Source organism: Oreochromis aureus, linkage group 13 (assembly GCF_013358895.1).
Source record: "Oreochromis aureus strain Israel breed Guangdong linkage group 13, ZZ_aureus, whole genome shotgun sequence".
Lineage (NCBI taxonomy): Eukaryota > Metazoa > Chordata > Actinopteri > Cichliformes > Cichlidae > Oreochromis > Oreochromis aureus.
This window is the reverse complement of record NC_052954.1, coordinates 25,807,063-25,944,578: the sequence shown is the minus strand read 5'-3', so window position 1 is coordinate 25,944,578 and position 137,516 is coordinate 25,807,063. Positions and strand designations below refer to the sequence as shown.

At 38.8% G+C, this 137,516-nt stretch overlaps 8 protein-coding genes and 2 pseudogenes across 11 annotated transcripts in view; 5 read left to right on the top strand and 5 right to left on the bottom strand.

The window, feature by feature from the left end:
- The window catches only part of LOC116324849 (vasoactive intestinal peptide), a 5,815-nt gene extending 238 nt beyond the window's left edge, over positions 1 to 5,577 (top strand). Inside the window, exons 2-6 of the mRNA XM_031745614.2 lie at positions 777 to 881; positions 1,396 to 1,500; positions 2,232 to 2,357; positions 3,129 to 3,234; positions 4,017 to 5,577. Coding sequence (XP_031601474.1) covers positions 777 to 881; positions 1,396 to 1,500; positions 2,232 to 2,357; positions 3,129 to 3,234; positions 4,017 to 4,025 — 451 coding nt within the window. The 3' untranslated portion in view covers positions 4,026 to 5,577. The remainder of the gene's footprint in view (positions 1 to 776; positions 882 to 1,395; positions 1,501 to 2,231; positions 2,358 to 3,128; positions 3,235 to 4,016) is intronic.
- A 14,091-nt stretch (positions 5,578 to 19,668) lies between these two features.
- On the bottom strand, positions 19,669 to 22,850 carry fbxo5 (F-box protein 5). The gene is made up of 6 exons (XM_031745612.2): positions 22,714 to 22,850; positions 21,615 to 22,188; positions 21,350 to 21,520; positions 21,099 to 21,189; positions 20,539 to 20,760; positions 19,669 to 20,377 (listed from the first exon to the last, which is right to left on the bottom strand). Exons 2-6 carry the CDS (start codon positions 22,169 to 22,171, stop codon positions 20,123 to 20,125), a joined length of 1,296 nt encoding a protein of 431 aa, XP_031601472.1. The 5' UTR covers positions 22,172 to 22,188; positions 22,714 to 22,850; the 3' UTR covers positions 19,669 to 20,122.
- Positions 22,851 to 26,235: 3,385 nt separating this feature from the next.
- On the top strand, positions 26,236 to 31,013 carry mtrf1l (mitochondrial translational release factor 1-like). 4 transcript variants are annotated; one of them, XM_039621414.1, is made up of 9 exons: positions 26,236 to 26,442; positions 26,843 to 27,271; positions 27,384 to 27,463; positions 27,636 to 27,740; positions 27,916 to 27,994; positions 29,094 to 29,257; positions 29,436 to 29,553; positions 29,868 to 30,004; positions 30,239 to 31,013. In XM_039621414.1, coding segments are annotated over exons 1-9 (1,326 nt in total). In that variant the 5' UTR covers positions 26,236 to 26,441; the 3' UTR covers positions 30,452 to 31,013. The 4 variants fall into 4 exon arrangements, with proteins under 4 accessions (XP_039477348.1, XP_039477349.1, XP_031601470.1 ...); XM_039621415.1 differs by having other exon boundaries at positions 26,790 to 27,271; XM_031745610.2 differs by having other exon boundaries at positions 26,236 to 27,271.
- A 5,686-nt stretch (positions 31,014 to 36,699) lies between these two features.
- On the top strand, positions 36,700 to 60,748 carry desi2 (desumoylating isopeptidase 2). Its single transcript, XM_031745632.2, has 5 exons — positions 36,700 to 37,298; positions 48,976 to 49,048; positions 49,273 to 49,366; positions 51,670 to 51,811; positions 57,716 to 60,748. Exons 1-5 carry the CDS (start codon positions 37,260 to 37,262, stop codon positions 57,989 to 57,991), a joined length of 624 nt encoding a protein of 207 aa, XP_031601492.1. The 5' UTR covers positions 36,700 to 37,259; the 3' UTR covers positions 57,992 to 60,748.
- A 959-nt stretch (positions 60,749 to 61,707) lies between these two features.
- LOC116324864 (cytochrome P450 3A40-like) lies at positions 61,708 to 68,090 on the top strand. The gene is made up of 13 exons (XM_031745631.2): positions 61,708 to 62,006; positions 62,115 to 62,208; positions 62,418 to 62,470; positions 63,189 to 63,288; positions 63,704 to 63,820; positions 64,634 to 64,719; positions 64,808 to 64,950; positions 65,036 to 65,160; positions 65,274 to 65,358; positions 66,568 to 66,728; positions 66,827 to 67,053; positions 67,225 to 67,387; positions 67,463 to 68,090. Exons 1-13 carry the CDS (start codon positions 61,957 to 61,959, stop codon positions 67,535 to 67,537), a joined length of 1,479 nt encoding a protein of 492 aa, XP_031601491.2. The 5' UTR covers positions 61,708 to 61,956; the 3' UTR covers positions 67,538 to 68,090.
- A 618-nt stretch (positions 68,091 to 68,708) lies between these two features.
- On the bottom strand, positions 68,709 to 76,757 carry LOC116324823 (cytochrome P450 3A40-like). Its single transcript, XM_039622198.1, has 13 exons — positions 76,266 to 76,757; positions 76,048 to 76,141; positions 75,824 to 75,876; positions 75,329 to 75,428; positions 73,588 to 73,704; positions 73,182 to 73,267; positions 72,947 to 73,089; positions 72,740 to 72,864; positions 71,801 to 71,885; positions 70,332 to 70,492; positions 70,008 to 70,234; positions 69,439 to 69,601; positions 68,709 to 69,344 (listed from the first exon to the last, which is right to left on the bottom strand). The coding sequence occupies exons 1-13, from the start codon at positions 76,331 to 76,333 to the stop codon at positions 69,270 to 69,272; spliced, it is 1,497 nt and encodes a 498-aa protein (XP_039478132.1). The 5' UTR covers positions 76,334 to 76,757; the 3' UTR covers positions 68,709 to 69,269.
- A 3,344-nt stretch (positions 76,758 to 80,101) lies between these two features.
- On the bottom strand, positions 80,102 to 91,635 carry LOC116324841 (cytochrome P450 3A40-like). The gene is made up of 13 exons (XM_039622197.1): positions 91,479 to 91,635; positions 91,228 to 91,321; positions 91,004 to 91,056; positions 90,505 to 90,604; positions 84,642 to 84,758; positions 84,236 to 84,321; positions 84,001 to 84,143; positions 83,794 to 83,918; positions 82,803 to 82,887; positions 81,362 to 81,522; positions 81,036 to 81,262; positions 80,459 to 80,621; positions 80,102 to 80,368 (listed from the first exon to the last, which is right to left on the bottom strand). The coding sequence occupies exons 1-13, from the start codon at positions 91,544 to 91,546 to the stop codon at positions 80,294 to 80,296; spliced, it is 1,497 nt and encodes a 498-aa protein (XP_039478131.1). The 5' UTR covers positions 91,547 to 91,635; the 3' UTR covers positions 80,102 to 80,293.
- A 6,093-nt stretch (positions 91,636 to 97,728) lies between these two features.
- On the bottom strand, positions 97,729 to 108,484 carry LOC116318820 (cytochrome P450 3A40-like). Its single transcript, XM_039622194.1, has 13 exons — positions 108,325 to 108,484; positions 108,083 to 108,176; positions 107,826 to 107,878; positions 107,488 to 107,587; positions 103,884 to 104,000; positions 103,366 to 103,451; positions 103,131 to 103,273; positions 102,891 to 103,015; positions 102,509 to 102,593; positions 99,257 to 99,417; positions 98,926 to 99,152; positions 98,357 to 98,519; positions 97,729 to 98,273 (listed from the first exon to the last, which is right to left on the bottom strand). The coding sequence occupies exons 1-13, from the start codon at positions 108,390 to 108,392 to the stop codon at positions 98,199 to 98,201; spliced, it is 1,497 nt and encodes a 498-aa protein (XP_039478128.1). The 5' UTR covers positions 108,393 to 108,484; the 3' UTR covers positions 97,729 to 98,198.
- Positions 108,485 to 109,401: 917 nt separating this feature from the next.
- Positions 109,402 to 110,017, top strand: LOC120443454 (annotated as a pseudogene).
- A 17,570-nt stretch (positions 110,018 to 127,587) lies between these two features.
- LOC116325719 lies at positions 127,588 to 136,139 on the bottom strand (annotated as a pseudogene).
- Between the last annotated feature and the right edge of the window lie 1,377 nt (positions 136,140 to 137,516).

Below are 137,516 nucleotides of genomic sequence, written 5' to 3'. Positions count from 1 at the left end.
TTGGAAACTCTTTACTAATAACTAAAAGTTGCGTTTTACATTGAATAAACTACTTGTTTTGGTTTAAATAGCAATTGAAGGCTTTACACTTCTTGACGAAGGGTAATAAAACTCCTAGACACATCCGCGCTGTGCACAATTACGCATGGGACCGCGCCAGATGTTTTTCTTTCCTGACAAAATTGAACTGAGTTGCTTTAACAGTGTTTGGTAACGGTTATTTCCCTGACAACCTTTCGAAGATAAACGCTTTTATTTAGTTTCTTCAGTCAACATCGAACTCTCACTGCACTGAGAGTCACAGAACTGAGTAGTTAAAAAGAAATTTTGAAGCAAAAGTTACTGATAAAGGTATTTAGACTTCAGGTGATAATTTTCCTCGTGGTATTTTGATGGAGATCGCAAGCGTTTTCTCAATAACTCTTTTGAATTGTAAATTTCAATACCATTTCAGATTAGTTGCGCCAACACAGTCAAAGTATGTGGTATGTGGAATTAAATCTTTAGTCCTACCCTGTGACGGCGACGCGCGCAATTGCGCATTGGATTCCGATGGCTTCTTGTCTTCTCTATGTCAAGATCGTCATCAAAGGGGATTTTTTTTTATAGTTTATTCCACAAATAGTCCTCTCTTCTTTGCATTTGCCTCGAGAAACTGAACTGGACTGTTGCGCGTAATTCCGGATAAAGGATATCCTTCCTCTGTCGGCACGATCAGATGTACTTTCTGTGTTCCAGACCGAATGAGCATAACTCTTCACCATTTCCATCTTCAGGTATAAAGCGATGGTACAACGAACCGGCCCCCACCTGCTTCTCCTAATAGCCCTGTGCAGTGTGTTGTACTCCCGGACCCTAAGTCTACCGCACACAACCATAAGGTAAGGGCAAGCACGTGTTATTTCCAACAAAACGTATAGAGAAGTAAATGTACCCAACACTGTATGGTAGGACGAACAGCCTTTTCTTTAGACTCTGGAGCTGAAACTTTTATGTTCTTGAGTAAATTGTTTAACTTATTGGTTTTGCTGAGCGCAGATGACATGGATATGAAACTGAAAGAGGGGAGAAAGTTTCCTCGCTAATAAATACCATGAGGTATGCGATTAACTGTTTCCATAGCTGAATGAACCGTTCATTAAATGTAGGCATCGGACTTCTACAATAGCGACCAATTTGGAACTATTTAAGAAACTTGTTGGGGGTAAAATTAGAGACATTTGATCATTATTTGTCATTACACTATCATATTACTGAGAAACTTACATAATTTTTCATACAGCAAAAGTAATAAAAGATTCTGTTACAATCATAAGCACGATGGGTATGTCTCTGGTTTAGTTTGAATTAAAAGTATCCGGGTTTTTAATGTGAATGCCTTGTGAATCTGTGCAGAGCGACGAGACACGCAGATGGTCTGTTTACCAGCGGATACAGCAAACTCCTGGGACAGCTATCAGCACGGAGGTACCTGGAGTCTCTGATTGGAAAGCGGGTCAGGTAGGTGAAATAATCCCTCAGAAAGCATGCTGAATTTCGCTTTTGAGAAAGCTGTGGTTCTTTCTCATGCCCAACCCTTTTCTTTTTATTAAATATATATAATGATTCATGTTTAGGCTTTATAAACTCGTGTGTAAATCTGTCAGTCCGGACTTGAGGAGCATTTAGATGCGTTTAAAATATTTTCGGATTATAAAGAAATGTGAAGGTTTCAGAAAATTATAAATAAATGAATAAATAAACAAAGCTCATTCTCTGTAGAAAATTTCGTTGTTCATTGACCAAAACCACAGTCAAGGACCAGTTGTTGACCATAAACCATCAAAATATAAAAGTAAAGTACAGTTTGATTTTTACCTTAAAGCTATAAATTAGGTTGAAAATTGATTTTTCTCCAAACCCCCAAAGTTCATATTTTTTTTCATTGATAACATTTAGTCATATAATCAAATTAAATACAAACAAAAGAAATGAGTTTATGAAGACTTCATAGAAATGTTATATTTACTTATATTTACAATTGAAAGAGTTTATGCATTTTGTAATTGCACACATATTTTAAAGGTTAATCAGTGACATCACATCTTGTTTTTATATATTCTAGAGGAACACACACCCATGCACACACGCATGACAGCATGAGTCACAGACCATGAGCTGCACTGAGTTTGCATTAAGACCTGCTGCCCTCTGAGCTATGGTATCACTCTGCTGTCATCTCTTCTGTTCAGTGATGAGCTGATGGACGAGCCAGCAAAGCGTCACACAGACGCTATCTTTACAGACAACTACAGCCGCTTCCGCAAACAGATGGCTGTCAAGAAGTACCTGAACTCTGTCTTATCAGGAAAGAGAAGGTAGGAATCAGTCCTTGTGTTCACTTTTTATTTCACTGTAGTAGTTTCTGAAACTGCTTATGGATGAACAGAAGCAGACATTAAGAAAATAATGGAGCTAAAAGAACATTTACTTTGATTATTTCACTCCATTTTGATGGATGCTGCTTTTTTTGATGTATAAATGAGCGTGATGGTTGCAAATCACAATAACCAGTTGGTAAATTGATAAAGTGGCTCTGCTCAAATGTATTTATACTTTTTTTTATTTGGGTATTGAGTAAAGCAAATTTAGCTGAATATTGTGCAAAACATGCAGCATTTGCTATAACAAATCCTAATTTTAAGGTTCATTGACTAGACTGTTTGAATTACCTGGACATGTATTTGTAAAGCTACTTTTTTACAAAAACAATAAATACAGAGTCCGTCGGATAATCTGTCCATTTGATTATGTGAAGAAAAAGACCTGTAGAACCCCAAAATGGAAAAAAAAATCTCTGCTTAAAAATGCCCAGACAGTAAAAAGACAGTCAACTTTGCTTAATATATTGGCTTGTGCGTCTTCAAAACTTTGTCACTTCAATCACTTAATACACAAATAAAAGCGGTACACTCATCTAACTAGAAAAAAATACACTGAACAATTGTTATGGTTTGTGAAGAAATATGGAAAGGAATAAAGACAAGTCTTTCAGATTATTTAGACCTGTCAGGTGTTTATTTAAAAATTAAAAAAAATTTGTGGACCTTGAACCCCTCTGTCCTCCCTGATGTCCTTACACCACACAGCCTAGAAGATCCTGTAACCAGCGAAGAGTCCAGGGATGAACCCAAAACCTTCCAGGAGAGCTACGACGACATAAACGTAGACCATCTCCTAAACAACTATCAGCTGGTAAGTACAGACACATATGCACACTTATATGCAGTTACTTGCAGTTACACGTGTAGCACACAATGACATAAACCATTCCTTACCGAAGCTCCACTCATATTTGATTTGAGGCCATTGCTAATGTAGCATTGTTTTTTTTTAATGCTAACATCAGGTGAAAACATTATTTGACTCCACATCATCTGCTCAGTTTTGGTGCTGCTTTTGCAACATGTGCTCCAGACATTGTTCAAAGTATTAGCAATGGAGCTGCTCTGCTCAGAAAAAATCAAATGTTCTTCCTGCAGCATACGTAGTTAATAATGTGTTTGGAACATATGGGGGAAAAAAACATCAACATCAATGACACCTATTGGTTTCTTTTGACTCAGAATTTTGGAGCCTTAAGACGTGAGGCATGCTCATGCCAGCAAGTTATCAGCCTACAGTCATAAACTGTACAGCTGCAATGCACAGACATATTACCAGATAGTTAGTGCTAATTGACAGATTAATGAAATCCTAGATTTAACTCACCAAAACCAAATGCAAAAATTTTGGGCTGCCTGTGCCACACAGCAGGCCATATTATTTGTCAGAATTTCATTAAAAAGTGCTAAAAGGCACCAAAAGCACAAACAATGTTAAAAGGTCCAGTTTTATGACAAGTATGAAGCTAAATTTCTGAAGTAACTTTTCACACAATTTTCACACAATTAGTACCAGACTATTAGTCAATGCTGTATTATGTATTGCACTTTTTAACCTTCCTCTCTGCCTTTTCTTTGCTGTTCTTTTTGCAGGCACTTTGAGGAGAAGCCCATGCTCGAGTGAATACCTCAAGTCATCCTCATGAAACCATTCATTCAGAAAAAACAACACCGTATTAATCCAAAGGACATTCAGAAGTCAACCAACAATGATGTGTTCTCCAATGTGGTTATCTAGCTATCTGTTCATCTACACAGTACACGTTTTCACTGTATATATACCACATATATATACACAATGCTAATCGCAAAAGAATTTTCGGGCCGCACTGAGCAACATGCATGTGTCAACAAATGGCAGCAGTGGATAAAAAGGAGGTCGCTCTTCTTCAATTAAACATTTCTGGGGAACAACAGCAGTGTTAAATTTAAGAGAAATGTGTCCCATGAACTTTCAGTTGAAAATTTGAGCCATTGACTATTGATAGAAAAGTGTTTGTTTTTTTTAAATAGCATACCGGTTGATTTTCAGTGGATATACTAGCTTTACTGGCCAATATCTCACTTTCAATGGAAGATAAACTTGATTAATCTCTCACAAACCTTAATTTGTCAGACAAAGGTTTAACTTCCAGTGGAAAAAAAACAATCCAGAATTTTATCTAAGGATATTTGGCCCTATCCGCTTTTGGGATTTTAAATGGCCCAGTCAAGTTAAACTAAAATAATAACACTCAGTCCAATTTCATTTGCACACAGAACGTAATCGTTCCCAGTAAATTTCAGTTGGCATATTTACTTTGGTTTTAACTAACCAGCCCTTGTCAAATTAACTTTAAATGGAGCATTCAAATCTATGTGATTAAATTCAGACTCATTTCATTAACTGTCAGTGGAGCATTGGTACAACCGATCTTCAGTGGAACATTAACAGTGTTAACTTTTTGTGAAATTACAGCTTTATGCAAATTTCATCAGACTACTTGTTACATTTTGATTTTAAGATGACTTTTTTCTATTAATTTTCAATGGATAATTTCCCCTGATTATTTCTAATGGTACAACTTTTCCATTAAATTTAATCAATTAGTTGACATGTTGAATGTTAATAAAACATTGGTTTTTATGTCTTCATTTTTCATTTCAGGGTATCTGTAATCCTCTCACATTTAAGTAAAGCATTTGTCCACTCAAACTATAAATGAAATGTGATTTATTTGGTTTCCAGCCAGTGGTGCCATTTGTAAATTTGTTTATTTAGAAATGTTCAGTTGACCCATTTAATGTCAACAGAACAATAGTCAAAAGACTGACAGTGGAAGATTTAATTGATTTCCTTTCAACGGGATAGATAAATTTATTGCTCTTTAATGTACAGTTGTGTTAAATTAAAGTGTTGTCCCAATCATTTTCAGTATTGCAGTCATGAACTGTGCGCACACCAAGTTGTCAGAGAATTCATAAATGTTCTTTTCATGGGGGATTCACAGGCGAGGAGGACACACATTGAATGGACACAGATGCATATAATCACTTTACATTATTCAGTATGTAGAGCAAGGAAGTTATAACTGTGCATAGACCTGCCTTTAGTGTATTTAGTGATGTAAACCAGTCACCAAATAAAAGATTTTGGTTTATTTTTCAAAGCTGATGTGTTTTGTCTGCCTGATTGTTTGATGGGTAGAGATCTCATTGCCTTTTACAACCAGCTGATCGTAAGTTTGAGGACAAAAGTTTGTTTAGTGGGAATCCAAAGAAAAGTTGGCAAAAGGTTGGGGTTGTTTTTTTTTTCATTCTTAAATGTGTTTCAGTCAAGGAGGCAAATGTTTTTGGGTCAAAATCAGCATGTGAGTTGTTTTTCCTGAAAGCTGAACATTAAAACAGAATGCTATCTCTCTTACACAATCCCTTTTCCCCCCTCAGATTTTAACTGTTTTAAAATATTATTGCTATACTCTGGGTCAACCAATCAGACCTTCTCAATGAAAACACCATGAACATAACGTGTAGATGACAACATGTCGACACATATGAGCATGAAGCACCAAGCGGCCTTTACTTTATCCCTGTGGGTTTCATCTGATTGACATAAAGATTTGTGACAGTGACATAAACAAACTGGATACACCCTGAGTGCATTTCGCCTCAACCATTTTCAGTGCCCAGAGAAGCAGGTGTTTCTGTGTGGGGATCCTATCAGGATCTATTTTTAACAAAAGGGAATGTGTTGCCAATGGCGATCCACACTTCATGTCTCTTTTAGGACCCTTATGTCATTTATTTAGATTCACAGTCAGTCAACCGGAAAACATCTATAGCTTTAAAAAAATTAATAAATCAGTCAGTTAGTAAAAAATACAGATCATGTTGAGATGATCATAAAGAAAACAAAAAGAGCATGCCCCCTGTGAAAAATATGTTTACCACACCACATAAAGAAGTTCTTTTATATAAAGTTTGTTTTAGGTCATCTCAGTCACAAGTTAAAATTAATGTGGCGTATTATAACCTGTGATTCCTCAGTTGTCGTTTCTAAATTACTGTAGGATTACTTATCACACAGAGTCTTGAACTTGTACATTTTCTAAGGGAGAAGAAAACCCTTGGGGACCCTAGAAAACAATGAGGAGGAATTTCAGCACCATGGACAGTGACACTGGGATATTATGAGTTTTACATCTTTTGGTTTTTAATTTCTTTCTGATGTGGTTCTTCTAAATGTCTGCCCCGGGATGGGGCTGGAACCTTGTTTTTTGTCTATAGTTATGTCTATTGATACTTTGTATTCTTGTATTTGTGGCATTTGGAGTTTTGTATTCTTTTACTTTCAGCAGTTATTTGTGGTTGGTTTCTTTATGTTAATATTCTCAGACCTTCTTAGCTATATGAATTCTGCTGGTGTTATACTTTGTTTGCATTTGAGTTTTCCTGTATCCTGTTGTTAAGTCATTTCTCTGTATTAGGTGTTTTTCTGTCTTGCCATTTTCTTTATTTTGATTGTCATCTGTCTCTGTTCCCATGTCTTAGTTTTTAATTCCCCATGTCATATTTTCTGATTTAGTTCTGCTGTGTCTCCCAGGTGTCTCCTTTCTGCCCCTATCATCCCTCTGTGCGTTTATAGTCACTGTCTCCCTTTGTTCTTTGTCAGATTGTCATCAACACTTTGCGACTTTATGTATGTAAAATTAAACTTTATGTACTTTACTTAATTACTTTACCTAGCATTGTCTTCTGTTGCTGTATCTCCTTCAAGGTTCAAGGTTGGCTGTAACAAGGTTGTGATGAGGGGTTATTTGAGTTACTGCTGCCATCCTATCAGCTTAAAGCAGTCTAGTCATAGCAAAAAGGGTGATGATGTGTCTTCCCACTCACTTGAGGCAACACTGGAGATGACAGGCTTGAAAAGAAAAGCTAAAACCACCTGTAGAGAGGAGAGGAAGGTGTTTGCAACAAGATTGCAATACTAAATGCTGCCCTTTCAGAAGAATGCATTCGAGAAGCTGAAACAGAAGAACACTTGATTGTCAGATTTGTTTGTCTCCCTTTATCTTACTGGATGATACTTTTTTGTTTTTAGAAAGAAAATAAAGAAAAAAATTGGTTTAGTAATAGTATAAAATAATTGCTCAAAACTAAAGTTAGTTTGGAAACAAAAATAATATTAAAAAATGTCAACTTGATCTCAAATCTTTTTTGACAATAAACCTGATTGGTATGTTTCTTATCGTGCTGTAAAGCTAAATCAGGGTTTTCAGTTACACTTGTGTTGATGGCCATTGACCAATAAAGAATGAGAACATTCACAAACTATAGATATTAAATTCAGGAATTTATGTCATTGGGTAAATTAAATATATGCGCACTAGAAAATGATGGTAAGCTACTCACAGTAAGTGTTCATGAAAGAAAAAAGCTTTACATGCAGCCATTTAAGTCAAATATGCTTGTGTCCATTCAGACTTGTGCAGATGGCTACTTTATTTTATTTTTTTCTACAAACAGGCTCAGGTATTTTAGGCCATAACTTGATAAACAAACCAAAAAATCTTATAAGGTTATATTCCCACACACGGACACAAATCCTAATGAGAACATACAAGATCTTTGTTTTAGTGTTTACCTACACAAACCCGATAACAAAAAGAACATTTTAAAACCCGTTCAAAGAGCTTTCAAAGCCATTCTATTGTAGGAACATACAGTTAAAAATGAAGGCTACAATGCTGCAAGCTATACTGCTCGTCACCACCTTCATTAGCAGTTGAAGAAGTAATTAAGGCATCACTCTGGGTTTTCAATTATGAATGAATACTTGGAAACCTCAATGTTCATGAGCACTACTGTCAAGAAGAGTGGCCCAAAATTTCTCCACAACGACGCGAGAGATTCATAAACAACAAGATGACAGTTACTTCAGGTTATTGCTGCATTATGAGGTACAGGTTGGGGCTCCATAATTCTGCAGTTTGGTTTAGCTTTTGTTAAATAACTAATGTCACAATGCAAAATGTCACGTGCTGTTGCTCATCTGGGCTTGCATGTAAATAGTTTTAGAAGCTGGCAAGTTCAAGATGATTTTTTATTATGTTCAAATACATAAAACCTTGGCATGGACAGAGGGTGTACTTTGGTTTTGTTTTGGGGTTTTTTACCATGAATGTATGTTTTCAGAAGGAATCAATAAGATTTGGACTGGGTGCTACATAAAGAGCTGATTAGTGGAAAAAACCTAATGTGATATGATTTTTTTCTTTTTTCTTTTTCTTTTCAAAATCAAAATAGTAGTGCTAATGGCTCACACTCTCCTAACGTCACACCAAAACCACAAATGAATGCATCTTGCTCTGTTGTACAGTTTGCCTAGTATAGTTTATTAACACAATATTCTGATATAATCACAATTCAGCTTTTAGAAATAAGTATGTTACACCTTTGATTCCTATTTAGTTGGTCTTCACAGTTTTAGTGTAAGTGTGTTGCACTAGATAATGGACTGCAGGTCTGTTGTGTCATGTCTAAATAATTGTATCATGACTAAAGGTCTAAATGTAGCTGTGCTTTCATCCATGTTGTCATTCTTCATGCCATTTAGGAGACATCTCAGTTATCCCACTGTGAGGTTCCACAGCTTTGCTGTGTAATGACTCCCACTGTGGGAGAGAAAGGTTCCCTGAGATGAAGTTCAAGTAGAAAGTTCTTTCATTGGTACTTCTCCCTATTCAGCATAGCATCAACTCAGGAATGAAGTATCATCAATCAAGGATCATCACATAAAGATTTCTTTGTTTTTTTACTACAAAAAAAATCTAACAAACTCTCTGTTTTCCTCTTTCCTATTGCTAAACTTTTGGCTCTTGAAAGGCTCATCCATGGAGTTTAGCGGGGTCCAGTTTTCCCCAAAGCAATACTTCTTGATAATTCGGACAAGTTCCACACATAGTGTCAACTTATGAGGGTAAAAAGCCAAGCCAAAGCTGAAGCTGAAGTTTGCTTCAAAAGATAAATAGTTCCACCAGTGTTTATGCACTTATGATAACTACCCCCAGATTGTATCCCTAAGTGGCTATGTCCATCTTTTATGTACAGTCTCTCCTTTGCATGCACAAACCTGTCACGTCTACCTGAAGTAACAACATTTTAGACTTTGATATGTAAGTTTTGTTGTCACCATCTGCTGACAAGGAAAGGAAAAAACTACTGGTTAACTGTTAAGATTGTCTGTGATGTTAGAATTTCTCTAAATCAAGCTGAAGAATCAACATGACCTTTGTGGAGAAGAACAAGCTGCCTTTGTTCATGTGTAACAGATAACTTAAAATACTCAGGTTAAATCAAAGGTTTACAGTGAACATGTTAAACAACTCTTCTTCATAGCTCAATGCTAATCTACATTTCGGATTTCTCTTTTAACTGATGCTTATGTTATGATTAATATACTGTCCTTTGCCATTTTTACTATAAAGTCCTTAAATAAACCAAAGAGTAAACCATGCTTGCCCCCAAATGACTGAATTCTGGCGTTAGGTAAAAATGTAATTGCTTGCTTTCAGTTGTGACTCACTTTGTTTACAGGTGTCAAAATGGCAGCAGATATTTGACTCATAAATGTCATAAGCAACATTCTGCAGGGTGGACCCACATGCAACGATCTTATAATTAGAAGGTGTTACTTGTTGTGGGTGAAAAACTTAAATTACTTTGCTGATTCAGTAAAAGCAATCACCAATTTCAAACTGTGCATGCACAGTAACACTTTGAGCTAAATGCTCACAGTGACGATGTTGACATGCTGATGCTTAGCAGTCCTTACCATTTTCACTATCGTAGCTCAGTGAGTTAGCCTTGCTAACATTTGTTAATAAATCTGTCATCTTCTGCCACGTTGCCAACCAGAACTGCCTGCAGAGATCATAGAATTAGTTTTTCCTTTAGGAACACATGACAGGAAGTAAAGCAAAAACCATCAGGGATAATGAATTCATTCATTGTCCAGTGCAGTCTTGAAAAAAGACTACTACTTATATCTGCTATACTCTATTACAGCCACCAGTGTGGTCAGTTTACATACAATCATCATGGGCATGAACGCTCAATGAATGAACAGTCACAAATACCCAGCAAAATTGGTTTTGGAATGGATTAAGCAGGCTAAATTTATGGAATGTGCCAGGAAACCAACTAGTTTAAAAGAAGTCTACCAGTTCTGCCCAGATGACTGGTAGACAGATAGAATTATGCCAGAAGCGTGTTCCTAAAAAAGTGTCTGGTTGAGATGTTGCTTGCTCAGGGACATTTAACCAAATGTTAGTAGAGTGGTTTATAGTTCGGCTTACTGGTATACTTTAAACTACGTGTGAATGGAAGAAAATCCAAAATAAATTCAAACCTCTTGCTTTTGAATTTCTTTAAAGAAGAAAAATTAATGCCACTGTAAATAGAAAAGTCCACGCAAAAGATACACGGGTAACTATGTCCTCATTTAAACATGGCAGTAGTGTATACCTTATATACTTCATACAAATATATACATAAAGTTTTTAAAGTGTGCATGGTTTTAAACACATGCAATAGCCTACACATCAATAGTGTGGGCATGTGTGTGTGTGTGTGTCCACTCTGTGATTACTGCCTGCTTTGTCGAGGGGCTTCACTCATTAACTATCATCACTGCTGATCTTAATGGACCAAAACAGAGTAAAAATAGACGGGGAGATAGGGCTGCAGCCTTTTAACACCGAGCACTGTGGGTGGGTGTATGCGTCCATGTGAACGTGTGCGCTTGCTAAAGCTCAACTGCTCCTTCTACGATTCTGCTGAAGACACTCATGCATCCACAGAGTCATAAATCCAGCATACTGCTCAACTTAGCACCTTGTTGTTGTTGTTTTTCTCTCAGCACTGTTCACTGATAACACAAGACTTGGTTGCAAACCTTTAGTAAGTTCATGTTCTCTCCACTTAGCTCATACAACAAACAGCAGAAATTATTTAATATCAGCTCGTTAGGTGAAAAGTCTGATTTGCGCACAAAACCTGGGTCACACAGAAATGAAAGCCCTTTTGATATTTGTACAGGTCCATTTATCAGCTGCCCTGGAGCTTTTGAAATTAATTTTGCAGTCCAGTCTCACAGCAATTTTTGCAATGCTGGGTTTCACAAACTGTTTGTGTGCGCAGGCACATCTGCAAGGCTATCAAAAATGAAACAAACAAAAACAAAAAAAACCAAAACAAATGTAGATGAAGTAAATTCCCTGTGGTATCCAGTTTCTAGTGTTTCCAGTGTTAATTCTCTGTCATCATGTTTAGTGTTAGTCGTCATGCAACAGTTTTACTTTTTCTCATGTGCTCTCATTCCTTTCACCAGCTTGTGTTTAGGATTTTCTCAATTCTCTAATGTGTGCCTCTTAAGATAAGCTATCTTATCTTATCTTATCTTATCTTATCTTATCTTATCTTATCTTATCTTATCTTATCTTATCTTATCTTGTCTCCTCTGTCATCTGTGATCAGTTGCATTTTAGGAAGTGAGACAACCTTCAGCCTGGCATACTGAGAAGGATTTCAGGGTCAGAGACAGGAGGAGAGAAGAGGTTTACCAGAGGAAATATAATTGCTGAAAAGGTGCATCCTTTGTGAGAATATTTTTTTAACCTTCAGTGTACAAAAAAGGGGTGTGACACAGTTGGAATACGCACCACTGTAAGAGGAGGATTCTTTAAATAACAAGTCCTTTCATATTCATAAGTTGTTTGCGTTATTTAAGGTCAAGGTTTAAGGTTCAGTTAAGTATTAAAAGTCAATGACATGCTGAAGTGCATGCTTTCAGCTTTAATAATTGGACAGACTAAGATCATTTTAAATATAAGGACTGTTATTAACCCACTAACACCGGTGGGATTAGTGGGTTAAAGACTATAGGTTAAAAGCTTCCATGAAAGAGCACACACCAACCCATGAAGTCCAGGATTGTATCAAGGCACAAATCTGGGGAAGACTACAGAAAGATTTTGTCAGCATTTTACTCGATCTATCAAACTTGTTGCTCTACTGTTTTCTATCACACTTTCATGTTAAGGAATAAGAATCTAAGGGCGGCACAGTGGTTAGCACTGTTGCCTTACAGCAAGAAAATCCTGAGTTCGATTTCAGGGCCAGGGTCTTTCTGTGTGGACTTTGCATGCTCTCCCTGTGTTTGTGTGGGTTCTCCCCTGGTACTCTGGCTTCCTTCCGCAGTCCAAAGACATGCAGTTAATGGGGAAATGAAACTCTAAATTGCCCATAGGTGTGAGTGTGAATGGTTATTCTAATAATAATGGATTGCATTTATGTAGTGCTTTTCTAGGCACCCAAAGCGCTTTACAATTCCATTATTCATTCACACACTGGTGCAGGCAAACCACAGTTGTAGCCACAGCTGCCCTGGGGCCCACTGACAGAAGCGAGGCTGTCATATCGCGCCATCAGCCCCTCTGGCCAACACCAGTAGGCGGTAGGGTAAAGTGTCTTGCTCAAGGACACAATGACCAGGACAGAGAGAGTTGGGGGATCGAACCGGCAACCTTCCGGTTACAGATGAGCTTCCCAACCGGTCAATTGTCTGACTCTCTGTGTTAGCTCTGCTACAGACTGGCGACCTATCCAGGGCGTACCCTGCCTTTCGCCCTAACACAGCTGGGATAGGTTCCAGCCCCACCGCGACCCTAAAAAAAGGATAAGCGGCAGAGGATGGATGGAATAAGAATCTATACACAGACTTAGAGGTAGGCAAGGCTAAATTTCAAATGCATTTTCAAAAAACAGGTGGTGAAGCAGTCCAAAGGAAAATAAAGCCAGTTAAAGGAAAGGCAACAGAATCCCGCAAGTCCCGGGAACACTCAAAGGCCCATTAAAGTAGTTTTAAGCATAAGGTGACAAAATCTAAAACACACAGCTGGGTAACATATGAACCAAATCACTATATACAAGAGACAAATGACAATTAAAATAAAACAGGACATGAAAGCGTAACTACATGGGGAGACAAATGTCGTGTTCCAGGTACCTCGGAAGTCAGCTGTCAGAGCTTGGGAGTGACATCACTTATGCAAGAACTTAACAAAAGAGATTGACAAAAAAGGGTTAGATGGGGAACACTAAGAAAAAAAATAAACAAACAGAAACTGGAACTGAGAACTATACAAAGGAAAGCAATAAGCAAACTAAGAATCAAACAGAACATATTTAAGAATAAACAGAACAGGAAAGTCCAAACGATGATATATATACACACAGAAATTCTTACGGCTTTTCTTTTAAACTACTGAAATCTGATTAGATCTGATTATATCACACTAGAACTTTCATTAAAACCTGCCTCCTGTTTTTAGAACATTTACAATTACTTGGAATGGATGAGATCATTGTTGAACTGTACATCACCAGATTAAATCAGAACTGACAAGGGCACAAGCAGCCAGGCAGACGCAAATTTTTAAAAAGGCGCGCGCACACACACACACACACACACACACACACACACACACACACACACACACACACACACACACACAAGACCCCTGAACAACAGCTGAAGCCAGATTATCTAAACCCCTTAATTTAGGTGTAAATATGAAAGCCACCATGTATTCTAATAGTAACTGGTTCCACAATTGTGTTTATTATTCAAGGCTGGATTACCAGCCAAGAAGAGCGTGCAGTTCCCCATGGGGCCAAGACCTGCAAGGCCCCAAAATATGTACAACTAATGCACAATCGTGACTTGAATTATTAAGGATCTGTTTGCCTAATGTAGAGGGTCCCTGTGTTTATCTATAATATCAATATTATTTCTGTACACATTATACTTTGTACATGCACAATGATAAATAAATTTGAGCATTAAAAAAAAATCACAAGCTACATCACGGGTGGTAGGTAAGCAAACTGGAAAAGGCCACCATAGCTCATTTTGCCTCTGTGTTGCCCAGTGAGTCAATCTGGTACATCGCTTGTTTCCCAAAGGATGATTTGGGTGTCCGGGCTGCCTTTGTCATCGAAATAAATTTGTTTATCATGAGACTTGGTAAGTACAGACGTACAATAAATTATTGCCTCAATACAACAGCTACAGCTGCTTAAAGAGTACAGGTCAAATATCTCCCACCAAAATATATAAAACATATGAAGCTGGATGTTTCTCAAAGGGAGACCGCAAACTTTCTCTCATGGATTAAGGTTACAAAATATTTGAGCCTGCTTGCAGCACAGCAGTGAACTTGGTTTGTTTGTTATGCTCCATTCTTGATTCACTTCCTGTTTCATTCTTGCTGTGCTGGAGGCGCTCGAATGACAGCTTAATTTCAGGGCTTTTACAGTTCAACTTTGGTGACACATGGCCAATTGACCTGTGGAAGTCACTGCACATCAGGATCATCAACCTGAAAAACACACAGCTCACATGGTCCGGATGTTGCCTTGACATACACCAACCCCCGCACCCTCTGTCCTTGGGCTAAAATGAGCTATTTATGCAAAAAAGCAGAAAAAGAGTGAACTTCAAAAGAGGCAGATAAAACACCAAAAATAGTGACAGAAGAAACACAAGAGGGATGACGGGAGAAATAAAGACATGGATTTCACCATGTGGTGACGCTTTATGCCATCAGGAGGCTTCAGGTCCTAACCTGCACGCTGTGATTAAGTAACCATGGTGTCTGCTAAACACCTGTTTATTAACACACATAGTAAAGCACACACACACACAGAGGTGGAAGCTGAGCCTAATAACTCTTACAATAAGCAGCATCAGGTCTGATTGTGTTGGAGATGTGTCTCGCTGCGGCAGGCGATCAATAAACCTGCGGGATAAATGAGCCTCAGTTGCAGGGGGAGCAAAAGGCCACAGCACAGATTAATCAGCAGCCGCTGCAACAGCTCCATCAGCAGCTCTCACGTTTTACAAAATCGTCCATTTAGTTCCATCATCATGACATTTTCTTACATGTCAGGCGTACAGCTGCTGCTCTTCTCTTTATCAGCACATCTGTGGCTCCTCAGTTACTTTCGAGCCAAATCAGTGGCTTTGCATTAGGTCATTTGTGGTCATTTTATTTTAAAGACACATTTTATTTTAATATGTAAAAATAAATATTACTGGCTCATTCATTTGTCAAGCAAACATATTTCATTAGGGTCTGCGATTTGCAGAGTGGTACCTTCCATATTTCAAATTATCAGAGATCAAATTGCAGCGAGATAATATTTTTAAAATACCTCAGATATATTTCTTGTGTTTTTCTCTGTCTGCTGAACACGTCAGTCAGGCTCTGATTAAAACTGTGAGGTTCCTAAACAAAAAACAAGAATTAGACCAGTCCAGTGTTTTCAGTTTTCATGCCAAGATAAGCAACCTGTTTGTTTTCAGTATAAAACTGTTTCAGTATATAAGATGGACACTTATTGGTTCAATTGTAAACTTCATTTAGCACTGGCTGACATTAATAGTCATATATTCCAAAAGAACCCAGAAAAATAGTCATAAAATGCAACAATCGCCTTTGCTTTTAATTTAAAAGCCCCAATGTTTTTGGCTCCACTGACAGTGATCGGGCCTGGTGGCTCTTCTTAAATTTGGACACAATAACAGGCTTCAGGTATAACTAATAAAATCAATAAGGATGGTTTTGTTGAGTCCTAAACACTGGGAATGAGACAGCAAATGCAAAATTTCTGGCTACTCTAGTTGGCCTATCCTCCTGAGAACCGAGGAAAAAAGAATCTTCACATTGAACCTTTTTTTGTGATTTCCTTCCTCTTTTGGAGCTACAAGAGGCTACCCAAACACATGCGATATCAATGGAAAGCCCTGGATGTCCTCTGTTTAATACATCAGGACATAGTAGGATAGCTCAAATAAATCAAAAAATCTAGACCAAAAACAAATGGCCTGGCTGGTTCTCAGGAGGCTATTGTTAAGATTAATGTTGTTTTTTATTTTCTTTTAGGTTTCTCACATAACATGTCCACACGGATAGAGGAAACTATTTTTGATAAGAAATGTGTTTTTTACAAGGCCCAAATCAAAGAAACCTAACTGTAAACCTTAAATATACACCAGCTATTTCACAGTGACCTCTGACAAGCGCACACCTGTAGTGCACCGAGGCTTTTCTGAGAACCACGTCACAGCTCCATCTTGCTAAACAGAAATCATTTCCATGCAAGAGCTAAATGAATGCTGGCTTATGTTTTTATGCGTCATCCCAACAAACCACACACACGCACACACACAGCAAGTCAGCAAAAAGCGAGCGAGGTATAGATAAAGAGAGGGAGAGAGAAAGAGGCGAGAGACAAATGGGCTGTTCTCCAAATGTCAGAGGCAATCATGTAATGTCAGTGATGCTATTTGCAGCTTCATACCTCTTCTAAACAAACGATGACTGATGCAAGCGAAGATTTTTAAGAGGAAACTGAAGACAGATATTTTCATTCCAGGAGGAACTTTTGTTGTGAGGGTTTATTTTAAAAGCGGATTTTCCAAGAGCACAAGGTCTGACTCTCAGGGATGAAAAAATGCATTTAAATGCTAACGTTAAACTGGCACTTCAGGCTTTGCAGGCACTTTATCGAAAAGCAGAACTGAGTTTATGATGGGTATTGGAAAATTATTAATATAATAACTTTGATAAATGTAACACACTTCTAAAACTTCTGTCCAGAATCTCCAATCTGTTTGTAAAACATTAAAAACTGGGGTGTTCACGAGATACCCATGAATGCTACAGCAAGGGCTTCTTCAGGTTCACTGTGGTGTTATTAAGACCTCATTGAACATCATGTAACACTCCTACATGAGAACACAACCGCAAATTATTATGGTGGAACACCGCTGAGGAAAATGTAGTCAAGGATCTTCCCCAGCGTAACAACATGTAGCAGAAAATGTATGGATGCTTGAAAGCACCACCTCCCTCACTAACTACATGTTAAGCCCTTCAGCAAAGAAAGGTGCACATTAATCTTCAGTGGTGATTCACCACTGAAGATTAATGTGCACATGAGAGCCGCATCTTTGCTGAAGCTTGGAGAGGAAATGCGCCTCCAAGGCAGCTCCTTTATGAGGCGATCAAGGAGCCAGGTGGGGCCTTGAGTTTCACAGGACTGTGGCTATATGATGATCGTACAGCAAAGAAGATTAACACAGGTGAACGAAAATAATTTATTTTGAATCTTCACTGTAATAAAAGGATGCTGGACCATGAAATTTTGAGGAAAATTATGTAAATATGTGATTAATGTCAACACTCCCCTCTGGCCTGAATGTGCAAGACTGGGTCCAGTGCTGTACTCATGAGTATAAAGACAGAAAGAGGGAGTGAAAACTGTACTTTTTCATATTTGTCCTAACCATGAGTCACCATGCTAGCCTGCCACAATGGATTCACTTTTTAAAGAAGAATTATTTCTTTAGTTTTTTTCCCCCAAAACTGACCCCTGTGTAAGAAGATGTACATGGTAGGTATATACACTACAGGTACACCTCATAAAACATGAGAACAGATTATACATTTTCTGGGCGTAAATGTGTTTTTTTCTTTGAATACTCTGTAAAATAGGCTCTCCATAATTCAGCTCTTTTATTTAAACAGTGTTAACATAAATCCGTACAAGCATACATGACCAGTTATCCTATAATCCACAGTATCTTGCAGAAAGATACTGCAAGATCACTTCAGTTCATTTAAATGTCCTGCATTTTCCATGTGAAGAGCAAAATAACAGTCAAATTTCATAAGTTGACAAATGGTCAAAAAATACAGAAAAGCTTAACTTTCCTTGTGAATTTGTCTGTGTATCTGTATATGGGATTTTTATCTTTTAGGTAAAATTGCTTGTTTACGTGATTTACCTAACATTTCCTCATAGTTTGTTGCTGTTTATACAGCTTGAAATGCTTTTACAATCAGGCATTAATTCATCTTATTAAAAGAAATTAAATATTTCACAAGAGAGCTTTGGCACTGAGAGGCTTTTTTCATTTAAGTCATAGTCACAGTTATAGGTTACTTTAGTGCAGCGGTCCCCAACCTTTTTTGCGCCACGGACCGGTTTATGCCCGACAATATTTTCACGGACCGGCAATGAGGTGTCGCGGATGAATACAACAAAATAAAACTAGTGCCGGTACCGAAAAAAAGAAGATTTATTCATAACACACGTGAAAAGACCCAGGAAAACCGAGTTAACGATAAAACGATAACAAAATAACGTTGAAAACCGATAAAAACCCTGAAAACCATACATTTCACACCTGAGCCTCAACTCTCGCGGCCCGGTACCAAACGACTCACGGACCGGTACCGGTCCGAGGCCCGGGGGTTGGGGACCGCTGCTTTAGTGGACAGGAGATAGAGAGGTAGCAAGCAACACTGCCCTCTGCTGTAATAAAAGCTGGCAGATAGATCCGAAAACAAATTGTTCACATCTGATGTATACAACATGGCCATGGAGGCTGCATATTGATTACAGTGGCTCTGTGGGAAATTAGGAGCTTTAAATGCAGCAATTGTGTTATACTCACAGTTTCTGCAGTCCAGCCTGAAAGTAGTCATCAAGCATTAAAGTTTAATAGTCATATTATTTTGTATTACATGTTAAAAAAAAAATCTCATAGTATCGTATTAACCCAATAAGGTGCTGTTTACAGGCTGTAGGTTTGTTATTTCAGAGTTTGAGAAAGTAGAAAAGGAGGCAGAGCCTTCATCTATCAAACTCCACTCGTGTGGAAACCGCTCCCAGTTTTGATCAGGGAACAGACCATCTGCACTTTTAAGATAACGTTTCACTTTCCTTCTTGATAAAAGCAGGATCAGGAGACCTTAAACCATTATCCTTCAGTTATGCTGCTGTACGATTTCCCATGAAGCAGAGCGTTTCATGTCATGCTTTCCATTAATTTAAATGCCACTACTACTTGTCTTCTATAGGTAATGAACCAGACTAAACTGAATTGGTACCATATAAATAAAACTGACTTAAGTATCACTTAAACTAAACTGTGAAAATTTAAATTCAGTTTTGATTTAGGAGTTTAAATATACAGAATTCAAACTTCAAAGCAGTGTTAGCTGTCAGTGTTAACTGATAGCAAAGACACATCACTTCTTATTGCAAACTAAACTGATGAGTGCAGAAGCTTTATTCAGCTTCCCTGAGATAAATGTTGTGTTTTTAAAAAAATAAATAGAATACTACAAGGTAAGGTTTTACAGAAACAATGTATTTACAGGAAACAAAGTACAATACAATAAACTTTAATACTTATATTTCCTGAATATCAAAAAATTTATTTAAAACTACTAAACAATTTACATTATCTAAAAGTTACATTACAATATATTTACACTCATTTCATTTAAAATAAAATAAAAGTCCTTATTTTGGGTTTTTTGGCATCGTCTTCTCACAGTCAGGTTATTTTTGTGTTCGATTGTGTCAGTAGTTCTTTGAGTGTTTCACTCAGCGTTGACTTCCATATACAGGTTTTGGGAAAAGTACATGCAGTGAAGCCATTTTCAGGTCGAGCTTATATAAAAACTTCCACTCTTGTCTGAAGTTTGGACAGTGCTAGCGGAAACACTGCCGGCTCAGAGGTTGGCTGCTTTAAAAAAAAGAAGAAAAAAAAATCTGAATAAAATTCCACAAAGCTTCTGTCACAGTCGCCTGATGTTCCTCTTGCTGCGAGCGCTCCCCGGTCGGAGCGGTGATGTCTTAGAGAAGTTGGCTCGGGGCGTCACGGTTCTGCAGGGGGTCGAGCCATGGAAAGACTCCTGACAGCGAGTGCAGAAGGTGAAGAGACAACTAGGGCGAGTGCACGTAGCTTTCTGAACCTCATTCAGATGTGTTGCTGGTGAGCCGCAGCGCTTGCAGGCACGAAGAGACTCGTGCTGCTTCAGAGTGCTGGCAGCCTGGAGAGAAGATTGAAACATAGGTTTGTTAAAAACAAGGCTATAAAGAACATTTATGCATTTCCTACAGTGAAAACATCATTTGGAAAACTAATCTTGGCCATCAGGTTGTTTTTCAGTTCTCTGTTGCATCAGAGTGAATTGTTGAAAACGACGCTCACCTGGATGTACTCGTTGAAGCGTGAGCATCGGGAGGTGGGTGTGCTGCCCCTCTGAGAGGCAGCAGCCCGTCTGGTGGTCATGCAGCTGGGGGTGGACGAGGAGGATGATGAAGATGGAGTCTTTGAGGAAGCCATGGTCTGCATGCAGGACAGCACCATCCTGGAGACGGCCACATCTCTTGTCAAACCAATGCCCCTCTGTCTCAGAGAGTTCCTTGACTCCTAAAAATGAATTAATCAAATAGATTAGAACATTTGCAGCTTTAGCAGTATAGTGTTATTCATATTGTTGCAAGAAAAACAAAATAAAGACTTGAAACTAAATATTCTTATAGAAAGAATGACATGAATTGTGAATGCATCATCCTTTCTTATAGCTCTAACGACCACCGTTACATGTTTTCCTTACATATACAACTGTTCTTTTAAATAACTTGTAAGAAGACCTGTATGGTGGGTTGTGGTCTTTCTTACGATGTAACTACTTCATAAGAATCACACTGATGGCCTGAAGCACAAAAGCACTGTGAATCAGTGTCAGGTTGTGCGAGTTTCCTCACCCTTAGTTCCTGCTCAGCTCGGTGACACCGCCTCAGAGCTGCTGTATCTTCACAGATGATTTTCCTCCAAGTCCTGCTCACTTTCTTACAACTGTGAGGTTGAAAAAGGAAAAGTAACATGCGATTAATAAGCGCACAAGATTAGCAGTTACAAAGTTTCAAAAATTAATTCTGACATCAACTAAATTCAAATTTCCTTACTTCCAAATACATTTATCCAGATAGGACAAAGTGAAGGGTTTGTAGTTTACCTAATGAGGTCCGAGTCTTCCAGAAAGGCCAGGATCTTTGTCAGGATACATTTCATGTTTCTGGCCAGCAGAAACTGAAAGATATCGATGTACTCCAAGCCCATCTGACGTCCAATCACCCGATCCAAAAGAAAATTCTCTGCAACTTTTGTGACAATGCTCCAGTCGTACCTAACATGCACAGAAAGACAACAACATTTTCTAGCTGCACAAGTGTAAACCAATCCAGATGAACACCCAGTCAAATGAGATGTCAAAATCTTACCTCTTATTCTTCTCATAGCTCTTAGCAAGTTCTTCACACACAACCTGCTGGAAGTTCAGTATAGGCAGGGGGCCATCGCTGTGATGGCCTGATGGGGTGGACGACGAGTATACCGCAGTTCTCCTCTGGGGACGAACCACAGGAGTGCAGACTGCCTCCGGCTGAATAGGGGTGCTCCTCACTTGGCATTTTGAAGGAGAATTATGTGGAATTCCTTGATTTGTAGAAGTAGACAGCACTACTGTGGGCTTTCCCAGGAGGTGGTCATCCTCTTCGTTCTCATGGTGATATTCAATCTGACTGTTTTGCAGAGACAGATAACCACTGTCCTCAAACTCCAGAGTCCTGTCATGCACTATGCCAGTGCTGTTTTCCTTGTCGTGGATTGCACTGGTGTTGTTCTTCGGAGAGAACAACACAGTGGTCACCTTTACAGGGGAACACAGAGGTTTGATGGGGATGAGCTCTTTTATTGGGGAAGCTTTGGCCTCCACGGCAGAGGCTCTTGGAGATTCGCACGCGGCAAACTTCATGATGATTCCGTTAGAATGAGACATATGCACTTTGCAGATTTCTAAGTAAAGGAGAGAAATAACAAGATTGTGTTAGGTTTTACGGAGTGCACGGGACTGAACGCAACACCGCTTCCCAAATGCAAGCTAACCAGGCCACATTAAACATCAAATTTAACCTATGAGTGGCTAGACAGGGAATAAAGCTATAATATAAACGTTGTTGTTTAAAGGGGGGCATAAAGGTTGAAAACTTTTCAATATGATAGTTTTCTAAAGTCTTGATTTTGGCGCGATGCAAATTTGGCGGAAATGTAGCGATGACGTGAAGCTACTTGGTTTTCGCCCATTTATGGTGTCTTTGGTCAAACGTATGTTAAATAACATGAACTGGACATTAATGAAAGTATGATGGACGTTAAATAAAATTCTGCAATACTACCAAGCTATATTTGCGTGGTCTCAGATGATAATAGTAGTTTGCCACTAAGAAGCTACTTACGACCCACTCCCCATACCGCGAGCAGAATATCGGTCCGCTAAAGAGAACTGTTAAAAGTTTAGAAAAGGTGCGTGATTCCTCTTACCTTACTGTTGTGATGTCGTTATCCACAGAAGAGTCCTTTCAGCAGGTGAAGTATCTTTTCGACTATCGCCCGCTCTTCCCAGATTAAATACTCCTCAACTGAAAATCCGCCAGTTGTAGCCTCCCTTTTGAAATCGGTGCGCAAATGGCGCAAACCAATCACAGTGCAGGGGGAGGTTGTCTCTTTAAAACGTCAACAAATGAAAGCTGGCTTCAGTTTCGGTGACGTCACCACGCAGTGAACGTGTTGCAAAACTGTCGTGAAAAAAAACATGGCCTTTCTGAGCGCCATTCAGCGTTTGAAGCTGATGTAAACAGATATTTCTCACGCACTTAAATGTAAGAAGTTTCTAAACGTTAGCCGATCTGAAAATCGTGGTATGCAAGTGGCATCCTGCGGAACTTAGCATATTTTGCAGACTACAAATATGCAAAAAACAAAATAATATTTCTAAATCCTATATTTTGATGATGGCACTTCATTCTACATCATGGTACACGCGAAATAAGCCTTCTAAAGTCTTTTAAAGAGTTGGTATGTTCGGAATCTTTAATGCAGCTTGAAATTAGAGTTACTATTGAATAATTCTGTGTTGCTTAACACTGGAAAAAAATAAAATTATGCATGCACTAATTATGAGATTTTGGGTGAAAATCGATACTACTGTTTAAATAGAATTTATTAAATAATTTATAGAATTTATTATTAAAAATCTTTATCACACAACCTTTAACCAATTAGGCGTACGATAAACATCAGCCATTGGTTGGTAAATACTGGTAAATTCAATTACTAATTAATTATTTGCAGGGTTTCTGAAAAGTTTGAAAGGTCCACGGATGTTTAATCAGTGTACTTGATTAATCTTTGTGACTGAAACAAACACTCCCGTTTCAGGATGCTTCAAACATTCAAATGGAAACAACAATTCTGAGTTTTATTGAGCCTATTCTTACATGGAAAACATGAATAAAAGACTCTTTCCCCAATTCTGCCAGGACTCCCATTGCTTGACAAACAAAAGCTCTACAATGCAGATAATGTACAGGGTGGTTAAGTTCACACCCTGCCTGGAATGTGTTAAGTAGCTCTTTCGCTGAAACCAGTGGGGGAAGCTGGGGGGTGTAATATAGGTTTATTACACCCCCCAGTTATTGCCAGGTCTCTCTTGGAAATGAGATTTTAAATCTCAATGAGATTTTTACCTGAATAAATAAAGGACTAATAAAAATTTCCAGACAGTATCTCAGCTTTTTCCTCTAACACTTTTCTGTTATTTAACTCATAAAAAATATCATCAGGATCTCTGTATAATTTAATATTTACAGGACAGTGAAATGGGAATTGTTGATCAACTGGGAGAAAACATGAGAGAGGGTCACTGAAGATGTACGCGAGGGCTCATTTTGCATGCTGGAGTCCACTCTGATGAGTTTATTGATCCTGTTGTCAAACTCTAATTTAAAAGTCTAGTCGTTCTGGTTGAAAGCTGTCCCAGATACATTTCAAAGTCAATAAAAATGCTCAGATGACCGAATCGTTTTTGTAAAAGCCACAAAGGCCATTGTTTGCTATTTAGCTTACAGTTTCTGCAAGCTAAATGTGTATATGTAATCATGTTATTTAACAGTCTGTTGTATACGACTTTAAACTTTAAAAGCAGTATTTTCAGAGTTAGATTCTTAATATTTTCCATAAAATTTCACATAGTGGGGAAACTGCGTGCTATTTTTCCTGGTGTTTATTTCGAGCACTGAGCAATCTACTGTGGGCCAGAGCAAGCAGTAAAGTATGCAAAGCATGTACCAAGCAACATGGTGTGTTTGTGTTGATGTGTTGATGCTGATATTAGAGAATTTTGTTCATGCATGTGCGCAGATGAATTATTGTTTGTATGCACATACATTCCTAGATTGAAGACAGAACACAGTGAAATACCTGCACCCCTGCTCATCCTCTTGATTGCCAGTTACTTATATGGGTTTCAGCATTATGTTCAAGTGGCATGTTAATTTGTCCTAATGATTCACACCATGCCCGATCAGTGGGGGGTCTACAATTCACATGCAATATCATTGACTCCAAATGCCATGAGAGGCCACTCGAAACCCCCCACCCCCACAGTTAATTAAAAACAAAGTAGCCTTGTTAATTAGTAGCAGCAAGATTATGCAAGACTGATTATATATGAAGAGGATATGTTTATCTTGGGGGTCAGGGATTTATTAACATTACACACTTGCACATCCAATAGGCTAAATTCATTCAAATGTATTTCTAAAATATAATTTATGGCAGTATATCTGATATTTATCTTTTCCTTGTCAGTTCAAGTAGCATTTACAGTGTGGATTTTGTTGACAAGTTCATCAAGGATGGGAAACTTAGTGAATTTAGTATTCATTTATATCATTAGCTCAAAGAAGAAGATGTGCTCATACCTAAGGGTAGTTTCAATAAGTTTGGTCAAAGATACAAAACACAGTATAACAGAGGATCAATCCATCTTAAATAATTCCTTTTTGGAAGTCTGAGGAAATTGGAAAGAAACAAACTGGACTTCTTTAAGTTACATGAAGACGTTTCACCTCTCGTCTGAGAGGCTTCTTCAGTTGTGACAGTTTCTGAAGGGTGAATAGTTGTATCCTTCAGAAATGGGTAATAATCATGTAGAATGACATGAAATTCTAGTCACAAATGTGAAGAGAATGCCATTTTTATTCAACTTTTATGCCGGTTTGAGAGTATATTATAAGTTATAACATAAAAAACAAAAACATTAGTATGTAGTCTAATTTGAATGAGACTATCGCTTCCAAGTTAACAAATTGGTAGTCAAAAATCAGAATTAAATATGAAATTACAGTCAAACTGAAGTTAGAAGCATAATGAAATCAGAAGAGGTTTAAAAAAAAGTCAAATTACTGCAGTAAACATGCAAGCTTATGTCTTGATGCATTCTCAATCATCCAGGAAAGTAAATCTCCAAAAGTTGAATCTGTTCATCTGGACGTAGCGTTTTGTGGGAGAAACGTTTCGTCGTTGAGGTCAGTGTTCTTTGATCAGTGGGTTTTGGTCAGTGATTGTTGATCAATGGTCATGGGAATTTGCATAATTATGATTAAGGAACTGACCTCACAGCCCATTGTTCCTTCAGTGGGCTGGGTTCAGTCATTATGCAAACCTGGAAACCTGCAGTCAGCTGAGACTGAAGAAGTCACTTGGATGAGTGACGAAACGTTTCTCCCACAAAACGCTACGTCCAGATGAACAGATTCAACTTTTGGAGATGCAAGCTTATGGCTAAATAGTTGAGTAGACCTACTGTGACTGTCCATGGGAATAGCGTTATTATGTTGTTGTTGTTGTTGTTGTTTACCACAATTTCAGATCATGTGTGGTAACCCATTCTTTAGTTTCTCATTGTGGCCAGGTCCAGTACACAGCACCATCCAGAAGGTGGCAGCACTGAACTGTAAAGCTGTTTCCCAACCGCAAGAAATATGAAAAAAAGAAGAAAATATTCAATATGTCTGCGCCCTTTAGCAAGGTGGTAACGAAGCAAGCTGTTTGTAAATGATGTTAACAGGACGTTTCTAGACAATGTTTAAAGAATTTATGACTGGAGCCTGTTCCGATATAGCCACCGCTAACGGGAAAAATGGATTAAAGCATTCGGCATCTTGAAATTTGATTTTATGATCACGTTGAGCTAGCAGGGAGCCTTCAGTGAGTCGTTTACTTCCTCAGATATTCATATCATGTTTTTGTAGATTAGTTCAGACTTAATTGTAAACACACCACCCATCAGCCATGTTTTGTCAAAGATTTTCTGAATCCAAAAGAATAATCTGTTGTTGGGTTGTAGTATTCCGCATGAGAGCTTCTCACCACTGACTTGAACCTGTTACAAAATTTAAAGTGTCATCAAAGTAAAGTTATCACTGCCCTGTTATATTTACGCCGAATTCAAGAATTTCTTTTCACTATATAGGCTGTATCTTAATGTAGCATCCGAAAGGAATTTATTTGTGTTAAAACATAAATAAATACCAACTTCTGTATTTTTGAATGAGATTTGGCTAAATGGACTAGAGACCGGCAAAAATCAAGTCTGTTTACTACGCAGTGAATATTTCAGCCACATCTACATGTAAAATGGCTTACAGAAGACTTCTAAACCTTCTGCCCAGAGGAAAAGAGTCTGCCTATAATCTATGGATACCTCGCTTTCAAAAGCCACCATATGTCTTAAACCGAACTGTTGAAAATAGAGCTAAAAGAACTCTTTACACCAGCACACCACTGATGATGAAGTTGTTGTCAGTGGATGAGATTTTTGCCAGGAAGTCTCTGCAGGAGCACCTAAGGAAGACTGAGGCAGAGTACAGTGAATGTTTACAAGCCATCAGTGGCAATTTGGTAAAGGAGCAGTGCAGTGAGGATGAACTGAAGGCCAAGAGGACCAAAGTGTCCCTGCTGGCTCCTCTTATCCAGACCATCAGAGAGCTGGACACCAAGCAAAAAGAGATTGCAGAGACTGAGACGCTTCTGAAAGGTTTGTGGAGAAAGATCTCTAATTACTAAGCCACAGTTGCTCTCATTTTGTGAGAGTACAATTACTCTCAGATCATGGTAAAAATTCTATGGGTGTCTGTTTTTCCTCAAAGATGAAGACCCATGTTTGCGGGAACTGGCAGAGGTGGAGAGAGCAGGCTGTTTGGAAGATATTCAAACTCTTAGACAAAAGGTAGAAACTTGATTTTTCACTTTGTGATATCAAGGTCTCACCCGAGCTATTGGTAAATCTTATTGAGCGCACTGACAGTGTTTCTCTTTGCATTTTCAGTGTTGTTATACTTGTTGCACAGCTGACACATTATCACATTTCTCTTGTTAATCAACATGCATCATCAAATCAGATTCTGGATCTATTGATTCCAGAGGAGGAGATTGATCTGAGTGACCTCGTCCTGGAGGTCACCGCTGGCGTTGGTGGTCAAGAAGCCATGCTGTTCACTGCTGAGGTCAGGAAGTCCATATGTGTATTAGTTATTTTAAATTGAATATTGCTATTGCAGCTGGCCAAAAACAGGATGCTCACAGACACACATGCCATCTGCAATAAAGAATAAAGCGAAAGGGTTTTTTTTTTTTTTCTGTATTTACATGCCAACTTCTATGTTCTCCTCTCCCCTTAAGGTGTTTGACATGTACCAGGGCTTTGCTCATCACCACGGCTGGTCCTTTGACATCCTGGAGCACACAACCAGTGAGCTAGGTCAGTGGACACATACATTTCTATTACAAAATCTTCCACACATTTATTTTTCCATCATATCAGGGTTAAAACTTTAAAGAAAAACTATCATTACAGTTTTTTTTAAAAAAGATTCCCTTAATTTATTTATTGGATTTCCAAATGAAGGAAAGACATTAAAATTTTTTAAAAAAAGGAAAAGAAAATAGATCTGTTCAGTTAAAGACACAAGCTCAGCATCAGTGAAATCATATAGTTTACAGAAGCCAAATTTCTAATTACTATATTTACTCAATTATATATTCATAGCAAAGTAATAATCCTAAAAGACAAAAGAAAGCACAAACAAAAATAATGCCATGCACTAAGAAAACTTCACAGAGAAACAGAAATGCTTGTTTAACAAATTTGAGAGAAGAATCAAAACTAATCAAGAATTATTCTTTAGTTTTCGGTGGTCTCAGTCACATGGTCATTCTTACGCTTTTATGGATTTTCTCTTGTTTAGTATCTGTCAGAATCAGAGTGAATTCAATTTTATGTGTCCCTTCCACATGAAAAAGACAATGTTTGGCAATTTTTCAGCTAGCGACTGAAATTTAGGTTATGAGGTGATGTCTAATTAAAAAAAGAAGAAAAAGTAGATTTGCGAAACGTGTTTACAAAAAACATCAAAGGCCTGAAGTTTTGATTTAGTAAAATTGTAGTAACTTATATGAAGCACAAGAGGGAGCCCTTGTGCCACAGAGATATTGAATGTTCAGCGGTATGGATTCAAACAGTGCCATTAAACAGTGGGGAAAAGTTCATTTTTAAACTTGTAATCTAAAAACATGCACCAAATCAAATACTTTATTCGTGGTCACATTAAAAGACTCAATTCACTCAAATCATACCTAAATTTTTTCCATCTGTTTTTGTATTAAAATAGTGAAATTTCTGTGGTTGTTATAATAAAACAACATCAGGGAAATCAGCTTTTTTATGTTACAGTGCTTAACAAATTCCTTAGACCACCTATTGTAAAAAACAAAACAAAACAAAACCCCAAAAACAAGAATACACAAATATTAAATTTATTTATGTTAATCTATGTTAATTATTTGCCACATAAGAACAGGTGGACTACGTCACGCCTCAGCTAGTATCAGCGGCCCTCAGAGCTACAAAAGGATGAAGTTTGAGGCAGGAGTTCATCGCGTTCAGAGGGTTCCCAAGACTGAAAAACAGGGCCGGATGCACACCAGCACCATGACTGTGGCTGTGCTGCCCCAGCCCACTGAGGTACAGCTGCAAATGGATGTATCCAAATAACAAGGATGCTGTTAAAACAGCTCAGTTTGCTCAAATGAATCCTCAATAAACTTACAAAGTTTCCAGAGTGTTTTGTTCTGTTTAGCTGCTGCTTATCTAAATATATGTAGTATATGTAATTTGTAATGTTTGTTTGTGTTCTTGTCAGATCTCTTTCACAATAAACCCAAAGGACCTCAGGATAGACACTAAGAGGGCGAGTGGAGCTGGAGGTCAACATGTCAACACCACAGACAGCGCTGTCAGGATAGTTCATCTTCCTACAGGTAAAAACTGGACATAGCACGAAACTGAATGCAATACATGGCAATTAAGTTTGAGGCATCTGTTATTCCTTCCACAAATGGGGAATATAGTCTGTTTTTCATAGACTATTAACGAAAGGAGATGACAGTGCTGTTTAAAGTGGTTGAAAGGAATTAGCACTGCAATAGACTGGCAGCCTATCCAGGCTGTACCTTGGCTCTTATGTAGTGGATAGGCCCCAGATCCCCCACGACCCTGAATTAGATAAGGGGAAGAAAATGTAAGGATGGATAAATGCAGCAAAGTAGATCTTTATTGTGTGTTTGTTGGGCAGGTGTGGTTGCGGAATGCCAGCAGGAGCGGTCCCAACTGAAGAACAGGGAGAAAGCCATGAAGTCCCTGAGAGCAAAACTGTACAGCATGAAGCTGGAAGAGGAGACCAGCAAACGCTACAACCAGCGGAAAATACAGGTAGGACACAGTGAGATACAAAGGACAGTTAAAGGTAAACCACAGGTGGAAACCATAAAATACAACATAAAATACAAATGTGATGCTTTGTCTCTAAAACACTGACATGATGTTGGATTTGACTGGTGTGAAAATATAATGAAAACACAGGTAAGATATTAGTGATTTTGTTGCTAGAAGTAACAAACATTGCTAAATTCAGTGCTTCTGCTTCTCCTTTTCCTTCTCCTCCAGATCGGCACTAAAGGACGATCAGAGAAGATTCGGACCTACAACTTTTCCCAAGATCGCATAACAGACCACCGGATCGGCATGACTCTGCACGATTTAAAAAGCTTCCTGCTGGGAGAGGATCTTCTGGACGAGATGAACTCCTCACTTCAGGAGTTTTCCAGCCAGGAGATTCTCATGGAACTGCTGGGAGAAAACAGTCAGGACAGCTCATGAGTTTGTCTCTGACAGAATTTATTTCAGATAATAATGTAATGCTGGTCATTCCTAGACTGTGAAAACTGTGTAGGGAAAGAGAAGATGATGCATTAAAAGTGGGCACAAATCTCAGCAGTGCCTGATACGAGATGCGTGTCCGAAAGTGATAAGCAGCGTCACAACAAACAAAAAATTGGCAAATGAGTGGATCTATAATTTAGTCAATTTGCACATTTGTCTGACAAGTGAAAGATTCTGGGAGGAGACCCAAATACCTCAAGGGAAGTTCAGGAAGAGTGTCTGGCATAAAAATAAGGCAAATCACCAAACATGTTAAATGTTTGTACTGCTTAAGCAGATTATAAATTATCTCTGCTTCCTTACTACCCAAGAGGTCATCACAGTAGATGGATCTATATGTTTGATTTGGCACCAGATGCCTTTCTACAACCCTCCTATTTATCCAGGCTTATGACCTCTGGTCTCAAACTAGGGATGTTTTTAGGCAAACATGTTAACCACTAGACTATGGAACCACTTCAATAAAGACTTTAAAAACTTGTTCCACCAAAATGCAAAACAGTTATTCAGTACAAAATGCTGTTTAATCTCTTGTGCAGTGCTATTAATCATATACTGTCATCTATATTGGAGCATGGGGTGGCCAAAACAAAGTCTGAAAATCATGCCCAGTGATATACAGTGCTTAATAAATTTATTAGACCATCCGTCCTAAAACCAAGGAAACACAAATATTTTAGAAATCTTTTAAAAACTTGTTTAAAAGTTATATTTTTATTTATTATTTAAATAGCAAACTGAATTCACATTTGTATACCTCAGTTTGAGCTCGCTCACTGGTTACAAATGACTCAAGCATAACTAATTTTTCTGCTCAGGAATGCAAGTGGAATACTTTGATTTGGCATCTTAGTAAAAAAAAAAATATCATGCTTTACTGTTTTACAAAAAAAACAGTAAAAATAGTAGATTTGAAGATTCATGGACCAGAACAATAATTAGATTTTAGCATTTCTTTCTTTATGTTTATTTTCTGCGATTTTGGTCACTCAGACCACATCACTTTCTCCAGAGATGAACTGCTAAACATCAGGCAGTCGTCTCACTATAGTTCTTATCCATTTTTCACAAACCCGGAAAGTTTTTTGGAGATTTTAGTTGGAGGCGCAGCAGCTCTCTGTGGCTCCTGGAGGAGACGTAGACTGGTCGGAGTTTACATCCCTCCTCAGGCCAACTCGAACAACGCACTGTGCGAGCTGGCTGACCAGATCACCACCCTGGAAAGGAAATTCCCAGATTCCTTTACAATTATCCTTGGGGATTTTAACAGAGCAAACCTCAACCTCGATCTCCCTAAATACAGACAGCATATAGACTGCCCTACCAGGGACAACATCATACTGGATCACTGTTACACCACTCTAAAAGATGCCTATCGCTCTGTGCCCCGGGCAGCTTTGGGACATTCTGATCACTGCCTGGTCCATCTTATTCCAGTTTATAGGCAAAAACTCAAACGTGTCAAGCCTGTAGTCAAAACTGTGAAGAAGTGGACTAACGCAGCAAAGCAGGAACTGCAGGACTGTTTTGACTGGACTGATTGGACTGTTTTTGAAGCTGCATCTGATAACCTGGATGAGCTCACGGACACTGTGACATCATACATCAGTTTTTGTGAAGACGTGTGTGTGCCAACAAAGACCTTTTGCACATACAACAACAATAAACCATGGTTCACTCCTAAACTCCAACATCTTCGTAAGGCCAAGGAGGACGCCTACAGAAGTGGTGACAGGGCCCTGTACAAGCAAGCCAGGAACACACTGACCAAGGAGATCAAAGCAGCTAAAAGGGTCTACTCCCAGAAGCTGGAAGAACGGCTCTCAGCCAACGACCCTGCGTCAGTGTGGAGGGGCCTGCAGGAAATCACCAGCTACAGACGCCCCCACCCACTGTTGAAGCAAACAAAGACCTGGCCAACGAGCTAAATACATTCTACTGCAGGTTTGAGACGGACAGACTCCCACGCCTCACCCTCCCCTCCCCAGAGACACTGCTTCAGACACTGACCCCAACACACCTTCCACTTCTCCCCTTCACCCTCACCCTCCCAAATCCAGTCTCAACGACCACCCCCACCCTCCCCAATCCAGACCCAACGACCACCACCACCCTCCCCATTTCAGACTCAACGACCACCACCACCCTCCCCATTTCAAACTCAACGACCACCATCACCCTCTCCAATCCAGACTCAATGACTTCCATCACACCTCTCACCCCCCTTTCCTCCTCCTTGAAACTCAGAATACACACTGAGGATGTGAGCTGACTATTTCAGAAACAGAAGCCCAGGAAAGCCCCCGGACCAGACAGTGTCTCACCCTCCTGCCTCAAGACCTGTGCTGAACAGCTGGCTCCCATCTTTACGCGCATCTTCAACAGATCCCTGGCGAAAGATGTACCCTTAGGCCTTTCGCCATCTTACAATGCTGTGATTGCAGCCATTCCCCAACTCTCTGTGAATGGTACTCATGGCCATTGATCAGTGTTCTTTGATCAGTGGGTTTTGGTCAGTGATTGTTGATCAATGGTCATGGGAATTTGCATAATTATGATTAAGGAACTGACCTCACAGCCCATTGTTCCTTCAGTGGGCTGGGTTCAGTCATTATGCAAACCTGGAAACCTGCAGTCAGCTGAGACTGAAGAAGTCACTTGGATGAGTGACGAAACGTTTCTCCCACAAAACGCTACGTCCAGATGAACAGAATCAACTTTTGGAGATTTACTTCCCTGGATGATTGAGAATGCATCAAGATGCCAGATTATAGCCAAAGGCTAATTTCCATCTGTTGTCCTTAAACATAAAAAATAGACATAATAATTCATAAAAATTCATCATTCATTCATAATAAAAACTCCATCACCAAACTTACACATACACACCATTCTGTTCCCAAATAAAACATTAAAACTATACAACTCATACATGATCACACACTTGATTTGTCCATAACCGGTTTTTAACCTTTGCCTTAAACAAATTGAATGTAGAGCATTCTCTAATGGGTTGAGGAAGACTGTTCCACAGATGACCACCCTTGACAGAGAGGACGTTCTGCCCAAATGCTGTCCGTCTGTGGGGTATAAACAAGTCTCCTCGGATTGTAGCTCGAGTGGTCCTGTCTGAGCTTTCTTTATGCCTAATGAACTGCTTTAGTGGTGGTGGAGCAAGGGAGTGTAAGACTTTATATATTAAACAGACTCTTTTAAGTTTCACTAAGTTATTGAAGTTCAGTAATTTATGTTTTTTTAACACATGACAGTGGTGGTGGGAAGTCGGTTTTTTGTCAAGTAGTTTTAAACTTCTTTTCTAAATGTTTTCAATAGTTTTAAGTGTTGTTGGACAAGCAAGTGACCAGGACGTCAAACAATAGTCCATATGAGAGATGATCATTGAGTAAAAATAAGTTTTTGCTACATTCATATTTAAATTATTATGTATATGATTAAAATTTCGATTATTAAATTTAAGTACCTGGGACACTTTATTTATGTGACTCTTGAAGGATAATGTTGGGTCTAGAATGACCCCAAGATATTTAAATTCTGGAGCTAATTCAAGCTCTACTCCATCCAGGAATATGTTTGACTGCTTCAAGTTTAAGGGGCGTTTTGAAAAATACATACAGGCAGTTTTTGAGGTGTTCAACATTAGGCATGAGTCCTCCAGCCAGCTATGACCTTGACGTCTGTGGTCATGAAATCCTTCGAACGACTGGTTTAACACCCATCTGAAGGACATTACAGGCCACCAGCTGGACCCTCTGCAGTTTGCCTACCGGGCAAACAGGTCGGTGGATGATTCAGTGAATATGGGGCTGCATTACATCCTGCAACACCTCGACCGCCCGGGAACTTATGCCAGGATCCTGTTTGTGGACTTTAGTTCGGCTTTTAACACCATCGTGCCTGAACTTCTCTCTTCCAAACTCTCCCACCTCAGCGTGTCACCAGCTACCTGTCAGTGGATCACCAGCTTCCTGACAGACAGAAAGCAACAAGTGAGGCTGGGGGAGATCACCTCTGAAACTCGGTCCCTCAGTATTGGTGCCCCTCAAGGATGTGTCCTCTCACCACTACTGTTCTCCCTCTACACTAATGACTGCACCTCCAAGAACTCGGCTGTTAAACTCCTAAAGTTTGCAGATGACACCACTGTCATTGGCCTCATTCAGGATGGTGATGAGTCTGCATACCGGCAGGAAGTTGAGCGGCTGGTACTCTGGTGCAGTCAGCACAATCTGGAGCTGAACACTCTTAAAACAGTAGAGATGACAGTGGACTTCAGGAGACATCCCTCAACACTGCTCCCCCTCACCATATCAGACAGCCCTGTGTCGACTGTGAAGATCTTCAAGTTCCTGGGTACCACCATCTCCCAGGACCTGAAGTGGGAGACCAACATCAACTCCATCCTCAAAAAGACCCAGCAGAGGATGTACTTCCTGAGACAACTGGGGAAGTACAGTCTTCCACAGGAGCTGCTGATCCAGTTCTACACTGCAGTCATTGAGTCTGTCCTGTGCTCCTCCATCACAGTCTGGTATGGTGCAGCCACTAAACAGGACAGGAGCAGACTGCAGCGGACTGTACGGGCAGCAGAAAGGATCATCGGCACCCCCCTGCCCTCCATCCAGGATCTGTACCTCTCAAGAACCAGGAAATGGGCAGGGAAAATCATCACAGATCCCTCACACCCTGGACACAGACTTTTTGATCTGCTGCCATCTGGCAGACGGTACAGAAGCCTGCAGACCAGGACCACCCGACACAGGAACAGTTTCTTTCCCCTCGCCATCTCCCTTCTAAACACTTGACCTGTCACGCTGCTCCCACTGCCGACTGCAACTGCACCTTATGTACATCCTGTAGTATTCATTCCACCTCATTTCATTTCTGTATTTTATGTATATAAGTTTAGATTAGTTATTTATAGTTGGTTTATACAGCTTTGTGTATGTATGTGTATGCATGTGTAATGTATATATAGACACGTGTGTGTATTTGTCTGCACATATACATGGCCAATAAACACGATTCTGATTCTGATTTCTGATTCTGATTCTGATTAAAAATACAATTTTGATTAAAGAGTTTGCACGTACTGGTGAATTAACCATTACAGAAACACATAAAATTATTTTGGTTATTACCAGTAATGGTAATTTAAGGCAGCTGTGGCATAAACTTTAGATTGAATGGTAGTATAATAAATTCGTTAAGAACTGTATACACCATTCTTGTTGAACTGAATCTGATCAGATATTCTGATTTCCAATTTCCAGTGGACCCCCTTAGCAACCTCATTTTATTTATTTATTTATTCATTTTCTAAAGTCTTGGAGTCACCCTGTTTCTTGTGGGATCTTGCTCAAATTCAACCAAAATGACCTAAGTACTGCTCTCTCTGTCTCTCTTTGTTTTTAAGATATGGGGTATTGTGCTTTATTTTTATATGGATGGAAAATACATTAAAAGAACCACCCTAGACCACATTTGCACTTTCTGTATTAAATAGTGTAAACTCTACTTCGTTTATTTAGAAAATACACTGCTCAAAACAAATGCAGGGAACACAAAAATAAGACATCCCAGATCTGAATGAATGAAATATTCTTATTAAATACTTTGTTCTTTACATAGATGAATGTACTGTAAACAAAATCACACAAAAATTATCAATAGAAATCAAATTTAGCAACCATGAAGATCTGGATTTGGAGTCACACTCAAAATTAAAGTGGAAAAACACACTACAGGCTGATCCAACTTGATATAATGTCCTTAAAACAAGTCAAAATGAGGCTTAGTAGTGTACCCCACACCATTACTGACCCACTGCCAAACCGGTCATGCTGGAGGATGTTGCAGGCAGCAGTCTCCACGGCATCTCCAGACTGTCACATGTGCTCAGTGTCAACCTGCTTTCATCTGTGAAGAGCACAGGGCACCAGTGGCTAAGTTGCCAAACTTGGTGTTGTCAGTGTTTTGCTTCCTAAGTGGACAGTTTGATTTCACAGAAGAGCGATTGACTTGGAGTTACATTGTGTTGTTTAAGTGTTCCCTTTATTTTTTGAGCAGTGTAGTTTGGTTGGGCGCTCGTTTTCTTTATGAACTACATCACCCATAATGCTCAGTGCGCTAAGGGAGATTAATAGAGTGATGGGCTCATCGCTCTGCTCCTCAACATCGTCCAATTTCTCCCAGCAGTCGCATCCTGCCTGCAGCTCCATTGCTACCGTTAGCCGGGGCTAATAAGGGAGTAGCAAGTCATTTTTTTACACAGGGAATTTCCTTTTTATGTACCTACATTATGTGATTTAGCTAAGTAGTTTGTTTGGGAAAATGAATTTGACTTTTTTCCGCGGCACGGCGTCTTCTGGAAGAGAAAATTCTCCCTTTAAACTCAGTGTTTTTTCGCGGCGACCTCGGTAGCCGATAAGGTTTAGCAAGTCAGTTTTGGTAACCGATAGATTCATCTGTCCGCCTCTGCTGCTGCTCTGTCGGGGGATATTTAGACAAAGTCAGTCAGATGTTGGACGGTGAAAACATCATCGGAACTCTAACGTTTTTACACCGGGTTGCGAAGTTGAATTACCAAGGTGAACATCTTTCGTGAAAGAGCCAGGAATAATAATAATAATAATAAGAGGAGAGCGAGAGTTTGGATCTCGCACCGAAGGAAGAGAAACCGGAGAGAAGAAGGGACGCTGGGGGAAGAAAATCCTGATGCCCAGTGATGGCAAACGAGCCGATTATCCTAAATGTCTATGATATGGTAAGTAGAAGCGGAAACGTGAACGTTTTCTTAGTTATTTGTTATTACTTGATCTAAGAAGTATGTTTGAGATGAGTATTATTTTTGCCAGGACACTACGCTGAAGCGCGTTATAAAAATGCGATTTTAATTCCTCGTTGGTTATCAGCACATGTCCAGTAATGGAAGAAAAGCACTTAAAAGCATTTTTCGTGATTACGAACCGCTCTTCAATTCGGCATACTCACACAACACCAAAGCAATTGCTGTTTAACGCAGTTTCATCTTTCGTAATTAGTTTGCTTATTTCCCCTCTGTTGTTTTCTTGCAAAACACAGTGAGTGACACAGGGTTGCAAAAGGCTGAACCAATTCATGTACGCTTTATTGTATCGTATGATGCTTGTAGAAAGGTTTTTGTCTATTTGTATTAGTTCCAACATTGTTTTGGTGTCTGTTCAGTGCAAACAAAATAAGCCGGTTTGCAAATGGCGACAGGAAAAGCAGTGTGAAAAGATTCAAGAACGAAAATTAAGCAACTTGAAACCCACAGCTGACTTGCTGGTCCATATATTTAATCTCCATTTGTTCTGGCTATGTTTTAATTATTTTCCATGATAGGACTGCCACAAAACTGGTCCACTGTGGACTACAGACAAAAAACAAAACAAAAAACTATTAAAAGTTTAGGCTTTACAGGAAGTCACTATTTAACTAAGCCTAGTTTTGCATCTTAAGGATTTCACTTCACTCTAAACACCAAACCAAAAGCAGATGTGAAAGTCGCCTGGTAATTTCTACTGCATAGGACACGCTATTGACTTTGTTATAGCGTTAGTCTGAGGTTCAATAATTTGAGTCACTATGTTGTCACCATGCTGGGATGAGTCAGTGGGGATGGGTTCTGGAAATTGATGTATTGATGAATCATTGATTGATATGGCTTTAATATGGCTGAAGATTACATTTAAAGTTGGTCTAGCTTGAGGATATAAAACAGATCGGGGTACTGTTCTGGGACAGTGTGTATGAACTCCTGGCTGGAAAACCACAACATCCTGTGTATGTACACTTGGCCTTTGCTGCATTTAGATGCTGTTATTCCTTTGTGACCTGTGCATCGTAAATCATGTCGGTCTTCCTTACTTGAACATGTTACTTCCTGGTAAAATGTAAAGGGCCTTTTCAGGACTCGATTCTTTTCTTCTTGGTCCTGCTTTTGTTCTATTTATTGATGTCCCTCTGCAGCTGCTGGTCAATATATCTGCAGAGGTTTGAGGTCACATGGGTGGAAATGGATTTTTATTTTTTATTTAACCTTTATTTAACCAGGAATGTCCCATTGAGATTAAAAACCTCTTTTTCAAGGGAGTCCTGGCCAAGAGGCAGCACATTTCCAAACAAATACATACATACAAACAAACAAAGTTAAAAATTACACAAAACACTTACACATTAAAACATTGAAAGCCAGAGAGTCATTAAACAGACCTTTGAGAGTCAGTAGAAAGAGTAGTGTGTTGCACGATTACATATTATATACATTAGTATATATTCATTCCTTTCTTCCTTAGGTTCTTATCCTTTATTCCCTTTTTCTCCTTTCCTGTTCTCTTCATTACTTTCTTTCACTTCCTCTTGCTTTCCACATGACTTCCATTCTCTGCAAAGTCTGAAGAGCTTTTATTTCTGTCTTGCTTCCATTCATGTGAATAGCTGCAGGGGCCGTTGCTTTCAGAAGCTACTCATACACATCTAAAAGACACATGCGTAGGATTTTTAGAATATATTTGAGAATCAACAGTAGAGACAGAAGGACATATTTTGCATGCAGAAGAAATTGTGTGTGTTTTTTGCTTCTGCCTAAAGATCAGCTCTGAGCCATGCATATTTGTGATGTTTGTGTGTAAACTAGTGCCGCGGCAAACATTCACACTGTGGCAGGAGTCCAGTTATTCATTCCAGCACTTTTTAAAGGCTTCCTCTTTCTTTTAATCAGACAGTTCAGACCTAAGTACTGTAGGAGGGGTGAACTGCTAGTGGCATGATCACTGACCGGTGGGTACATTTTGCTGTCTGCTGGTTGTTAATTGGCTTCCTTTCCTTCACTTTTGACAGTTGACCTAAGTAAAATCAGTTTTGCTTTGTACATGCAATGGCCCCCAAGACGATAACAGTACAGCAGAACTAATGGTTTTGCACCTCAGTTTGAGAGTAATTATACAGTACTGTGCAAACGTTTTTGGCAGGTGTGAAAAAATGCTGTAAACAAAGAATGCTTTCAAAAACGGAAGTGCTAATCATTTATTTTCAGCAAGCAACAAAATGGAGTGAATAAACAAAAGAGAAATCTGAATCAAATCAAAATTTAGTGTGACCACCCTTTGCCTTCAAAACAGCATCAATTCTTCTAGGCACACTTGCACACAGTTTTTGAAGGAACTCGTCTGGTAGGTTGTTTCAAACATCCTGGAGAACTAACCACAGATCTTCTGTGGATGTAGGCTTCCTCACATCCTTCTGTCTCTTCATGTAATCTCAGACACACTCGACTTCCAGTACTTCTTGTTCTTCTTTACGTTGAAGCTAGTTCTTAATGACTTTAGCTGTATATTTGGGGTCGTTGTCCTGCTGCAGAATAAATTTGGGGCCAATCATATGCCTCTCTGATGGTATTGCATGATGGATAAGTATCTGTCTGTATTTCTCAGCATTGAGAACGCCGTTAATCCTGACCAAATCTCCATTTGCAGAAATGCAGCCCCAAATGTTCAATGAACCTCCACCATGTTGCCTGCACACACTCATTATGGTACCGCTCTCCAGCCCTTCGACAAACAAACTGCCTTGTGCTACTGCCAAATATTTCAAATTTTGACTCATGAGTCCAGAGCACCTGCTGCCATTTTTCTGCACCCCGGTTCCTATGTTTTCATGCATACTTGAGTTGCTTGGCCTTGTTTCCACATCAGAGGTATGGCTTTTTGGCTGCAGCTCTTCCATGAAGACCAATTCTGGCTAGTCTTCTCCGGACAATAGCTGGGTGCACTTGGGTCCCACTGGTTTCTGCCAGTTCTGAGCTGATGGCACTGCTGGACATCTTCTGATTTCGAAGGGTAACAAGCTTGATGTTCTTTCATCTGCTGCACTAAGTTTCCTTGGCCGACCACTGCGTCTACGATCCTCAGTGTTGCCTGTTTCTTTGTGCTTCTTCAAAACAGCTTGAACAGCACATCTTGAAACCCCAGTCTGCTTTGAAATCTTTGTCTGGGAGAGACCTTCCTGATGCAGTATACTACCTTGTGCTTGTTGATGTGCTCAATCTTGCCATGAAATGAAACTCTTTCACAACCTCACCTTGGTAGCAGAGTTTGGCTGTTCCTCACCCAGTTTTAAGCCTCCTACACAGCTGCTTCTGTTTCAGTTAATGACTGTGTTTCAACCTACGTGCGACATTGATGATCATTAGCACCTGTTTGGTATAATTGGTTGATCATACCTCTGACTATGATCCTATAAAATCCTTGACTTTGTGCAAGTGTACCTATAGGAATTGATGTTGGTAGTAACACCAAATATTGATTTAAAAAAACTGATAAAAAATTATTATTTATATTTCTGGAACCATTCTTTGTTTACCACCATTTTTTTCACACCTGCCTAAAACTGTTGCATAGTACTGCACTTGTATGGAAGTTCTGTGTAAATGTGTTTTGCATTCAAGGAAAAAAACATTAATTTTGCTCTACTGCACCGTAGATCAATCCCAGTGAGTGTTGTTTGACTGATTTGCTTGGAGGCTGGTTGAGTCACTTGGTGGGTGACCATCAGTTTATAGATTGAGTCACTGTTACTGGGCCACCAGTAACAGGGTTTTCTTTTACTTGTGTTCTATGCATATTTTAGCCATGAATCTTTACCAGTATCAAGTACCAGTCCACATTGGAAAGATACAAATAGAAGTTATTTGTGGAGCTTTTTTTCTCCCATTATACGCTAGCTTGTCTGCCGCTGATGTTGCATTAAGTAAAAAGAGAACAACATGAACTGAAGTGAGTGGATCGGACAGCGGATTGACTCATCACTGATACCTGTCCAGCATTTTGGGTCACTATCAGACCAAATATCAGGTAGATATATCCCCAGTGTACAGTAATTTAAAGATTTTCCCAAATGTTTATTTTTTTGTTTTGTTTTTGTGCACATTTTACCTTTAAAACATCAATTATTATATTAACAATATACATAATAATCTAATAATCAAGCCCGGATGGGTGTATTTGTAAAGTCTGGAGAAAAGCAGACTATCCAAGCTAAGTGATTTAGCTTCATGCTTTGCAAATGCATCATAGCTCCTAAATAAGAAAAGTAGTGGTAATGTATTTCCACAATAACTCTCTTTGAGCTGGAATAAAGTGTTAATATTTTAGTTAATTAAAAAAAATAAAAATTAGATTTCTATGAGGCTATCGTTTTAGCTTACAAAATATAATCTTGGATTTAACCCTTTAAAACCGGTCGGAGCGGGCATGCTCCGTTTTGCGTAACTATTTTTAAATCCCGGTAGCTCTGCAACCACGTAAGCTAGAGCAATAATTTTTTTTGCATATGAAACCTGAGGAGTTGTACTTACATCTTATGCCATCAGCTTGTCCTAGGTCACGGTTTCCTTCCACATATAGCTTTGCAAAAACTGCATAAAAAGCAATTGCAGCAACAAAAACATAATATTCCAGAAACATGCTTTGCCGATCCGATCAGCTGTTCATAACACTTCCTACGTTGGAATAGACGTCAGCGCGAACTTTCGCATGTCCGCCATTACCTGCCCGAAACCGGAAGTGACGTCATTTTCGCGGAAATGTAGTTTTTTTTTTTACTATCAGGGCCTCAGAGCCTATACTGGTGTTTTTAAAAGTTATCTTTGACTTTATGACTTTCTGTGTCGTTTCTGGGATGCTTAGAACTCAAATTGCACTGCTGGAAATAGTTTATTTTGAAGAAGCATATGCTGCTTCTTTGCAAATTTGCACTATAATATTTATTTTTGTTTTTCCTGCAGTATATAAAAATTGGTGTATTTCAAAAATAAAACTATGAAGACACTCAAAATAAATTTCCTGTGGTGGGAAACTATTTTGTGCAACTTTTTGTATTTACAGTTTTGAGGATAAGCCTCTTAAATTTCTCTAACTAGAAATATATGTTAAAAAAAAACAAAAACGATTTTCAATTTTTTTTTGTAGTTTATTGCACTTTTTGCAATTTATGTAATTACTATGCACTTAATGCATACATATTATTAAAATTTGGGCTATAATGGTTGTATTGATGTATATCAACTTGAAATGCTCCAAAAATTGGCACTACAGCATGTAAAAATATAATATAAGCTCTGGCGGACTTGGTTCTATGGTAGGTCTTAAAGGGTTAAGGAAACTGGAGAATAACAGAGCACTGATAGATGAGGAGTGACATGCTTCTTTTACTAACTTGGACTCATGTTGGACTGTTTTTTTTTCTGCTGTTGCCAAAATTCCAGTTAGAATATTTTACCATCCAAAATATTCTTTAAGGACAAAAAAGGTCCTTAATGACGCTTTAAGGACAGAAGAGATGGCTCTGTTGTTTTGCTCTTGTGAGGCCACTTTACAACTGTAGAAATTCTTAAGGCTTCTCAGAAAATGTTATACTTCACCTCAGTAATAATGTCTGCATTCATTAAGCCCTTACAACATTAAAATGTCAGTGAGATAACAAAACTGTTTCACTTTTAATGTTTTTAAACCCCCAAAGCGGTATCACATTTATAAAAAAAAAATAAAATAAAAAAATGTCTGAACAGCAGTCGTAAATCAGGAAATATTTAGATGACTTTTATGATTATGTCACTGTAAACCAGTTTTCTAATTTATAGGTTGTTTCTTCTTAGTCATCCACTTGAGCAAACAGCTCTAATGTCCCATGATGATGTTCTCATAGAAGTGAATAAGGAGGCTGTGTTTTGTCATGCAGTTTATTTGATGGTCTCAATGGGGCCTGTTTTATTGGGAGGTGCAAGCTTAGGGCTGACATTTCATGTAAAAGAAGGTGAGAAAACTGCAAAGATCAGATGATTGCAGAGGTCAAGACAGTTGAGTAACAACTCAGGATCCTTACCTTCATCTCAAAGCATCATCATGGTGGCATTTTATGCAGTGTGTGTGAGTCTGCCTGCTCTGTTGTTCTTCTTGGAGCACAGCTGTGAGCATCTACTCAAAAAGATTGATAACAAGTCCCCATCCCCTTTGAGGATCGATAATGTCACGTGACTGTCAAGAGTGTATGTACAGACATGATTACAGGCGCCCCCTCAGCCCCAAACCACTGCTTTTCCCAATTCCCATTCTGTCAGGTCCTCCCCACAGTCCTGCTCACATCTCAGCTAAGTGGATTTCCTGGACAGCTCTGAGTGGTTTAGTGCACTGCTCTAATGAGACAGCATTATCTGCACACCACCTGTCTGCCTGCCAGCCAGCACCACGGGTTTCTTTGTCTCCAAGCGTGTGAGAGGACATGTTAGGATATTAGGTTTAACTGTGTAATGTAGCCTGATACTCAGCAGAGCAGGCTATGTGTTGGCTGCAGTGTCTTTGTGTGGATCAGTTAGGGACATGCAGCAGTCATGATTCCTCCTTTTCTGTTTTTGTCACCTAGTTTACAAGGTAACATGGGCCGACACAAAAGAAGTAAGTTGGGAGTGTACTGTGTTGCTACAGCCACATAAACCTCTGCTAGTGGAATATAGTGCAGCATCTTTAATGGGAAAAAATCAAAACCGATTAAAATAGTACTATAGCTTGGGTGTATGTTTATGGTTATCATTCATTAAACATTGCAATGATGGCAGCTTTCAACCCTGTCTACAATTACATAATAAAAACAATCCGAGTTTGGAACTGGACCTAATTTACTGTACTCTCAATCATTTTAATTAGAGCTAACAGCTGACATATGAAACTGGAGATTTTATTTCCATAATAAACAGTCTCTTAATACAACTTCACATTTGATTCACTCACTCACTATTCACTTTATTATATACAAACAAAAAAACTAATGCAACACAATCTAAAGCTATCAGTAATGGAAACAATATCTGAACTCTCTGAACAATATTCTGAATGAATATCTTAACACTCTATCTGAAAAATCCTTTGTGTGTAAGGCAAATGTCTTGATGCTACACCACAGGTTATGGGAATGTCAAAATTGCTCATTTGTGTTAATAAAATCAACAGACAGCAGTACAAAGAGCTCACAGGAATCAGTGACTTGGAATCAGCAGTGATCTTAATGTATTTATTAATCAATTACCTAGTTCAGTGTAAACCTGCTGAGTGTTTAAAAAAGAAAAAAAAAGTAACGCACTTTGCGTGGGAGATTTCAGATAACTTTGTGGGTAAAACTAGGGCAAACTATTATTGCAGATGAAGGTAAAATTCACCAGCACCTAGCTTGTGGCTGGTACTAGCTTCCTTCCATCGATTTCTGTTTTGAGCTTGGTTTCAGTCCGCTTGTTTCCGCTACACTTTCAAATCAGCGGTGTACATCTTAACAACTTAAAAACAGAAGAAAACTACAGAGCAAACTACAGCAAGCATTCATCCACCTCTCTGTCTCCCGTTCCTTTCATTATCTGTCTTTTAATTCATTCATAAACACTCAGCCTGTTCTCTACAGCACACAGGTTTTAACAAGCTTTGAAGTAATGAGGTCTAAGTTAAGAGTCTTATTTCACTACCAACAGGGGCGAGGAGTAGCAGCGTAGCAGACTATTTGTCTTTGTTACTCCTGTTAACAGAGCGCGAGACAGTCATGTTGCATTTCGTTGCAGATTAGTTTTCTTAAAATAACTCCTACACACGGTCTACAAGGACATATTGGCACATACTACACTGCCACTGGGTGTTAGTTCACCAACGTGCTGTTTATGTTTCGCCTTATATAAAGTCAGTTAAAGAGGTTTTTTGGGGGGTATCTGTTTATTTTTTTTTGCAGCTCAAATGCTGATGTGTGTTCAAGTTTTCTAAACTGGCTTCTGTCACCATTACTGTAACAGAAATGTAGAAAATGTTTTAAAAAGGAGCCAGCAGCCAAGGCTTCTCAGTCTGTGAGAACCAGCTGGTGCACACACAGATGGCTGCTGTTCCCGGGCTCAAAGAAACCACTACAGATCTGATACAGACATGATTTCATATCCGTAGGAGATCAGCTGATGTGAGAAACTCTTTGGTGGGAAAAACCCTTCCAGAAGTAATGTTAGGAAATGGAAAAATTAGATGCTTTATTGTGTTAGTTTGTGGACTCGATGTTGGTCCTCTATCACTGACCTTTATCAAAATCAAAAAGGTCTCTATAGTGAGAGATACGTCTGCAAGCTCTAAATGCACAAGCTGTAGCTGGACTCTGGTAAAATGGGGATATACAGTGGCATTTTTGCTTCTTCAAACAAAACTACTGACAGACTCGTGTTGTGGCTTTCTTTGTGCAACGTTTGACCCGTATGTAGTTCAGGAAACAGAAACCCGGCAGCATGAGAAGTTTGAAATGTGGGTATGAAAAAACAAAAGTTGTGCCAAAGGCTCAGTAAATGTTGTACTTGATCAGAATGCAGATTCTGTTTCAAATCAGTTCCCTAAATAAAGTTTAAGGGTGTGAAATTGTGCTGTTCGCTTGAGCCAATTGAAAGATTAGATGACACCTTTGAAAAGGGACCAGGAAGCGTTTCCTTATTTTATACATATATATTTAAAATATAAGGATATTTTTTTTTTGCATATACTGTTACAATGGTTGGTGTGCATATTTAACATGGCTGACTCCGTGAAGGTATCCTATAAGCCTAAAGCTTAGGTTTCAGCTTGGTTTCATGCATTTGGATGGTCTTAGCTCTGTATGATGTCAGTGAGAGGATATCCTAGTATGGTCATCTCAATCACAGAGCTTCACCATGAGCATGGCAGCCCCAACCATCTGAATTCAAATAACAAAAAATGAAAGAAGCACATCAGATAGTGGATAAAGTGTTTAAGGTGCAATGTAACTGTTTAAGATATTCTAGTAGAGTTGAAGGATACATCCAGCAGCTCTGCCACAAGTGACTTTAAGCAGCCACATAATGTATTTGCATAATGGCAGACAGGAAATGTGTCGACTGTTTTAAATAGCATGCTGTCTTCTGTGATACCTGATAACTGTAGTTTGCATTGGAAGCTGTTTCCATGTCAAGAAGGAAAGCCTCTGTGTGTACACACTAATAAAATTTAATCAATTTGTTTATTGTCACTCTGGTTAAACACATGTAATGCCTCAAATATGTAAGATGGAAATCTCTAATATAATATACAAATCCAAATAATACTTAAAATCGATGTCTTTAAATGGTCAGCATAACACAGAGCTCAAAGAAACTGTTAAAAATCGAAGCGCTACATCTCAGACTCTACAGGCCTCAGTTAACTGTTAAAGGTTATGGCAGTACAGTTATAAAAAAGACATTTATGGCTTGTTTGGAAGTGTTACCAGGACCAAGCTGCCAAGTATGGTGTTACAGGGGTGACTATTTGGGCTTGTTTGGCAGCCGTAAGACCTGGGAACCTTGAAGTCGGTGAGTTGACCCCGACTTCCTCTGTATACCAAATTATTCTAGAATCAAATGTGAGCCCATCTGTCCAGCAGCTAAAGCTCAGCCAAAATTAAGTCATGCAACAGGACAACGATCCTAAACACAACAGCAAATCTGCAACATAATGGCTGAAAAAAAGAATCACTTTTGCAATGGCTTAGTCTGTCTTAAATGCTGTGGTGAACCTTGAGAGTTGTGCTCGCAAACCTCAGTGTACTGAAGCAATGTTGTAAAAAAGAACAGGCCAACATTCCTCCACAACAATTTAAGAGACTAATAAAGTCGTACAGAAAATAATTACTTCAAGTTATTGCTAGTAAAGATGGTTCTACAAGCAACTAACTTATTGGTTATGCTTAGTTTTTCACAGGACTGCAGATTAGAAAACCTTAATTTTTTTATATGACTGTGTAGGTGTATATTTTTTTGTAGACTTAGTCTACAAAAAAAATTGTCTCAGATTTGCATGGTAAGAAATCTGTCACCTTTGTTACAGTGCACTGGCAGAAAGGAACTGCTATTGGTTAACTTGGCATGTTTTAATTCATGCTGATCAGCACTTGATTTGGTTTGAAGAAACATCAACAAGGTTTTAGGTTCAGACCTGTCCTGACCAATCATGTGATTGTTTCAGGTTTGTAATGCAGTGATTATAGTACTCTATACTTATACATAGACATGAATAGCATTTCCCAAAAAAGAGCAACAACACTAGTTTTTCACTAAAATGCATCATCTTGAAAGATGAATACATGTCGCATCACATCAGTACACTTGCATCTTCCTGCAGCTTGTTTGAGAGTGCATACTGGATTGATCAGTATAGATGTAGAAAGATGTTTGAGGTATGAACAAATATTAGATTTAGAGTTCTGAGACGCTTCGCCAACACTCTCCTCTGCTCCATTTTTTGTGATAAAATAATGGGGGTTTTTTTGAGTGAAAATTCTGCCTAGCAACAGCCTGCCCAATCACCTTGTAGACACAATGTTTAACAGACATACTACAGAAAAGATGGATAGCAGTTTCAAAGATTAGTGCAGCAGTTATTGATTTATTTTTGTGCAGCTTGACTTTCATTATCTGCATGTAAAGAAATCTTGTGTAAGCATCAGGGATAACATCTGAACTGTGGTCATAAATACCCACAGAAAAGTCTGTAAATGTTTTTTGTAGCTTGCGTTGAATTTGATTATTCTGATATGAAGACTGGATAAAGGCCAAGGTACAATAGGACAATGACAATTCAGTAATAAGGTTTGCATAGCTGCAGGATGTCAAACATATTGCCTTTTCAGCTGTCGTCTGTGGCTTTATTGCAGTGGAGGCTACATTTTAAAGGAATTTCCCGTCTTTCAGAGGTCAAAAAATTGAACTATCACTTGTAGTTATGCAATGATTCACTGTCTGTCTGTAACAGCAAGGATTTGGAGATGCCCTGGAGCTCTCTGTGCATACTCCTCATTCCTTCTTTCTGCCTCAGTGAGGGGGAGGGTGTTGTCTTCCTCCTGAAAAATATCCACATACATTTGATACTACATTGTTTTAGCACATATTGTTTAATTTGATTCTTGTTGTTGGAGCTTCAGTGCTTCTTCTAGCACCTTAACTGACCTGATCACAAAAAAATAAATCACATGCAGTATGATGCAGATCCCCGGGCACATAATTTGAATTTTATGCGTAGTGATTTGTCTTACCACTAAAACAATAATTGAATTCATTAAATCACATTTTATCACAGTGAATCATTCCAGTCATTTAGCGAGGAAAAGGCCTTAATAGTTGCTGGTTCAGATTTCTTAAATAATTAGCTGCTTCTTTCACTTTACTATGATTTGTTTACATTTTGAACGGTTTAACAAGAAAAACTTTCATGTTGGCCTGTGGGAAATTGTGATGGATTGTTTTCGTTGACATTTTGTAGACTAAAAAATAAAATGTATGAAATCAATAGGTGTAGAAAACATGCATTATTATTTTACTGTTATTTAACAAATGTGCTATTCTGTGTTTCTCCTTCTGCCTTCAGTACTGGATCAATGAGTTCACCAGCTCTCTGGGCATCGGAGTCTTTCATTCAGGGATTGAGATCTATGGAAGAGGTAAGGTTACCCAGAAATAAGACTCCGCCTACATCAAGTCATCTGCCTAAGGATAGTGTTACAGAGAGGATGCTTATTTTATAGCTAGGATATATATACACGCCACTGTGTTCCCTTCCGGGCATGTCTGAACATACTTATGTATAGTGTATGTAAAACTATGTTATCTGCTAATGGCTTTTGTAACATCAGCAGCTCAAATTTGCGTGTTCTTGTGTGTTTAGAGTTTGCCTATGGCGGACACCCGTACCCATTCTCAGGGATCTTTGAGATTACACCAGGTGATGCAACTGAGCTTGGCGAGACCTTTAAATTCAAGTAAGTGTGGGATAATTGGTGTTTATATGAGACATACAAGCACAGATATGCATGTGTTCTGTTTTGCTAAATATCTGTCGCAACAGCCTAGGCAGCTCGCAACATGCTAGTTGAGTTGGCCTGTTTAATGTAGAATGTTAATCAATGGCGAGTCAGTCAGGTTATGACTCAGAAGTTTGTTAGTCTATTAGCTTTTTAACTCAGTAGTGACAAGAGAACAGTTGCTCATGCTGCAAGGGCTGGGCAGTAAAATAATGCCAAAACCCTTCAGTTACTATGATAAACCAATGAGGAATGTATCATAAATCTATTTGGGTCCACCCTTATCTGTGCAGTTACCTCAGTAGGTTGAAGCAACACAGGATCTTTGGAAAAATGAGTAACTGCAAGGGTTGCCAGCTGGCGCACAAGGGAGGGGAAGTTGTTGGGAATCTGTAGAAATAGTTCTAAACATGGAAAAATAGAAAATCCGTGCTGCAAAATCTTCCAGCAACCCACAACAACAAAGACAAACACAGCCATCTTTTGTTCCTAGGAGGCTGAAGTTCAAGGCACACCTGGGACCACTTTTAAGTTTATGCTAGAACATTTTCTAGTTAAGAGTGCCAGGTTCTGCCCCAAAGGCATGATGCTGGCGCATATTTTATATGCACCTATCTAAACAGCTATTAGAAGTCACTTAACATTACTTACTTGCTGTAGGTTTTAATAACCATTAACAGCCTTTTAGGTTGTTTGCTGGGCAAGGACAATCTCAGTTAAGTCCATTCTGCTCATTAAATGGCTGATTGTTCATGTCATTCTTCCACAATATGATTATGTGTAGAGTGATCAGTTTGGAAATTCAGGCAGTGTGTCAAATGTCTTTTGACAACTGACAATGCCCAGTTTGGTTTAGGTGGAGATGCTGGTAGGTTCTGGTAGCGCATACAGTAAGCGTGTATAGTGACTGTTTTGGTCAATCAGCCATTGGCCAAGTTAGAAAGCACTGATTTGTTCCCTAAATAAGTTAGAGATTCATGTCTTGGTCAAAGACTGAATAAAACAGAAGATTGAGATTTGAAAAAAGCTCAGCTTATCTTGAACTGAAACTGCAAGTTTTCTCTTTTACTTTATTTTGAGGAACGCGGTGAAGCTGAAAAAGTAACGCTAACAAATTGCAGACTGCAGTTCCACTTATGGCCACTCGAGGCTGGATGTATTAAACCTTTACAACAGAAAGAAAAAAAAATATTATTACTGCTGGAAAGTCGGACATTTTTCTTGATGGATCATTTATACTTTCATGACATCTGTGGGGGCAATAATATTTTATTTAACTCAGCAGGCTAAATTGTGTTTAGGCTTGAACACAGTGTTTGGCTGTAATAAAATAAATAAAATTCATAATTGTTGATGCACTTTTCAAGTATAGTCTAATAATTGGAGTTTTGCAAATACACTGCAAATCAGTGCAGCTTTTTACCATATCGCCAGCTGTCTTTTAGAAGCTGTTTTTGTAGTGGACTGCAGCAAAATGTGCAATGTTTCTGATTTGTTTTTGTTTTTTTTCCATCCTGCAAAAGATGCACATGATGCGCTGTAGGAATGTGGAGCCCAAATGTACAAATCGCAACATCCTATTTCAGAAAATCAGTTCAGTATGTTTCTGTGCTTGTCTACTCAGACCTACTCTGCTGCTGAGTATTACTTCTGCTCTAGTTGATTTGCCCTGTGGCTTTAGACAGACTCCGCCTGTCACACACACACATATGCACACACATTAACTGTCTCCAAGCAGGCCACTAGACCACATATGGATCATCTGTGACAAATGCCTGCTTATTATCCACAGAGCTGAGGCCTATCCCAGTGAATAAAGCACTCTCTCATACTAAAATCATCATAATTCCATTTCATTTTATTTCATTTGATTTTAAAGCCAAAAACTCAGATCGCGTTTAAAATGTTTTTAAAGTTCACTACTTATTTTTTTGGCTGAATGGCAAATCACAAAAAATATGTCAATGTTTTCTTCAAAAAATGTGCAACATGGTTGTACTGGATATAATGTTAAAAAATCAGTGTTGGTTTAAATGCACACAGTGTTGAACATTTTTCACTACTTTATCTGCTGTCAGACAGCTTTTTCCAACACGAAGTGGAACAGTCACGCTCAGCCAGACCACACTGACAGAAACAGTAAAGACAAACAGTAAAGAATAAATGAAAATGGTAAAAAGTAGAATTGGATTAGAAACATTTCTTTTCCAGAAGATGCTCTTTCAGTAACATCAGTACCTTCTGCCTGTTTGTCTCTGCAGAGAAGCTATTGTCCTGGGAAGCACAGACTTCACAGAAGAGGATGTGGAGCGGATCGTGGAAGAGATGGGGAAGGAGTACAAAGGCAACGCCTACCACCTCATGCACAAGAACTGCAACCACTTCTCCTCAGCACTGTCGGAGGTGGGTTAAAAAAAACACACACCATTTCATTGCACATTACTCTGAGCTGCGCTGAGTTTAAAAGCCAAGTCTTACGGTGATTTCGCACCTATACTTTGTTTACTGTGGTTGAAGTCAGTTGAAGAGTTTGTAAACTTGTAGCTTTTCCCATTATTTGGTTTGTTTTCACACAGAGAAACGTCCAAGTAAACACCAAGCGACCCAAAATGCATCACTCAAAAAACCATGTGAGACTGATCGCTCATTGGTCAGATGTGTCTGGGGTGGGAGCAACAACAGTAAATGCAGGAAAAAGGTGCTGTGTGAGATCAGAGATTATACCTGGTAGTTGGTTCAGATCACGTTCACACCATAAATGAACCACTCTGAAGTTCATTTGGAACTTTACAGAGATCACCCCCCCTCTAAAGGGTTACTTAAATCTATCTCTCTCGCTCTCTGTGTGGACGGGTATTAACATCTTTGTGTGGGGACCAAAAAATTGGAAGTTTACTATACTTGTGGGGACCAACAGCCCTTATGGGGATCAAAATCCTGGTCCTCACGAGTTTGAAGGCATTTTTGAGGCTCAAAATGTGGTTTTAGTGTCAGTGTTACAATTAGGTTATAGTTAGGTTTAGGGTGGTTAGGCATTCATTTTTGATGGTTAGGGTAAACAGCGAGGGAAAGCATTATATCAATGAGATGTCCCCACAAGGATATAATACACACACACACACACACACACACGCGCGCACCTAGTTTCAATCAGCTTATCCTGGTGTGACTAATGAGCAGGGAGTTTTACAGTTAGCATCTAATGCTGAGTTGGGGATTAGGACACTGATACAAGCCCAGACATGCAGAGCCAGCTGGTAAACACACACACAAATGCGTAGAAACACAGACAATTAATAAAAGACACATCCTTACAACATACCATGGTATTTTCTAAACCTTAAATGCAGACAGTACTTCACATCAGTGCAATAGAATAAAATTCAGACATGTACGTGGAAATAAAATCAAGCACACATGCAGGTTTACCATCGAGAGTCATCCATCTTCCATCTCAGGATTGGATTTTTATGCTTACTCTAACTGCATTACCTTGAGAGGCTGACTCAAAGCGACAGTAAAAAATGGCAGGACACATTGATTGTTGTTGCAGGAATGCAGGATGCATGAAAGATCAAGCATAAAAATTAAATCTTCAGAAAGAATGTTTGATGTGTATGTCTTAGATGTCAGTTTTGTTTTTGAAAAATCAATACTGTGCTCCCTGCAGACCACTGAACTCTAACTGTAGATCAGTAGAAATTCCTAATAACCTTTCAGTATATTGTAGACCTAGTAGTCTGCCAGAAAACTAGATTTATAAACCTTTACTTGGCTCTGTTTTATAAAATGTTTGCCACAATGCGGGGCTCTAGCCAGTCAGAATACTGTTTGTTTGTTTCAAAGTAAGGTCATTACTATTGGTTATTCCAGAAACACAGATATGTGCGGAATATTCCTTCACATTGCGAGATGATAAGCACATTTAAAGCATGTACATATTGCTGAAGAGTTCAAAGAGACTCTTTAGTATTTAAATATGTAGCTGTTTGGTTGTGTTGATAGATTTGCCACAAAAGCATGTGAGTAGTTTATCCTTCAGCTAACATAGCCAAATGCTCATGACTGTGGGAGTGGATTATCTTTAAGTACCATATGTGGTGCATGTGTATAACTGTGTTTGGCTTTGCGAGACTTTTGCCAGCTTTAAATCAATGGTTCTCTCTCGTTATGTCGCCAGACCTAATGTATGATAAGAATCATTAAACAGGAATTTCAAAGTTACAGTCATGCCTGACTTATTTCTCATTTAAAATCGATTTCTTGTGAACCAGCGGACCACAGGTAGCACTTCTGCTCTTTTTAGGTCATCTGTGGAAATCCCATCCTTTAGCATGCTTGCAATTTCACCACAGACCCTAAACTTGCACAGAGTGTAAAATTGACTGTCTCAGGCTTTTGAAAACTAAGTTGCAGCCAACTGGTTCCAATTAAATAATGATGAATGTCCAAGGGCAAAGATGAAGCCAAACCAGAGGCATGCTCATCATTTATTTTTTATATTTATTTATTTATTTGTTTGTAAGATGTCCCATCCTGTAACTTCATCCTCTACCTGAAAATAAAAACTCAGGCTGAAGGATCACCATTTTGACACATTGGAGGTCTAGCTCTTGTGACAGAGAGATGAGTGCATTGAATGCAAAAATATAAAAATAAATATAGGAATACAGTGGTCCCTCGTTTATCGTGGGAGTTACGTTTTAAAAATAATCCGTGATAGGTGAAATCCGCGAAGTAGCCAAATTTATTTTTTACAATTATTATAGATGTTTTAAGGCTGTAAAACCCCTCACTACACACTTTATACACTTTTTTCGGACAGGCATGAACATTTTCACACTTTTCTCTCTTGTTTAAACACTCAAAGTTCAAACCTTGGTAGGAAAATAAGTCCAGTATTATAGAATCAAACCAAGGCACCCGCAGGTGTCTTTGACGGTGCAAAACGTTTCGCCGACATTGTTTTGTTTGTTGGGGAGAAAACTTACAAACATACAGGACATCACTTCAGAGTCACACTGCTAACAATCGAAGATTTATGTAAATTTGACAAGCTGAACGTATTCTGTACTATACAGAAGGCACGGGGCGAGATTGATTGACAATGGTCTACAGCCAATCAGGACGCAGAACACAATGCGCTGTAAAAAATAAAAAAAATCATGCAAAATTGCACACACAAAAAAATCCGCAAAACAGCGAGGCCGCGAAAGGTGAGGGACCGCTTTATAGGAATTGATAAGATATTATTGATACCAGTGTCATTAACAAATCTGCTTATCAGTCTGGTTCTTTAGCACTTCTCTTATTGTTTTTTTTGTTTGTTTGTTTGTTTTTTAAGTCTGATTGTAAATGAGGAAACAAGGAATACCTACACAGACTTTCAGTGTAAATACAACTGCTTTATCGTTTAAAATCCCAAAAAGACTACTCCCTAATTCCAGTTGTAGCGTCAGTTTCTCAGTCAACATCTAAACTGGATAAAATGAAAGAATATTTATTTTCATTCAAGCTTTCTTAGTCAAATAAAATTGTGCTAAGAATCTTTACGGATGAGCTGCTCGGTTGGGAAAGAGTAGCAGCAGTGCTTGTGGTGCACATACGCATAGTGTCAAATACATGGCATAGAAAAATGTTTCTGTTGTTGCTGATGTTTCCAACCCATTTGAAGTAATCCTGTTATAGAGATTACACTTTGGACCACTTTACCCTCCCTGCCGTGACTCCTTTTTGTAGCACCTGCAGTCATTGATAAAGGAATTGATAAGCTCAGACACACATGAGTTTAAGTGGCACCATGTTCAGTTAGAAAAGACCATTTTATATGGGATGAATAGTGCCTGTTGGTGATCTGAAGACTTATTTTATTATTGCAAAGGAATATTTCATGACTGTAGTGTGAATTGCTACAGTTTATTATATGTCAGCCACATGTCAGCAAACACTGAAACAGATGATATTTAAGGCTTAGATGGTTCTTTTGGTGAATGTAGGCCACCTCCTCCTCCTCTGCGAGGAGCAGTCCTTGCAGAGTCTCTGAAGAAGTGGAAGAACCTCATCGCTGGAGCCTAAACAAACTATGCAATCTAGTATCATCAGCAAAAATCAGCCACTTTGTAAGAATTTTTTTGTAGATAAAAGCAAACCCACTGTCTCCGTCTCCTTACACGTCTGAAAAAGCAGCTCGTCAGCAGCTTCAATAAATGTTCTGATCGAAGCATAATTAAGCCCTTTCACTGGGAAAACACTTTGAATTTCTTGGAAGCCACTTTTCCCATTATGCTGTAATAACCTCTAATAGTGCTGAGTAATCATAATTAGCCCCAACACAGACTGTGTCTGCCTGTGCAAGCATGTTAGTTGTTAAGGAAGATTGTGAGGGAGAAAAATCAACCACAGACTGAAAAAGGTCCAACTAGACGTACTCGTGAACAAACTGTTACAGTAGGTTGAGAAATCGCTAGCACAGAGTCATATTACTGATTTATTTATGGCATAGAAAGTCAGGAAATCTGATTCAGTTTCCTGGAAGTTCAAGACACAGGCAGGATGTAGTTTCTGGTTATGCAGTCATTGTTTCAGATTCATTTCCTCCACAGCATTCTCACAACACTGACAAGTGCTCTGAAATGGAGAACAAACTAACCAAGAAGTGACAGAAGTGACTCATTGAATATCATTTAATACTTACTACTGTTCTTAATCTCACTCAGTGTTGGCATAGTCAGTTATTTTATATTCTCTAGCACTTCACTTGCCAATTGACACAACTCACTGGTGATATGGAAATTCAGAAAATACTATAATATAATACGTGGAAGTAAACTTTGCAACTTTTTTTATCTACGCAGCTCTTTTCTCTCTCCTCGTGTCCCTCACTCTCTTCCCCATGGAAGCTTATTTCCACCACTGAAACAAAAACCCTACACAATCCTGCCAGTCAAAATTTTGACTTGACTCGCAATTTCAATGTATTCTTTTCAATTTCCAGTTATTTTCCCAGAAGTTTAAGTTTATAAGTTGACATTTTTAGATACTTAACTCAAATTTTAAGATGATCTGAATGTTCTAGATAACATCCTGAAATTTTGACTTAAGGATGGCAAAAATGTGTTTCTCAGTGGCAGAATCTCCCATACTTCCTTCTCACGGTATTTTCCCGTTAAAAGGACTTGGGAGCATTATTCTATCATTCGTCTTTTCTTTCTCATTCGGTTCGTTCTTTATTCTATAATGTAAGCTAATTGAGACAGATTTTCTTTTGAACTGAAGCTTCATACATAAGTTGAATTTAAGTAAACCTTTGATTTTTCTGTCAGTCTAGTAACCAGTGATTTGTATTGGTATTGTATTGCCCAGCGGTCCCCAACCCCCGGGCCACGGACCGGTAGCGGGCCGCGAGAGTTGAGGCGCGGGTGTGAAATTTATGGCTTTGGGGGTTTTTATTGGTTTTCATCATTATTTTTTTTTTTCCGTGTTATCTTTAACTCTGTTTTCCTGGGTCTTTTCCCATGTGTTATGAATAAATCTTTTTTGGTACCAGTACTGGTTTTATTTTGTTGTATTTATCCGCGACACCTTAAAGGCCGGTCCATGAAAATATTGTCAGACATAAACCAGTCTGTGGCGCACAAAAGGTTAGGGACCACTGGTATTGACTACTAATTAAAATACACCAGTTATGGTCAGTTATTTGTACTGTTAGACACAAAAATAGTAGCGCTGCATGATTTGCAGATCAGTTTAACCCTTGTTTGTCATGTACTGGGTCTTTGTGCAGATCCTCAGTTCATCTTCTGTCTGAGAGGAGTCATTGTAGTTCCCTTCCACCTCCCTTTAAGCAAACTTTATTCTGTCCCTAAAAAAAAAAAGACTTGAATAGCAGGTGGATAGAGCTTTTGTGTCTGAAATGACTTCTTTGATTTAATTTTACTGTACTTAGTTTCATTTGCTGTTGTGGCTGTATTGCAGCCTGAGGTTTGAAGTTCTTTAGTAGCTGGAGTAACAAGTGTTTTTGTTATAGTACAGATATGAAGTTACTAGGCGAAAAGGGCTCTGTGCTGTTTTTGTGTGAATATAGTTTATTACGTACCCCAAAACTGCAAACCATAACAAAACATGTAAGTGAAAGGCACTAAACACGACTGATTACTTTTTTCCTTGATTTTGACGACTTACGTGGAGTTGAAAAATGTAATATTATTCATTCACATAAAAAAGAATCTACATTTGCTTTAAGGAGTCACTTCTTGTGTACTGAACTTACTAAAACTTTCCCTTCTTCCTTCCTGTCTTTCTTCTCAGATCCTGTGTGGCAGGGAGATCCCTCGCTGGGTCAATCGCCTGGCCTACTTCAGCTCCTGCGTGCCATTCCTCCAGAGCTGCCTGCCCAAAGAGTGGCTGACCCCAGCTGCCTTACAGTCCAGTGTGAGCCAGGAGCTCCACGGAGGCGAACTGGAGGAGGCAGAGGATGCCGCCGCCACAGCCTCCCTGGCCTCCATGTCACCCTGCTCACCTTCTTCGTCCTCCAGCCCTTCCTCCTCCTTGCCTCGTCACTCGCGCCACCAGCCCCGCAGGTAGAGGCTGCACGGCATGCTGGGAAACTGGAGGCTGGACTCGTTACATTGGCAGCCAGGTAACCGAAAACCTGCTGCAGTTGATGGATCTATCTACAGCCAAAGGTCCTGTCAGACTTATCCTCGCTCATGGTGGGGTGTCAGCCAAACACCTGAAGAAATCCAGAGCAGTGAAGTGTTTTTTTTCCTGCCGAAGAAAGGAGCTCTTATTGATGACAAAGACGGGAAACCTGTGGTCATCGCTCTCAACAATCTGAGATTTTAACTTTTTCACATTAAATATGTTTTCATTATTTTACCTGCCAAATTCCTTCATGTGTTTACCAGCCACATCCAAACTATACCAGTGCTTTATTTATCAGTGGTGTTGATCCTCACCAAAAGGGTATGATTTAGGTTTGTTAAGGCTTATGGCTGTGTTAAAAATGTCAGAGGACTGCTACAGAAATTAAAAGTGCTGGATGCTCTGCCTTATACTTTTAAGTACTTGAGCGACCTCCCAGTTATTGGTGGTTTTAAATGTCCAGGAGCTGAGCGCTGATATCATTTGATCTGTGGCTGGTAAATGTTTCCACTGCCACCTGCTGTATTTCAGATCTGGTCTGGGACAGGTGGCTGCTAAAATCCTGAAAGTAACAGGTGGATTTCAGGAACTCGTACCCTTTGCCTCAAATTGCTGGATCCTCTGCCTTTTATTTTTTTTTTTATTACAGCAGGCTGTAGGTTTGTAAACAGCCTAAACCAGAACTACAATCAGCTGCATAGACAAGAACAAACAGATCCAGAACCACTGTCAATCCATAAGACTTTCTTAGCTTCACAGAGACCCCTGCCTTTCTTCTATGATGTCAGACCCCCCCCATCCTGAATAACCTCACATGCTTTGATTAAAACAAACTAATGAAGTGGATTTACTTAATAATTATGAAGTAGCAACAAGTATTTCACAACCAATAATGTAAAATGTTTCTAAATCATTTTGTAGTTAGGTTCTAGTGCAGGGAGAGTGATTTAAGAGGGGAAACATTTCTTTCTCAGTAGCAGCTGCCAAGGTGCCTTAGAGCACCCACAAGTGTTCCGTTGGTCAACCGTAGAAGACTCTGGTTGTGCTGGAAATCTCCCAGTAGTTTAAAAGTGTAAAGCAAAATGTTTTATCCGAAAAATTCGAGGTCCTCGCTCACACTTAGGACACAATGTCAGTCTGTAATGTATAAAAATGTGTCTGAAGAAGACGAGCTCTTCTTTAACTGACCTCTCTTCAGCCTGCACTTCTCACAGTCTTTTTCTTCACACTGTGTCCAGGTGGGAGCGACACAACGTGGTGCCGTTTTGAAACATCGCTGCACAGTTTAGTTAAGTTAGATTATCGGAAGGTTATTGGTGGGGAAAACCTCATGATTTACTCAGACAAATATATATCCTGTTAACAAGGAGACATATGCTGCATATTGTGTATTGTCCCAAACAAGAGCCATGGATGTTCTGAAAACATGTAATGAAGACTGATCTTGGATACCCTTTTTTTCTTTTTCTTTTAAAAAAAAAAAAAAAAAATCCTTATAGTATTTCTACAAAATAAAGACTCTGGCCTTTTTGTCTGTTTTGCCGTCAAACTCAGGACTCTAAAAGGCTTTGTAACATATGATCTTTTAAACTTTTTTATGCCACATGCTCATTTGCGCCGTCGCTGTTGCTTTTCGAATGCAGTTGTCACTCCATAGAGCTTTTCGGCAGCACACTGTGGCAGTGCAGTTTTCTACTCTTCGCTCAGATTTTTGTTTACATCCTGTATGCTTGTTTGCGAGCCTGCACACTTTTTCCTTTTCTTTTCTTCTCCTGTCTGTGCATGAATGTAGGAGCGTGTGCCCCCACTTATAGTATAAGCGGTTTCAACGAGCTGCCAACTGGGCCAAATTTACCACACATCTCTTACACACTGCAAAAAAATATCAATCTTAACAAATGTAGCACTGTTTTCAGGGTGTATTTACAAATGCGTCTGCATCTTTAAGAGATTAGTTTTATTCTTTTTGTGCTCACGCTAATTTTTAGCAACATTTTGTCGCAGTGTCAACTATCGGGTAAAAATGTTGTTTTCGGGACTTTCTAACAAAACTGAAGCAGTTTTACAGGAATCCTGTAAAACACACAAAGACCAGCATATTTTATCTGATTTGAAGTGAAAGGATTTAATTTTTAAAAGTTATTTTCATGTTTCAGTAAATAAACTTTATAATGCACACTCACACGTACTGTTGTTGACGACGCCCTCTGCTGGCTGTTATTTGTACTGTTATTGAGGTTTCCTGCAACCTTCATAGCTTCAGGTGGTTTTCAGCTGTGATACAATCATCTGTCTGTTGACAAATACACAATAAATCATTAAACACTAATCACCAACAAGCTTAGTTATTATTTTACTTGTGATTTAAGGTATAGTAAATTAAAATGACCAAAGATGGCTGTAATGTCACTTTTTTTTTTCTTTAATTTTTGTTTTACGTTGGCAACCTATGAATTGTAGTCATCCTCATTCCTTATGTGCATTTATTTTCTCAGAGTAGTAAATATCCTTTAAAGTGATTACTTGTGAGACTTTTGTACCACATTTGTGAGCTATGAATGCAGATCGGGAAACCTCAATCATTCAAAACACAGAAAAACTGACTTCAGCCGTTTCACAGTGAACTTGCAGAGACTTTAGATGGAGCCGAACACATTTGTATCTGTTGGAAAGTTATTAAAGAAAATATACAATCTGTGACTGTGTTTGTGTCATGGCTAATTAGTTTTATGGCTCTGGCAGATTTAGTTCTAGTAATGTGATTAAAGATTCCCCCTGTTTTTGGTTTAAATGTGTTAGTTTGCAAGCAGACTGTTCTCTTTAGGGTTTAAACATTTATTTCATGGATCAATATTTGTTTTAGGAGGACCGAGTAATTTCAGAAATAAGCTGTAGTACAGTGTGTGGCTTGGAGGGTTGACACTTCTTTCTACTGAGAACTAAACCCACCTATGAGTAATCTTTCTCACTGTAGAATGATGGACTCAAATTATCCTAGACAGATCGGCAGCAGAAGTTAGTTATTTGGCATTGTGTTAAAAACACACCTAAATGCAACTCAGCAAACTCCCAAATCTCTGCTTTCATAGAGGTGTTCACATGTGTTGACAGTCATTTCATCAACTCTCGTAAGTGCTTTTTGTTAAGTCAATAATAAGTCATGTTTGGGTTATTTGAGGTTTTATTTACTCATTTTTATTTATTTACCTCATTTTAAGGCCTGTTAAAGAACAGATTACTTTTATTCTATCCTGCTGTGTAAAATCTTATGAGTATACTGCAAGTGAAGTTACCTGAAAAGAAAGTTAAAATCTGAAATGACACTCAAAAAATACATCTCAAAATACATCTTTTTATTAATTGTATTTTAAATTCATCAAATCATTTGAGATCACACTTAGTTTTTTATTACTTTATTCATGTTAAAAAAAAATGTGGTGCATATTTTTCACTAATAAGCCAAAAATAAGTCCATATAATTAAAAAGTGAGTAGTAGCAGAGTGCATTTTAAGGCTGTAAACTCCATTCATTAGTTTATAAACACTGACCCTTGGCACACTGATGGGTTTAATCATGTCACAGTAACCCGTGTCACTGATGTTTGATCAAGATCTTTATCTCTTTGGGTCTCCTGGGTTATTGTGGAAAAAGAAAATAATAATAAGCCAGATAGTTTAGGTGACATGTTACAGAGCCCCTATGCGATGGCAAAAGGGTGTTTTTTTCTTCTGACTCAACTGTCGATGCAAACAGTGAAAATGCAAACAAAAGAAGATTAAGAAGCCTCTGAACCTTTGTACATATTATTTGTCTCAGAGTCCATTGGCCACAGAGAGGCTTTAAGGTCGCTTGTTTTCCAGCTCGCAGCCAGATTTTCTCTCCTGTTTGTTGGAACAACGTTAAAATGTTTTTCACCTGGACTTTGCTGGCCCTGCTTTTTACTTTGATATTACTGTGAGTATTCCTCCAAAGCAATAGCTGGGTGTCATCCTGGCTGATTTTTTTTTTTTTTTTTTTACTGTCCAACTGATGATCCCAGATTTTTTCTTTTTTGTAACACAGATATGGAATATCGCCATATCGGTTCTTCAAAAAGCTGGGGATACCTGGACCGAGGCCGCTGCCTTTTATTGGAACGATGCTGGGCATGAGGAAGGTACGCACGGAAACCAAACTCACATTAGAGACTGGGATATGAAGAGCTGACTGATTTGATCTTTGAGAATTTGAGATGAGGGTGTTTTTAATGAACTTATCGATTATCAGTCTCAGTGACCTGCCTGACCTCTCTGTATACTTTGGGTGCACATGTCCTGTTCAGTGGCTTTTTTACACTAAAACAGATTTTCTTCTAACTTCTTGTAGGGATTTCTTGCTTTTGACAGAGAGTGCCATGCCAAATATGGGGACATCTGGGGGTGAGTTCTTGCTTCATCAGTATACATACAAGAAATCACCAGGAGGTCTGTTGATATCAAATTCTGTCTGTGAGCCATGATCACTGGGACAGGGTGGAAAAATATTCACTGGCTCCCATTTTTCATGAAGCCGTTTCTCCTTGTGGCCTGAAGCAGATCTCTTTTAGTGGAAGCATAGGATTCCAATTTTCTTTATTTTAGGGATAAAAGGGGAAAAAGGTTGGGGACAGTTCTTCACAACACAAGGCGAAATGTCTGAAATGCATATATCCTACTATATCAACACTAGATTCACAAACAGGTTCACAGTATAAGTATGTCAAAATTCCTTTATCAATATATCAATAAAATGATTAATAAAAGATTTGAAAAGCAGTTATTTCACTTAAGCTTTAAATTGGTTCTTCATCCTTTTTCACTCTTTTTTGCCAAATGAATTCCAGTCAAAATATGAGTTCAGGGAATCTGAAATGAGAAGCATATGAAAACCTACAAAAATAAATTCTATAAAATTTCTTATTCCATTGTCATGTTTATATTTATTAATAATAGCACCGTGATATCCTCTTCATAGCATCATGTGTAATTTTACTACCTGCACAGATGAAAAAACCTCTTTGATTAACTGAAGGTTGTTTACTTATCCAGATGCTTAATAATGCCTTAAATGATTTGCTGTGATTTAAGCTACTGTGAAAGGCTCTTTCCTTTTTTGCAGGTTGTACGATGGACAAATGCCGGTGTTAATGGTAACCGACCCTGAGATTGTTAAAACTGTTATGGTGAAAGAGTGCTACTCTTTATTTACCAACCGCAGGGTAAGAGGCTCCGCTTTTTATCGTAGAGTGAAAATTCAGCAAATCGTGAAACCTTTGGACGTCCTGTCAGCGCAACACTCCCCAAAAGAGTTTTATCTTTTGCTTTTTTGTTTGAAAGCTAGATTAGTCACATATGCCCCCCGATATATCATTAACATGGGGTAGAAGGGCAGGCAAATAATTACATTTTACTCTGGCCTGTCCAAACTGTTCTAATTCCATATGCATTGATCTATCCAAACAAAGTCCTACATGAAAATGCATAATATAGAGCTAACACAGAAATGATGTTACAAGATATTACAAATGATATTACATTATCTGAGCAAACTACTTGAGTTGTTATGGGACTGGAAGATGTTGGTGGAAGCAAACTGTAAACACTAAGAGTAGTTTTTCCTTGTCCTTTTCAAAGGATACTGGTCTCTTCAGCGGACCTCTGGATGATGCAGTGGTAGCAGTGAAAGACGAAAGGTGGAAACGGATTCGCAACACTCTGTCTCCATGCTTCACCAGCGGCAGACTGAAACAGGTCGATATCATATGTGGGTTCATTAACCACGTCTGTGTTTCATGTGTGCTTACAACAAAAGTAATAGATTTATTTCTTGTTCAAATGTCATCACTTTATATTGGGTTCCCCCCCCCTCAAACTACTTATACAGGCATCATTAAAAAGTGTTGGTACCTTTACACATAATATATAAAATCACTAACATTTAGCTGTTTCTTTGGATAACACTGACATAAAGGTACACAGTAATTTGAGGTATTTCAGGAAATCACTAAAATAAGGCTCTATTTGTAGCTCCTAATAGCCTTATTTCACTATTTCCACTTCAATTGACATTAATTAAAGCCCTGAATTTAAAGTGAATTGTGTTCTGGTACTTGCCATTCCTTTTTTAAGTTCCCAAAGTGTGCAAATAAGTATAGCTAAATGTTGTCCACGGCTCAAAATATAACCAAATAACAGACACTTTTGGCTGCCCCCTTATTCAAAAGGTGTCATTACACCTATTACATTTAGCAGAGTGTTATACTAAATTTCTGTCTTCTCCTGGTACTAAACCAGTGAGTTTTTGCTTGTTTGGCAATTCTGAAAACCACCTTATTATGAAGCTACCAAACATACCACTAGTTATTATATATTATTATTATCATCGGATCCTCAGAGAAATCAGTAATTTTCAGAATGAGCAGGAATTTGACTCTTTTATTGCTCTTTTATTGTTTTATTTTGTGGCAAACATGGGTATATCTCTCCAAAATAAAATAAAGGTACCAACATTAGAGCATTCACAATATAATATAATTCTCTTCTTTTGTCTTTTATTTTTTTAAGGTTTTTCCCGTCGTTGCTCGCTATGCAGAACGACTTGTTGCAAAACTTGAGGAAACAAATTTGGATGAACCCATCAATGTTAAACAGTATGTTGTTAATCTGTAAAATGCAAACATATTACATTGTTCACTGTAAAATAAATTCATTCACCACATGTATTTTCAAATCTTATAGGTTTGTGGCTCCTTACAGTTTAGACACTGTGACCAGTGCTTCTTTCAGTGTGGAGATAGACTCCATAAACAATCCAAACGACCCTATTAATGTTCAAATTATGAAGGTCCTTAAAGTCAACATTGGGCTTTTCTTTTTGCTAGGTATGACCTTACTTTTACTCTTTTACACAAACTCCATTTGATCATATGGTATCCTTTTGTTAACCTGTCTTTACTCTTCTTTCAGTGGCATTTCCCCTCGGTCGTCGTCTGTTAAAGCAGCTCCAAATTGAGATCATGCCCAAAGAAAACATGAACTTTTTCCTCAACATCATCAAGCGATTTAAAGATGAGCATCGTGAAGACAAATCTGTAAGCATTATATCTGTAAAGGAAGATCAACATTATCTTGTCTGTATGCACTTACCCCTGGGTCATTTTCAAGTCCTGCTGTGAAACGTCCCCATTTTAATGCTTTAAACCAGACACGACCAGACTTCCTGCATGTGTTGATTCAGAGTGAGATCCCAGAAAAGAACTATAAGAACAATGAAGAACAGCCAAGTAAAGGTATGTTTTTATCGCAGAAGTAACCAAGATCAAGTTAGCCTCCAGTCTCAAATATGAGGTCTCCGATATATGATGGAGTCTTGTTCATTAAGAGCTTTGTATTTGAGGATGAAGATTTTAAATTCAATTCTGTATAGCTGATTACTGATCATTTATTTTAACAGTTAATGTCAAAATACATATTTTAAGAGGGAAGAATACTGGGCAGAGCTCACGAATGTAGTTGAGACAAGCTCTGGGTGGTAATGAAGAGTTTTGAGTGTTTTTAAGCGTTGAGGGGAAACTGCCAAGAATGTGTTTGGTGTATCCTCTGGATAGAGGAAAGAGGACAAGGATGATTTAGTGATTTAGAAATGGAGAAGTACAAGAAAGTATTCAAACGTAGAGGTTAGCGAAGAAAATGTGAACTAGGGAGATGAAGACAGTACACAGGAGAACTGCTCTGAGTCTCTTGTTTTCACAATGTTAATGGACACGTTGACAGATGAGCTCAGGCAGTGCTGTTCACCGATGACATTTGTAGTGAACGAAGGGAGCAGGTGGAAGAGAGCCTGAAGAGATGGAGGTAGACTTTGGAGAGAAGAGGAAGGAAAGTCAGTAGATGCAAGACAGAATACATGTGTCTGAATGAGAGGGAGACAGATGCTACAGTGACGCTGCCAGGAGGAGAGATACTGAAGCTATAGGAGTTTAAATACTTGGGGTCAACCATCCAAAGCAACAGATAGTCCAGAAGAGAGTGGACTGGACATAGAGTGAAGTGGGTGTATATGAGTGTGAGGGGGGAAGGCTAACAAGAATGTAGTTGGGCCTACATGTAAGGTTTAGAGATGGTGACCCTAGACAAGGCTGAGCTGGAGGTGGACAGCTCAGTTTGAGCACTTTAACGACAAGGTTAGAGAACGAATCCTGAGATAGTTTGTACATGTCCAGAGGACGGATAGTAGATATGTTAGGTAAAGGGTGTTGAATATGGAGCTGCCAGGCAGGAGGAAAAGGGAAAGACCTCAGAGGAAGCTGTAGTAAAGAAGGACACGCAGAGCGTTAGTGTGACAGAGGAAGACGCTAGCGACAGTGTGAGATGGAGGAATATGATCTGCTGTGGCGACCCCTACAGGGGGCAGCTGAAAGAAGATCAACAATGTCAACCAGTATTTGGTCCCTGCTCCACTTTTTATTACCATAAAAATCTTTTGTTTTTTGTTTTAGGTTTGACTGAACATGAGATACTTTCCCAGGCCTTCGTCTTCATCCTTGGAGGCTACGACACCACTAGTCTCACTGTTACTAACATCCTTTATAATCTGGCTACAAACCCTGATGTGTTGCAGACCTTACACAAAGAAATCGATGATAACCTGAAGGAAGATGTACAGTAATTCTTTACATAATTTTCTGCCATCTTTGTTTGAATAATAGACACCAATGTATTTTCTTTTTGTGTTTGCCACCTCCATTATTTGTCTAGGCGCCCATTTCATACGAGGAGCTGACCAGTCTAAAGTACCTGGACCAAGTTATACTTGAATCGATGCGATTGATTCCCATTGTCCCTCGCATAGACAGGGTGTGCAAAAAAACTGTTAAAGTGAATGGCCTCACCATCCCTGAGGGAACCGTGGTTGGAATTCCTATGTGGTTGTTGCACAAAGACCCACGCTACTGGAACTCACCTGAGCTTTTCAGACCAGAGAGGTAAATCTGTGCCATTAGAAACTTATTGAAAACTCCTCCACTGGAACATAATTCTTAAAGAAAATGTATTTGTGCAGAGTAACCCAGCCATATCTCTCTTTTTACACACCTGCTATGTTATTTTTTAATGTTTCAAATAGCGGATTTGAAAAGTCTCATCTGTATCTGCAGGTTCAGTAAAGACAGCGGGGAGGAGGTGAACCCATACGTGTACATGCCATTTGGACTCGGCCCTCGTAACTGTGTTGGGAGGCGCTACGGCCTACTCACCATGAAGATGGTTATTGTCTGTCTCTTGCAGAAGTACACTTTGGAAACATGCAAAGAGACCATGGTAAAAGCAGCACTGCCACATACTGTCATACAACTCTGCTGTCATGTTCCTGATTTTCTTTTCTTTTTCTTTTAGATTCCACTTCAGTTTGACTGGAAGTTTGAACCTGTTCAGCCTGTAAAACTCAAGTTTGTTCCCAGAAAAGAGTAATCTAAGAGGGAACGTCTCCAAATCCCATCAAACATGTTTTTATATCTGCTGCCAAGATAACATTCACTGAGTTGATATTTTCAGCTACTTTAAAATGTTATTTGAATCAGAGCAGGGTAAACATCTGATTTTTGTTTTTTTGCTGTGTTGATCTCTTTTAATTACTTTTATTTAAATTGTGTTGAAAATTTGATCTATTTTGTGTCCAAAAGCTACACCAGTCGGTGTCTTAAATGGACCTTACACTCAAGAGATTTTGACTTTAACGTTTATACATTTTTAAATTGTAATTGCATTTATTAAATCATAAGGCTACTGCTTGTGCGATACACCTCTCACTGATGACTGTAGTTTTATTATTGGTGGTATCTGTCTCCACCTAGCTTCAACAGCTGGCAACAAGCGTTTGATTTGTTCTAAACTTTGACCACTGTCCATTGCTGGTTATATAGAAAGAAATTTCAGATTGTGTCATCAAATGCAAATACTTGCATCACCTGTTTACTGTCAGTTTCTTTCACGTTTTCACAATAAAATACGTCCAAAATCCAAAGTTCCAGCGTATGTTTCCAGAACTGAGCCTCTGAAATTTTTCTTCTACGCTGACAATTTGGACAAATTTTGTTTTCCAGAAGGAATAGTTCCACATGCTCCTTCTCTTTTATTATTTTTAACAGCGGTATGTTGAGCAAATGCAGTACTGAGTAAAAATCTGTAAAAAGCTGTAAAGTTTGCCTGTTTAAAATGGCTCGTTTCATAGACAGGATAAACTGGGGAGCTGAATAAAGCAGCGGTCCTCAACCTTTTTTGCACCACGGATCGGTTTATGCCCAACAATATTTTCACGGACCAGACTTTAAGGTGTTGCGGATAAATACAACAAAATAAAACCAGTACCGGTACCAAAAAAAAAAAAAAAAAAAAAAAAGATTTATTCATAACACACGCGAAAAGACCCAGGGAAACAGAGTTAACGATAAAAACGATTAAAAAAAATAATGATAAAAAACCGATAAAAAACCCTGAAAAACATAAATTTCCCACCTAAACCTCAACTCTCACGGCCCGATACTGGTCCGTGGCTCGGGGGTTGGGGACCACTGGAATAAAGCATATGATAAGTACAGCTTGAGCTACTCTGGAGTCCAAGTATACAAATACAGAACAGGAATTCAGCATAACTGGTCCGTTTTAATTAGTGAGCAATACAAAACATTGGTTTTTGGACTGTCAGAAAACCACAATCAAACCTGTGAGTCCAGAATGAGCCCCACTAGCTGTTGAAAAATGGGTGGAGACAGAAACACCAACAATAGGGCTACAGCCATCACTAAGACATGCATCACTGCCAGCAGCATATTTAATGCACATGACAGATTTTAAAAAGACTGAAGTCTCTAGACTATATTTATTTACTTTGTATTTATTAACCCATGAAACGCATACACGAAGAGAAATCAAAATCTACCAAACTGACACAAAGGTAATCAAACAATGATGAAAAGCAAATTTAAAGAAGAAGTGTCACAAAATAAATAGAACTAGTATAGTTATCTTTTTGAACTCAGAACAATCAGATTAAAAATTCAATGTAATTTAAAGAAAAGTCATTGACATTTATTAATGTTGTAAGAAAATTAAAGTATTTACAATACACTGACTTGATAACCTTATAAAATTTAGCAGTAGAAAAAAAAATGCACAATGAACGTCATCATGGTAGCAGCTCCCTCTACTGATTTCTGGGAACAAACTTGAGTTTTACAGGCTGAACTGGCTGAAACTTCCAGTCAAACTGAAGTGGAATCTAAAAAAAAAAAGAAAAAAGAAATGGATGTAACATCAGGGACAGGACAGCAGAGTACCATGACAGTTTGAATGTGGAGGAGTGTTGCTCTTACCATGGTCTCTTTGCATGTTTCCAAAGTGTACTTCTGCAAGAGACAGACAATAACCATCTTCATAACGAGGATGGCGTAGCGCATCCCAACGCAGTTACGAGGGCCGAGTCCAAACGGCATGAACGCGTATGGGTTCACCTCCTCCCCGCTGTCTTTACTGAACCTGCAGATACAGATCAAACAAACCTTTAAAAATGTAGATATGTAAAGTCCTACAATTCACTGTATGATGTTCAGACAGCCCTCTGTAGACCTTCAACATAAAGAGTAGGAGGGCGTAGTTCAGGGTAAAAATATACTGTTACTTCTAAAGCTTTGAGGAGCTCTCGGGCCTGATTGAGGACAAGTCAGATCAAAACCAGCTCCACACTGCAGCACCCTCCATCTAGGGGAACACTTCAGCTTTCAGAATAACAATGACTCGAAGCAGACAGCTGAAGACAACACTGCAGAAGTTTTGGGATTAAAAAGATAAGGCAATTGTCCCAGGTTTCAATAATTTCTCTCTCTTGTGGAAGACGACAGAGTTCTTCATAACCTTGTGATGACATACCTACACGCACATTTACCTCTCTGGTCTGAAAAGCTCAGGTGAGTCCCAGTAGCGTGGGTCTTTGTGCAACATCCACACAGGAACCCCAACTATGGTTCCCTCGGGGATGGTGAGGCCATGCACCTGCACAGTTTTTTTGCATGTCCTGTCAATTCGAGGGGCAGTGGGAATCAGTCGCATTGATTCAAGTATAACTTGGTCCAGGTACTGTAGACCGGTCAGCTCCTCGTATGAAATGGGTGCCTAGACAAATAAAGGCAGCAAACACAAAAAAGACAATCTGTAAATGGTGTCCACCACTGAATCAGTGATGGAAACACATTACGACCAATTACTGTACATCTTTCTTCAGGTTAGCATCAATTTCTTTGTGCAAGGTCTGCAGCGCATCAGGGTTGGTGGCCAGATTATAAAGGATGTTAGTTAGAGTGGTACTGGTGGTCTCGTAGCCTCCAAAGATGAAGATCAAGGCCTGGGAAAGCATCTCATGTTCAGTCAAACCTATAGAAAAATCAACATCAAAGTCAGTTTATAATTAATATAATAACCCTAAAGTAATGAGTAACTAGCACTGAGCCAATCTCACACTGAAACTAACAACTGATCAAAAAGAAAAATGCCAGAGACAGTTTCCTAAATTTGAAGGTGATGTGAAGAACCACATAATGTTTGACACTCCTGAGGAATTACTTTAATAGCTAACAAATTCTCCAGATAGTTAACTGAATGTAAGACAAACTAATTATTGCAAGTGTTTTGTGACATGGATACAGTGTTTTGAGTTCGTGTGTTCTCTATTTTGTGTCTTTAGGTTAATTATAGCGAACTTTTATCCGTTCCCTTTTGTGCCTGTGTTGTGAAGACAGTCATGTCTCTGTGTTTGTTACCTGTGTCAAGTCCTCTCATCTCCATCTCAGTGTAATTTCCTGTTTTATTGTGATAGTCTCTTGTCTCAGGTGCTTTGTGTTCCGTTTAACTTCCCTTGTCTCGTTATTCCTGATTTGCTCCCGGTGTATTTCCCCCCTGTTTCCCATCTCCCCTCATTACCTGCTGTGTATTTATTGTCTGTCTCTCCTTGCTCTTTGTCATGTTGTATTCGCGTGCTGTGTGTCTTCGCTTGTGTGTTATATTTCTCCAGTAGTTTCCAAGTTCCAATAGCTCTAAAGTGCTGTATAAGAAGTGGTAACACCAACTAGAAATAAATATCCCATTTCTCCTGGCTACTCTTCCATGGCTCCCACATCTTGAAATACAAAGCCCTTAATGCTCCACAATATCTCATACAACTCATAGGGCCTGTTACAGAAAAGGTTTACTTGTGCTTCCTAGAGTTTCCAATAACAGAATCAGAGGCAGAACCTTCAGTTATGAGGCTCACCTCATGTGGAGTGCCCAGTGTGGATTCAGGAGGCAGAAAACCTCTGCAATTTTAAGATTGACATTTTCATCTAATCTTATATAATATTACTTTATCCTTACCGTTAGTATTATTAATGAAGCAATCACTTTGATATCTCTCACATACACTTAGCCAGGCTGGCTATATAAATACTTACAGGGATATTACAGAGGTATGTACAGCCCTTCATTTAATTATCACCCAGGTCCTGATTTATAACATATAACACTGACAGGTCTCTTGTACATGAGACATATGAGCAGATTGATGTCATGAGAAAAATTTGTGTGTAAAACCCCTGATCCTGAGTGGTCTGAAGTAAATGTGACATGAGTGACTTGAAAGTGGACAACAAGCTGAGCCCTACACTTGGCCCTACTTGCACTGTTACTTCTGTGGTCAAAACATACCTTTACTTGGCTGTTCTTCATCATCCTTATACGTCTTTTCCGGGATCTCACTCTGAATCAACACCTGCAGAAAGTCTGCTCGGTCCTAGATAAGAAAAGAAAACATTCATCGTTAGCAACAATTCCAGAAACCATGTATGAAATTGAATATTCCAAAGTTAAAACAATACTAGATCAGCACACACAAGTTAATACAGGTGAAATTAGTTCATAAGGAGAAGTTATAGGAAAATAGAAAATAGAGACAGCTTTGGCCCTTCTTGTAGCGGACTTCCATGTTTTTAATGAAGTCCAATTTATCATCAATGTGAACATCAATTCAATTTTATTTAGATAGCGCCAACGTGTTGTAAGGTTTGTCGCCGCACAGACTTCATGGATGAAAACAGGTATCACTGGTGTTCTTGTCAAAAATACATCCAATATAAAAGATGGCAAAAGTTTCTCTAAAGTTTTTCCCTGAAGTTTTTTTTTCCTAATGGCCACCAGGGGGTGACTGCTCTTGTTTCAAAGCTACATAAAACACCACTTTGGCTATATTGTGTCACTTTCCTGATGAGGTGATTGCCTCTGCAACTAGTTTCATTTCCTTTTAAATTCAACAGTACGTGTGCTTTGTAAATTATGGTCCCATTAGAATGACACAGGAAGAAAAGGCATGGCATGTTTTACTATGTGATTGAGAAGTTGCCAGTGAGGATAGAGCTGCTCATTGTTTGACATGTTAAGTTTAAAACATCAGGATGGGGACACTGAAAAAACTATAGTACTGCTATACTATTATTGTACAGTATTATAGCCAAGGATATGTACAGTCCCTCGTAGCATCTTCCTTTTCGACCCCACATAACATGAAGCTACAGCTACATGACAATGACCCAAAGGTTAGTGCATACATACAAGACAATGTTGATCTTCCGTTTCAAACTTCATGCTTACAGATTTCTCTTCATGATGCTGATCTTTAAATCTCTTGATGATGTTGTAGAAAAACTCAATGCTGTCCTTGGGCACAATATCAATTTTCAGGAGCTCTACCAGACGTCCACCAAAGGGAAATGCCACTGAAAAGACAGCAAAGAGTGGTTAACCTAAAGCTAAAGATAGCATATTACCAAATGGTGTTTGCATAAAAGGACGACATACTTAGTAAGAATAAAAGCCAAATTTTCATCTTAAGGAGTTTCTGGACTTGAACATTAACAGGATCATTTGGATTGTTTATGGAATCTGTCTCTACACTGAAAGAAGCACTGGTCACAGTGTCTAAACTGTAAGGAGCCACAAACCTATGAGAGTTGGAAAAGACAAGTGGTCAGTGCATTATTTATTTTAGGACGAACAGTGTAATATGTTTGCATTTTACAGATTACCAACATACTGTTTGACAGTGATGGGTTCATCCAAATTCGTTTCCTTAAGTTTTGCAACAAGTCGTTCTGCATAGCGAGCAACGAGGGGATAAACCTTTTTTTTTTTTTTAATAATGGAAACAAAATAAGAGAATTATGTTATTGTTCTGTATGTGTTACATGTTTGTCAATTAATATAAAAAGAAAAGAGATAAAGACACACTGATGATGTTGGTACCTTTATTTTACAGTTTTTTAAGTAGTACCATGTCAATATTTTTTGTCCATGATTTTTTTTAAGTGTAACGGTACCAACAGTTTTAGCCATGCCTGGGAATTGTTCTTCCAACATATTTGAGCAAGTAAAAAATGCATTTCTTCTTTCATATACATGTTAACACACAAGTGGTTAATGAAGTCAGATGTGATATCCACCTGTTTCAGTCTTCCACTGGTGAAGCATGGAGACAGGCTGTTGCGAATTCGTTTCCACCTTTCATCTTTGACTACCGTAATAGCGTCATCCATAGGTCCACTGACAAAACTGGTATCCTGTGAAAAGGAAATAAGTTTACTGTTGCTTCCACCCTGTCACACAGAAACTCAAAGTTTCCTCAGATAATGTAATGTCTTCTAACACCATTTTCGCCAAAGCGCATGTTTTGTTTTATGACGTTTTCATTACAATATACTGACGTCAACCTGAGTTTATAGCAGAATGCTGATGTCTGACCTTTGACCCCTGACCTTGAAGCATTACATACTAAAATTTTATGACCAATATGATTTTATTACCCTTACGATAGGAAGCAATGATTGTTGGCTGAAATCTTTGGCTTCTAATATCTGAGATCTTAAGATAAATTCATGCAGTGTGTGATTTTGTACAGCTCCAAGCCCTTCTATATAATATATTATACTCTATATGTTTTTTCGATTTTATTGCCGAGGTCCACTTTGACGTACGTCACTAACAATGAAGGTCAACCTCCAGTGCTTAGTCAACCTAGGTACTCATGTCATCCAAGGCCTAGTATACTGTTATGAAGATTAAAGATGATCCATACAAAATTGTAGGTAATATAAACTTTTTCCCTATTTGGTGCAACCTTTACCTTAACCAGATTTTCACCAGAATTGGAGCAGTTTTTTGTATCTACCAGCACACAAAACTGACTGCTAACAAACAGACAGAACCAATTATATATGCCAGGGGAGAATTATAAAAATGCCTTCTTACACCAGATATATAATATCTGCACTATATGTACTGCAGCAGTACCATGCTTGAATTCAGTGAGCTCTTTAGAATAACCCATTCTTTCACAAATGTTTGTAAAGGTAAAGTGCTTGGCTTGGTGCTTGATTTTATACACCTGTGGCAATGGGACTGAAAAGTCTGAATTCAAAGATTATGGTGTGGACCAATAATGTTGTTCACATACTACATGTGTTTACAAACGACAGGTCACAGAAAAGAAGCGTGTTTTAATTTTAATTTCCTGTGGGCTGAGCCATGCTTGTCCCGAGCTATGCTTGTCCCACATTCACTTCACATTCTCAATAGACATGAGCCTAATGTCATTCAAGCACCTTAGCCCAAAATATATACCTATTCCTTCTATTTGATGATGCTTAGTTAAACAGTTATATAAATAAATAATACATTTTAAAAAATGAGCCCTGAAAAACATCCCTCCTTTTAATCTATTCTGAAGCAGTCCCAGAAAAATAAATGTCACAAGGTGAATTTGTTGAAATATATAAAACCTTTGTAAAATTCTCTCTGATTCTTGTATACAGAGCAAGAAAGATAACATCTATCTTTCGTCTCCAGGTGGCTACAAAACAATGAAGTGTGCTGCTTGGTTTACTTCATGTGTCTCAGCTCCTGTGTACGTGTGGGCTGATGTAACCCTTGAGTATAAATGTGTAACTCTTGGTGAAAGTCCAATCTGCCAGATTTGAACATTACTTCATTTATATTTGATATAATACCAGTTTGTCCCTGTAGTTATTGTGTTACTACACACGTCAGCCTCAGACTATAGCGCCACTGAAAGCAAACTTGGAAAAATAATAAAGTAAAAAACAAGGTTTTGTTAGCAGACTCCATGTTACATGGAGAGTGTTGCACTGACAGGACTTCTGATATACAACAAGCTGAGCCTCTTACCCTGCGGTTGGTAAATGCAGAGTAGCACTCCTTCACCATCACAGTTTTAACAATCTCAGGGTCAGCAATCATCAACACTGGCGTTCGTCCATCGTACAACCTAAAAAGAAGAAAAGAGCCTTTCACAAATCTTTTTTTTTTGTATTATTACACATCTGGATATGTAAGCTGATTTTTGCAATTATCCCTAAAGAGAAAATGGTTTATTATGTTTCCACCGAAAGATTTTTGTTTACCATCTCATCTCACATTTAACCTATTTTATCACATCAAGCTCCAAAGTAGGAACAGCTTCATAAAAAGAGGAAGCCAGTAAAAAAACTTTTTTTCATTATTCCATCCTGTCACAGTGTTGACCTCACAACCACAGTCACAGCGGATATTTACATTTTAAACAGATTGTGAGTTTGGCTCCCAGATATATTTTGATATGAGTGGATATCAGTGGTGGTTTTGAATGCGTCTTCTGTCAGTCATGATGAATTAACAACTCACCCCCAGACGTCCCCATACTTGGCATGGCACTCTAGGTCAAAAGCAAGAAATCCCTGCAAAAACGTAGACAGGAAAAAAAATGTGTCTTAGTGTCAAAAAGCCACTGAATTGGACATGAGCACAGAGAAGTTTATCAAACAAATCCTGATCTCTAATTCTCAATGATTAAATCAGTCAGCTCCTCGTATCCCAGTCGCTAAGGGGAGTTTAGTGTATGTACGTACCTTCTTCATGCCCAGCATCGTTCCAATATAAGGCAGGGGCCTCGGTCCAGGTATCCCCAGCTTTTTGAATAACCGATATGGCCATAATCCGTACCTGTGTTTCAAAAAGAGAGAGAGAATCTGAAATAGGCAGTTGGACAATAAAACGAGGTAATTAAGGAGAAACAAGATTCCAGGTGCGGTGGCTTGACCGCAGTGAACAGTCGAGGAATACTCACAGTAATATCAGCGTGAAAAGGAGGGCAAGCAAAGTCCAGGTGGTTGCTGAAAACAGCGTGAAAAACATTTTGACCTCGTTCCAACAAAAGCGCAGGTGTAGATGAAGGCTGGAAAACCAGCGAACCTCTATTTAAGAAGACGTTATGTGGTGGGAGGAGCGTATGAGACAAAAATGTGTTTATGTAATAAGATGTAAAGGTCAGAGGCTTTTAAAACGTTTTTAGTTTTGCGCAAGTCTGAATAAAATACTTTAACCATCAATGATTTCTAATGTGTCTGCTATTTCTGCTGCATGAAATGATCCGCTTTAGGGTGTCCTCGGTTTGTAAATCAACTTTCGTTTTGATCTGTTTTTAATACTTCCCGGTAATAACGAAGCAATTTCACCCGGAAGTTCACCATTATCCTCCCAATAATTATTTTCTCACTTTCCACGGTTGCCGTCCCGTCTAGTTTGTCTCTAATCGACTTTTAACATATGAGTCTTGTGAATTTTTCTACGGGGCTATTACTCCTGCGCATGCTCAGCAGTTGTTTAGGAGGCCCTGCAGAAGCTGACGTAATGTCCCTGACACAGGCTGCTGTAAAATGATCACGCATCAGTGTTCCAAGGGTTACTGTTTAACAAATTTATGGTGTATTTACACTAGGTTTATTAGTCGTCTTACACATCGGCGGGTTATTCACTGACTGAAAAAAACTGTGTAATCCAAAGTGATGAGAATTTAAAATACAGTTACAATTACCTATATGTAATTCAAGTATAGTGGTTCAGCTGTTTTCTTTTTCCCCCCTTAACTCTCTTACAACAAGCAGGTTTCTGGCAAATTCCTCAGGAGATGTTTACGTCCTGTCTTTACAAAAACAGAGTAAAGATGTCTTATTCTTCTCTCACAGCTTTGTGGAAGTGTGCAAACATTACTCTCGTCAGTACTTTTGTTGTGTTTTACTTAACATGTTTATCGCTCTGATGAGGTGGTCCATACTAATTGCAGTGAGATTTATCTAATTCTACCGTGCATTAGAGTTTTGCTGGCGTGTTATTGTCCAAACTAAAGAACAAAGATATCTCCTAGAGAGTATAAAGATTAGGAAAGGAGTAGGCACAGGGTTTGCGACTCTAATTACATTGAATTGTGTAAACATTTCCAATTCTGGGTAGCATGTCTGTTTTTCCTGTTTGGCCAGTGAGTTGAGAATCCAGCATGACACATAATGACCCCAGCTTGAATCTGGTCTTAGTTTCTCAGTTAATTTCTATGCTTTCATCATCGAATAAATATTAATTTCCCAGCTTCTCAGTTGGTTTCTTAGCTAAGTCTCTCCCTGCACTACAGCCTAATTCTGAAGTTATCCAAAAACATTTCACAGTATTCATCATTAAATAATTGTTCCTGCTTTGAGATTATTAGATAAATCATTTCTTTTATTTTAAAATGTACACCAATTCAATTCAGTTTCATTTATAAAGCGTCAAATCACAACAACAGCTGCCTCAAGGTGCTTTATATTGTAAGGTAATGACCCTAAAAAATACAAAGAAAAGCGAGAAAACCTCAATAATCATATGACCAAGCCCTGAGCAAGCGCTTTGGAGATGGTGCGAACGAAAAACTCCCTCTTAACAGAAAGAAACCTTCAGCAGAACCAGGTTTGGGGGGCAACCATCTGGCATTTGGTTATTCTATGATGGGAGTTATGATGTGACACAGAAGAAGACTGATGAAAGTTAAATTTATCTCCTTTAAGCAGACAGAACCTCAAAGTAACATTAAGTAATCTGACATTTGAACTGTGATTTAATGGGAAAAAGTTTAAATCTTGGTTTGATGGGAGACATGTCAATAAATTTCCCACGCTTTTCAGTGTTAAGAGCACCTTTCCTCTGAAGGAAAAACTCTACCATTGCTCTGGATTGCTGCAGAAATTTGCCTGACACTCTCACCCAGAGCAGTTTGCACTTTACTGCCTTGCTTGAGGACAGTCTGACAGGACTTCTTGCTGCAGGCATTCTGTAATCTGACTGCCTGTATAAGAGGTCCAGCCCCAAGTTCCCCAGCTGGACATGCAGCCTTAAACTGCGGGGCTGGTTGTGAGAATGACAAGTCAAGGAGGAGGATGGGCTGCGGGACAACACAAGGGGCTCTGGATAAAGATAAGGAAAGAACCTAAATGCTAGTGTTAAATTTCAGTGAATTCATAACATTTTTCTCTAACATGGACGTAATAACCGAACCTCCAACTCCACATGAATCACATGAATTATGGAATCTAATAATACAAATAAAGAGCTCAAAGGCAGCATAAGTGGTGAATTTTAAATAGTCAACTAAACCCCCAAATTTGTTTCTATAAAATTCAGTTTTTACTTTTTCTTTCACCGTTAATTTCAAAGTCCTTCAAATTGATGTTGTGACTCTGGTTTGCCTCAGTTTGGGAACTAAGGGATCGACGTATGCTTTCCTCTTTGTTTACTGCTGTGAAAGTGGCTTTTTCTTGAACATTTTTCCCACCACCCCATAAATTCTGCTCAGTTATTTTCGACTCTTAGGTAGCCAGACTAAGACAGACTAAAAAAAATGCTTGCAGAGACATTTCCACCAAAATTAAAAGTTTAGGTGCAAAGAGTTATGTCATGAAAAGTTTCCTCACACCTGCTGATAGGTCCTCTATGGTTGGATAAAGGAGCCTGATGGCTCCATTTAAGGGCAGATCTTCTAATTCATGGCTTGCTTTTTTTAATTGGTCACAACTTTCCTTAAAAGGGTGTGTTAATCTGATTACCTGCTGGCTCTTTCTTTGCATACTATTGGTGGTGATTATGACTGATTACATAATGGCTTATGCTGCAGACTGCTTAAGTGTTCATATCCTCCGTACGGCGGATCCTACCACATTTTGTTTCGGATGTTTGTTGGACTTAAATGTTTCAGATCATCAAACAAATATAGACAAAGATAACAAAATTAAACACAGCATGCATACAAAATGTCTAAATGAAGGTGTTTATTATTAAGGGTGGAAAAAATCCAAACCTACAAGGTCCTACATATTCCATATGTTTGTAGAATGATCCCCGTCTTACCTGGCCACACCCAAGAACTTATGCATAAAACATCTGTGCTCGTGGAAATCACTGCTAGTTTGACTATAACGTTCTCCAAGTGGCCCTAGAGCTGGAGAGAGTCTCTCACTGAGACAACCAAGGTTACAACATAACCAAACATTCTCTACTGTATCTTGACTGTCTCTCCCTTTTCTGTTAACTCTTTAAGACACCCCAAGAGGAGGTGGAGCAGCCCAATATTCTGACCACAACACTGTAAAAACTGTAAAAACCATTAATGAATGTGTATATTTACATGCTAACTAGGTCCGGGCTTTGTAAGATGTGAACATTCATGCCTGAGAGCCAGAGAGGCTATCGGTCTACAAGACTCAAGACTGGATGCAGGAGGGAAAATGGAGTATCTGCTCTGACTAGCCCACAAGACCCTATGCCTTTGGAAATCTGACTACCTGTGAGGTAAAACCAATAATAAGACTACAACCATCAATGAGACGTGTATAGCTGCCAGCAGCTTATTTCATGGACTTAACTGTCCCAAGAGATATTCTGATAAGTCTCTAGATTTCAAATTGTAATTTTATTTATTCATTTGTATAAAGCTCATGCATGACGGAAAACAAGACAAAAATAACAAAGGCAAACCTAAAGATAAAGTGTCACAGAATAATATGTTTGCACAAATCAAAGATGGTTATCCGGAAATTCATACAGTAAACCATTAGTAAAGTTAGCTTTTTGAAAAAATTCAACACAATTTTTAAAAAGTAATTAAAATACATTTGATTTATTAATATTGCAAGAAAATTCAAATATTTACACTGCACTGATTTAACATTTTACAGTTAAGCAGCAGAAAAAAATTGCATACTGAATGCCGTTATGGCAGCACTTGCCCCACATCAAAAGAAAATCATACAATAAAATGTCTGATAGGATTTGGAGAGGTTCCCTCTTAGACTACCGATTTCTGGGAACAAACTTGAGTTTTACAGGCTGAACTGGCTGAAACTTCCAGTCAAACTGAAGTGGAATCTAAAAAAAGAAAAAAGAAATGGATGTAACATCAGGGACAGGACAGCAGAGTAGTATGACAGTCTGAATGTGGAGGAGTGTTGCTCTTACCATGGTCTCTTTGCATGTTTCCAAAGTGTACTTCTGCAAGAGACAGACAATAACCATCTTCATGACGAGGAGGGCGTAGCGCATCCCAACGCAGTTACGAGGGCCGAGTCCAAATGGCATGAACGCATATGGGTTCACCTCCTCCCCGCTGTCTTTACTGAACCTGCAGATACAGATCAAACAAACCTTTAAAAATGTAGATATGTAAAGTCCTACAATTCACTGTATTTAACCATGATGTTCAGGCAGCCCTCTGTAGACCTTCAACATAAAGAGTAGGAGGGCGTAGTTCAGGGCAAAAATATACTGTTACTTCTAAAGCTTTGAGGAGCTCTCGGGCCTGATTGAGGACAAGTCAGATCAAAACCAGCTCCACACTGCAGCACCCTCCGTCTAGGGGAACAGTTCAGCTTTCAGAACAACAATGACTCGAAGCAGACAGCTGAAGACAACACTGCAGAGGTTTGGGGATGAAAAAGATAAAGCTAATGTCCCAGATTTCACTAATTTCTCTCTCTTGTGGAGGGCGACAGGGTTCTTCATAACCTTGTGATGACACACCTACACTCACATTTACCTCTCTGGTCTGAAAAGCTCAGGTGAGTTCCAGTAGCGTGGGTCTTTGTGCAACACCCACGCAGGAATCCCAACTACAGTTCCCTCGGGGATGGTGAGGCCATGCACCTGCACAGTTTTTTTGCATGTCCTGTCAATTCGAGGGGCAGTGGGAATCAGTCGCATTGATTCAAGTATAACTTGGTCCAGGTACTGTAGACCGGTCAGCTCCTCGTATGAAATGGGTGCCTAGGCAAATAAAGGCAGCAAACACAAAAAAGACAATCTGTAAATGGTGTCCACCACTGAATCAAAGATAGCAACAAATTATGTGATGAATTACTGTACATCCTTCTTCAGGTTAGCATCAATTTCTTTGTGCAAGGTCTGCAACGCATCAGGGTTGGTGGCCAGATTATAAAGGATGTTAGTTAGAGTGGTACTTGTGGTGTCGTAGCCTCCAAAGATGAAGACCACGGCCTGGGAAAGCATCTCATGTTCAGTCAAACCTATAGAAAAAACAACTTCAAAGTCAATTTATATAAGTAATATAATAACCCTAAAGTAATGAGTAACTAGCACTGAGCCAATCTCACACTGAAACTAACAACTGATCAAAAAGAAAAATGCCAGAGACAGTTTCCTAAATTTGAAGGTGATGTGAAGAACCACATAATGTTTGACACTCCTGAGGAATTACTTTAATAGCTAACAAATTCTCCAGATAGTTAACTGAATGTAAGACAAACTAATTATTGCAAGTGTTTTGTGACATGGATACAGTGTTTTGAGTTTGTGTGTTCTCTATTTTGTGTCTTTAGGTTAATTATAGCGAACTTTTATCCGTTCCCTTTTGTGCCTGTGTTGTGAAGACAGTCATGTCTCTGTGTTTGTTACCTGTGTCAAGTCCTCTCGTCTCCCTCTCAGTGTAATTTCCTGTTTTATTGTGATAGTCTCTTGTCTCAGGTGCTTTGTGTTCCGTTTAACTTCCCTTGTCTCGTTATTCCTGATTTGCTCCTCGTGTATTTCCCCTGTTTCCCATCTCCCTCATTACCTGCTGTGTATTTATTGTCTGTCTCTCCTTGTTCTTTGTCATGTTGTATTCGCATGCTGTGTGTCTTCGCTTGTGTGTTATATTTCTCCAGTAGTTTCCAAGTTCCAATAGCTCTAAAATGCTGTATAAGAAGTGGTAACACCAACTAGAAATAGATATCCCATTTCTCCTGGCTACTCTTCCATGGCTCCCACATCTTGAAATACAAAGCCCTTAATGCTCCACAATATCTCATACACCTCATAGTGCCTCATAGGGCCTGTTACAGTCCAGGCTTACTTGTGCTTCCTAGAGTTTCCAAAAACAGAATGAGAGGCAGAGTGTGGATTCAGGAGGCAGAAAACCTCTGCAATTTTACGATTGACCGTTTTCATCTAATCTTATATAATATTACTTTATCCTTACCGTTAGTATTATTAATGAAGCAATCCCTTTGATATCTCTCACATACACTTAGCCAGGCTGGCTATATAAATACTTACAGGGATATTATAGAGGTATGTACAGCCCTTCATTTAATTATCACCCAGGTCCTGATTTATAACATATAACACTGACAGGTCTCTTGTACATGAGACATATGAGCAGATTGATGTCATGAGAAAAATTTGTGTGTAAAACCCCTGATCCTGAGTGGTCTGAAGTAAATGTGACATGAGTGACTTGAAAGTGGACAACAAGCTGAGCCCTACACTTGGCCCTACTTGCACTGTTACTTCTGTGGTCAAAACATACCTTTACTTGGCTGTTCTTCATCATCCTTATACGTCTTTTCTGGGATCTCACTCTGAATCAACACCTGTAGGAAGTCTGTTCGGTCCTAGATAAGGAGAGAAAACATTTCCAGAAACCATGTAATTGAATATTCCAAAGTTAAAACAATACTAGAGTAGCACACACAAGTTAATACAAGTGAAATTACTTCATAAGGAGAAGTTATAGAATGTTATAGGAAAATAGAAAATGGAGGCAGCTTTGGCCCTTCTTGTAGAGGACTTCCATGTTTTTAATGAAGTCCAGTTTATCATCAATGTGAACATCAATTCAATTTTATTTATATAGCGCCAAATCACGACAACAGTTGCCTCAAGGCACATGTTGTACGGATTTTCGCCGCACACACCTCATGGATGAAAACAGGCGTCACTGGTGTTCTTGTCCAAAACTACATCCAAAAAACAAAACAAACAAGCAAAAAAACCAAACAAAAACGCAGAAGTTTCTCTAAAGTTTTTCCCTGAAGTAATTTTTCCTAATGGCCACCAGGGGGAGACTCCTCTTGTTTCAAAGCTACATAAAACAACACTTGAGCTATATTGTGTCACTTTCCTGATGAAGTGACTGGTTCTGCAAATAGTTTCATTTCCTTTTAAATTCAACAATACGTTTGCTTTGTAAATTATGGTCCCATTAGAATGACACAGGAAGAAAAGGCATGGTATGTTTTACTATGTGATTGAGAAGTTGCCAGTGACGATAGAGCTGCTCATTGTTTGGCATGTTGAGTTTAAAACATCAGGATGGGGACACTGAAAAGACTCAGCAAAACTATAGTACTGCTATACTATAGTTGTACAGTATTATAGCCAAGGATATGTACAGTCCCTCGTAGCATCTTCCTTTTCGACCCCACATAACATGAAGCTATAGCTGCATGACCATGACCCAAAGGTTAGTGCATACATACAAGACAATGTTGATCTTCTGTTTTAAACTTCATGCTTACAGATTTCTCTTCATGATGCTGATCTTTAAATCTCTTGATGATGTTGTAGAAAAACTCAATGCTGTCCTTGGGCACAATCTCAATTTTCAGGAGCTCTATCAGACGTCCACCAAAGGGAAATGCCACTGAAAAGACAGCAAAGAGTGGTTAACCTAAAGCTAAAGATAGCATATTACCAAATGGTGTTTGCATAAAAGGACGACATACTTAGTAAGATTAAAAGCCAAATTTTAATCTTAAAGAGTTTCTGGACTTGAACATTAACAGGATCATTTGGATTGTTTATGGAGTCTGTCTCTACACTGAAAGAAGCACTGGTCACAGTGTCTAAACTGTAAGGAGCCACAAACCTATGAGAGTTGGAAAAGACAAGTGGTCAGTGCATTATTTATTTTAGGACGAACAGTGTAATATGTTTGCATTTTACAGATTACCAACATACTGTTTGACAGTGATGGGTTCATCCAAATTCATTTCCTCAAGTTTTGCAACAAGTCGTTCTGCATAGCGAGCAACGAGGGGATAAACCTTTTTTTTTTTAATAATGGAAACAAAATAAGAAAATTATGTTATTAATGTTCTGTATGTGTTACATGTTTGTCAATTAATATAAAAAGAAAAGAGATAAAGACACACTGATGATGTTGGTACCTTTATTTTACAATTTTTTAAGTAGTACCATGTCAATATTTTTTGTCCATGATTTTTTTTAAGTGTAACGGTACCAACAGTTTTAGCCATGCCTGGGAATTGTTCTTCCAACATATTTGAGCAAGTAAAAAATGCATTTCTTCTTTCATATACATGTTAACACACAAGTGGTTAATGAAGTCAGATGTGATATCCACCTGTTTCAGTCTTCCACTGGTGAAGCATGGAGACAGGCTGTTGCGAATTCGTTTCCACCTTTCATCTTTGACTACCGTAATAGCGTCATCCATAGGTCCACTGACAAAACTGGTATCCTGTGAAAAGGAAATAAGTTTACTGTTGCTTCCACCCTGTCACACAGAAACTCAAAGTTTCCTCAGATAATGTAATGTCTTCTAACACCATTTTCGCCAAAGCGCATGTTTTGTTTTATGACGTTTTCATTACAACATACTGATGTCAACCTGCGTTTATAGCAGAATGCTGATGTCTGACCTTTGACCCCTGCCCTTGAAGCATTACTGTTAGGTCTAATTCTTGAATGTTGCCATTGTGTTTCTTAAATTTGTACAGTCTTAGTTTAAGCAGTATTATCAAAGCCATTCCTTTGATCCTGAGCACCTCTAACCACTCTGTGTTGGGGGAGGTTTTATTGTAGATACATCCTATCTGAAAGATCTGTTTCTTGTGTTGTAAGCTTCCTGCTTTTACGACCCTTTGGTCAGCAGGAGGTCTCTCACACACACACACACACACACACACACACACACACACACACACACACACACACACACACACATTCCTACTTACATATAAAGGTTCACACATATACATACAATGCCTTAGAACCATGTGGGCGTTGCTTTGCTGTGTTTTGTGTGAACTGTCTCTCAATAAAAGGCAGCGAGAGGAGGCCGGATTTGGGGTTATTTTCGTGCTGGACACAGAGGAGGCCTCCCTTGCGCAAGTAATCGATCGATCGCTGACTGTCTTGTTTTCATTCATTATGAATAAGTCTCTAGAACTAGCGGGGTTTGTGGGAACAGACCCAACATTTATTTGGTCCTTCGGAGCCGGAACCTAACACATCGCATCCACCGCGAGGAGAGGGAGAGGACGCCACCGCAACGTCTGGGATGATTGACGGAAAGCCCTGGTGCCTTGATGCTTGTCACCAGGCCGGAAAGTTTGCGTCTGAACTCCCCTCGGGATGGATGGCGATTGATACAGAGACTCTTCCCATGAACGGAAACAACACGAACAGTAAGTACAGAAGGCCTTAGAGAGCAGCTACGTGACCCTGCGTTGATCGCAGGTACGGGAGCGCGCTAGCCGCGTGAGAGAGACGCAGGCTTCTCCGCCGTGTGGGGCGTGGAGACAACCTAGGTTCGGTGACTCCGCCGTGAGGAGTGTTCGGAATCTCCGCCATTTGGGGCGTTTGGAGAGTGTCCGACGGTTGAATTCTCCGCCATATGGGGCGTTTGAGAGTTTTCAACAGAGAGCGCTGGCTGTGCGTGTAGACGCAAGCGATAGGCCTATGTGTGTGTGTGCGGGCCAGACGTGGTCTGCGTGAGTGTGGCTGATTGTTGTCTTGTGTGAGAATAATGTGTAAGGCTGCCTTAGAAGGGGATGTAAAATTTATGGAGAAATATTCACCGGGCAGCATGCAGTATGTAAGTTGTTGGTGTAAGAAATATGGATTTGAAGGGATATTAGTGGAAGTTCAGTGTAAAATGCTTGTAGAAAGAATAACTGTAAGTGCAGCAGGTAAAACAGGGGCAGCTAAGCAGAAGAAGGAATTGCAGTTAGCAGTCGCTAAGTTGTGGAACAACACCGTAGAAAAGCATTAGAAAGTGCAAGAATGTTAGCAGAAAGAAGAGCCAGAGAAGAGCGTGAGTGAGCAGAGGCAGAGGTGGAGGAGAGACTAAAGGCTGAGTATGGAGAGGCATTAGGAGCAGCATTAAGTCCAATACAGACTAGGCAGGAGAGGAGACAGAAAGGAAAGAAAGTAAACATAAGCGTTGCAACCACATATCCGTCCCTGACACAACAGAAAAAAAACATATGGTGCTTAAGTCTGCCTTGAAAGAGGATGAAATACACTGCAAAGTTTTATTGGGCAGCACGTGGTGTGTGGATCGTTGACGAATGAAGTGAAATTGTGCTCTAAGCAGAAGTGAGTGTGAGCGTGTCTGACGTCATGGTGTGTGTGAAAAGGTATCCAGCTGGGGCAGACATGATTCTGCAGGTCACCTGCCCAGACAAAGAAATAACATAGTTGTGTGGTGAATGATAGCACGAAGAGTGTTTGGTGTTTCTCAGCCTGAAACAACTGTAATGCTACTTTCTGTTAGAGAGAGAGAGAGCGAGAGAGAGAGAGAGCGAGAGATGTGTGTGTTGTTTTAAGCAGTGATGAGAATCTGATTGGATGAATGTTTGAGATTGATCTAGCTGTTGATTTGTCTTTTGTTACTAAGTTGAGCCTGCCAAATGGGTTGTTATGATTTATCCCCCTGGCATGAAAAACATGTGTCATGACTTAAACAAGGCCTTTCTTTCCTTTGCTTTCCTTTATTTGCTTTCCTTTCTTTTTATTTTGTTACTTTCATGGTGCACTGAAAGTTTCGGTTGATGATCTCTGTTTGAGCAGATCCGCACGATTAGAACAGAAGCGCTATACGACTCGTCGTCGAGAAAACTGTTGCAAAAGTGAGTTTCTCCAAAAAATTAAAATGGGCTTGGGAGAAAGCCACTTATTTGGGACAATCAGAAAACAAGTCCCTGCCAAAAAGGATTCAGCGAGGTAATCCAGTCTAAATTCTTTTTTTTCTTTTTTTAAATTGACGTCATTGTTGGCAGTAGAAACTTATTGCGTCACGAGAGGTTCTACTGTCAGCAAATAAAAAATGAGTGGAAAAATTGACTGACTGACAAAAGCTGACAAGACTGACTGACTTAACACCATTGTGTGAAGTTAACCCCCACCTGACAAAGGTGTGGCTGTATCTCTGTGTGTGTCTCTATTGCAGGAGCAGAAGGAGACCACAGGAGGAAACTTGGGTCACATGACTACGTGAACTCTGCAAATTTAACCTTTTAGTTTAAAATTCTCTGTGTCTGTGAATTCACCATGGGTGTGTTATTAACTACTTGACCAATATGATTTTATTACCCTTACGATAGGAAGCAACGATTGTTGGCTGAAATCTTTGGCTTCTAATATCTGAGATCTTAAGATAAATTCATGCAGTGTGTGATTTTGTACAGCTCTCTCCAAGCCCTTCTATATAATATATTATACTCTATATGTTTTTTTGATTTTATTGCCGAGGTCCACTTTGACGTACGTCACTAACAATGAAGGTCAACCTCCAGTGCTTAGTCAACCTAGGTACTCATGTCATCCAAGGCCTAGTATACTGTTATGAAGATTAAAGATGATCCATAAAAAATTGTAGGTAATATAAACTTTTTCCCTATTTAGTGCAACCTTTACCTTAACCAGATTTTCACCAGAATTGGAGCAGTTTTTTGTATGTACCAGCACACAAAACTGACTGCTAACAAACAGACAGAACCAATTATATACAGTCAAGCCCATAATTATTCATACCCCTGGCAAATTTTGACTTAAAGTTACTTTTGTTAAACCAGCAAGTTCTTTTTTGTCCAGAAATGACACAGGTGTCAATAATCAATAGAAAAGCCTTTATTGGCTATTACAGCAATCAAACACTTCCTATAATTGCAGACCAGCTTTTTGCATGTCTCCACAGGCATTTTTGCCCATTCATCTGTAGCAATGAGCTCCAAATCTTTCAGGTTGGAGGGTCTTCTTGCCATCACCCTGATCTTTAGCTCCCTCCACAGATTCTCAATTGGATTCAAGTCAGGACTCTGGCTAGGCCACTGCAAAACGTTAATGTTGTTGTCTGCTAACCATTTCTTCACCACTTTTGCTGTATGTTTTGGGTCATTGTCGTGCTGAAATGTCCACTGGTTCCCAAAGCCAAGTTTTTCTGCAGACTGCCTGATGTTGTTGTTGAGAATCTTCATGTATTGCTCTTTTTTCATGGTGCCGTTTACTGTGATTAGGATTAGGTTCCCTGGTCCATTGGCCGAAAAACACCCCCAAAGCATTAGGTTCCCACCACCATGTTTGACAGTGGGGATGGTGTTCTTTGGGTTGAAGGCTTCTCCTTTTTTACGCCAAATGAAGGCAACATCATCGTGACCAAACAATTCAATTTTTGTTTCATCTGACCATAACACTGAAGACCAGAAATCTTCTTCTTTGTCCAGATGAGCATTTGCAAAGGCCAAGCGAGCTTTTGCGTGCCTTATCTGGAGAAGTGGCGTCCTCCTTGGTCTGCGTCCATGGAACCCAGCAGTGTGCAGTGTCCGTTGGACTGTCTGCCTTGAGACATTGCCACCAGCAGAGCCCAGATTCACCAGAAGGGCCTTGGTGGTGATCCTTGGATTCTTTTTCACCTCTCTCACTATCCTCCTGGCCAGCACAGGTGTCACTTTTGGATTCCGACCACGTCCTCTGAGATTTTCCACAGTGCGGAACATCTTGTATTTTTTAATAATACTTTGCACTGTAGCCACTGGAACTTGAAAACATTTGGATATGGCCTTGTAGCCCATTCCTGACTTGTGAGCAGCCACAATGCGCAGCCGCAGGTCCTCACTGAGTTCCTTTGCCTTAGCAATGACTGTCCACAAACCACCTGCAGAGAGCTGCTGTTTTTCACCTGTTGAGTTGATTAAAACAGCTGTTCCCAATTAATCAGGGTAATTAGGATGCTTTAGAACAGCTTGGACTATTTGGAATGGTATGGAACTTTGGATTTTCCCAGAGACTGTGACAGTTTGTGAAGGGTATGAATAATTCTGGACATGATACTTTTTGCTCAAATGTAAAAGCTGAGAAATACTTTTTTTTTTCCACAATGATGCCTCTTGTACATCATCTTATTATCTTTTGGGAGACGCCTGTGTCATTTCCAGTCAAAAAATAACTTGCTAGTTGAATAAAAGTAACTTTAAGTCAAAATTTGCCAGGGGTATGAATAATTATGGGCTTGACTGTATGCCGGGGGAGAATTATAAAAATGCCTTCTTACACCAGATATATAATATCTGCACTATATGTACTACAGCAGTACCATGCTTGAATTCAGTGAGCTCTTTAGAATAACCCATTCTTTCACAAATGTTTGTAAAGGTAAAGTGCTTGGCTTGGTGCTTGATTTTATACACCTGTGGCTGGGTGGGATGTATGGGACTGAAAAGTCTGAATTCAAAGATTATGGTGCATGTACATGTACATGTGTTTACAAATGACAGGTCACAGAAAAGAAGCGTGTTTTAATTTTAATTTCCTGTGGCCTGAGCCATGCTTGTCCCGAGCTATGCTTGTCCCACATTCACTTCACATTCTCAATAGACATGAGCCTAATGTCATTCAAGCACCTTAGCCCAAAATATATACCTATTCCTTCTATTTGATGATGTTTGATTAAATAACTATATAAATAAATAATACATTTTAAAAATGAGCCCTGAAAAAAATCCCTCCTTTTAATCTATTCTGAAGCAGTCCCAGAAAAATAAATGTCACAAGGTGAATTTGTTTAAATATATAAAACCTTTGTAAAATTCTCTCTGATTCTGCTATACAGAGCAAGAAAGATAACATCTATCTTTCATCTCTAGGTGGCTACAAAACAATGAAGTGTGTTGCTTGGTTTACTTCATGTGTCTCAGCTCCTGTGTACGTGTGGGCTGATGTAACCCTTGAGTATAAATGTGTAACTCTTGGTGAAAGTCCAATCTGCCAGATTTGAACATTACTTCATTTATATTTGATATAATACCAGTTTGTCCTTGTAGTTATTGTGTTACTACACACGTCAGCCTCAGACTATAGCGCCACTGAAAGCAAACTTGGAAAAATAATAAAGTAAAAAACAATGTTTTGTTAGCAGACTCCATGTTACATGGAGAGTGTTGCACTGACAAGACTTCTGATATACAACAAGCTGAGCCTCTTACCCTGCGGTTGGTAAATGCAGAGTAGCACTCCTTCACCATCACAGTTTTAACAATCTCAGGGTCAGCAATCATCAACACTGGCATTCGTGCATCGTACAACCTAAAAAGAAGAAAAGAGCCTTTCACAAATCTTTTTTTTTTAATTATTATTATTATACATCTGGATATGTAAGCTGATTTTTGCAATTTCCCTAAAAAGAAAATGGTTTATTATGTTTCCACTGAAAGATTTTTGTTTACCATCTCATCTCACATTTAAACTATTTTATCACATCAAGCTCTAAAGTAGGAACAGCTTCATAAAAAGAGGAAGCCAGTAAAAAAACTTTTTTTCATTATTCCATCCTGTCACAGTGTTGACCTCACAACCACAGTCACAGCGGATATTTACATTTTAAACAGATTGTGAGTTTGGCTCCCAGATATATTTTGATATGAGTGGATATCAGTGGTGGTTTTGAATGCGTCTTCTGTCAGTCATGATGAATTAACAACTCACCCCCAGACGTCCCCATACTTGGCATGGCACTCTAGGTCAAAAGCAAGAAATCCCTGCAAAAACGTAGACAGGAAAAAAAATGTGTCTTAGTGTCAAAAAGCCACTGAATTGGACATGAGCACAGATAAGTTCATCAAACAAATCCTGACCTCTAATTCTCAATGATTAAATCAGCCAGCTTCTCGTATCCCAGTCGCTAAGGGGAGTTTAGTGTATGTACGTACCTTTCTTATGCCCAGTATTGTTCCAATAAAAGGCAGGGGTCTCGGTCCAGGTATCCCCAGCTTTTTGAAGAACCGATATGGCCATATTCCGTACCTGTGTTTCAAAAAGAGAGAGAGAATAGGAAATAGCCAGTTGGACAATAAAACAAACAGCAAGCCTGACACCCAACTGTTGCTTTCGAGGTAATTAAGAAGAAACAAGATTCCAAGTGCGGTGGCTTGACCGCAGTGATCAGTCGAGGAATACTCACAGTAATATCAGCGTGAAAAGGAGGGCAAGCAAAGTCCAGGTGGTTGCTGAAAACAGCGTGAAAAACATTTTGACCTCGTTCCCCAACGTGAAGATGAAGGCTGGAAAACCAGCGAACCTCTATTTAAGAAGACTTTTTATGGTGGGAGGAGCATATGAGACAAAAATGTGTTTAGGTAATAAGGTGTAAACAGGGTCAGATGCTTGTAAAACGTTTTTAGTTTTGCGCAAGTCTGAATAAAATACTTTAACCATCAATGATTTCGAATGTGTCTGCTATTTCTGCTGCATGAAATGATCCGCTTTAGGGTGTCCTCGGTTTGTAAATCAACTTTCGTTTTGATCTGTTTTTAATCCCAGCTTGAATCTGGTCTTAGTTTCTCAGTTGATTTCTATGCTTTCATCATCAAATAAATATTAATTTCCCAGCTTCTATTAGGAAACTATATTTTCTAGTGCTTATTTGCTGTGTATTTTGTTTTAAGCATTTAATAACTGTGTCATAGGTCATTGCTTAGCAAGACTGAAACTGTGCAGAACAGGAAGCTTTGTGCAGAGTTGCAGAGAGCATTGCCTGCGTTTGGGCTGCTAAGAGAGAACAACAGGAAACAGCGGGGTGAGAGGCAATTAAGATAGATTTCTAGGTAATTGCAGAAGATCACAGAAAAAGGAATTGTGTCTGTCACTAACGGTAACTGATGCAGGTTGTGTAATCTTCTTACGCATGCGGGGGCGTGAACCCTGACATATAAAACAGTATGATCTGCGCTTCCTCTTTGAGAACTATGCAGAGGGTGACGTTGTGTACATCTCCCACATTCTGTCCCACATACATCTCCCACAACACATTCTCACGCCTAACTCGTCAAATGTGTGACGCATGGTCAGGCTCCCTCTGCTTCACTTATCGACGTGCTAGGTACCCCCCTCGCGTCGAGAATTGACGTGCAGGGTCCTCTTATTGAATACTATAGAGCTCCCTAAATGTTGTTTATTGACAAGAGATTGCCGCGGAAGAGCCTGTTGTCCGTATATTTATATATTTCCGAAATCACATTGTAGTGACGTATACTAAACACAATAAATTATATAATGTAAACAACTACCTGAGAAACAGCAGATACAGCAGATAAATTAAATACAGCTATTACTTTTGTGCCGTTTATTGTATTGATGGAGGGAGTGATGTATGCTGGGTAATGGCACAGATAGCGACTGGGTGACTTTATTCATGTTATATGTTATATGTTATCAGTCCATACAATGGGCGTTATTGGCAGAAATCAGTCCCATAGATATGGGCCATCTCCACCTGCTAGATTGTTCAGAAAGTTGTTATCATCCATCCAGATGGAGGATCACTAACAGGAGCGTGGGAAGACTCCAGAATCCACTCTGGCTGGAATCCGGTGAGTAGGCCTACAGCAGTGTGTACAGGTAAGGTCATTTAAACGGACAGCATTTATAGAATGACTATTAAAAGTCAGCGAGTGTCAATAATGTTAATGTGGTTATGTTAGCAATACAACGAGTGCTAATATAACAGCTTTAAGATGCATTTGTAGATATTATTACGTGTTTTACCGTCTTTATGGTGCTAGCTTACGGCGTAAGCGTTATAATATATATATATATATATATATATATATATATATATATATATATATATATATATATATATATATATATATATATATATATATATATAATTGTAGTAAAGCTGTTACTGTTTAAACGATGTTAGGACAGAAAGATTAGCTTCTGTCATGACTAATGAAGTTACTAGTTAATAAAGTTTCCAGTAAAGTGATTAATCACAGCCACAGATTGACAGTAAATATCCCGATTTGCTTCAGTGCATCTGTAATAAATATATGCAAGTTTCAGTGCTTCGTCTAAACTGTATGATACTTATACTGACCCAGGGTCAGTGTAAAATACAATCCTAGCTGTGTGAACAAAGTCTGGCTCCATTAATCCTGCATGACAAACCTCAGGATGCAGGTTTATTGAGCCTCTTTCCTACTGGCACACCTGTGAGTCAGCTAGAAACTTACAGTAACGTGTGCATCATGCAAAGACTGCCAGATACTGTAATACAGTAAATGATCAGTGACTCAGGTTAACACTAAACTTTAAACAGTACCTCTGTGTCTGTGTGTGTGTGTGTGCTGAACATCAAGAATCAGGATTGAGTCAGGCTGCATTGAGTGTGGGACGTTTCTCTGTTAAAAACAGGTTGAAGATGGCTCAGAAACATTTGAAGATTAAAATTTAGCGTTATGGCTGATGGTGGTGTGTAAAGCCTCTACTCAGCTGTATTTTTGTTACTAATTTATGTTTGTTTTTTGTTTAACACAGATTTCAGAAGAGCAAAGATGAGCACTGTTGCTTCATCCTTAATAGTTTAAATGCCGCAAACTCCTCTGCTCCTCCACTTGGACTGCTAGCGCTGGCCATAACTATCGCTTGACAGACTGACCACGCGCACCATACACATACCTTTTTTCCTTCTTTTTCGAATCTTCGGATCACGTGCGTGCCGAACCGTGGAGTGGGATCGGTTCGGATTACGGATCAACCGTGATCCGTTGCACCACTAGTGTTAGCTGACATAGAGGAAAGCTACATGTAGTCTGAAAAACCTTTGTTGTCAAGTTTGCAGGTCTATCAGCACGAGACATTCTTAAATAGAAGAGACTGTTAAAGTCTCTAACTCAGTGAAGCATTATTGGTCCAGTCTGTTTGGATAAATATAGTAAACTGATGTATGTCCATTTATTGACACATTTTCTTAAGTGCTTATCCAGTTCAGGATCACAGTGGAGCTGGATATGTTCAGTAAATAAACCTTACAAAAGTTAACAATAAACCTGCATCCATGTAAGCTGTTGTCCACAGGATGAGAAAATCAAACTTGAAGATTGTGGAACATGTTAATAAATGTTTGTGTGTTTATGCCTGTGTCTTTCACAGGAGGCGCTGGAAGGTTTCCCTAATAGTTCCTGGTGAATCAAAGCAAAACCATAAAGGTTGCTGGACTGCATGACGGCCCCTGAGAAATCATCCTGTTAAAGGAGGAACCAGTTAGAAGCTGTTTTCAAAGTAGCTGAGCAGATTTCATCTCAAGTAAGCAATTAACTGTTTGGTCATTTGTTCTGCCACTTAAAGGACATTTAAGGACGTCTTTTGAGTGTCCAGTTAAATTTATTCTGATGATTCTCATGGTCGTTTGTAATGATGGACATATTTTTCATGTTCATCCAGCTATTTAGTAAATTGTATCTATTTAGTAATATCTGTCAGCTATAAAATATAATATAAATATAAAAAATAGCTAAATATCCCATGCCCTTTATATTTTAATGATGCCAGACGTCTGTTATCGTATTACATAAGCATTCCTCACATATCAATGAGATGCTGTACAGTACAATCCTACTGACACAGCAGAGGGATAACGACGGCTAATCAACATCGTTACATGACACAGTCGAGCTGCATGATGCAGATAAAGTGACTAAATCATCTTTTTTGTGGTCTATTGTCTTCAAACCAGCAGACAAAGCCCATGGCAGAAGAAGTCGGAGAAGAACTTCAGGCCGTGTACTGAAAAGGTATTTTTTTTCTTGTTATCAAAAGACATTTGGAGTCACAGCTTCTACAGCTCAGCTTTTGGTTGTGCTGAAGCAAAGCTTACAGGCTAAGAAGTCACAGTGTTTATATTCAACACAAAGAGAAAAGCTCACTTGTTTGAATTTATTTACAATCATAGTTTTTATAAATTCTGACTGTAAACAGCTTTTACAGCTTTGATATTGTTTGACACTCGATATTAGGTGATAGAAACCTTTAAATTAAACCCTATGTCCCAATGAGCCATTTGAGCCCGTTCTCACTCCCGAGGCGTAACATCCCGACATTTTGTCACGTCCCGCGGCGTTCCTGAGGAACGCGAAAGGTGACCTTCCACGTTGTTATGGTACGCGGCGGGTTCCAGCCCTGTATTGCAGCCCTAAACCTAACCTTATCCCTAAGCCTAACCATAACCTTATTTGTAACCTTAACCATAACCTTATGCCTAACCATAACCTTATTCCTAACCTTAACCATAACCATATCCCTACGCCTAAACCTAACCTTATCCCTAAACCTAACCATAACCTTATCCCTAAGCTCAACCATAACCTTATTCCTAACCTTAACCAGCACTTTAATGACGTGAAATAGTTTTTTTACCAAGCGATTTTAAGGGGAAAAGCGAAGATGTGTAGATTGAGTCCAAACAGTTCTCATGTGTCCGCAGTTTTCCGATGTCGTCACGTAGGAACGCGTTGGGTGCCCGAAAACGTAATATGTTGACGATTTGTCACCTAGCGTAAAATGTTACGCTTTGGGAGTGAGAACGTGTTGGCCATTTACACTGACCAGTGTCAATTTAACACATTAATTATTTAGATCCAACATTTCTAGGAGAAATAACTAAATGTAAAAAATGGCAGCCCTCAGGCCAGATTTAATTGATAGAGATATATGCATGCATTATGAAATTTATGTATCCCAGAGAATTGTTATTCATCTAGTCATGGCAGACCCACCCCTTCCTCCCAAGTTAACTGCAGCCCAAAAGAACTAGTGGGGGTATTTACAGACTCACAACCAGATGGGGTAAAAAGATCCATCAAAAAGCTGTCAGCCTGCACAGCCACAGATGTGCTAGAAGCTAGAAGAGTAAGAAGCTCTTTTCAAGGAGAAACCCTTGGAGAAACTTTCTAAGCCTAACAGGGGACAGGTACTCCTGCCTAAATAACATGATATAACCCCACATACAGCCCAGCCATAAAGTGAACCAAGTCATTTAGTTAAAGGCAGCGTGGGACCAAATGCATCTAACCAGCCTGCTCCAACCTGACATTTATCGTGTTATTGTTTGTTTTTTAATATGATGGACTGAACACAGGAGGGATCTGACTAAGCAAAGATTAATCTGATCCCATTTCTACCTGTCTCTACTGTTTCAACTGACATTTGCTCAACTTTAATTGTCAGGATATATATTTATATATCACAGGGCAAAGGAATGACTCAGACTTGTCAAATGTTCTTTGATTAGATACACAATGTGAAGTTCACAATTTTCTTACAAATAAAACTATAATGACAAACATGAACAGCTGTGCTTATTTCTGAGACATGAATGTTTGTAAACAACTTTATTTTTTGAATGTGTTCATATTTAGACAGTGTACATTTGTATGCTGAAACTGTATTGGTAAACCTGAGGTGATGGTCAACAGAAAGTAAATATATATAAATATAAAACAATGTTGAAGTAATGTCTTTACCCTGTGCAGCGTGTGGACACTGTGCACGCAATCACCTCATTCACTGTAGTAAACATGCACCACTAGCTCACATGACTGGCTCTGCCTCCATTGTTACATCGTCTGTTATTAGCTATGTAAACAGCTTCCAAAGATACCGCCATAGCTCTCTGCAGCTGTAACACTTTCACGCGTTGCAAATCATTTCACGTTTTTGATAGTTATGAAGAAAGAATATGTTTTTAAGGTCATGCTAGGCCAGTGGTTCCCAAACTTTTTTCGCTAGGCCCCCCTTTGTTTTACAAGAAAAATGTTCGCGCCCCCCCTCTCCCCTCCCCCGCATAAACGCGTCCTCCAACCACACACACCCATATTTTGTTTTCAAACTCCATTGCGGTGTATTTCAACTTTGATAAATTGTAAGAATATATATTTTCTTTTTTTTGTTTAACAATTGGAACTGAATGAATTAAATATTGAACAAAAATACATTGTAACATTCTTCATTCTCAAATACAAATTTCACAAAGTAAATTTTTGATTAACACAAAAAATATGAATTACAAAAAATAATATTGTATATTAGAAAATATTCTGCAACCATGACCAAAGTCAGAATCATCATTACAGTACTGTGGACTTACTGCTTGCCTAATAGTGATAAACTTCAGGGGAGATAATGATGACAGAAAACTGTAAACAACACTCTGAAGTCAAACTTCTTTTCTTGTTTCTGTGACCTCAGCATGCTGACAGACTTGAAGTTGCTACAGATTTTAAGAAGTGATAATTATTAAGACTGGATGCATGGGGGGAAATGGAGTATCCGCTCTGACTAGCCCACAAGACCCTATGCCTTTGGAAACCTGACTAGCTGTGATGGTAAAACCAATATTAAGACTACAACCATCAATGAGACGTGTATAGCTGCCAGCAGCTTATTTCATGGACTTAACTGTCCCAAGAGATATTCTGATAAGTCTCTAGATTTCAAATTGTAATTTTATTTATTCATTTGTATAAAGCTCATGCATGACGGAAAACAAGACAAAAATAATAAAGGCAAACCTAAAGATAAAGTGTCACAGAATAATATGTTTGCACAAATCAAAGATGGTTATCAGGAAATTCATACAGTAAACCATTAGTAAAGTTAGCTTTCTGAAAAAAGTTCAACACAATTTAAAGAAAAGTAATTAAAATACATTTGATTTATTAATATTGCAAGAAAATTCAAATATTTACACTGCACTGATTTAACATTTTACAGTTAAGCAGCAGAAAAAATTGCATACTGAATGTCCTTATGGCAGCACTTGCCCCACATTAAAAGAAAATCATACAATAAAATGTTTGATAGGATTTTTTTTGATAGGATGGAGACGTTCCCTCTCAGACTACTGATTTCTGGGAACAAACTTGAGTTTTACAGGCTGAACTGGCTGAAACTTCCAGTCAAACTGAAGTGGAATCTAAAAAAAGAAATGGATGTAACATCAGGGACAGGACAGCAGAGTACCATGACAGTCTGAATGTGGAGGAGTGCTGCTCTTACCATGGTCTCTTTGCATGTTTCCAAAGTGTACTTCTGCAAGAGACAGACAATAACCATCTTCATGACAAGGATGGCGTAGCGCATCCCAACGCAGTTACGAGGGCCGAGTCCAAATGGCATGAACGCGTATGGGTTCACCTCCTCCCCGCTGTCTTTACTGAACCTGCAGATACAGATCAAACAAACTTTAAAAATGTAGATATGTAAAATCAAATAATTCTCATTGTATTGAGCCATGATTTTTAGGCAGTCTGTAGACCTACAACGTAAAGAGTAGGGGGGCATAGGTCAGGGCAAAAATATATCATTACTTCTAAAGCTTTGAGGAGCTCTTCCTGCAGAGCCATCTAAGCAGGGATTAGGGACCCATTGGCCAGTTAGATCAAATGATCAAACTGGCCAATGATCACAGCAGTACTTAGGTGGAAGCTATAATGGATAAAACATCCGAAAGATCTACCAAAGATAAAGCAAAGCATAATCTCCCAGGTTTCACTAATTACTCTTTCTTGCGAAGGATAACAGAGTTCTTCATAACCTTGTGATGACACACCTACACGCATATTTACCTCTCTGGTCTAAAAAGCTCAGGTGAGTCCCAGTAGCGTGGGTCTTTGTGCAACACCCACACAGGAATCCCAATTGTGGTTCCTTCAGGGATGGTGAGTCCATTCACTTGCACAGTTTTTTTGCACACCCTGTCAAGGCGAGGGGCAGTGGGAATCAGTCGCATGGATTCAAGTATAACTTGGTCCAGGTACTGTAGACCGGTCAGCTCTTCATATGAAATGGGTGCCTAGGCAAAATATAAAGAAGAAGGCAAACATAAAAACAAAATATGCAAATGGCGTCCACCACTGACTCAAGGATGGCAACAAATTATGCGATGAATTACTGTACATCTTTCTTCAGGTTAGCATCAATTTCTTTGTGTAAGGTCTGCAACGCATCAGGGTTGGTGGCCAGATTATAAAGGATGTTAGTTAGTGCGGTACTGGTGGTGTCGTAGCCTCCAAAGATGAAGACCAAGGCCTGGGAAAGGATCTCATGTTCAGTCAAACCTATGAAAAAAAAATGTAATTATCTTATTTAAGAGTAATCAGTAGCTAGTACTTTCTTGCCCCTTCGGGCAGTTAGAGTTATGGTTAGGGTTAAAGTTGGTGCTATTAATTCCTGCAGGCGTTCTGACTTTTCTGGAGTCTTGGAACACACTGTGGTACCATATCCTCATGAGCATCAGTTGAACAGTGTTGTACTGCAGAAAGTAGTGTGTTACTACAAAAATGGCAAGAAAAAAAAAGGCAATTAAGATGGAGGAGAGACAGACTATCATAACATTTAAAAATGTAGGTGTTTTTTTTACAGAGAAATTGTAAACAAAGTCAGACCCAAAGAAACAACTGAATTCGAGGACAAGTTTCTGAGAGTTAACAGCTTGCATGATAGGCAGCTCACAGGACAACAGCTTAATAGTGGTTGTAGTTATTAGGAGTTGGGATGGTGTGTCTTGTTGCTGTCCTGTCATTTCCCTTTTTCGGCGCAGGCGGGCAGGACTGTGATCCTTTGGATTCCCTGGCATACCTGTAGGGCATCAGGCACCATCAGCTAGGGCTATTTGAGGAGCAACGCAGCTACTGTCTGGTGTCGGAGTATTGCCTCATCCACAAGTGGTAACGTATTGGTCTCTTTCTGAATATTGGTCACCCTCGTCAGCCTGCGCCATCACTAGCCCGCACTCTGTTTGCCTAATCCACCAGCTCCTCACACCCCCTGGCCCAGCCTGTCACCAAACTTGTGGCGAGCAAGCTCTCCAACTCCCTCACCTCACATAGTCCTCGTCTTCCTCTCACTGTGTCTATTCTCTAATCTCTGCTCTCTTACCTTCCCATAAACTGTTTGAGTCCTCCACCACTTATAACGGCAATCCCAGAACTGTGTTATTGTTACTCTGTCACTGTAAATAAATCATTTACGCTGTAGCTTAAAGTGTCTGTGCGATTTGCTACCTGGGTCCACCCGGGTTGACCCTAACAGCAGTAAGCAAGTCTCAGTTTCAAATGTACAGAGAAGACTTCGAGCTGCAGGCATGACAGGACAAGTTGAAGCAAGACGCTAAGTCGCTGAGACGTTGGAACAAGACAAAGAGGCTTGCCTGGGTCATTAAACACTGCCATTGGACTATTGAAGACTGGAAGAAGGTATGGACTGATGAATCCAAATTTGAAATCTTCAGTTCATCATGCAGGACATTTGTACGCCATCAAGAAGGCGAATTTTTGGTTCCACAGTGTGTGGCATCAACTGTCAAACGTGGAGGAGGAAGTGCGATGGTCTGGGGCTGTTTTGCTGGATCCAGGTTCGGTGACTTGTACAAAGGGAGAGGCAAAACGACTACCACAACATTCTGCAGCGGCATGCAACACCCTTTGGTATGAACCTAGTTGGTCAGGGGTTCATCCTACAGCAAGATAATGACCCAAAACATAATTCCAAGCTTTACCAGACTACCTCAGGAAAAAAGATCAAGATGGTAACCTTGAAATCAGGGAGTGGCCAGCACAGTCTCCAGACTCAAACCTTTGGTTTGGGTTGGACTGGGCAGAAGAGTGAAACCAAAGCAACATACAAGTGCCACTCATTTATGGGAACCTCTGCATCAGATATGAGAAGAACTTTCTAAAAGAATATTCGATATTTTTTGTTTTATTGTAGAATGAATCCCACAGGTGTGTTCAGCTGTTATATCTGTCAAAGGTGGCTGCTTTGATGGGTCAAAAGTTTAGAATACATTTTGGTTCATGAATTAATTCCATGATTTCTTTTTTTTAAACTCCAACTGCATATTTGTAACATTCATTCGTTTCATTTCAGAGTGCAATGAGACATTAAACTGCATCATTTTTAATAAAAAGATACAAGAACAGACTTCCCTGTTCTTGTATTATTTTTCTATGCTTTTAAGATTAATACTAAAACTTTCTGTGATGGAGTGTGGTTTGAGGCTCAGCTGCAGGGGAAGGGTGTAGCAGCAGGTTCAGGGTGTGGCGTCAGAGGCTGCACACACCTGAGCTCCATCATCCAGTCATGGCTCCCCGATAAAGGATGTGCTGGGAACTGAGGTAGGAAGTGTGTGTGCTACATGCAGGGCAGCTGAAAAGTTGCTCAGTGAAACTGTACATTTAGTTAAAAAAGACACATACTCCACACAGCCATAACTTCAGTGTCTTGATGACATTAAGGCTTGGATGTCTCTTAACTTTTTAAAATTCAATGATAAAAAGACTGAGGTGATGGTTTTTGGTACCCCCACTGAGACCCCCAATGTGTATTTAGATACCTTGGCCGAGTGTGTTAAACCAGCTGTCACAAACCCTGGGGTCAAAGTGGACTGTGATCTGAAGTTTGACAATTAGATTAAGGCAGTGATAAAATCTAGCTTCTTTCAGCTCAGGCAGCTGGCCAAAATAAAGCCAATTCTTTCACAGCAGCACTTTGAGACAGTGATCCATGCCTTTGTTAGCACTCGGCTGGATTACTGTAATGCACTTTATATTGGGGTCAGTTCATCATACATTACTCATCTACAGAGGGTGCAAAATGCTGCAGCTCGTCTTTTAACTGGCAGTTGAAAGCTTGAGCACATTTCCCCTATTTTAGCTTCACTTCACTGGCTGCCCATTTCTTTTAGGATTCTTTTAGGACTCCTGAAAACCTACCTCTTTACCCTGGCCTATGACACCACGTGAGATGTTGGTTTTTATTTTTTATTTTAGTTGTTTTTAGTTGATTCTATGCCGTTTTATCTTGTTTTCTTTTTTAATATAGGGCTGTTTTAATTTTTATGTATTATGTGCTTTATTTATTTATTTTTGCTGTTTTCTCTTATTCTAACTTGTTTTCTGTACAGCACTTAGGTCCTGTGCTGGGTATTTTAAAGTGGTTTATAAATAAAATTGGATTGGATTGGATTGGATCATCCAGCTCCTGGCTTATAATATATGATACTGACTGACTTTTCTTTTGCGTATGAGACATTTGAGCAGATTGATGTCATGAGAAAAATGTGTGTGAAAATCCCTGATTCTGAGTTGTCTAAAGTAATGTGACGTGAGTGACTGGATATTATGGATTACTTCTGTGGTAAACACATACCTTTACTTGGCTGTTCTTCATCGTTCTTATACGTCTTTTCTGGGATCTCACTCTGGATCAACACCTGCAGGAAGTCTGCTCGAGCCTACATCAGAAAAGACAATATTCAAATGTGCTCACATGTGGATGGATGATTGAGAGTCAACAGCAGAAGAAAATTATCAATAATGTTTGCAGTGTGCATAGACTGTATTTAAAGGATGGCAAATGATTTCAGGGTTTGCCCTAAATTATTTTCCTATAGCTTACAGGGAGCGAGTCCTGTGGTTTCAAAGCTAGATGTATATGGAAAACATATACATCTAGCTTTGTCTCTCATGTCTGTAAACATTTCTGATGGCCTCTGTGACTAGTTTCATGTCCTTGTCGATTTAATGCTTACAGATTTGTCTTCATGATGCTGGTTTTTAAATTTCTTGAGGAGGTTGTAGAAAAAGGCAACGCTGTCCTTGGGTATGATTTCCATGTTCAGGAACTTTGCCAGACGTCCACCAAAGGGAACTGCCACTGAAATGAGACCAGACCGAATAAGCAAAATTTGACACCTGCAGATACCATTGAGTTTGCTTTCTGAAAACAAATCAATTAAATGAGTTTTTTAAAAGTCAAAAGAAGGACATACTTATGAATAAGAAAAGCCACATTTTGAATTTAAGGAGCTTTTGGACTTGAACATTAACTGGATCATTTGGATTGTTTATGGAGTCTATCTCCACACTGAAAGAAGCACTGGTCACAGTGTCTAAACTGTAAGGAGCCACAAACCTATGAGAGTTGGAATAGACAAGTGGTCAGTGCATTATTTATTTTAGGATGAACAATTTAATATGTTTGCATATTTCTGATTAACAACATACTGTTTGACAGTGATGGGTTCGTCCAAATTTGTTTCCTCAAGTTTTGCAACCAGTCGTTCTGCATAGCGAGCAACGAGGGGGAAAACCTTTTTTTTATATAATGGAGACAAAATAAGAAAATTATGTTATTAATATTCTGTATATGTTACATGTCTATCAGAAATGCAGAAAGAAAACAGATCAAAACACACTGATGATGTTTTTGCATTTTTTTTGTAAACTCGTTTTCTCTATTTTAAAAAGTTTAACAATGTCTTTACAGTGTCTGTGAAAAAAATAAGAACATATAATGGGAATTGCTGGCTTTTGTTTTTGTACCTCATTTTGTATATAGTTTAATCACATTAGTGGTTATGTCTTGATGCATGCTCAATCATCCAGGTATTGAAATCCCAAAAAGTTGATTCTGTTCTTCTGGACGTAGCGTTTTCAGTGGGGGAAATGTTTCACCACCTTTCACCCACTGAAACAAACTTTTTGGGATATAAGTGGTTAATGAACTAAGATATGATATCAACCTGTTTCAGTCTTCCACTGGTGAAGCATGGAGACACGCTGTTGCGAATTCGTTTCCACCTTTCATCTTTGACTACTACAACAGCGTCATCCATAGGTCCGGTGAAAAAACCAGCATCCTGTGAAAAGGAAATAATAACTCTCAATGTTTGCTTAGAATAATCCTTTAATTGTCCCACAAGGGGAAATTTGGTTGTAACAGCAGCCAGAAAGACTTACATCCCCGACATCGGTTTGCACGTATAATGTAATGTAATGTAATTGGTATCTTCTCTGTGTGTGCTCTATGTTGATTATTCATATAGAACAATCTTTGGATAGATCGACACACATGGGTACATGCAACAATACAAAGTAAACAAACAACAAATACCAACATCACCATAAATACGTACTACAGTGTAAAGAGGTTCGAGTAAAATGTAATCATTAACCCGTCCTCTTTCTCCAGGTTTGTTTGATAATATAGATGTGGGGAAATATGTGATATTTGTTAAAAATATCTTAACTACTACCACTGCTTAATGATGATTGATTAAATAAGCACATGTCAGAAAACTGTTTCAAAGTACACCACTCACTAGTACAATGCTGATAATTTATATTATTTATATATTATATGATATTATTTATATATTGTTTCTGTCCCAGAAACAATAATGTGATGATTTCAGTCCACTCACTCTCACTGGCTCTGTTTATTACTAATCACTGTGTAACTGCTGTAAATTCACAGTAACTGCCATCTCCTTACAAATGTTCATTAGATTAACCACACTTATACAGTCTGTATATAACTACCAACTCTCCAGCCATGTTGATGGATTGCCTATATTGGCTGGAAATATTCATTTCCAGAGAAAAGACACAGACAGAAGATGCTTACAGGATGTGATGTGACAACACTAATGAACTATTGATGTGTCATATTTGTCCAAGGCGTATTTCATTGTTATGGGAAAAGAGAATATTAAAATCATGATGACCAATTGGAGTGGTGATTTCTATGACTTTGTGTATATAATTTGGAATTTTGTACAAATGTAGGCCACAATAAATGTATGATATCATTTCATTCTTTTCAAAGGTTTATTTGCATGACGCACAAACAGACAATTGAAAGGTACAAATGTATTGTGCATGAAACAAATTCAAACGTGGTGCAGATGTGTGTCACAAGTTGATCTGGCTGTAGGCTGTGGCACTTGGCCACAGGTGGCGCTGGTTGACTCGAGTCCATGTCAGTGCACACAAAGTAAACTGCACGCTTTAGTTGTGAAGCAAAAACGCTGAAACCGGAGAAATAAAACGTGCGAGGGGGACGATAACGACGACAAGAGTCTCCCGATCGTTTACTCTTGCTGTCCTGTGAACAACACCGGCGTGGTATTAATTGTTTGCTGTTTTCGCGATCGCGTCGCGCATGAGGATATCACCAGGTAAATTCGCGTCATTTTTAAACATTTTGTTGTTCAACGGCATCAAGACTGACGGAGTGTGTTTGAGATAACCTCACAAGTGTCACAGATGACACATTTGGCGCTTTCTTTGCTGGTTTGTCGGTAGCAGCTCCTGAAACGCAAGACTGCCACACATCTCTTCGACCAACGCCAGTTGATCTAAACGCCAGTTGATCTGGAACACTGGCACGGCGGCTGGCTGCTTCCCAAACAAATACACATGTGCGGCTTGGCACTTGTGCTGTTCGTAACAAGTCACTTGACGTGACGCTGCGGCTGTGATTGGTTCGGCTATGCGCTACTTAATTTGGATTGGCTGTTCTTTTTTTTTGAAGACAGGAAGAGAGAGAGATGAGGTCTATCACAGTAGTTTCATTTTTCTATCGAGAAAGAGTTATTTCGCAATACATATCGTTATCGTTCTATCGCCCAGCTCTAGGTCAAAGCGATTAAAATTTTTAACGCAATTAACGCATCTGGAGTGCAGAATGACCCAAAATCTCTGAAATGTTTCTGTTAACGCATTTTGGGCAGTTTGTCCAAGTAGGGTTACCTTCGCACATGCGCAAATGGGCAGTTGATCTGTTAATCACGGGCAGCTGAATCAATCAACTCAATATGGAAGATGATAAACGCACACTGGCCCTCTCGATGGGAAATTTTAGTAGTAAAAGAATAACAAGACGGAACAGTCGACTGACATAAAGTATTATGCACGCTGTGCAAGAATGAATTTTCTTTTCATCGAAACACTTCCAGCTTAAAATATCACATTGACGCGAACCATACGTTAGCCAGGGGTGCTGCTAGCACTTTGGCTAACGCTCACCCAACTTGTGAGAAACCACTCACGGAGCATCGGGGACTCAGTAAGTCTGCCTCTGAAATATTGACTGACACAGTTGCCAAGAGGATTGCAACAAACTGCAGACCTATTAATATCGTTTAGAAGACGCACATAGCTTTGGTTCCTCATTTCAAGGACTTGAAGTGACTCCCAAGAGTGACAGAGAGAGTTGATAAATGTTTACTGAGTTTTTTGTTAACATGAATGTTCAAGATGTTCAATAAACATGTTAGGTGTGTATATTTTCCCTTTTTCGCGATTCTGTTTGCTCATGCAAAATGAAATGGGATTAATATAGAATAAGAATGAATGATATTTAGTCGTGATTAATCAAAATTAATCCACAGTAACCCTGTGTTGAATCAGATTAAACATTTTAATTGTTGACAGAACTAATATATATTATATATTAGTGTATACTTAACTATTAGTATATAGGGTTTTTTTTAAAGTTGTATTTCACAGGAGAGAACCTGTTTTCAGAGATTGAAGAAAACTATTCAAATTCTCTTTGAATTTAAGCACACATTCTTTGTGTTTATTCTGCATTATCTTATCTTATCTTATCTTATATTGCATAAATGTCAGTTACAAGCTTAACTAAAAGTTTTTTAAAAAAGTAATTGCAACCAGGCTATTGATCAAGTAATTGTGATTAATGGTGATTAATTACAGAAAGTTGTGGGATTAATTAGTTAATTTTTAATCTATTGACAGCACTAGTTTAAATACATAAACCCTTCCTACAATTAGCTTTGATTCTGTCATACAGAGTGAGATAGATCTTAAACATCTGTCTTTGTTGTGTAGTTTTTTTGTGAAACAGTGAAGTGTGTTTCCTGGTTTGCTTCATGTTCTTCAGCTGCTGTGTTGGCTGATGTAACCCTTGAGTAACAAAAGTGTAACTCTTTGTGTAAAGCACAGGGAACTGCTGCAAGTCCAGCCTCTTGGATTTTAATATTACTTCATTTACATATTATGTGGTAACAGTCTTTCCCTGTGCTGCTGCTGTTGTTTTCCTAAACACATCGGCCTGACACTATAAACTGCAGCATTTCCTAAGTTGCTTTCAAAATCACTGCTAGCAATGTTGTTAGTGTAAAAAAAGTGAGAAAGTATTTGTGCCTATGTTTTGCTAATATTTTACGTTCTATGGAGAGTGGCAGGACGTCCAGAGGTTTCATGAAATCTAATAAATGATGCAACTTAACAGAAATCTGAGAGCAGATGTCAGCATTGTACTACATATGATTTGCTGAATTTTCACTCTGGTATATGATGGAAAGAGGAGCTTCTTACCCTGCGGTTGGTGAACACAGAGTAGCACTCCTTCACCATCACGGTTTTAACAATCTCAGGATCGGCCACCATTAACAACGGCGTTCGTCCATCGTACAACCTGCAAAAAAGCCGGATTGTGTTTACAATAACACAATTCATGGCTAATTGTTTAAGGCATTTTTTGTTTTACACACCTTTTTTTTTTTTTTTTTTTTTTTTTTTGCTTTAGACCACAGCATTATTGACAATGAATTCAGAATGGTTCTATTTTATTTTTTATTTTATTTTTTTGGGGGGGGGCTCACAAACATATTTTAACATGAGTGCACTTCCTGGTTGGTGAAGTAAATACTTACCCCCAGACGTCCCCATACTTGGCATGGCACTCTAGGTCAAAACCAAGAAGTCCCTGCAAAAAGTTATAGGAAAATGTGTTTTACTGTCAATATGCCAGTGAGTAGGACATGTGCATTTAAAATACAGAGAAGTCAGGTAGGTTAGTGATAGTGACGATTGATAAGGACATTACATATGTCCTTCTCACTTCTTAAAGATCAAATCAGTCAGCTGCTCGTATCTCAGTCTCTAAGGTGAGTTTGGTTTCTGTGCGTACCTTTCTTATGCCCAGCATCGTTCCAATATAAGGCAGGGGCCTCGGTCCAGGTATCCCCAGCTTTTTGAAGAACCGATATGGCCATAATCCGTACCTGTGTCACAAAACAGAGAAAATCTGAAATCGTCAGTTGAACATTAAAACAAAAGGAATACAGGAGAAACAAAATTCCACGTACGGGTGGTTTGACCGCGACATAACGGCTCGATTGTCTTGCAAAACAGTAGTCGAGGAATACTCACAGTAATATCAGCGTGAAAAGCAGGACCAGCAAAGTCCATGTGGTTGCTGAAAACAGCGTGAAAAACATTGCGACTTCTTTCCGACAAAGCGCTACAGGTGAGGAAGGCGGCTGGAAAATCTGTGTTTTTAAAGCCTCTGCCTCTGTGTGGTGGGAGGAGTCCATGAGACAGAAATGTGATTATGTAATAAGCTCTCCAAAAGTTGAATCTGTTCATCTGGACGTAGCGTTTGGTGGGAGAAACGTTTCGTCACTCATCCAAGTGACTTCTTCAGTCTCAGCTGACTGCAGGTTTCCCCAAACCTTATAAACAGTACATTTGCATAATGACTGAAAGCAACCCACTGAAGGAACAATGGCGACGAATGACTTAAACGTTTCTCCCACCAAACTCTACGTCCAGATGAACAGATTCAACTTTTGGAGATTTACTTTCCTGGATGATTGAGAATGCATCAAGATGTAATAAGCTCCATAAAGGGTCAGAGGCGGGTCAGAAGTTTTAAACCTTTTTTCTTCGCATTCTTACTGTGTTTGCGCAACAACTGAATGAGAAGAAAACACACTTTAGCCTTCACACTGAACACCACTGCCTGCAAAATATGGCTCTTCTCCAGAAAATCAAGCAAAATAAAGTTTATTTAAGCTAAAACGTTTAATTTCGTTGTTTCTTGTTTTCTTTTTTTGCTGTTGTTCTTATTAAACGCATTTCTGATCGTTTTTCATCTTGTCGGGTTATAACTAAAAGACAAAGGTGTGGTTATCGGTTAAATTTGTGCTGTGAGTGTGAAACGAGCCGCTCTCCTTGCTCTGTAAATTAGCTTTCGTTTTGAACCATTTTAATATTTCTTCACGGTTATAATAAAGCTGTTAGAATCTGAAGTTCTTCATTATCCCCATAATAGTTATTTTTCCACCTTCCACGGCTGCTACGTGATGTAGTTGGTCTGTGATTGACTTTTGACATAAAAGTCTTGTTATCCGATCCTCTTTTTTTTATGTTTGTGTGAAACTTTTACAGCTGCGCATGCTCAGCACTTTTGTGTAACCGTTCCCACAATAACACAGGAAGCGCAAGGAGATAAAAACGCTGATTTAAAGTTAGTGATATTGCTGATGGCCGGTGGCAGCTGTCAGGATAGCGCCATTGTTGGTTATATGGACGCCAAATATGTTTGGGCAGCACATGCCGGTGGTACATTCAACAATATCACGTCTCAGGAAATAGACGTCCTTATCGGTAAAGACAGGGAGACCTTTTATACCAGCGGTCTCACTCTGGGCTCAAAGAAGTGTTCAGTCCTCAGAGACAGCCTCCAGGATGAGGGCGACTGGACAATGGACATCAGGACAAAGAGCCAAGGAGGAGAACTTACATACAATATCTCTGTGGGAAGAGCCGGTGTTTAACACCGGCAAAGTATTGGTTATAGTCATGGGAAAGGAGGCGGTCCATGGTGGAAATCTTAACAAGAAAGCACATGCAATGGCTGAGTACCTGAGGAAGTCTGGATATTAAGCAACCTCTCCACTCGTTCGTCACCTTAGCAGCTCACTACCACTCACCGTATTGTGTTGACACTACTTCCAGGATTAGGTGGCATACAGTGTTACTTCCTATCCAGTCTACTTTTATACACAACCTTTTGTTTGCTTAACCCTCCCAACACCACCCTCTTTATTTTATTTTTTTAATGTTCCCCACTTTAACATTGTACATCTGATGTTTCTGACACTACAGTAATGGCATGTTCATTGAAATGTTAACCACAAGTGTGCATCAAATATGAGCGCAAAGTGTAATAAAAGTGTTCAACAAATTTGGACCCGCCTTGTATAACATTCACTGCAGCAAGTGGCTAGTATTTGAACAGGAAGTACACATGTGATGGTCGTGAAGGTGCATAATTATGCTTTTTATTTCCTTCTTTTGAGCATTACTAAAAGATGCTGGGTTATTTTTTTATTTTTATTTTTTTTAATCAGCATGTTGGCATTTTAAAGTTGCATGCATACACTGTTAGACTTTTCATCTCCACTTTACGGTAACATACTGGCGTCACTGTTGCCAGCGTCATACCGTGACGCCGTATTACTGTAGCTTACCGTTCTGCAGGATGATACCGTTTTTTGCTGTTGTGGTATAATACTCTTGGACAAATTATGGTAACGCACCGTAGCTTTTTTTACGGTATCTCACTGGCGTCACTGTCGCCAGTGAGATACCGTTATGTCGTTATGTCGTAAATTACGTCAACAAAGTAACATTATACTGTGATTAAGAAATTGGTATACTACCGTTTATTCACGGTATGTCACTGTAAGCCCGCTACAAGGTAATAAACAGCAATATATTTACCAGTAACTTACCGTTATCACGCATCATCAGTACCAAAAATATTCATCTCTGCTAGAGGATACCGTGTCCCTACAGGCGGTCATTTACTGTTTAACACGTCGTAATTTACCGTAATTTAAGGAAACAGTAACATACTGTAAGAGACTGGAGGGTTCCAAAAAAAAGGTATCATTTATTTATTTATATTTATATAAAAACATATATATACCCACTAAAGATCGATTGATCAAGATAGATAGATAGATAGATAGATAGAGATACACACACACACACACACACACACACACACACACACACAATAATTCATGTGCTTTACACCACTTTTTATTTCTGTTCTGATTTTTCCCTGCTGAAATACACATTTCCAAAATCAAAAACTGAAAAGAACTGAAAACATATTTTCATTGAGGAAGAACTTGTTTTTACTAAACCATGTAATCCATTATTTTCTCAGATGGTTATACAAACAATAACGATATTATGTCATATCCATATCATGGCAGACAACATGTGCTCAAGTGTTGGGTTTTCTTAGTTATATTTTGTAGGGTCTTAAACCTACAATGTGAAGTGTCTTGGCATTCATTTTGTTGGCACCATATAAATAAACTGAATTGTAATGAATATAATATCAAGCCCCACACTTCTGCCTTTATATACACTTTATCCAAAATACTGGCTCACACCACCAAATCAATGCACAAAGCAGGGTCCACAAGGACATGGATGAGGGTGTGTGGTGTGAAGGAACTTGACTGACCTGCACTGAACCCTGACCTTGCTTTGTGGACTGAGTTCATTGATTTGTAGGGTGAGCCAATACATGTGACAATTAAAGTTTAAGTAGCTGAAATAATTTTTAACAAACGGGTAAAAGAAGGAAAAAAAATCAGCTCCTGAATTTCAGCTACTGAAAGTGAGGGACAACTGTTGATAAGCTGCTGCTGAGAAATATATGTGAGGCACATGAAGTCATCCACATCAGGTCTCTCCACAGCTCCAGGTCCTTGTGAATTAAAAATTGTTAACAGGATGTGTTTCTTTTCCTCTAAAGAAGCTGGTGTTTCCCCCTCAGGAAGTTCAGCTGGTTGCCAATTAATACAACCATAGCTATCAACAAGGCATCTAACTTTTTTAGGTGAGGTTGCATTACTGTTGGGACTGTAGTCTTCCTCATTCCTGGTTCTCTTTGTTTGACGAAGTCTATGTGTTGTATTACCTCGATTAACATGTTCAACTCTAGATTTGATGCTTCTTAGTAGTGAATAATGTCCACAACCCAGTCTTTCTCCCTTTTCAGTAAAATCTGCAAATGTTTGAGGGTATCTGTTTACAATGATTTTAGCAACTTCTTCACAAGATGCACGTTTAGGGTTCCTGCAGTGAACTTGCATGGCCTCCACAACAATTCTAACCATACTTCTCCTGTCCTCTGGATGAGCTCTGTCCCCTCTTGTGATTGCATGCGACAGTCGGAGTGGAAATCTTTCCCAAGGAATCTGTAAGTGTGAGACCCAAGAGCTGGAGTAATGGTTGTACATAGTGGTGGACGTGGAGGAGGAGGGGTGAGGTGGATGGCTTGATGTTTCAGCTGATGCAGCAGGGCAAGGCTCCAGAGTAATGGTGTCATTCAGGTTCTCTGGTCTGTTGCCATCTAAAAAAATAAATAAATAAAGATCATTGGAAAAGCTACCTTAAAAAGCTACTATGTCAACAAATATGTCCTCACTAAAAGATGAACCCTTCAATTAGGATTGAGTAGTAACGGCAAGGCAGTTTTGGGGACCTTGTCTGAAGATGAAAAGAAGCAATCCCAGGACTGCAAAAGAACTACAAACTCAAGGTCTTACATTGAAAAGACCTTGAGTCAATATATTTTACAGTATGTCACAATTTCAAACCCTTAGTTGTACCACTACCAATGAAAGGTTAATGGTGTTAGATTTAGTGTCTACTTTTGTTTATGTTTTCCGTGTTAAGTATCTACCAGACAATGTGAGCCCCAAAACGCTCTTCAATATTATACTGTCAAAGTACATGTGTAGTATGGTGAAGAGAAAAAAAAGCTAATCAAGCTAATCAGTGACATATGAGTCTATGAGTGACCTTCAAATCATAGACTCAAGTCTACATGTTTGTGGCTTTTAACATGCAAACTGAACAATATAAATTTGTGTGCAAAGAAGCCACAAAATTTACAAATACACATAGTTGCAAAAAGTTCAATGACCAATTACCTTTCCTAAATGACATATGCAATGCAAAAAAAAAATAAGAGTATTATCAATAGGGACCAATTCCCAGTTTTTACATGATCAAAATTATTAACAAAAGGCTTCAATAAACAGAAAATGTGTGCTGACAAAAGACAAGAGAGCAGTGCACAAAAATGAAAAGATATTTGAGCTCGACGCTTTAATGGGTTTAGCCTGACTAAGTCAGCACTCCGCACCGTACAGGTAGTACAGGCACACCTGAAAACACTGACCAGCTAACAGCTTTAAGCATTTGGGCGCAACCTCGGTAGTTCACCGATTCACCTGTTGCAAACGTCCAACTTTCTATCAAGTCTCATAAATCCATCGGCAACTATTACCTAACTAGTCTTTTGAGTCTCCACATTCATAGATATTGATATTTGTCTTAGCATTTGAATGAAAATAACCTGGCTGGGTAGCTTAAAAGTCAAAACAAACAGTAATAAGAACGCATTTCTGACTTCTCTCGAATAAGTGAAAAAACACTTACCTTCAGACTGATTAGCTGGTGTCAGTCCAACTTTAATGTTTCCCATGTCAGTCCGTTTTAGGGAAAAAGTGTCAAGTTTAGTTGTTTCATTTACTTTTGAGATAATCCCTCATGGACGAGAAATTTGGAGTCTAGTAGAGTTGTCACGAATAGCATACGATCTTCAGATATAATCCAATCAACCGTGCATTTAACCTGACTGAACTCCATCCAGTTACCTCTGACTACTTCTAAGTTGCACATCTTAACGATCCGTAAATTGTCTCTGTTGTTCTTCCACCATCTCATCATCACTGTGTGCTGCAGCGAACTGGATCTGTGGCACAGAATAGTTGATGGCCATGTTGTTCTCCTGCTTTGCAGCTTTGTTTGAGTTTGAATTGCGTCTTAAACGTGCAAGACTAAGAAAAGCAGATCGATATTTTCTTCTTCTTGTTATTTAATGGTGGTTGGCAACCAGCGAAAGGAGCATTAGCCGCCTCGATCAATATCTTCTATGCGCCATTGTTGTTTTGAAAGTGTGCGCCATACGTCACGTTGTACGTCAGGTAAAGGTTAGGTCTCGACTAATGCTCTCCCATTGAGATGTGTAACCAGTGCTACACACACCTGTCGCATAACACGCTTTAAAAACATAACATTCGCTTTAAAACCACAACCCAACGCGCTAAACATGAACAAACAAAAACACCCGTGTTACATTATCACGTATATCCAGGACATCTCTTCTGAACCAAGATGAAGTGGTGCTACAAGGAGAGTGCATTTTATAGCAGTCTGGCCTGCCACAAAATGCACCGCTAAAAATACAGTTTCTGCTTGTCCCAGAATTTATTAAATTTGAGAGTGAAGTTGTAGGACTGATGCTGGTTAGTGGTGTAGGTTTCATGGATGTGACACCTGAACTTGTGTAAAATGACCACCAGAGCATATTCCGAGACTTCTGGTTAGTTCACTGTAGCTAGGAAATCAGTCTAAGTATACGTTACCTAGTAAGTATACTACTAATGCTTCTTGGGGACTACATTGGCCCCCGTTTTAGTATATAGAAGTATACTTGAAGTGAACTTTTAGATGTACTTTTTGTTCACTATAACTGTACTAGCATAATGTCCTTTCCAGTCTATAAGAGTATACTTAAAATATACACTGAAAAAAATAATCAGTGGGATAAACATAAAAAAATTATTGTAAGCGGTTGCATGAAATTAAGTTATGTTTGGTTAACCTGAGTTTTTCATGTTATACCTGCACACATTTATCTGGTAACATGAACATGACTTTTTTATGTTGTTGTTACGTTTTTCATTCTGGTCAAATATTTATAGAAACCACTTGTTTATCAGACATGAACTTTTTGTGTTAATTGTATTGGACTACTATGTGTTATATTGACAAGATTATTTTATGGTAAGCTTATTTTATTTTTATAACAAATTTCTAATATATAATATATAATCTAATATATAATTGAGTGTTCAATAAATAAAACTAAATTAAGGCTGATCTTACTGTATGTACTGTACACTTTCTCTTCAATCAAAGAAATAAGCAAAACATTTTTGAACAATGACTTGTATTTTTGAAAATACTAAACAGTTGTAACAATGGACTTTCAATTCAGGCTTCCAAAATATACATGAGTCATATTTGTACAATGCATCTCTTGAAAAACATTCCACAACATTCCACAAAGTTATCTGCTGTAACCTGGATTCAACATTGTGGGGCCTTATGACATCACGCTTATGTAAAAAATAGTTTTTAAATGTAAGAGCCATAAGGTAATATGGCAAAAGGGTGTAATTATTAAAATGACACAAAAGGAGACTTAAAATAACATTATAATCCACAGGCACAAAACCAAGAGACCTAAACTGATTAGTATTGGCTTGCTTCTATCACTAAACATCACAATCACTAATACTAGACCATGCAATCTGTTTGTAGTGGTGCACCTTGGGAAAAAAAATTGCTAACTGGTGAAATTGGTGCAAGGCACCATTTCCATTGAGAAAAATGGACATTCAAAGTTTGAATTTTTTTTTTCAAAAGAGCCATGGCTTGAAAAGCGAACACTGAACACTGCAGTAATAAAGGCCCCAAGTTGAAAAGTGCCAGAAAAATAAGTTTCACTATGTACTGCAACTTTACCAGTGCTGGCTTAAAAGAAAGGATGGTACATATTCGAAGAGGTAAACATGTTGTTCCCACATCATAACTGGAAAACTGTTCAATCGTACAGTCTGGTCCTGAAAACCTGGGCCTTCTTTGAAAGGCTGTTCTTTTGAGCTCCATAAACAGTTTCTATAATACCTCAAGGTATACTTTTCCAGTGGGTAGGTGAGGTTCAAAGTGTACATTAGTCCAAACAGCATTGCAGCTGCTAGGGTATAGTTATCCAAATCCTGCCAGACTCTCTGGCCTTCAAGGACTATCCCGATGTCCTCAGGGCTGCCATTGGTATCTCTTGACTTTATGATGTAAATTCCCATGGTTGTTTCCTTATTAGATCGTTGGATAATGGCTTCATCTGCGGCCTAGAAAATGCAGAAACCAAAATTTAATTAAACAGAACACAGGTCAAAGAACATTATACCAAATCTTATTTTAATCTGTGTCACTATTCCAAAAAATGTTAACATTAACACATTAGGTGAACAAAAACGGATTCATTACAGCGTGTGATTTGAGTCCTCAGAATGCTTAAAAAGGTAATACATTTCTGAAGTGAAATCTCCATGCAAAGAAGCAGAATACTGTCAGAGCATAGAGAGGTGTTCAACTATGAACTCCACACATAGTTCTAATGCAGGTAAAAAAAAAAAAACCCGCACCCATGGTAAATTGTGAAAATCCCAGGTGATTTTCAACATACTCCTGGCATAGAGTGACAAGCAGCATTTGGTTAAATTATTATTATTTTCCTAAAGTGTATACACAATTTTTTTTTTTTCTTACCTGGGCCGTGGGCTCCAGAATGTTCTGAAGTCTTCTTCCTCTTTGTCCTCCTCGCCTTTTGAAGACCTTTATTAGTTTGTCAGATAGCACATCTATCTGCGAGAGTAATCTGGACTGCAGTGGCATGGTGGTAATGCGCTTAAACTCTGCATTTATCTAAAAAGAGAAGTTGTCACATAAAAATGCTGTCAAAATCTCAGATCTCACAAGGTTACATCCACACAAAGTTGTTATTTTTGTCATATTACTATTTATTAGCTATGGGTCCCATGTTGCTGAGCAGTTCCATAGTTGCCCTTACTTCAATACCACCCAAAGCCTGTTTGCAACCACAGCAGTTGCCTCCTTCTGGCCATTTTGCAGTTCTGCCAAATGACCCAGAAACTACATCTATTAGTGTCATATACACATCAAGGTCTTTCATTAATACTTAGTTAAATTAATTAATTTGACCTTTCCAGAAAATTTACCTTACAGAATGTGAGATAACATATGCAAAGCTTCACTAGTAAATAAAATAATGTTATTAAAACCTTAACTGTAACACCTCTACGTAACAGTGCTAGAGAATTGTTCTGAAGCAACACCAATCTGCCCTTCAGCAGGGATAAGCACCATATATCGATACAGAAAAATACATTTAACATATTTATATTGTCATTTTTTTCTTATCTCTTTAAGCCCTCCTCTCAGTCTCTATAAATCAGTTAAAATAATTTGTTGGGTTTTAGTTTGTCTTTAACATGTTATCAGTACATTACATTCACTGCCCCAGAACATGAAATAAAGCCCCAAGTCATGCACTTCCTCTCCTAATGAGTACTGCATAGGTGTCATGCCCTAAATAAACCGACTTTAGTGAAGACCCCCCCTCCCTCCCCTCACACACACACACACACACACACACACACACACACACACACACACACACACACACACACAGAGCCCACCCATGGCAAACTAGCTTGTTTAACTGTTTAACTAAAACATTTTAGGTACAACCAGTTAACTAAATGGACACAAGTTAGTTAGTCTGTATTCACTGAGAAAAAAACAAGTTTAATGTGACTGGGCACACACTGAAAAAAAAGCTAATGCACATAATATTGTCCCGCAGCTTAAGCTAGCATTATCGTTAGTTAACTTAAGGAATGACTTGTTTTTTCCATTATGTTGCTCAACGGCAATTCATGAGAAAAACTTCCCCATCTAATGGATGTTCTCTTCGTTTCCTCTCAAACATGTAGTTTTCAGTTTACCTCGACAAAGTAAAGCTCAGCACCAAAGGTAAACTAAGCGAAGACAAAAAATGGCGGACCGCCACAGTGAATTTTCCTCACAGAACACACCCTGGGGGGTGGAGTTTCAACAGAAAACATAATTATTTTCTGTTATTTTGATATGACTGGTTTTAAAAGACTGAACATCCTTCTAAAACAAGTGAAAGGCGTGAGACTTAATTATGTTTAGACCAAAAATATAAATTATTCATGTTGGATATATTTACTGTATTTTTACTAACAGGGTTCGTACGCTTTTTTCAGGGTCAAAATCAAGCACTTTTTAAGCACTTTCAAGATCCGTTTTTAAGCTTTTCCAGTACCCCCCCGCCGCACTGCCCCGCCAAAAAAAAAGAAAAAAAAAAGAGAATGCATGTTTCAATTTGCATCACCTCAGTAAGACCATGTGAAAAAACACCTTAGCTCCCCTTTTGTTAGGACATAGAAAAACGCACCACACAAAAATACTGCAAAAGGAACGGTCACCTTATATACTTAGTGTATAAACTCAAAATGCACATTTCACTTAAAAATTAAGATGTGCAAATGTGAACAAATCAACTTGTTAGACATATTCTTCTCCTGTTGAAAAAAGAAAAACGAAAAATAAAGAAATAAGTCTAGATATTGATGCTTCTTTCCTGTGACAAAAAAATAGGAGACAGATGTTTGTTTGTTTTTAAGTTATTTCCCAACAAAACTGTTTTATTGCTAACTACATTGCTGTCTGTATTATTCCTGAAGTCCTAAATGATCACCTTTAAAGTGTTTGTGCTAATAACATCAAGTCAGGCAGGCATGGAGAACAGCACTGACTGTTTAAGTAGTTTAATGTGTAGGTGGCGATAAACACATTTTGAATGTAAGCCGGGGAACCTTGGTAGCACAGAAACAAGTGGCTATTCTTTGTGACCATATGGATCCCTCATATTACCATTATTTCACCCAAAGGCACCAAATTAATACGCAAAAAAGCTGCAGCAATACACACAAATATAAACAGTACTTGGTAACAACTTTGCTTTTAGCCGTTAACCCTCTGGGGTCCAGGATATAATTGGCCGTTTTTACCTACTTTTGATTTGGCCTCTATATTTCACCATTAAAAACTGTTTATCTTGCCAATCTGTTATTATCTCATTTTGACATAATGTGTCAGCACAATTTATCTAAATTCAGACAAAATTTAAAATACAAGTAGAAAGTGATATTTTTGACTGTAAAACCACAAGCATGTTTAAGGAATCATTTTCATAACTTGAAATGCAAATAGAAATTGGACATTTTAAAAATATGAACAAGTTTTGCAAACAACAAAGTTATATAGTACTATTTACCTAAAAATGCAGCCAAGGCTCAGACGTTTTTTATATAACCATTCAAAACTATTTACAGAACAATCAGGTGTGCTGCATCAAATAAGGCACACAAATTATTTATGCAACTCCAAAAATAGTTTGTGTCCACTATAACACAGATGAGAACAGCACAGGGATAAACCTGCAGGTTTGACGGCAGGTGTGTCACTCAGCGTTTACACTGCAATCTGCCTTTGGTGGCTTTTTTTGCAGCAACTGTGACATTCACTAGTAGAACTGACACACAAAACAAAAACTACACACTAACTACACAAGACAACACACTAACTTGAGACTCCAAACACGGCAAACGTCACAAATCTCTCACGTATCAAAACTCTCTCTCTGTCTTTCGCTCACTCGCTCTCTCTCTCTTTCGCCGGTCACTCCTAAAACTTCCCCCTCTTCCCAAACGACCAAATTGCACATGTTGCCATATCATTTTTGATTGGTCGACATGGTACATTTTTCCACCAATAGGAAGGAGTGTTTTTCTTTTTCTTTTTCACTCACAAGCAAAGCGTCTTTGCTAGCGCTCTCCATAGAAACGCCGTTTTTACCGTTTCTTCCCGAGTAAACGCCACTGTTTTATTAAAAACAAAAACACCGGTTTTACGTGGCCTATCAACACAGTTTAAACACTGGTATATAGCTTGAAGTCCGCACGTTCGACCCAAGTTGAAATGGAGACTCTGGGTCCGTCGACCCCAGAGGGTTAATCAGAAAGCCTTAAGTTGGCTAATTATGTATCGGGCTAATGTTTAAAGCTTTCACTTGAGTAAATTAACTCATATCACTGCTAAGTAATGTTAGCTAAGTTCACAGCATGTTCCATAATAGCGCTGCCATACTGCATCACACTCAGTGCATTTCAATCATTTCTCCAGCGAGTTTGATAGCTAGCAAAATAATAATCATAATTTTAAAAAATTGCATGCGTAACGTACACGTACTGGAAAATTATTTACTAGCACTCACCTATCATGCGACTGGAGAGCGCAAACTCCGCCACTGTCGTTTTCCATCAAACACTCATTAAAACAGCAACCTACAGGTATGTTAGCGCACTCATCCCCGACTGTCCGAGGGAGGGGCGGGGACACACGTTGAAACAGACGCAAGGAAGCCCAGGCGGGGAAATTTTGCTTTTACATTTTGCGACTCATTTTTATTTCTCTATCTGATAAGAAAACTATTTAATCAGATAGTTATTTGTGGTGAATGAAATACAGTTACATTTTCAAGCACTTTCAAGCACCACATCTGAAATTCAAGCATTTTCCCAACCTTGAAAAGACAACATTAAAATTCAAGCATTTTCAAGGATTTCAAGCACCCGTACGAACCCTGTACTAATTTAACAACCTCATCATTGCATTAGCTTTATGCTATAGCATTACGCTTACATTAGCTTGAAGCTCAAGGTCATCATTTTATTTAATTTCTTTTTCTGGGCTTACAAACAGGACACACAACATTTAGATAACCGTTACACTGAATCTTGGGTCTGTGTTGAGTCTTCCAGCTGCTGACTACAGAAGCTAGATTGACCTTTTAGCATGTTTATAGCGGCTGTGGCTATGTGCTGGTAATGTGGTAATGTTACCATGTGTGCGCAGTCACATTGGCAGCAGACATGTTTCAACAAACTAGTCATATCCCGGCCCTACATTAGCTTGTTTAATGGTTAAGACACTGCAGGTACCACCACTTACTACAGACACCGATGCAAGTTTGTAATAGTCTGTTAATTTAGACTGAAAGAATATATAAACAATATTAACTCACATTATATATGTTAATTACTAATTTGCTTATCGCATAATTTCGGTTACCATTAGCTAACTGGAGCCTAACATTGGCCTTTCCTGGTTTTCGATAAACAGCCCACATACCTGTAAAATAACAACACCCCAGTAAAAGTCCACATATATAAAGGGTCTACACTCTTTCTCACTGGTGTGTTAGCTTTAAAATCTTATTTACCTTCAAGTGTAAAACTCCAGATGGTAGTAGATTTTCCAAAGCGAGAGACAAAAATGGCGGACAGTGCAGCCGATTTTTCCTTTCCAGGGGGCGGAGCTTGAGGATAAAACACGACTAACTTGTTTCTTTTCAACATGATTTATTCTAAAAGAATGAATATTCTTAAAGAATATGTGAAAATTAAAAGACAAAAATATGTTTAGATGTGAAATTTAAATTAGTCATGCTGGATATATGAAGTAATTCTATGCAAATTCAACAACCACCCTATTGCATTTTTTTCAGTGTACTCTACTCTAACACAATACTAAACTTACAAGTATACTATTGATTTACTTTTTAGTTTATATTTGAGTTACTTCTGATTGAAACATAGTAATTAAAATCCAGTTGAAACATATTTTTCACATGTAACTAATCACTCCATTCCCCAGACAGCCAGATAATAGTTCCAACTATCAGAAGGCTTCCTTTGCAAAGAACTACACTCATAGTTCACGTACCAGAATTATATTGCAAACAGGTGAGAAAATGATTTGAGAGTTGAGGTTTATTAACTATTAACCGTTTTCACTCACGGTTTAAACATTTTTTTTTTATCCCACTTACTCTGTTCAGAAGGTAAAAGACATTACACAAGAATTTGTGACAAATTCTTGTTTAAAACATCAATTATTTGTTTCATAGTTGTTTTAATTTTACAGTTAAAGCACTGCAATGCTTGCTGGGTATTTCGTTGTACTTCTTAGTATACTTCAGTTATACTTCAAATACTTCAAATAGTGTAGCTGCAACTTACTCCTTAAGTTAAAAATGATGCTGTATATTGTAGTTTACATGTGATACTACTCTCACAATGAATTGCATTTTATGGTAATACACTCTGAATGAGGATTTAGGTAATTACTCTTAGATCTACAGTAGAAAACAACAGAAATCCCGATGGTGTAATAGTATAATCTCAGTAACATCACCAGTTGTTACATTTGCTGTATTTTACAGCTGTTTCTATGAGTACGGTGAGTTACCGTAAAAGTAATGTAATCTCATGGAATTTTCCCACAATTACTTGCAAATTACAGTACTAAACTGCAAACATCCTTTAGAGTTTTTTACTGTTGATTTTGCAGTACTAAGCTATGGAAATTACTGCAAAGGCTAACAGTGTACTCTCTAACACTCTGATCCCAGCCCTGCTCCCTCCTCTGTCCTAGCGCAGTATTCCAGCCAAAACCATCTTCTCATCTGCCTCCATTAAAGAAATGACAAACTTCCACAAAAGTCCTATATGTGTGTACCGATTCGCCGCCCTCGCCACACAACTTCTTCAACCCTCCATCACATGCTTTTCTTTGCTGTTGTACCTGAATGTGGTCTTAAAAGTTAACGATGTGGTGTTGGGCTGTTGTGTAAGGTCACCCATTACTGAGGTCGTCATCTCACTTCACTATATTTCGGGAATCTTGGCAGACATTCCACTTCTGTGACAGCTGAGACGTCTGTCATCTCCTGCTATCTGTAAATTTTGCTGTAAAATCACTACATGCATACACACCCCTCTCCCCCACAAGTCCCCCTCCCTTTGGACCAATTGTCAATATAAAAGGGTTATCAGAATTCCTTCAGCTTGTTCTGATGGATGATTGTCGGCATCACCTGTTGACTGTAAATCATTAAGACGACTACTTGAGATGACTGTAAAACATGTAACTGCTTCTTTAGACTTCAACACTACTTAAACTTCTCATCACTAATTGATTTGTCGCTAACTTCTTGTTCATTAACCGATGAAACTGAAATGTCATTGTACTACAGTATGAATGCATTTTGACTGTAAACTGAGGCTGGTGGGCTCCAGCGCCTTGGGATTATTTGCCTTGTGCTTTAGTCATCAAAGGTGTATTCACAAATTGTCATAGTACGGTACGTAGAAGTATATTTAAAAGAAAAAAAAGATGCTGTGTACACTAAACATATATATATATATTTTTTTATAACTTTTTATTTATTAATTTACAGTATGAGAATACAAAACATTAGGTCAGCATGGAAGACGTACACAGTCTCAACATTAGTATCTACTTACATCATGGTAATATTTAATTATTCAGTACAAAGGGAATACACAATCCATTTTTCCCAGAGCTTCTTGAATTTCTCAAGCTCAAGTCTAAGGACAAAGGTAAGTCTCTCCATTCCAAAAATTTCTTTCACTATCCCATGCCACTGGGCCAGAGTTGGAGGGTCTGCCTTTAGCCATCTTCGGGTTATGGCCTTTCTGCTGCTAGCCAAAAGTATTTTCAATAAATAATTATCTTTATGTGGAAGCGCCTAAGGTAAATTGCCAAGATACAAAGTATCAAATGAATAGTCTATTTTAATCCCGATTATTTTGTTTATCTCAATAGCCACCTCCCCCCAATATGGCTGGACTCTTGGGCGTACACTAAACATATTGAAAATGGTGTTGGTTGGAATAAGAACATTTGTAAGTTGTCTTGTGAATTTTTTTTTTTCTGAGAATAACTGTGTATTCTGCGCCATAAAAAAAAAATATCTGATGATCTGTTGCTACTACAAGTTGGATTTTTAAACTGCTGCCCCAGCAAGAAGTAACTTTTAATGGCACTTTTCCTAAGGGATATTTTGGCATCGGTAATCTCCAGACTTTGTGGAATATGTACAGAATTAAACGACAGGAGAAAAACAAAAAGAAAAAAAGTTAGTGATATTGGTCACATGTATCAGTGTGCCAAGGGTAACTTACGGTGGCCCTGAGAGGCCAAACGGACTGCAACTTCAGAAAACACTTGCAAAAAGAAAAACGCTGCAAAAAGAAAAACACCTGCAAAAAGAAAAACACCTGCAAAAAGAAAAACGCTGCAAAACCACACAAAACGCAACGGAAATGTTTCTGGGGAGACAATAACCCGACGGACCAGTTGCACGAACCAAAACATGCTAACAAGTGCACTGGGACTGGGAGACACTTCAAAGAAGTGGAAGCGGGGCGGCCAAAGAGTAAACTTTCAAAAGTAAGTACTGAATATTATGTCACTTATTTATGTGCAAATGTTTAATAATGAAGAACATTAAAACATTACTGTTGGCCACATGCCGGTGTTGTGCCAAAAAGTGATTGTCTGCCAGAAAGTGATTGCCGTCCGCGGGAGCGCGCGCAGCTGCTTAAAGCTGCAGCGCCCGGATTACTTGCGTTGCCAGCTACTTCCGTGCCACTGCTAAAACGGGGTGAAAAAAACAAACAAACAAACAAACAAAAACATTTATGCCTTTGTTATTAGGCAAAAGTATGCATTTATGGAACTTTAATGTTTCTTGTAACCGAATTGTGACGCTTATCAGAAGGTTGCTTTCAGTGTGTAGCGCTGTCACGAATGACTACACGCATCACGATGGAATAATTAATGCCTACAGGTTTAGTATGTCTACTCTCGTTGTTCATATTTGTTATAAGACTGTCGAATAGTAGTTAAAACAATAAAGACCTATTGTGCCAGTATCACCATGACTCTTTCTTGTTTGTTCAGAATAACGACTGAGAACATGGCATTTTAGCGCTACCAAAAAGTGATTGTGGCCTATATCTTGTCACTGAAAAAAATGTTTCTGCTTTTTGTGTACCATCTGGGAACTCTTCTTGTTTAGCACTCGTAATAACACAAACACTAAATCCTCCTTCTCTTGTGCTGTTTTGTAGCAGTGTATACACCTGAGACTGTCACCTGTCTGTCTGTCCTGCACTCTCTCTCTGTTTCTTTCTCTCTGATTGTGGAATAAAAGTATGAACATGTATTTATTTACATTACACTTGTGTTTGAATCCTGCAGCTTATCACACATTTGATTTCCATGTGTGACAACTGCAAGTGTCCAGAGTGAAGACAGACTGGGGGACCCACTGCTGCACATCATCTGTGAGGCTTTGCACCCCTGATGATCCACCAGGACAAACTCAGCAGTGTGTGAGGAAGAGGAGGAGGAAGAGCCAGCAGCAGCTGACAGATGGAGAGAATAGACAGACTGTTCCCTGTTTGTGAAGGACTGCTAGAAAAGTTTAAAATAACTAACTGTCTGTCCTGAATCAGTCTTATTAGGTAATGTTCAAATAATGTTATCATTCCAGTGTTTTCAGTGTGGGAGAAAGTACTCAGGGCCTTCAGGTTACACACTATGAAAGGCAGAAACAAGTTTAATATTCAGAAACCTAAAGTATGTATCAGCAGCAGAATGGAGCTAAAAATAAATGTTTGTTTCAGTTCTATGAAGCTTTGAGTATTTTGGATTAGTAGTACTGCTGTGTTTGTTGCATCATATTGCTGTAATTGTTTATATGCTTTATATATTCTGAGGTAACTTGATCTATAGTGTTACATCATATTTTATAAGGATGTTATGTGTTTGTACACTTTCTGCCCAGTTTGACCCATTTAGCAGAAGTCAGCCTGTTTAAGGCTCTGATATCAATTCTGTAGAACTTAAAGCAGTTATGACATGGTCTGATTTTCTCACCCAATAATGGAATATTTCATATATCAGTCTACTCTTCATTCTGCAAGTTGCAGTGCAGCGTTTTTCTTTTTGCAGCGTTTTTCTTTTTGCAAGTGTTTTCTGAAGTTGCAGTCCGTTTGGCCTCTCAGGGTCACCGTAGTAACTGCTTAATAAATGCACGACCTATTTAACATTGAATTTATTAGTACTTTTACACACCTGTGGTGTTTATTCAATGACAAAAATGCACAGAATTTAATAAAGTCATTTATCTTAAAACTCTGGAATTGTAATTAGAATTTAAAATACAATTACACACACATACATCATTTGAGTATAAAGGTTTCAATTTCTTTTCAGTTGTATGAAAAACAGATTTCAGGCAAATTCTTCTCTGTGATATTATTTGTGAGGTTTATTTTCACAAATCTTTGTTGGAAAATTTCCATCTTTACAAAAAAGATCATTAATTTTATTTCCTTTTCTCACGCCTTTATGGAAATGTGCTCACATTAATTCCTTCAGTACAGGTAGCTACAGAGTTAGCAGCTCTATTTATACTGGATCAATATGCCAATATTCCCAATTCTAGGAAGCAGCACTGTTCTTCCTGTTACAGTCTATTCTTTCTGTTTTACTGATGGATGCTCATATTTAACAGTTTCAAATAATCAAGTCAATATACGTGAATCCCTGCAATGCCTAATAGAGTTATTTCAGAAACAGCAGCTCCACCCACCTGCTGTTCAACTCTCGGCTTTGAGGGACAGCCAAGTAGAAGAAAGTTTGATAGGTGGAAGGTTTAGTATTATTGTTAGGATTTTGTTGCATTTAAGAATACAATCAAAAGATCTCAAAGACAGCATTCAAATTTATCTTGTGACTCTTTGGTGTGTCTCTATTTGGAGACTAAAGAATTAACTAGAAAACACCTGTACCTGTATAAATATTAGGTTATGTTAGACACTCCACACTGAGGGCATTTTTTTAATAGCATCAGTAAACTTTATGAGTACTGTTTCTTTATTTTTCTGTGATGACTGATGAAAGGTTTGAGCTGGGTCTGACAGAGTAAAGTTTCCTCCAGTCTTCCAAGTAGCATTCTGCTTACTTAGATTTTTGAGGATAAATTCAGTTTTGTGGAGTAGTATTGGAGAACTTTATGGTTTCCTTTTTGTCTACAATTGTGAAATTGATGTTTTCTAGAACATTTTCCCACCACTTCATAAATCCTGCTCAATTACTTTAGGTGGACACATTAAGACAGACTTAAAAATGCTTCTGGTGACAACGTGCAAAGAATGATGTCATTAAAGGTTTCCTCACACCTGAAGGTGATGGCTGGAGGTTTTCAGACTGGATGGCTAGAATGAAAACCAGCAGGGTTCCCTGCACTGCAGAGACACTTTGGTTAAGGCTGTTTTGTGCTACACCAATTAAAAAGGTGGAAAATAACAGAAACTTCCTGCTGTTTTGCTATTTCACTGTCCTGCACCTTGATATAAACACAGGAGCAACCACTGCAGATCATCTTCTTATATTACTGTCAGTTACATTTTAACCCGTCATGTAGCATCTGCAGGCTCTATGCCATGTATGCACACAAGATGAAAGTGTCTATGCTCACTGTCTCACCTTTGCTGCTGATAAATTCTCATTGGGGTGGGTAAATCAACCTGGTGTCAGTGGCTCCATTTAAGGGCAGATGCTTTCTAGGTCACAGTTTATTTAGTTACAACCTACTGCAATATTTCCTTAAAAGGTTGCGATAATCAGGTCACCTGCTGGCTCTTCCCCTAGATACTATTGGCACCGATGACTAATTGTGTAATACATCTTTTATAAAAAGTGTGTATCTGATGGGTCTTACAAAGCAAACTTTATAATGCAAACACACGCACCCAAACACGTCCAAGAGTGCTTTATACAGTTCTTGAGCTCACCTGTGTACTTCATAGCTTCAAGTGGTTTTCAGACAACTACATCAGTCAACTCAATTATTGTGCTGTATTCACGTCGCCAAGTTTAAGGTATAAAAATTAAATTACAAAAGATAAATCTAACTTCATTTTGTTTTTATGCCACTTTATTTCTTCAAATGATCACCGTCATTATTATTTGTGTACATTTAAGAAAACTCAGATTAAATATTCAACACATTAAAAAGGGAATTAAAATACATTTGATTCATCAACACAGCAGCTGAAAAAAGAAATTACATGGTCAATGTCATCCTGGCAGCAGTTCCCTCACATTAAAGCAAAATCATAAACATGTTTGATGGGATTTGGAGACGTTCCCTCTCAGACTACTTATTTCTGGGAACAAACTTGAGTTTTACAGGCTTAACTGGCTGAAACTTCCAGTCAAACCGAAGTGGAATCTAAAAAAAAGAAAAAAGAAATGGATGTAACATCAGGGACAGGACAGCAGAGTAGTATGACCGTCTGAATGTGGAGGAGTGTTGCTCTTACCATGGTCTCTTTGCATGTTTCCAAAGTGTACTTCTGCAAGAGACAGACAATAACCATTTTCATGACAAGGATGGCGTAGCGCATCCCAACGCAGTTACGAGGGCCGAGTCCAAATGGCATGTACGCGTATGGGTTCACCTCTTCCATGCTGTCTTTACTGAACCTGCAGATACAGATCAAACAAACCTTTAAAAATGTAGATATGTAAAGTCAAATAATTCTCATTGTATTGAGCCATGATTTTTAGGCAGCCCTATGTAGACCTACAACATAAAGAGTAGGGAGGCATAGGTCAGGACAAAAGTATTCCATTACTTCTAAAGCTTTGAGGAGCTCCTCCTGCAGAGCCATCTAAGCCATCTAAGCATAGTCTTGGCCAGGAATTAGGGACCCATTGGCCAGTCAGATCTTACAGCAGGGAAGAACCTATGATCACAGTGGTACTTAGGTAGAAGCTACACTGGATAAAAAGTATTGAAGAAAACCAGTCCCACAATGCAGCACTCTCAGTCTCGGGGAAACCAGCCAGCTTCCCAAACAACAATGACTCAAAGCAGACAGCTGCAGACAACACTGCAGAGGTTTTGGAATGCCTATCTGGCTGCTATTCATTTAAACCACATAGAACATCAGTGAAGGGACCTACATATGGCACCTCATTGATCTACCAAAGACAACAGCAACGCATAATGTCCCAGGTTTCACTAACTACTCTGTCTTGTGGAGGGCGACCAGGTTCTTCATAACCTTGTGATGACACACCTACACGCACATTTACCTCTCTGGTCTAAAAAGCTCAGGTGAGTCCCAGTAGCGTGGGTCTTTGTGCAACACCCACACCGGAATTCTAATTGTGGTTCCTTCAGGGATGGTGAGTCCATTCACTTGCACAGTTTTTTTGCACACCCTGTTGAGGCGAGGGGCAGTGGGAATCAGTCGCATGGATTCAAGTATAACTTGGTCCAGGTACTGTAGACCGGTCAGCTCTTCATATGAAATGGTTGCCTAGGCAAAATATAAAGAAGAAGGCAAACATAAAAATAAAATATGCAAATGGGGTCCACCACTGACTCAAGGATGGCAACAAATTATGTGATGAATTACTGTACATCTTTCTTCAGGTTAGCATCAATTTCTTTGTGCAAGGTCTGCAACGCATCAGGGTTGGTGGCCAGATTATAAAGGATGTTAGTTAGAGTGGTACTGGTGGTCTCGTAGGCTCCAAAGATGAAGACCAAGGCCTGGGAAAGGATCTCATGTTCAGTCAAACCTATGAAAAAAAAAAAAAATTCATGATCTTATTTAAGCGTAATCAGTAACTAGTACTTCTAACTTTCTCGCCCCTGCGGTCAGTTAGAGTTATGGTTAGGGTTAAAGCTGGTGCTACTAATTCCTACAGGTGTCCTGAATTTTCTGGAGTCTTGGAACACACTGTGGTACCATACCCTCATGAGCATCAGTTGAACAGTGTTGTACTGCAGAAAGTAGTGTGTTACTACAAAAATGGCAAGAAAAAGGCAATTAAGATGGAGGAGAGACAGACTAACATAACACTTACAGATGTGGGTCTTTCTTACAGAGAAATTGTAAACAAAGTCAGACCCAAAGAAACAACTGAATTCGAGGACAAGTTTCTGTGAGTTAACAGCTTGCATGATAGGCAGCTCACAGGACAACAGCTTAATAGTGGTCGTAGTTATTAGGAGTTGGGATGGTGTGTGTTGCTGTCCTGTCATTTCCCTTTTTTTCGGCGCAGGCAGGCAGGACTGTGATCCTCTGAATTCCCTGGCACACCTGTAGGGCATCAGGCATCATCAGCTGGGGCCATTTGAGGAGCAGCACAGCTGCTCTCTGGTGTCGGAGTATTGCCTCATCCACAAGTGGTAACGTGTTGGTTTCTTTCTGAATATTCGTCACCCTCGTCAGCCTGCGCCGTCACTAGCCCGCACTCTATTTGCCTCATCCACCAGCTCCTCACACCCCCTGGCCCAGCCTGTCACCAAACTTGTGGCAAGTAAGCTCTCCAACTCACTCACCTCACATAGTCCTCGTCTTCCTCTCACCGTGTCTATTCTCTAATCTCTGCTCCCTTGCCTTCCCATAGACTGTTTGAGTCCTCCACCACTTATAACGGCAAGGAGTTGAAGCAAGAAAGCCATCGGTAAGATGTTAGAATAAGCCATAAAACACTGCCATTGGACTATTGAAGACTGGAAGAAGGTATCGACTCATGAATCAAAATTTGAAAATTTGAAATCTTCATTTCATCATGCAGGACATTTGTACGCCATCAAGAAGGCAAATTTTTGGTTCCACAGTGTGTGGCATCAACTGTCAAACATGGAGGAGGAAGTGCGATGGTCTGGGGCTGTTTTGCTGGATCCAGGTTCAGTGACTTGTACAGAGGGAGAGGCACCCTGAACCAAAACGACTACCACAACATTCTGCAGCGGCATGCAACACCCTCTGGTATGAACCTAGTTGGTCAGGGGTTCATCCTACAGCAACATAATGACCCAAAACATAATTCCAAGCTTTGCCAGACTACCTCAGGAAAAAAAAGAACAAGATGGTAACCTTGAAATCAGGGAGTGGCCAGCACAGTCTCCAGACTCAAACCTTTGGTTTGGGTTGGACTTGGCAGAAGAGTGAAACCAAAGCAACATACAAGAGCCACTCATTTATGGGAACCTCTGCATCAGGTATGAGAAGAACTTTCTAAAAGAATATTCGATAGTTTTTGTTTTATTGTAGAATGAATCCCACAGGTGTGTTCAGCTGTTATATCTGTCAAAGGTGGCTGCTTTGATGGGTCAAAAGTTTAGAATACATTTTGGTTCATAAATTGATTCCATGATTTCTTTTTTTTAAACTCCAACTGCATATTTGTAATATTCATTCGTTTCATTTCAGAGTGCAATGAGACATTAAACTGCATCATTTTTAATAAAAAGATACAAGAACTGATTTCCCTGTTCTTGTATTATTTTTCTATGCTTTTAAGATTAATACTAAAACTTTCTGTGATGGAGTGTGGTTTGTGGGTCAGCTGCAGGGGAAGGGTGTAGCAGCAGGTTCAGGGTGTGGTGTCAGAGGCTGCACACACCTGAGCTCCATCATCCAGTCATGGCTCCCCGATAAAGGATGTGCTGGGAACTGAGGTAGGAAGTGTGTGTGCTACAGGGCAGCTGAAAAGTTGCTCAGTGAAACTGTACATTTAGTTAAGGGTATGCATTGGCACCAATGCATACCCTTAACCTCGATTCTTGTCTTCTGTAGTTTACATTCTGGCTGAAGCTCTACATGTTGACCTGAGATCCAACTTGGTTAATGTAATTTTTTATAGCCACATTATCAAAAATGTTACCATAGCTAGGGTGGCTCTATAAATATTTACAGGGATGTCATAGTGATGTGTAGAGCCCTTCAGCTGATTATCATCCAGCTCCTGGCTTATAATATATGATACTGACTGACTGGTCTTTTGAGACATTTGATCTCACGAGAAAAAAGTGTGTGTGTTAAACCCTGATCCTGAGTTGTCTAAAGTAAATGTGACATAGGTGACTGGGTTATTCTGGATTACTTCTGTGGTAAACACATACCTTTACTTGGTTGTTCTTCATCATTCTTATACGTCTTTTCTGGGATCTCACTCTCAATCAACACCTGCAGGAAGTCTGCTCGAGCCTACATCAGAAAAGACAATATTCAAATGTGCTCACATGTGAATGATTGAGAGTCAATAGCAGAAGAAAAATATCAATAATGTTTGCGGTGTGCATAGACTGTATATAAAAGGTGGCAAATGATTCCAGGTATTGCCCTAAATGATTTTCCGTAGCTTACAGGGAGCGAGTCCTGTGGTTTCAAAGCTAGATGTATATGGAAAACAACCTTCTCTTGTCTCTCATGTCTGTAAACATTTCTGATGAGCTGATGGCCTCTGTGACTAGTTTCATGTCCTTGTCGATTTAATGCTTACAGATTTGTCTTCATGATGCTGGTTTTTAAATTTCTTGAGGAGGTTGTAGAAAAAGTCAACACTGTCCCTGGGTGTGATTTCCATGTTCAGGAACTTTGCCAGACGTCCACCAAAGGGAACTGCCACTGAAAGGAGACCAGACCGAACAAGCAAAATTTGACACCTGCAGATACCATTGAGTTTGCTTTCTGAAAACAACTCAATTAAATGAGTTTTTAAAAGTCAAAAGAAGGACATACTTATGAATAAGAAAAGCCACATTTTGAATTTAAGGAACTTTTGGACTTGAACATTAACAGGATCATTTTGATTGTTTATGGAGTCTATCTCCACACTGAAAGAAGCACTGGTCACAGTGTCTAAACTGTAAGGAGCCACAAACCTATGAGAGTTGGAAAAGACAAGTGGTCAGTGCATTATTTATTTTAGGATGAACAATTTAATATGTTTGCATATTTCTGATTAACAACATACTGTTTGACAGTGATGGGTTCATCCAAATTCATTTCCTCAAGTTTTGCAACAAGTCGTTCTGCATAGCGAGCAACGAGGGGGAAAACCTTTTTTATATAATGGAGACAAAATAAGAAAATTATGTTATTAATATTCTGTATATGTTAAATGTCTGTTGGAAAGAAAACAGATCAAAACACACTGATGATGTTGGTACATTTTTTTGTAAACTCGTTTTCTCTAGTTTAAGAACTTTAACAATGTTTGTACAGTAGCTGTGAAAAAAATAAGAACATATAATGGGAATTGCTGGCTTTTGTTTTTGTACTTCATTTTGTATATAGTTTAATCACATTAGTGGTTATGTCTTGATGCATGCTCAATCATCCAGGTATTGAAATCCAGAAAAGTTGATTCTGTTCTTCTGGACGTAGCGTTTTCAGTGGGGGAAATGTTTCACCACCTTTCACCCACTGAAACAAACTTTTTGGGATATAAGTGGTTAATGAACTTTAGATATGATATCAACCTGTTTCAGTCTTCCACTGGTGAAGCATGGAGACACGCTGTTGCGAATTCGTTTCCACCTTTCATCTTTGACTACTACAACAGCGTCTTCCATAGGTCCGGTGAAAAAACCAGCATCCTGTGAAAAGGAAATAATAACTCTCAATGTTTGCTTACATCTCCAACATCAGTTTCCACGTATAATGTAATGTAGTTGGTATCTTCTCTTTGTTGGCTCTATGTTGATTATTCATATGGAACAATCTTTGGCTAGATCAACACACATGGCTACATGCAACAGTGGAAAGTAAACAAACAACAAATACCAACATCACCATACATAAGCACTACAGTGCAAAGAGGTTTGAGTAAAATGTAATCATTAACCCGTCCTCTTTCTCCAGGTTTGTTTGATAATATAGATGTGGGGAAATATCTGATATTTGTTAAAAATATCTTAACTACTACCACTGCTTAATGATGATTGATTAAATAAGCATATGTCAGAAAACTGTTTCAAAGTACACCACTCACTAGTACAATGCTGATAATTTATATTGATTATATATTATATAATATATTTATATATTGTTTCTGGGACAGAAACAATAATGTGATGATTTCAATTGGTTTAAATTAGGGCTGTCAAAATTAACACGTTAACGCAAATTAATCTGCCATCGCGGTCAACGCGATTAAATTTTTTAACGCATCTGGAGTGCAGAATGACTCAAAATCCCTGAAATATTTCTGTTAACACATTTTGGGCAGTTTGTCCAAGTAGAGTTACCTTCACACATGCACAAATGGGCAGTTGATCTGTTAATGACGGGCAGCTGAACCAATCAACTCAGTATGGAAGATGATAAACGCACATTGGCCCTCTCGATGGGAAATTTGAGTAGTAAAAGAATAACAAGACGGAACAGTCGACCGACAAAGTATTATGCACGCTGTGCAAGAATGAATTTTCTTTTCATCGAAGCACTTCCAGCTGAAAATATCACATTGACCCGAACCATACGTTAGCCAGGGGTGCTGCTAGCACTTTGGCCCAACTTGCGACAAACCACTCACGGAGCATCGGGGACTCAGTAAGTCCACCTCTGAAATATTGACTGACACAGTTGCCAAGAGGATTGCAACAAACTGCAGACCTATTACTATCGTTTAGAAGACGCGCATAGCTTTGGTTCCTCATTTCAAGGACTTGAAGTGACTCTCAAGAGTGACAGAGAGAGTGGATAAAAGTTTACTGAGTTTTTTGTTAACATGAATTTCAAGATGTTCAATAAACATGTTAGGTGTGTATATTTTCCTTTTTTCGCGAGTCTGTTTGCTCATGCAAAATGAAATGGGATTAATATAGAATAAGAATGAATGATATTTAGTCGTGATTAATCAAAATTAATCCACAGTAACCCTGTGTTGGATCAGATTAAACATTTTAATTGTTGACAGAACTATATATATTATATATTAGTGTATACTTAACTATTAGTATATAGGTTTTTTTTATAGTTGTATTTCACAGGAGAGAACCTGTGTTCAGAGACTGAAGGAAACTATTCAAATTCTCTTTGAATTTAAGCACACATTCTTTGTGTTTATTCTGCATTTACTTCATTATATTGCATAAATTTCAGTTACAAGCTTAACTAAAAGTTTTAAAGTAATTGACCAGGCTATTGATCAAGTCACTGTGATTAATGGTGATTAATTACAGAAAGTTGTGAGATTAATTAGTTAATTTTTAATCTATTGACAGCACTAGTTTAAATACATAAACCCTTCCTACAATTAGCTTTGATTCTGTCATACAGAGTGAGATAGATGTTAAACATCTGTCTTTGTTCTGTAGTTTTTTGTGAAACAGTGAAGTGTGTTTCCTGGTTTGCTTCATGTTCTTCAGCTGCTGTGTTGGCTGATGTAACCCTTGAGTAATATTACTTCTTTTACATTTCATGTGGTAACAGTCTTTCCTGTAGTGCTGCTGACACTATAAACTGGAGAATTTCCTAAGTTGCTTTCAAAATCACTGCTAGCAATTTTGTTAATGTAAAAAGTGAGAAAGTATTTGTATCCATGTTTTGCTAATATTTTACGTTCTATGGAGAGTGGCAGGACGTCCAGAGGTTTCATGAAATCTAATAAATGATGCAACTTAACAGATATCTGAGAGCAGATGTCAGCATTGTACTACATCTGATTTGCTGAATTTTCACTCTGGTATATGATGGAAAGAGGAGCTTCTTACCCTGCGGTTGGTGAACACAGAGTAGCACTCCTTCACCATCACAGTTTTAACAATCTCAGGGTCGGCCACCATTAACAACGGCGTTCAGTCCATCGTACAACCTGCAAAAAAAAAGAAAACAGCCGTTTACAATAACACAATTCATGGCTAATTGTTTAAGGCATTTTTGTTTTAAACACCTTTTTTTTTTTTTGCTTTAGACCGCAGCATTATTGACAATGAATTCAGAATTGTTCTATTTTATTTTTATTTTATTTATTCTTTTTTTGGGGGTTGGGGCTCACAAACATATTTTAACATGAGTGGACTTCCTGGTTGATGAAGTAAATACTCACCCCAGACGTCCCCATACTTGGCATGGCACTCTAGGTCAAAACCAAGAATTCCCTGCAAAAGTTATAGGAAAATGTGTTTTAGTGTCAATATGCCACTGAATAGGACATGTGCATTCAAAATACAGAGAAGTCAGGCAGGTCATTGATAGTGACGATTGATAAGGATATTAAATATTTCCTCCTCACTTCTCAAAGATCAAATCAGTCAGCTCCTCATATCTCAGTCTCTAAGGTGAGTTTGGTTTCTGTGCGTACCTTTCTTATGCCCAGCATCGTTCCAATATAAGGCAGGGGCCTCGGTCCAGGTATCCCCAGCTTTCTGAAGAACCGATATGGCCATAATCCGTACCTGTGCCACAAAACAGAGAAAATCTGAAATCGTCAGTTGGACATTAAAACAAAAGAAATACAGGAGAAACAAAATTCCACGACGAGTGGTTTGACCGCGACATAACATAAGGGCCCGATTGTCTTGCAAAACAGTAGTCGAGGAATACTCACAGTAAAATCAGCGTGAAAAGCAGGACCAGCAAAGTCCAGGTGGTTGCTGAAAACAGCGTGAAAAACATTGCGACTTCTTTCTGACAAAGCGCTACAGGTGATTCTATTTTTATGATGTTTGTGTGAAACTGTTACAGCTGCGCATGCTCAGCACTTTTGTGTAACCTTTCCCACAATAACACAGGAAGAGGAAGGAGATAAAACGCTGGTGTAAAGTTAGTGATATTGGTCACATGTATCAGTGTGCCAAGGGCAACTGCTTAGTAAATGCACGACCTATTTGACACTGGATTTACTAGTACTTTTACACACCTGTGGTGTTTATTCACTGACAAAAATGCACAGAATTTAATGAAGTCGTTTATCTTAAAACTGTGGAATTGTAATTAGAATTTAAAATACAATTACACAAACATTCATCATTTGAGTATAAATGTTTCAATTTCTTGTCAGTTTTATGAAAACCAGATTTCAGGCAAATTCTTCTCTGTGATATTATTTGTGAGGTTTATTTTCACAAATCTTTGTAGGAAAATTTCCATCTTTACAAAAAGATAATTAATTTTATTTCCTCTCCTCACACCTTTATGGAAATGTGCTCACATTAATCCCTTCAGTACAGGTAGCTGCAGAGTTAGCTGGATCAATATGCCAACATTCACAATTCTAGGAAGCAGCACTGTTCTTCCTGTTACAGTCTATTCTTTTTGTTTTACTGGCGGATGCATATATTTAACAGTTTCAAATAATCAAGTCAATATATGTGAATCCCTACAACGCCTAATAGAGTTATTTCAGAAACAGCAGCTCCACCCACCTGCTGTTCAACTCTCGGCTTTGAGGGACAGCCAAGTAGAAGAAAGTTTGATAGGTGGAAGGTTTAGTATTATTGTTAGGATTTTCTTGCATTTAAGAATTCAATGAAAAGATCTCAAAGACAGCATTCAAATTTATCTTGTGATGCTTTGGTGTGTCTCTCTTTGGAGACTAAAGAATTGACTAGAAAACACCTGTACCTGTATAAATATTAGGTTATGTTAGACACTCCACACTGAGGGCATTTTTTAATAGCATCAGTAAACTTTGTGAGTACTGTTTCTTTATTTTTCTGCCTGAGAGCCAGAAAGGCTATCGGTCTACAAGACTCAAGACTGGATGCATGGGGGAAATGGAGTATCCGCTCTGACTAGCCCACAAGACCCTATGCCTTTGGAAACCTGACTACCTGTGAGGTAAAACCAATAATAAGACTACAGCCATCAATGAGACGTGTATAGCTGCCAGCAGCTTATTTCATGGACTTAACTGTCCCAAGAGATATTCTGATAAGTCTCTAGATTTCAAATTGTAATTTTATTTATTCATTTGTATAAAGCTCATGCATGATGACGGAAAACAAGACAAAAAATAACAAAGGCAAACCTAAAGATAAAGTGTCACAGAATAATATGTTTGCACAAATCAAAGATGGTTATCAGGAA

Coding starts and splice junctions, on each gene's coding strand:
- fbxo5 (XM_031745612.2), bottom strand. CDS start 22,171: ATGTCTCATTCTAACGGAATCATCATGAAGTTTGCCGCGTGCGAATCT. Junction 21,521..21,614: donor AGCTATGAGAAGAATAAGAG/GTAAGATTTTGA, acceptor TGTGCATGTTAG/GTACGACTGGAGCATTGTCA. Junction 20,378..20,538: donor GCTTCAACGAGTACATCCAG/GTGAGCGTCGTT, acceptor TCTTCTCTCCAG/GCTGCCAGCACTCTGAAGCA.
- LOC116324864 (XM_031745631.2), top strand. CDS start 61,957: ATGTTTTTCACCTGGACTTTGCTGGCCCTGCTTTTTACTTTGATATTA. Junction 62,209..62,417: donor CGATGCTGGGCATGAGGAAG/GTACGCACGGAA, acceptor AACTTCTTGTAG/GGATTTCTTGCTTTTGACAG. Junction 65,359..66,567: donor TGAAGAACAGCCAAGTAAAG/GTATGTTTTTAT, acceptor TTTTTGTTTTAG/GTTTGACTGAACATGAGATA.
- desi2 (XM_031745632.2), top strand. CDS start 37,260: ATGGCAAACGAGCCGATTATCCTAAATGTCTATGATATG. Junction 37,299..48,975: donor TCCTAAATGTCTATGATATG/GTAAGTAGAAGC, acceptor TTCTGCCTTCAG/TACTGGATCAATGAGTTCAC. Junction 49,049..49,272: donor GATTGAGATCTATGGAAGAG/GTAAGGTTACCC, acceptor TTGTGTGTTTAG/AGTTTGCCTATGGCGGACAC.
- LOC116324823 (XM_039622198.1), bottom strand. CDS start 76,333: ATGTTTTTCACGCTGTTTTCAGCAACCACCTGGACTTTGCTTGCCCTC. Junction 75,429..75,823: donor AAGTATGGGGACGTCTGGGG/GTGAGTTGTTAA, acceptor TCTTCTTTTTAG/GTTGTACGATGGACGAACGC. Junction 70,493..71,800: donor TGAAGAACAGCCAAGTAAAG/GTATGTTTTGAC, acceptor ATTTTTCTATAG/GTTTGACTGAACATGAGATG.
- mtrf1l (XM_039621414.1), top strand. Junction 27,272..27,383: donor GACTGAGACGCTTCTGAAAG/GTTTGTGGAGAA, acceptor TTTTCCTCAAAG/ATGAAGACCCATGTTTGCGG. Junction 27,995..29,093: donor GCACACAACCAGTGAGCTAG/GTCAGTGGACAC, acceptor ACATAAGAACAG/GTGGACTACGTCACGCCTCA.
- LOC116318820 (XM_039622194.1), bottom strand. CDS start 108,392: ATGTTTTTCACGCTGTTTTCAGCAACCACATGGACTTTGCTGGTCCTG. Junction 103,016..103,130: donor GTGGCTTTTCTTATTCATAA/GTATGTCCTTCT, acceptor GTCTCATTTCAG/TGGCAGTTCCCTTTGGTGGA. Junction 99,418..102,508: donor TGAAGAACAGCCAAGTAAAG/GTATGTGTTTAC, acceptor TTTTTTTCATAG/GTTTGACTGAACATGAGATC.
- LOC116324841 (XM_039622197.1), bottom strand. CDS start 91,546: ATGTTTTTCACGCTGTTTTCAGCAACCACCTGGACTTTGCTTGCCCTC. Junction 91,057..91,227: donor CAATACTGGGCATAAGAAAG/GTACGTACATAC, acceptor ACGTTTTTGCAG/GGATTTCTTGCTTTTGACCT. Junction 90,605..91,003: donor AAGTATGGGGACGTCTGGGG/GTGAGTTGTTAA, acceptor TCTTCTTTTTAG/GTTGTACGATGCACGAATGC.